The 140,196-nt window shown below is 35.9% G+C and overlaps 17 protein-coding genes and 1 pseudogene across 30 annotated transcripts in view; 10 read left to right on the top strand and 8 right to left on the bottom strand.

Moving 5' to 3' along the window:
* The window catches only part of LOC121237414 (COP1-interacting protein 7-like), a 7,460-nt gene extending 4,286 nt beyond the window's left edge, over nt 1-3,174 (top strand). For both annotated transcript variants that reach the window (XM_041134141.1, XM_041134143.1), the window contains 2 exons: nt 1-1,031; nt 1,689-3,174. The exon at nt 1-1,031 is cut by the window's left edge and continues 711 nt beyond it. In XM_041134141.1, the coding sequence (XP_040990075.1) occupies nt 1-1,031; nt 1,689-2,744 (2,087 nt within the window). In that variant the 3' untranslated portion in view covers nt 2,745-3,174. The remainder of the gene's footprint in view (nt 1,032-1,688) is intronic.
* A 470-nt stretch (nt 3,175-3,644) lies between these two features.
* Nucleotides 3,645-5,127, bottom strand: LOC121236692. Its single transcript, XM_041133123.1, has 3 exons — nt 5,123-5,127; nt 4,387-4,702; nt 3,645-4,292 (listed from the first exon to the last, which is right to left on the bottom strand). Exons 1-3 carry the CDS (start codon nt 5,125-5,127, stop codon nt 3,645-3,647), a joined length of 969 nt encoding a protein of 322 aa, XP_040989057.1.
* A 3,200-nt stretch (nt 5,128-8,327) lies between these two features.
* LOC121237413 lies at nt 8,328-10,569 on the top strand. The gene is made up of 3 exons (XM_041134140.1): nt 8,328-8,558; nt 9,691-9,896; nt 10,032-10,569. Exons 1-3 carry the CDS (start codon nt 8,469-8,471, stop codon nt 10,285-10,287), a joined length of 552 nt encoding a protein of 183 aa, XP_040990074.1. The 5' UTR covers nt 8,328-8,468; the 3' UTR covers nt 10,288-10,569.
* A 14,012-nt stretch (nt 10,570-24,581) lies between these two features.
* LOC121237412 (WD repeat-containing protein 44-like) lies at nt 24,582-32,317 on the top strand. 2 transcript variants are annotated; one of them, XM_041134139.1, is made up of 8 exons: nt 24,582-26,629; nt 27,718-27,808; nt 28,186-28,343; nt 28,448-28,499; nt 28,625-28,707; nt 28,905-28,998; nt 31,514-31,740; nt 31,771-32,317. In XM_041134139.1, exons 1-8 carry the CDS (start codon nt 24,956-24,958, stop codon nt 32,107-32,109), a joined length of 2,718 nt encoding a protein of 905 aa, XP_040990073.1. In that variant the 5' UTR covers nt 24,582-24,955; the 3' UTR covers nt 32,110-32,317. The 2 variants fall into 2 exon arrangements, with proteins under 2 accessions (XP_040990073.1, XP_040990072.1); XM_041134138.1 differs by having other exon boundaries at nt 31,514-32,317.
* Nucleotides 32,318-33,483: 1,166 nt separating this feature from the next.
* LOC121237411 (F-box/kelch-repeat protein At5g26960-like) lies at nt 33,484-35,764 on the top strand. Its single transcript, XM_041134137.1, has one exon. The coding sequence runs from the start codon at nt 33,776-33,778 to the stop codon at nt 35,075-35,077; it is 1,302 nt and encodes a 433-aa protein (XP_040990071.1). The 5' UTR covers nt 33,484-33,775; the 3' UTR covers nt 35,078-35,764.
* An 858-nt stretch (nt 35,765-36,622) lies between these two features.
* On the top strand, nt 36,623-40,343 carry LOC121237410 (annotated as a pseudogene).
* A 210-nt stretch (nt 40,344-40,553) lies between these two features.
* Nucleotides 40,554-41,940, bottom strand: LOC121237409 (stem-specific protein TSJT1-like). Its single transcript, XM_041134136.1, has 4 exons — nt 41,646-41,940; nt 41,344-41,584; nt 41,102-41,222; nt 40,554-40,893 (listed from the first exon to the last, which is right to left on the bottom strand). The coding sequence occupies exons 1-4, from the start codon at nt 41,858-41,860 to the stop codon at nt 40,697-40,699; spliced, it is 774 nt and encodes a 257-aa protein (XP_040990070.1). The 5' UTR covers nt 41,861-41,940; the 3' UTR covers nt 40,554-40,696.
* A 4,992-nt stretch (nt 41,941-46,932) lies between these two features.
* On the bottom strand, nt 46,933-51,912 carry LOC121237406 (ultraviolet-B receptor UVR8-like). 2 transcript variants are annotated; one of them, XM_041134129.1, is made up of 7 exons: nt 51,654-51,665; nt 50,775-51,446; nt 49,925-50,134; nt 49,278-49,388; nt 47,973-48,341; nt 47,722-47,829; nt 46,933-47,462 (listed from the first exon to the last, which is right to left on the bottom strand). In XM_041134129.1, the coding sequence occupies exons 2-7, from the start codon at nt 51,111-51,113 to the stop codon at nt 47,121-47,123; spliced, it is 1,479 nt and encodes a 492-aa protein (XP_040990063.1). In that variant the 5' UTR covers nt 51,114-51,446; nt 51,654-51,665; the 3' UTR covers nt 46,933-47,120. The 2 variants fall into 2 exon arrangements, with proteins under 2 accessions (XP_040990063.1, XP_040990062.1); XM_041134128.1 differs by having other exon boundaries at nt 50,775-51,912.
* A 1,288-nt stretch (nt 51,913-53,200) lies between these two features.
* LOC121237408 (general transcription factor 3C polypeptide 6) lies at nt 53,201-67,025 on the bottom strand. Of its 4 annotated transcripts, XM_041134131.1 has the most exons (6): nt 67,021-67,025; nt 56,892-56,899; nt 55,191-55,309; nt 54,904-54,954; nt 53,820-53,871; nt 53,326-53,593 (listed from the first exon to the last, which is right to left on the bottom strand). In XM_041134131.1, exons 3-6 carry the CDS (start codon nt 55,305-55,307, stop codon nt 53,370-53,372), a joined length of 444 nt encoding a protein of 147 aa, XP_040990065.1. In that variant the 5' UTR covers nt 55,308-55,309; nt 56,892-56,899; nt 67,021-67,025; the 3' UTR covers nt 53,326-53,369. The 4 variants fall into 4 exon arrangements, with proteins under 4 accessions (XP_040990066.1, XP_040990065.1, XP_040990067.1 ...); XM_041134132.1 differs by lacking the exons at nt 56,892-56,899; nt 67,021-67,025 and adding an exon at nt 57,725-57,913 and having other exon boundaries at nt 53,201-53,493; XM_041134133.1 differs by lacking the exons at nt 56,892-56,899; nt 67,021-67,025 and adding an exon at nt 57,725-57,913 and having other exon boundaries at nt 53,717-53,871.
* LOC121237404 (nuclear/nucleolar GTPase 2-like) lies at nt 58,345-65,891 on the top strand. Its single transcript, XM_041134125.1, has 11 exons — nt 58,345-58,688; nt 59,424-59,557; nt 60,289-60,418; nt 60,610-60,770; nt 61,243-61,344; nt 61,453-61,557; nt 62,276-62,404; nt 63,400-63,540; nt 64,700-64,800; nt 65,219-65,276; nt 65,383-65,891. Exons 1-11 carry the CDS (start codon nt 58,457-58,459, stop codon nt 65,776-65,778), a joined length of 1,689 nt encoding a protein of 562 aa, XP_040990059.1. The 5' UTR covers nt 58,345-58,456; the 3' UTR covers nt 65,779-65,891.
* A 245-nt stretch (nt 67,026-67,270) lies between the features above and the next one.
* LOC121237405 (MLO-like protein 11) lies at nt 67,271-75,650 on the top strand. Of its 2 annotated transcripts, none has more exons than XM_041134127.1 (16): nt 67,271-67,441; nt 67,821-68,038; nt 68,493-68,550; nt 68,658-68,884; nt 69,045-69,161; nt 70,137-70,197; nt 70,534-70,628; nt 71,228-71,302; nt 72,025-72,110; nt 72,814-72,863; nt 73,167-73,207; nt 73,407-73,577; nt 73,710-73,745; nt 74,101-74,168; nt 74,251-74,311; nt 75,072-75,650. In XM_041134127.1, exons 2-16 carry the CDS (start codon nt 67,934-67,936, stop codon nt 75,453-75,455), a joined length of 1,635 nt encoding a protein of 544 aa, XP_040990061.1. In that variant the 5' UTR covers nt 67,271-67,441; nt 67,821-67,933; the 3' UTR covers nt 75,456-75,650. The 2 variants fall into 2 exon arrangements, with proteins under 2 accessions (XP_040990061.1, XP_040990060.1); XM_041134126.1 differs by having other exon boundaries at nt 69,045-69,176.
* Nucleotides 75,651-76,679: 1,029 nt separating this feature from the next.
* Nucleotides 76,680-78,754, bottom strand: LOC121237403. The gene is made up of 3 exons (XM_041134124.1): nt 78,544-78,754; nt 77,245-77,326; nt 76,680-77,072 (listed from the first exon to the last, which is right to left on the bottom strand). The coding sequence occupies exons 2-3, from the start codon at nt 77,318-77,320 to the stop codon at nt 76,969-76,971; spliced, it is 180 nt and encodes a 59-aa protein (XP_040990058.1). The 5' UTR covers nt 77,321-77,326; nt 78,544-78,754; the 3' UTR covers nt 76,680-76,968.
* Nucleotides 78,755-86,494: 7,740 nt separating this feature from the next.
* LOC121237402 (ethylene-responsive transcription factor 4-like) lies at nt 86,495-87,569 on the top strand. The gene has a single exon (XM_041134123.1). The coding sequence runs from the start codon at nt 86,641-86,643 to the stop codon at nt 87,256-87,258; it is 618 nt and encodes a 205-aa protein (XP_040990057.1). The 5' UTR covers nt 86,495-86,640; the 3' UTR covers nt 87,259-87,569.
* A 5,302-nt stretch (nt 87,570-92,871) lies between these two features.
* LOC121237401 (germinal center kinase 1-like) lies at nt 92,872-103,916 on the bottom strand. 3 transcript variants are annotated; one of them, XM_041134119.1, is made up of 20 exons: nt 103,261-103,916; nt 102,531-102,587; nt 101,443-101,470; nt 101,109-101,231; nt 100,341-100,452; nt 100,129-100,166; nt 99,931-99,984; nt 99,222-99,290; nt 98,935-99,051; nt 98,748-98,816; nt 97,320-97,399; nt 96,655-96,780; nt 96,307-96,580; nt 95,747-95,851; nt 95,479-95,646; nt 94,812-94,939; nt 94,598-94,727; nt 94,082-94,206; nt 93,780-93,959; nt 92,872-93,156 (listed from the first exon to the last, which is right to left on the bottom strand). In XM_041134119.1, exons 1-20 carry the CDS (start codon nt 103,353-103,355, stop codon nt 93,117-93,119), a joined length of 2,118 nt encoding a protein of 705 aa, XP_040990053.1. In that variant the 5' UTR covers nt 103,356-103,916; the 3' UTR covers nt 92,872-93,116. The 3 variants fall into 3 exon arrangements, with proteins under 3 accessions (XP_040990053.1, XP_040990054.1, XP_040990056.1); XM_041134120.1 differs by having other exon boundaries at nt 95,747-95,836; nt 103,261-103,915; XM_041134122.1 differs by lacking the exons at nt 101,443-101,470; nt 102,531-102,587; nt 103,261-103,916 and having other exon boundaries at nt 101,105-101,231.
* Nucleotides 103,917-108,688: 4,772 nt separating this feature from the next.
* On the top strand, nt 108,689-111,435 carry LOC121237399 (protein RICE SALT SENSITIVE 3-like). 3 transcript variants are annotated; one of them, XM_041134116.1, is made up of 7 exons: nt 108,689-109,177; nt 109,297-109,347; nt 109,677-109,805; nt 109,960-110,065; nt 110,221-110,262; nt 110,376-110,432; nt 110,605-111,435. In XM_041134116.1, exons 1-7 carry the CDS (start codon nt 109,047-109,049, stop codon nt 111,304-111,306), a joined length of 1,218 nt encoding a protein of 405 aa, XP_040990050.1. In that variant the 5' UTR covers nt 108,689-109,046; the 3' UTR covers nt 111,307-111,435. The 3 variants fall into 3 exon arrangements, with proteins under 3 accessions (XP_040990050.1, XP_040990051.1, XP_040990052.1); XM_041134117.1 differs by lacking the exon at nt 110,376-110,432 and having other exon boundaries at nt 108,724-109,177; XM_041134118.1 differs by lacking the exons at nt 108,689-109,177; nt 109,297-109,347 and having other exon boundaries at nt 109,677-109,816.
* Nucleotides 111,436-115,755: 4,320 nt separating this feature from the next.
* LOC121237398 lies at nt 115,756-116,866 on the bottom strand. The gene has a single exon (XM_041134115.1). The coding sequence runs from the start codon at nt 116,700-116,702 to the stop codon at nt 116,049-116,051; it is 654 nt and encodes a 217-aa protein (XP_040990049.1). The 5' UTR covers nt 116,703-116,866; the 3' UTR covers nt 115,756-116,048.
* Nucleotides 116,867-119,047: 2,181 nt separating this feature from the next.
* Nucleotides 119,048-126,807, top strand: LOC121237397 (probable protein phosphatase 2C 39). The gene is given in 7 exon segments (XM_041134114.1): nt 119,048-119,134; nt 119,705-119,720; nt 124,983-125,063; nt 125,066-125,211; nt 125,320-125,596; nt 126,123-126,277; nt 126,459-126,807. Coding segments are annotated over 7 exon segments (846 nt in total). The 5' UTR covers nt 119,048-119,101; the 3' UTR covers nt 126,597-126,807.
* Nucleotides 126,808-130,090: 3,283 nt separating this feature from the next.
* Nucleotides 130,091-135,282, bottom strand: LOC121237396 (phytosulfokine receptor 2-like). Of its 3 annotated transcripts, none has more exons than XR_005934914.1 (3): nt 134,779-135,282; nt 130,630-134,737; nt 130,091-130,144 (listed from the first exon to the last, which is right to left on the bottom strand). XR_005934914.1 is itself a non-coding variant. In XM_041134113.1 (3 exons), the coding sequence occupies exon 3, from the start codon at nt 133,884-133,886 to the stop codon at nt 130,728-130,730; it is 3,159 nt and encodes a 1,052-aa protein (XP_040990047.1). In that variant the 5' UTR covers nt 133,887-133,971; nt 134,665-134,737; nt 134,779-135,282; the 3' UTR covers nt 130,513-130,727. The 3 variants fall into 3 exon arrangements, 2 of the variants coding, with proteins under 2 accessions (XP_040990047.1, XP_040990046.1); XM_041134113.1 differs by lacking the exon at nt 130,091-130,144 and having other exon boundaries at nt 130,513-133,971; nt 134,665-134,737; XM_041134112.1 differs by lacking the exon at nt 130,091-130,144 and having other exon boundaries at nt 130,513-134,737.
* Between the last annotated feature and the right edge of the window lie 4,914 nt (nt 135,283-140,196).

Here is a 140,196-nt window from a genome sequence, read left to right as displayed (position 1 = left end):
ATACTTCCAAGGGACAAAAGAGAAATGACGACTGGGATGCTTTCCAAAATCTTCTTATGAGAGATGATACAATTACAGAGCCAAACTCTGTAGAGGTTCAGGAGGACTATTTTATGACTAAGTACTCTGAAGAGGGAAAGGCCTTTAACCTGGAACAAGAGAAAGCTACAAAGAAAGAAATGGTACCAAGTGATTCCTTTGTTGTAACAGAGAGAAATATGGGTATGGAGGAGAAAACTCACCTTGGGAACTTTGAAGTTGATGAAAATGTTCATCCAGCTATTAGGAAAGCAGATAGCACAACTGAAGGATTGTTGTTTTTACCGAGAATTAAAGTGTCAGGGAATCATTCCCATGCTATTCAATCTGATTGTGGTACTGAATCTTCCATAATCAAATGTCAAAAAGAAGGAGACTGGTTCATAACCAGCCAACAAGATAAATCATCAAATCAGGATGAAAGCAAAGATCTCAACATGTTTGATGGCGTTTACAATGCACTGGTAGCTGCTGAAAAGAACAATAAAGATGTTTTAGCTGATGACTCATTCATGGTTCAAGCTCGATCATTAGATAATGAATTTCATTTGCAGTTAAGGACTGACATGAGCATTGTTGCGGACATTGTTGGAGCTACTCAATGTGAAAATGGGACACCTGAAATTGCACACAATAGGCCTGAAGCCATTGCCACTCACGAGCCAGATGACCTTTACATGGTGCTTGATCGCAATTCAACTGTGGAGCATGCTCTGGCATCTTGGACACCAGAAATGGATTATGAAAATAACATTTTATCAACTGCAGCCAATAAAAGGCATTCTGAGAGTGAAACAGCTAGCTGTGTTGATGATAAGCTGCCTTCTAATGGTAAGGGTACAAAAGGTAAACCTGATGCGTCTCCTGAGAGCAAAGGAAAATCTAAACTTTTAAATGGATCCCTTGGGAAAAGAAATCCTAACATTATATCGGGGAGCAAGAAACCATCTTCTGGAAGCCAATCATCAGTTCCAAAGAGCAAATTTGAAAAGGTATTTGACGAACATTTAGGTTCTATTGACGAATATTATGGTTTCCTTTGTTTATAATAACTTTCAAGCTTGGAGTTGAAATGCTAAATTGGAGTGAATGACCTTTACTAAAGTATTAATCTTGATATCTCAAGGATGAAATCTGGGTTCAGATCCCCATCCTGTTATCTGAAAAAATAGGAACTTTCAAGCCTTTGCTTTCATCTTTCATTCTTTCTACTATAAGGAAGTGAAGTGACTCATTGGTACGAGGCACGAGCACTCTCACAAGGGAAGCAGATGTGAGGGAGCATATAAATGTCCAACAAAACTTGGGAGTTGTTTATAATGTTTGACATGGAAGCACAAGTCCATTATGTTTTTCTTATCATTTAGAGTAATCTAATTTCATTTTGAAATTTTGTTAAAGCTAGGAGATAATCTTTATCAAATATCATGAAATGGTAATCATGTTTTTCCTACCTCTCTTCCAGTCATTTTGGCTATGGCTTGATTGTATGTTTTGTCCCACTGCAACCCGAATATGTTCTTTGAATTCCTGAAAATATTCCAATTTCTTGGGAGTTTTTAGGCAATTAGTTACTATGGTTATCAATCAACTTCTTTCCCTTTTTATTTCTACTGATTTTAATCTCTCTTTTGGCTCTCATCCAATAGGAAGAAGAAAAAAGAAAGAGAATGGAAGAGTTGCTGCTTCAACGCCAGAAGAGAATAGCTGAAAGAAGTGCTTCTAGCGGATCTAGAGCTGCAATAACTAAAAGTACAGCTATTGTAAATAAGACTGCTATGGCTTCCACGAAGATTGAGAAGCCTAAAATCCAGACCTCAATCCAAGAGGCCAAGAAACTACAAAAGCCAGTTCTTAGGAATTCCACCATAGATCGCCTTGCAACTGCACGGATACAGGTCTCATCGACTCAATCAAAATCGGAGCCACCCAAAAAATCAACCTTGAAGCCAACTGGTGCAGGTGCCAACAACTTCCCAAAGAAGACTGCTGGTGCAGAGAATAAGAAAGCAAGTCCAAACAAAGTCAAACCTTCAGAGGAGATGGAGGTCCCAAAGAATTCAAATCAGGCACTTTCTTCGGACTCTGATGTCCAAGCAAAGGATTGCATGAATTCCACTGCAGAATTGCCCGTGAAGTCATCAGCTGCACAGATGACTCCAGCTAATGATGCCCTTGATCTGAAAGACGTTAAGGAGCTGCACGGTACATCTTCAACTGAGAAGAATGGTGAAAATTCGATTTCACATTTGGTTAGCTTGGGTGATGGAATTTGCAGTGGAAATTCACTCAATGTGGCCTCGTCTGTGCCTCCAGATCATATTCCGCACTTGGATCAGCTAGAAAGTAATGTTGATGGATTATCTAAAGCATCTTCCGTTCATATTGAAGAAAAAACACTTTCTGAAGGTCCCTGCGACCATATTCCTGATATTGCTATACAGCCTATGCCAGTGTCACTTAACAAAGGTTCGATTGCTTCTGCTGAGAATCTTGAAGCAAATGAAGCAACAAATGAAAATGTTCCACTCTCGCCTGGAATTTCTGAGATAGAAATTTCGACTCCACCCTCAAATGATGGCACAGTGTCAGGGACAGTCCATTCCAGGAAGAAATGGGGCAGTGATGAGAACTCAACTAAACCTAACAAGGGGTTTAGAAGGCTTCTTTTGTTTGGAAGGAAAAAAGCTGAAAGTCACTCATGAATTGATCCTGAGGTGGTTGGTTGATCTCTGTGCCAGCAGCTTATTTGTTCACACCAATCCATGATACCTTTGCTTAGATTATTGTTTATTCATGAGAAAGAAAGAGGTAACTTGCAATAATTGTTTGATCATGTTGCTGATATGTGCCATACAGCTATTGATTGGAAGAACATTGAGAGCTCTCGTGAATCGTGATAATAAGGCTTTGGGTTTTGCTGCCATATGGGGATTTTGAATGTTAGGCATCTGAATTTTAAGAGTCAAAGTTTTAAACAGGTGATCTCATATGTATACGTTTTGAATTTGCTTGGATATACATTTGGGAGTGTATTTTTTTAATTATGTATTCCAATTTAAAAAAATCTGTTGTATGTACCATAAAGCCCAGCAACAATTCATGGTTGGCGTTCTGGGGCTACTTCATTAATCATTTTGTTGCTGGGAGAATCTCTCTTATTTCCATTCAATATACTTATTCCAAAGATTTTGTCAATCTGGATATGTATCAGGTTGGGATGGATTCAAACTTTTACACGACACACACACTGGACTTTTATGATTAAAAGGGTGGAAACGTTATCATCATTGAGATGTTCCATATATGACAAGCGATATCCTGGAGAAATGGCCTTCTACCTTGTTTACCATCATCTTTCTTTCCAACCTTCTGACATAGCCCATCAAAGGCTTCCCTCCTAGAACATCACCGAGGGTGTAAACGCTGCCTAAAAGTTAGAGCAGAAATGCATAAAAAAAGAAATGACATCCATCAAATGGTACACGATTAAAAAAAACTAAAATATCTATCCTGTAAATTATCTAAAGGTACTAACCATATTCTATTGGAGATAATATATTTGATTATTATTCTGATTTGATTTTCATGAATAATTATGAAAATCAAATCAGGATAATATCTGAATTGATTTGATTATTATCTCCCATATTATACCCTGCATCGATATCTGTAAGTATGGCCACCACATCTTCATTGTTTGGAAGATTTGGGTGGACATGACTCACGCAACATTGTCTGCTCTTCCGCAGTTCATCATTTGGGCTGCGAAATGGATGGCGACCTTTGACAATCTTCCCTCCATTCTTTCCCACGTTATCTCGCTCGGAGCAAGGCCAGGACTGAAGGTTGGGTGATGCAGTTTTGTCGCTGGAACATTTGTTGGCTAGACCAGTTCTCGGATCAGTCACTGAGCCTGCATTTCCACCCCATGAATCCAAACTAGTACGGGCAATATCAATCTGAGGCATGCTGCAGTGTTCTTGGTTCACTGACTTCTCGTCCAAGTCATCATCAAGATATACAATACTCATCCTAGGGGTTGCTGTCATACCATCTGAGGAAGTCCTAGCAGATAACGCCTCTTTATATTCCACTTTAGGTACATGTACGTCTATCTTCACCCGGTTAGAACTACCTGGAGTACCATTACTATTGCCCGAGTCATTGTCGGGATACATTTCAAATATGTCCAAATCCAAAACTTCAGCTCTTTGAGCAGGCTTGAACTCTGTGTGAGAGAGGCTATTTATCTAGAATAGAGGGCATCAAATAGACTTTTTTTAAGAGTGTAAAAGATACGATCGAGTGAGGAAAACTCGTTCATGGATACTACTGTCAACCTACCTTATGGCATTGCATATTGGAGCTTTGTTGACAATCCCAGAACCCCAGAAAATGAGAGTGTTCTTTAGCTATTTCGCTTATCAATTTGAGTTTCTCATCATCTGCCACCAAATTTCTGCATAGGTTCAACTTTATCTGAGAACTCACCATATTTTCACGATGTAATTCAACATTGGCTATTTCGAATTCACGACCATAACGCTCTCCGAAAAAGCAACGCAAAGAATGTAGTACTGGCAGTTCACCATATCTGGAGGCTGCAAATATCAAATTCGCCAAGGCTTGGCGAACATCAATAGCCAGGGAATGTACGTCGCTGCATTGATGAATTAGATGATAATATCATGAATATCAGCCTATTGACGAACCTGAATGGAGGAAAACCCTCCTGTAATTAAAACAATTAGATATGTATCTTTGTTTGCAAATCTGGGCAAAATTGGAGATGATGCATTCACAGCAATCGTTAATTTCATCATATGCAGCCAATAGATTTTGATCCTTGTAGAGTTTTCCAATCTAAATATAATGATCAAAAAGGAAAAAAAAAATCACTTCGATTGGATTATATATAGTTTTGAAAATACAAATAATGCAATCTTTGGTAAAGCCAAGTCTTCTTTTTTTTTTTTTTTTTTTCTTTAAATAAAATTTTAACCCATATAAATTGTAAGACCAAAACCAGATTATTTAAATGAAAAATGACTTTTGCTACTCATATCCCTACACATTATACGCCATACTTTTTTTTTTTTTTTTGGTTTTCTTCTTTTTAAACTAATTGAATTCATTTACTCATCATCTATACACCATACATTTGATAAGAGAAAAAAAAAAATGTGGTGTGAGATGCTTAATAGAATTTTTCCACAAATATTGATGTCTAAATATGTGTTTAAATAGAATATAAAAAATATAAAATTACATGTTGATGTGTAGTATAGGAATGATAAATAGCATTTCTCAGCCAAAAGCCTAATAGCCTAATGGCATATGATCAAGTTCTTCAAACGAAAAACTTGGTTCGAAACTCCCCACCTCTTGTATAAAAAGAAAAAAAAATAGCGTTTCTAAATTTAAATTATTAGTTATAAGAAATGGAGGCCATTCTGGAGGAGTTCAGCAATATCCACACGTGACTGTCTCACAATTGAACATTTTCTTATTCAACTATTTACTATCTTACACCTCATATTTTTTAAAAAATATTTTCATATCTTATAAAAAATATCTTCACATCTTATGAAAAAGCTATAAACATGGAGTGTGAGAGTGAATAGTAACTTATGCATAGCATTCGTCATTTTATTTTGAGTAATGTTATATATAATTTTAGTGTGTATAAATTTTACATACTTTATTTGAAAAAAATAAAATTTATTATCAAAAAAATAATTGTTTATAATGTAGGTACGAGATTTATTCATTTTTTTAAAGGACGGTGGTACATCCTCCGACCCAGTATACCTACACTTTGTACCGATCGATAGTGTTAATGTTTTTTTAAAATCATTTGTGTGAGTATTTTTTTAAATAAATACTAAAAAATAAATACACGCAAATGCTTTAGACAAAAAAAAAAAAAAAAACACTAATCAATACAAAGTGTCGGTATATTTTGTCGGTGAGAGTATCATTTTCATTTAATTTTTTCAAAGAGAAAATGCAAAAGTAACCTAAAACTACAAATGTAATATTTCTTTTATTTTTTATCATTCTTAACTAATTTGAACTCAAAATTAAACAAAAGGTTTCATGTTTGGAATGCAAAAAGTGGTACTACTTTGCCCATCGATCGAATAGTAAACGGGATGGAGCTAGCTAGAAACATGCAAAACAAGAAGGGATCGAGTATATATTTTTTTTGTTACCACTTTGAGGCTTTCTTCCACGTTGACGCTTTCTTTTCTCTTTAATTGGTCATCGCCACAAAAAGGAGGAGAAAAGAGGAGGGATAGGGGGTGATCATGCATTGTGTATATATCATATGCATAGTGATCACGAAAGGAATATTTATGCATTAATATGATCACTTGTTTCCATGTTAGGTTCATCATGATGTTGATCTTACGTTTCAACAGTACTTATTGATCATGCATCATAGCTAAAAAGATCAATGATTTGAATATTTGCAGGAACGTAAAAAAAAAAAGAAGATAAGGAAGTGTATCACTTGTTTCCATGTGTAAATTACGTAAAAATCTTTTGCGTATCAAAAGGTTAATGATCATGCATGAATGGTAAAAGAATAATATTCTCTGTGGTTATGGGAGAAAACAACTTAGCTTTGAGCTTCTGGCAACATAACATTTATTGTTGTTTTTTGGAATTTTTTTGACAGTATACGAAGATAAGTGTTATAACAGCCGCAAAGACATTTTATAAAAGTAAAATTTACATGAAATTGACGTGATTTCATATGATTCGTTAAATTTATTTCACAATAAAATTAACTTTACAATCTAATATACTACATTATTAATTTTGTGAGTCTACTTTTATCAAATTTGATTTTATCTAAAAAATTTCTCTATTAAAAAACTCATTTTATGTATTGATATCTCTCTACGAGATTACCACTTTAAAGTTTAAACTTTAGAGTTTTAATAAAAGATAAAACTCTAAAATGAATTTTCGCGTTTAATATGGCGTGATATATATATATATATATATATATATATATATATATATATATATATCATGCATCTTATTTTTTTTTTATCATTTTGTGAGTCTATTTTTATCAAATTTGATTATAGCCAAAAAAATTTCTCTATTAAACTTTAGAGTTTTAATAAAAGATAATACTCTAAAATGAATTTCGACTTTAAATATGGCGTGATATATATATATATATATATATATATATATATATATATATATATATATATATTTATATATGTGTGTGTGTGTGTGTGTGTGTGTGTATCATGCATCTTATTTTTTTTCTTAGTTACATAAATTGCTTAGAGCATAGAATTATAGAATAGTTATATTAATTGGAAATGCAGGATTGTTTGGATCTTAAAATCATCTCAACTCATCATTATAATTTTTTCAAATTCTAATACAAAATATAATAAACAATTCAACTTTTTTAAATTTTAAAATAATAATAATATTAAAAAATAATATTTTAACAATATTTTATCATCTCAACTAAACTCAACTCAACTCAACTCAACTCAGTTTAATATTCAAACACAACCTCAGACATTTTTAATTCTGTCTAAATTATAATTAAAGGGAAAAAAAATAAAATATTAAATGGATCACGTGAACTTTAAGCAAGTGTACAGAAGAGCGGATGGAGAAAGGCCCAAGCAAAGGCCCAAATGACAGCGAAAGGGGACCAGCAATGAAAGCTCTAGGGGTTCGATTTTTCACCTTCCAACTCTTTCGTAAATCTCACGGATCCAAAGGTAGCCCAGACACCAGCCGTTGGATCTTTTTGGGTCGGGTCAATTTTAGAAAGTAGAAAAGGAATAAATAAAGCCCATCCATCGATTCCCCTTACGTCATAAGAAGAAGAAGAAGAAGCATCATCGAGGGCCCCACTCTCTTCTTCCACACTCTTCCCATTTCCCCCGCACCGACACCGTCAGTTGCGTACTAATACAGTTATACCTCCTGGGAATGTCAAAATACCTCAATTGCCCCTTCTATTCAACTACCCAAATTAAATGCACATTAATACATCTACAACAAATACCTACCGCCAATTAATTGAGAATTACGAGATGATTTTACTTTTTTATGGTTATTTTCAGAACTATAATAATTATAAATATTAGATAATATATATTTATTGTTGTAAGCAAGGCAATAGTGAATTTGGCGGTGCCATCAACAGATAGAGTTGTTCTTTTTGGGGGGCATTTTCGGAATTTAGAAGTTGCAGGTGAAAGATGTATTTTCAATCATTTGGCGTGATGTTGTTGTCTTTTTGGTAAATCGTTTGTGTCGTTCGTTTGCCGGGGATTTTCGTATATTTAGAGCTGGAGAGATAAACTAGATAGAGTAAGAGAAGGGCAGAGAGTAAAGGTAGATCTAGTTGGGTTTTGATTCTTGAAGCTTCATTCATGGCTTCCAAGTTGATTTTGATTACAGTCTTCATCTTTGATATCATCGCTTTCGGTTTGGCTATTGGTGCTGAGCAGAGGAGAAGCACTGTGAGTACTCAGTCCTCTCGTATCTGTTTTCTACAGCTCAATTCTTTCTTTGCTACTTTTCTTGCTAGTCCATTAAAATCTTTTCGCTGCAAATTTTCGAGGCACTTAGTTCGTTTATGGATGTGTTGAGCTCAGTGAATATTATCTTCTGGGTTTACTTTGTTGCCAAGTGGTTTGCATTTTCTTTGTACTTGTATTTAGTTCATTAATAATTCTTATTGGCACACAACAGTTACGAGAATAGGGTTAATTGCGCAATGTAATTTTCCATGTGTTTTGCTAATTATTTGTTTTCTTATTTTCGCCATAAGGTTTCAACAACCATTCGTCAGTAGAGTAATCTTCTTGCATATGTTCTTGATGAAAATGCCAGATCTTGTAATCGAAATTATATTTTTGCCCGAACTTTTAATATAATTATCTGTCTTTCTCTTTCTATCCCGCACATGCACCCATACAAAACACAGGGTGGGAGATAAGATTGAGATTGGGGTTTCGGGTTTTATTAATCAAAATCTCTATGTGCAGTCAATTTTGCGTACTTTTTGTACACTCCACTAATGTGGTTAGCTGCATTACTTTTTTTAATATAAAATAATTATTTTGGCCAATCACACTAGTAGAGTGCGTAAAAAGCACGCAAAATGACTATACATAGCAAAACTCTTAAAACACAAACCATCAACCACTATGAAACAAGACAACCAGAAGTTATTATTTTTGACCCGTTTCTTTTGTTGTACTATCTCCCAAACATATTTCTTTAATTAATAAAGAGTTATGCTATATACAATCAGTCACTTTTGTGTACTTGTTGTGCACTCCATTGGTGTGATTAACTAAAATAATTATTTTATATTAAAAAGAAGTGATGCAGCCAATCGCATTAGTGGAGTGCACAAGGAATATGCAAAAATGATTGCACATAAAGTTTGTGTAATACTTATAATTTCCCAGAATACGGCAAATATCTTGAAAGTCGACATTTGGTTTTCTTGTGATTTTTCAACTTAATGCTGATTCAAATAATTAACCATAGGACAGATTCAATTGAAATCATGTCATATAAATGAATAAACAGATGCTGAAAGTACCTCTCCCATTGGTTTGGAACTAAACTTTTCTTTGGCAGGCCACGGTTTCCCTGGATAGTGAAGCAAACTATAGGTACTGTGTCTATGACTCGGACATTTCAACAGGCTTCGGTGTTGGTGCATTATTGTTTCTCATGGCTAGTCAAGTCCTTATAATGGTGGCAAGCCGATGCTTCTGCTGTGGAAAGCCTTTGAGTCCCGGAGGTTCAAGAGCCTGGGCAATTGTACTTTTCATTGTCTGCTGGTAGGTCTCCGATAGACTTGATGAAATAACTTTAATTGAAAACCACCCATATATACCAGTTTTTATCAAGCACTTGGGGTTTACTTCATACACTGTTGCATTGATATGGTTGTTTTTATCAATGATCTCTCTCAGGCTGTTTTTCTTGATTGCTGAGATCTGCTTGCTGGCTGGCTCAGTGAGGAATGCCTACCACACCAAGTATGCAATAGCTGCTGCAGATCCTCCCTCTTGCTCAACCTTGAGAAAGGGAGTTTTTGGAGCAGGGGCAGCTTTCGTCTTCTTCACTTCGATAGTCTCTGAGTTGTACTATGTTTGCTATTCAAATGCCAGAGATAGCTTCCAACCATATAATAGAGAACCTGCTGTGGGTATGGGAACCTACAAATGAACTTCATTAAGTTGATCAATTTGTAGCCAGTACTTTGCAGATAGATGCAACTGTCTGGACTCCCTGATTGATTTGCTTTCTCAATTGCCTGTTTGGGTTGCATTTTGTGTTTTTAGGGTTCAAAATAGTTGGCGATAGCTTGCATTCGAAGTCGATATTGATGTTTCTTTCTCCCTTTCTCCCCTTCAATGCTGCTTTGTATTTTTTGGACTGTTATATATATATATGATTATAAGCTGATTGCTCGCGTTCAAATAAATGCAAATAGAATTGTTAAAGATCCATCGAATGCATATTTTAGGTAATTTATATAACGTGTTCATATGGAGACTGTTCTAATCTTCCTGTGTTCAAACGACTTTCATCTCTTATTGGTGTTAAATCAGAGCTACAAGGAAAGAAAATAAAATAAAAAAGTTATATTAACAGGTAGATTTCGTAATTATCTTCCAGGCTGGCTTGCCAACACGGGCTTCAACTATTCTAAAGTAGTATTTAAGAAGCCCATGTTTCTCAAACTGTTGCCTCTACAGAGCCCAAAACATACCCACTCCAGGCTGCAGCCTGGACTATACCAGCCCAACATTTCAAGACCGAAAACCAAGTGTTAAAGTTGGACCATAAAGAAAAGTGAACATGCAAAACAGAAAGGTCCTAAGATATAAGCCCAGAGTTTCAGTTTATTACAACATGGCCGAATATTCAGCTATCTTCTTCGAGCCCTTCACCAAGATTATTTCCGTTTGAATTCAGAGATGAGATAAATTAAGATAATTTTTTAATAATAATAAAATTTATGAGTTAAAATTTGTAAATAGTAACAAGATATCTCTCAATCCAAGCAGGCTAAAGCTACGTTTGGGTACCAAGAGTACCTCAAATACTCTCACTACTATTTTTTACTTTATTATTACTTTTTACCTACTTTTTACTTATTATTTATTATTCTATTATTACTTTTTCACTACTTTTTTATTACTATTTATAAATATTATCAATACTTCTCAGATATTTTCACTATCTAAACCTAGCATAAAATGGAGCCGATGCCACTTTTGAAGACCAAGCTAGTATGCGTGCCTCGTTCCAACAAATAAGTAACCTCAATGGTCAAGGAATTTCAGCTAAAAAAAAATATTTAAAAGTGATTTGTATTTAAAAATCATATCAACTTATCTTATCTTATTAATATAATTTTTTTAAATTATTATATAAAATATAATAAATAATTTAATTTTTTAAAAATTTTTAAATAATAATAATATTAAAAAATAATATTTTATTCAATTATTCATAAATTATCTCTACTTATTTTTAACTCCAGGAATTACATCATCGTAAAAACTAAAAGGAGACTCCATGATGTCACTTTTGAAATTTGAACAACAAAATAAAGCACCCTCGTTATATTGAAGAATCTGTCGTATCAGTAGGGGTACAATTACCAACACCTTCAGAACATTTCAAAGCCGAACCTTTCGACTCACGCAATTAAGTTCGAATTTTGATTACGTACAATAATATCGTTCGATGGGACGGCTTCCATTAACTGTGATCAACGCATTCTCATCAATACGCAATACCCTCCCCACCCTCCATTTTCCTTCTTGTAATGCATTTGTTCCAAAAGTAATAATAATTTTAATTTTAAACTCCTTTGCTTAAGGAAAAGGAGAGCCGAAATCAACTAATTTTGACGAGAAACTGGTGTCGCTGAGCTTGTTAATTAACAGCTGCATGGTGTATTTGGCCGAGTTTTGGCTCTCGTGAATTCTGATCACCCATCCCAATAAACCAAAAGTAAAATATTTTTAAGATAAATTATCAGTATAAATTTTAAATAGATAAATTTTATTTTATAAAAGTTTTATAATTTATTTCAAAAAATTTTAAGAAAATAATTTTTTAATAAGATGTACTATTTTTATAAAAAAAACTAAAAAAAGTACACCAAATTTATATTTTTAAAATTTATAACCAGCTTTCCTCTATTTTCAATTCTAGGATCACAGCCTACGGGGAGAGAAACAAACTATTTCTTGATATTCATAGGTCGGCTCCCTAGAAAATCGAACAAAAGCAGGACTTTGTCACGTCGCGATCTCGAATTTCAGTACCAGAAGTACCATATGACACGACCATATCAGTGATGCTCGCAGCAGCTTTTAGAAGAAGAAACTACGTACATATATAGGATATCAATTCAAAGGGCACTAATTGGCTCTCTCGACTTGGAAATTGAAAGGAACTGGACCGGCTCCCAACCCAAAGCCAATCCTCTCAAGTTAGCTCCATGCGGTTCACGAGTGTTCATACCATTTTAATAAGACGGATGATTTTATTTTGGTTTGTAAAATATTTGTACGTACCATCTCTCTCAATTGATAACACATATATAATAAAGCTGCATATTATCTGATTCATGGATGACAAAAGATCCAGCCAGCTCGACCCCAGTCATGCACTTAAATCATCTGCAAAGTACTGCTGATAAAACAATACTAATAATAATAGTTTTAGGATACCGTACGATGCCATGATGGAGGATCTGGAGAATCGTTTTGGACATGGTGTCGAGCTGAAACCCGGTCATTGATTGTGTTTAATGGAATGTTTTGAACAAAATCACTGTGTAAAAAATAAAGCTCGTTTCTTGCGGTGTTCCAATGCCATTTTTATTTGATCACAGGGTTCATTAGTACTACTGCATTTTCAATGCAGTTTCTTGTGGTGTAAATCGGGAAGAGAATCGATCAGATAAAGAGTAACTTGGACTCACTTGCCTTTGTACATGCAGATTCGAGTAAGAAAGAAATTGCAGTAAATCCCAAAATCTGGTTTTCCTCGGCCCGTTTGTTTTAGTATTATTTTTATTTTATAATTTAAAAAAATTTAATTTTTTATTTTATTTTATTTAAAAATTTAAAAAAAATTTAATAATTAGATAAGTCAAAACAAATTATAAAAATAAACGAAGTCATAAGTTTATCACATTAATTAGTGTAAAAAATATTTATTTTTTTATTTTTAGATATAATTATAATATTCAGTGCTAAGTTACAAAACACAATATCTATATGAATGTTCTGAAATTGACACACAGCTAGCTTGATCGAAGCTGTTAATTTTTACCTAGGTTCGTCCAGAAACTGCATGCTTAGTGACAATTTTTAGTAAGCTCTTGTCATTTCTAGAGATCTTGCCAGCTTATAATTTGCTTTTGAAATTCCTTTTTTTTTTTTTTTTTTTCTCCATTCAATTATTGCTTGTTGCATCTTCCGATGCTGCAATACAATCAATCCTTTGAGCGACAGAATATTGAAGCATTGATTGACACTGTGTTGTTGTCAAACAAGGACATTATGATTATTATTGCTCGACGAGCACAGCAATTGTCGAAAAGGCCAGCCTCTTCATTACGTTTCAGTTCTGTTGCTTGATTCTGTTTGTTTATCTTTTTATTTAATGGAAATAGTACAGTACTGCACATGGAAAATCTTATTAGAAAATGTTACCCTGTCATTCCATTCCCCCCTTAATTTCCTAGCTTGCTAGCCTGAGTATATACCATATGCTTTCAACAGCTATGGGCCGAGACTTTGATATGATTGCAAGATGATGCATTGCATCATGTTTTTGATATTTCTGGTGCTCTAGCCTAGCCTTCTGAGTCTTTTCCTCTTGTGATAAAATGTACCTTATTTTGGTTAATCCGAGGGGCCCCTAGCCTCTGATCAGTTTTAAGTCCTACACATGGCACATCAAATCATTGTTGAGATACGTAAGGGTAGACTAGCCTCAGCCAGTTCAGCACAAGGTCTTTCTGAAACAGTTCTGAAACTGAGGCTCCTTCTGGCCCTTTCACTTTAGATGCCGTTTTCAATTCTTTTCGTGTTGTGTTTTTCTTTTCTATTTTTTTGAACTTCTACTTGTGTGGTTGTATAGGCACTGTAGCTTCGTTTGCTTTCGTTAATTTGTATATCTATCTCGTATCATTTTATTTAATTATTCTAATTTTTAAAATTTTATATATAAAAAAATAAAAAATATTTTAATTTTTTAAAATTTTAAAATAATAATAATATTAAAAATTATATTTTATTATATTTTTAATTTTTATTTCATTTAATCTAATATGTATAAACCAATAAGGCTATATCCTTCACATTCTGAAAATGTGCACGCCTAGTTTGAAGTGATACAATCAAGTATTTCAAAAATAAAAAATAACGATATGATACGATGTTAAATATATTTTATAATAAAAATAATTTTATTATCTAACATATTATTTTAAATTATGTTAATTTATAAATTTATTTTTTAAAAATTATTTTGTAATTAAAATATTTATCTATAAAAATACTTTTTTTTAATTCAACTTGTAAAAGTAAAGATTGCTATGCAGTTATGTTTGTTTATTAATGCAATAATAAAGCAAGATATTTCATAAAAAATGGAGGAGTCCACTTGGTTCTTCCACTGAACTGTCATCACACCAACCAAGGTTTTGTTTTTATTTGAAACTCACATTAATTTATTTCAATTCATCTAATTTTATTATTATAATTTTTTTAAATTCTCATACAAAATATAATAAATAATTTAATTTTTTTTAAATTTACACACAAAATATAATAAATAATTTAATTTTTATTCTACTATTTACAAATAATTTTAACTTATCTTAACTCATCTCTAAATCGAAATTACTCCTAAAAAAGTTTCAATTCTGTGACTTTTATCAGATTTTAGTATCAATATGATCAGCTTCAAACTTCTCCTTTTGCCTCTGTTCTGTTTCTGCAATGAATCCTTTTTCGAGCTCAAACAGCTAGGCTGTTGGGAATCAAGCCACGTGGTGTGTCTTCGGGTGTGATGGATTCTTTTTTTTTTTTTAATTTCTTCTTGCGTGGGTTTAAACTTTAATTTATTTATAATGGGTTAGTACTAATTTATTAATAATGGTGGCAATTATGAAAAGCATATGCAGGAAATGGACAGGAGGGTTCCCTTTCAGTTATGAATGCAGTGTCAATTACAGCCATATTGATCAAATAAATAAAAACAATTGAAGGTATATACCGTATATTATATACTTGGGCATGTGGAAGTCACCTTACTTTCATTTTATTTGTTTCTTTTTTTTATAGAGATATTGAATTAGAGCATCCATATTGACTTGACCAAATGAAAAAATTAGCTAAAATTTATATAATTTATGTAAACAATACCTCACATTGGATTGGCCAAATCTAAAATAAGATAGACTTTTATTACAGTGGTTGGCCAAAGATAGAGAACCACAATTGATTTACTAAATATTAAAATACTGGTTTTTCACTCAAAATAAACATTAATGTATTAGTTTCTCACTCTAAGAAAAAATACTATTTCATTTGTAATTAAGAAATTTAGATCGAAATTTAGATGAGTTTAATTAAATATTTTTTGTTATTAGTATTACATGACTTTTGAAAATATAATTCTTTTTTAATATTAATTTAATTAGAATATAATAATTATTATTATTAAATTGGTAGAATTATAAAATGTGATACAAATAAATTAAATAAAAAATTATTAATTTAATAATATTTTATTATTATATAGAGAGTGAATGACTAATCTAATGTGGTGATTGAATTTAAATGAAGTGAGCAAATGTAAAAAAGTGTGTGTGAGGGGATAAAGCTATTAGCCTTGGGCTCAGTAGGGGACAAGGGAGGCAATGAGGCATACAGAGAGTAAGGGCTAGGGGACAACAGGGATGTGGGGCTATCAAGGAGGGCAGAGGGTATAGTGGGTGCAAGGGCATGTCAAAGCGGCGTGGCCTTACCTACGGAGAAGGCGCACGCAGGAAAAGGCATTCAGTATATAGAGGCTCTCTCTCATTCATCTGGAGGTCTTCATCTTCTTCTCCTAGCTTATTCTTCCTCGTCGATAGATCTTTCAAACAAGGGAGCTCTAGCGAATGCCTATTCTCCAATAAATTCATATGCAACATCGTCATTGTATAGTGAGATATGAGAGACTATGAGAGACTAAATGAAAATATTTTAGTGGATTTCTCATCTTCAGACACTTGTGGACATAAGAATTATGCCGAATCATGTAAACTCATATGTTCATCTCTTTACTTTCTCTGCAGGTATGTTTTCGATTCACTGTTATAGACATACGCATCACTGACGTACAGTCGCACCGGAACATCGTCGGGGGCTCCCAACAACATCGAACGAGGCCCAAGTCGTCCTAGTGGGCCGAGAATGACTCTTTCTCCCCTTTTGGCAAGTTGAGCGCTTTTTACTGCATCAACAATGTGATATTAGTTAAATTTTAAAGATACATTTGACCAAGTCAATGAGGATACTCAGTCGGATTTCCATCCTGAAATGAAGTAGAATTTCAAACGAAACAAAAAATCTATAAATCTCGTATTTATTGCTATATAAAAAAATTGCAAATATATTATAACAAATTATTTATTTATAATTAGTTATTTTTTTAAAAAATAATTATTTGTTATTAAAATAAATATATTTTATTATAAATAATCATTTTCATCGAGTTGTCGTGAATAGTCCATCACAAATGCCATCTTCCAGTTGGGGGTTGACAGTGATGAGCCTAGGGGTGGGCAGCGGGGCCCCACCCCCGCTGCCCCTCCCCGCTTCCGCCCCGCCTCCATTAGGTTGGGCAGATCACCCCGCCCTTCAGATGAGGGCGGCGGGGCCACCCGCCCGCATCTAGGGCAACATCCGGGGCGGGGGCGGGTTGGGGTGACCCCCGCCCCGCCCCGCCCGGATATATTATTATATATATATAATTATAATTATATTATATACGTTATTTACATATATATTAAAAAAAAAAAAACCCAGGCATGAAACGACGTCGTTTCATGCCTGGGTTTAAAATTAAAACTGAAACCCTAGTTACCCAGCCCCCCCTTCTCGCCTCTGCCCAGCCCCGATTTCTTCTTCACCGATTTCTTCTTCAGTTCTTCTCACTCTCGCTCTCGCCTCTCTCTCTCTCTGAGTTACTTCTCGCAGCCGTGAGCCGCCGCCCGGTCCATCTATCTGCATCGCCATCCCCTTCGCAAGACTCGGACTCGCACCCGGTTCCTCTCTCTTCATCTCCGAAGGTAAGAAACCCAAATTCGACACTTCAATTTTTTTTGTGATTTACATATTTAATAGAGATTGGAGGAAGGATGGGTTTATCGGAGATGGAGGATGAGATTTTGTGAATTGTGTGCTGTGGAGTTTAGATTGTGCATGTGGTTTGATCTTTGAAATTTTGAATGGCTCCCGTGACCCGTGAATTGTGTGCTGTGAATTGTTTTTATTTTTTTTGTTTGCATTATATAATGTGTGTAAATCACTGAATTTCAATATTATTGTGTCTAATTAATTCGGATTGGGGCCCTAAATTAATTTAGGACTCAAATCTGAAACCCTAAATTAATTTAGGGGTTTCAATCTTTGAAACCCCTAAATTAATTTAGAGTTTCGAAATACCCTAAATTAATTTAGGGGTTTCAAAGATTGAAAACCCTAAATTAATTTAGGGGTTTAATCTTTAAAATTGCTATGCACTAGGGGTTTAAAAAATTAATTTAAGGGTTTAAAAACAGAATTTGATATTCCCTACCAAATTGAAAAAAAAGAAAAAAAAGAATGCACTAGGGTATTTCGAAATTCAATATAATGAATTAAGATGAAATATATATATATTTATATATATATATATATGAAATTATGAATGTCAAGTGGTACTTCTTTTTATTCTATTTTTTTTTTCTTTTTATGTTCATTATAATTTATATAGTTGCATTGCTTATGCCTTATAGTCTTTCAAGTTATAAATATATATATTATGAATGTCAAATTCATTTGAACACAAAAGAGAATTTGCATAAACATGTTGTTTTAGTAAAAAGAAAGCATTTAGTATGACAAGACAAAGCCCTCAACAAATTTGGAACATTCATACTAACACAATAATTATGGTGCATGCCCATTATCGGTATGGACATCCATCCTTTTGTAAAGCGACCATAATCATTATTATCCATTCATATCAACATCTCATCCCTTATTTTGAGTTGATTTCTAAACGTTTCATTTTTATTGTATTGTATTTAATTTCTTTATTTAATTTAATATGCTCGGATGTGATCATTTTTCTTAATATGTTGGTTCAAATTTGTCTGTTTTGAGTTCGGAGAAATAATTAAAATAGTACAATAAAAATAACTAAAACCACTATAAGTCTTTTTATAACTTGAATAATTAATGTGTCTTTTTAATGCCTAAAATTTATGACTTTAAATTTTTTACAATTGTTTGATGAATTATATGGTCTAATTTTTTATTCTAATTTTTTTTTATGTTCATTATATATTTGCTATGTTTTTTATAATTTCAGATTTGTTGTTTACTTGAGTTCATGGATATGCCAGCAGATTCTAGTGCGAGCTCTCCTTTCCAGGCCGAGGGCACCCCTACCCCTACCCCTACCCCTACCCCTACACCTACACCTACACCTACACCTACCCCTCCTACTCAAACCCCTACCCCTAGCCCTACGGCACCTTGCCCCGCCCCAAGCCCAGCAAGAAACCTGCTTCAATAGTTTGGAGTCATTTCACCAAACTAGAGGGTGGTGACTCAAGTAACCCCAAGCCAAGTGAAACTATTGTGGGAAAATTTATGGATGTCACTATAGGAAACATGACACCTCACAATTAAAGGTGCACTTAGAAGAGCAATGCAAAAAAAGTCCAATATTAAGATCATTACAAGACAAAAGCCAATCTAGGCTAGAAATTGTACATAAAAAAATGACGGATGAGACTAGTGGGGGTGCAACTTTGAAGGGGTATACTAAGTATGATCTCGATGAGTGTAGAAGACACCTAGCTCGTATGGTCATAATGGACGAGCTACCTTTTCAAATTGTTGATGGGAAAGGGTTCCAAGCGTATTCTCGCTACTTGAAACCAAGGTTTAATATTCCTTCTCGCCACACGGTGGCAAAGGATGTAAAAAAACATTATTTCATTGAAAATGAGAAGTTGAGGGGTCAATTGGCGGATCAATTTGTTTGTCTCACCACTGACACTTGGACATCGATCTAAAATTTTAATTATATGTCTTTGACTGTGCATTTTATTGATTTTCATTGGACATTGCAAAAGAAAATTATAAAATTTTGTAAAATCACCGATCATAAGGGTGAGACAATTGGAAAGGCCTTGGAGGCGGCAATAAAGGAGTGGGGGTTGACCCGAGTGGTTACAGTCACAGTCGATAATGCCTCGTCTAACGATGTTGCATTGAGACATCTAAAGACCTATCTTAGAGAGGCAAATAAGACACTCATGGGTGGTTAGTGTTTGCATGTGAGATGTGCGGCACATATTCTGAATCTGATTGTCACTAATGGTTTGAGAGATATTCATGACTCGATTGCTCGGGTTAGGACTGCTGTGAGATGGGTGAGATTTTCTCCTTTGAGGTTGGACAAATTCAAGATTGCTGCGAGATCTGCGGGCCTAACATCTAAGAGGGGCCTTTGTACTGATATGCCTACACGATGGAACTCAACATTTCTGATGTTGGAGGCGGCCCAAGAATATAAGCTGGCATTTACATTATTGGGTGACGAAGACATCCAATATATTAAATATTTTGATGATTACGGGGGATTGGGGAAACCCGTAGAGGATGATTGGGAAATTGTAACTAATTTTGTAGAGTTTTTGAGGCTTTTTTACGATGCACCATGAGGCTATCTGGAACTTTGTACCCTACATCCAATATTGTATGTCAGCAAATATGTAGGGTAAAAGAAGAATTAAATGACATGGTCGTGGGTGGTCACATTAGGATGCGGGAGATGTCATTAATTATGAGGACAAAGTACGACAAGTATTGAGGAGATTTAACGAAAGCTAATATTTTGTTATATGTAGCTGTCGTCTTTGACCCGAGGTATAAGTTGGATGGCATGATATTTGGATTGGGCCTTGCGTACGGGCAAGTATGGGCAGAGCTTATTGCAGCAAGGGTTCGGGAAACCCTTACTAGATTATTTGATGAGTTTTCCACCCTGCGGGGTGGTAATATTGCGGCACCTACACCTACCCCCTCAGCCTCAAGCTCACAGTTTCCTGAAGTCGAGGTTGAAAAAAGACGTAGATTGGAGTGGGGTGAGAGGTATGAGCAGACCCCCTTCCTTCGGAGTTCTGTAGAGGCTCAGCTAGAGATAGACAGATACTTAGCAGCAGAGATTCTACAATTTTCACGAGATTTTGATATATTAAGTTGGTGGAAGGTGAATGCCGTGAAGTATCCCATCTTTGGAGAGATAGCCCGCATACTTTTGGCCATCCCTGTTAGCACAGTAGCCTCAGAGTCGGCCTTTAGCACGGGAGGACGTGTATTAGATTCATTTCGGAGTTCATTAGCTCCTGCCACTGTGGAGGGTTTGATTTGCACGCAGAATTGGATCAAGGGAACTCCAATTTATGTTCCGGATGTTCTTGAGTATGAGAAGGCCGACGTCTAGCAGGATAGTGATGATCAGTTTGGATCTGGTATTTATTTTAATTTCATTTTATAATTTCTTATTTTAATTTATTTATTTTCATTTAATTGGTATTCATTAATTTGATTTCAAATTTAATACTTATAGTGATACATGAGACGACGTCTACGGCTACCTCCGATGCAGTATGACTTTGTATTGGACTCACCATTGTCATGGTTTGTACAATTTTTTCCATAATTGTTTTTTGCATTTAAAATTTTGTTTCATCTTTATAACTTTTTAATTCTAATTTGTTTTATTTTTAACTTATTAATATTTCAAGTTTTATAACTTATTGACTTTTATGATCTTGATTTTCAGTCTCACAGCAATCGACATAACTCACCACTCAGTAAACTCACCGCTACGGCTCCACCCCAAAATCAAATTGATCAAATTGAAAAATTATGATTTTGTTAATTTATAATTAATTGTAATGTTGCTACAATAGTTAATTGTACAATTTGTAATATTTATTTCTTTTAGAGGAGTTTGTAATAGTGTAATAGTTTATTAGTTCTCTTAATTTGTATAATTGTGAACAAAATATTTTAGCATAGTGCCTTACTGCCTTAGTGATGATTACTACTTAATTAGTTAATAACGTAATAGTTCAATCTATGATTCTATATATATATATATTTTTTTTTTCCTGTTTTTAAATTTATATACTTTTTAATCTAAATAATAGGCTCAAATGGCCCAAAAACGAATTCTGGGCCCAAAGTGGCCCAAAAACCGATTCTGGACCATTTAGGGCCCAGAAAAATGTACTGGGCCAAAGGCCCAGTATGGGGCGGGGGGTGCGGACGGGTGGGGGTCCACCCCCACACCCTGGCCCAACGGACGGGAGACCTCGCCCCCGCATGGCGGGGGAGGGGTCTGGGGAGAAATTCCCCCCCCGGCATATGCGGGGGGGGGGGCGGGGGAAGGGTGGCCCCGCCCCGTAGGGGCGGGTATCACCCCTAGATGAGCCCGATCCTTTCCTGCCCTTGCATATCTTTTTAGCTTTTGGTACATAAAATAATTTTTTTGGTAATTATTGCTGTTTAGGTCAGACAAATATTATTGAAAAAAAATGAATATATATTAATATTCGGTTGGTGCATAAACTCTTTTTTAAGCCTTTTTCGGACGAACAGAGACAGATAGAAGTTAATGGATGCAGGACTTCAATCTCAAAAAATGTCAATATGTTGGGAAAAAATTTAATTGTAAATGATTATGCGTATTAATATGCGTATTTTTTTCAATATGATTAATCAGAAAGTAAACTTTATTGAAAACAGTACTAATTTAAATTTAGAATATGAAAAAAACAACATTAATACACAGATTGATACACAAACTTACTTGTACATAACAAAATTTGTACGTTAGATATTAGAACTATTTTAAGGTCTCACGTGGTATGATAATTAACTTATACGTGGGAAAAAAAAAGAAGAAGAAAAGTATACTTCAAATAGAATAATGATTTATATAAATTATAAATATATAAATATTGTGTAAATTATTTGTAAAAAATAGTAAAATTTTATTTTTTTAGAATATACTTTTTTACAAAAAGTCTACACAAGACTTGCATGATTTATAACTAGCATTATTCATTAAAATAAAAAACTATTTTATTTTCAGTATGGTGTGCGAACCATCAGCATAATTTAAATAGTAAAATTTAAAATTTATCTTTAAATTAAAATCATACCATAATAGTACTCTTAAAATAATTACATATAAAACATCATGATTCATACACAACATCGGACTATTGCACTGCTGGAAGTACAGATGTACAATGCCCACCTTGAGAGAGAGGGGGTGAAATTAATAAAAGAAATGTTCTCATTTAAGAGATTTTATAAAATAAATTTATAAATTAACATAATTTTATATTGTCTATTTAATTAAAAAATTATTTTTATTATAAAATAGATTTAACATATTATATAAAATTATATCAATTTATAAATTTATTTTTATATAATATTTTTATAGTTGTAATATTTTTCTATTATTAAATAAAAAACTTATGGTCTCCAAATCAGTAAAAAAAAAAAAAGTGACGTTCGACAGCATCAATTTCAGTAGTAATGGGGCTGGACTTTTCTGGTAGAGGCGTAGGCCGAAGAATCCGACCCTTTTGAAGCCCAATACTTCACCGTCATTTCCCAAGGTTTTTTTTTCCTATTTTATTTTTGGTGGCCCTACCATAACTTTGATGGACTGCTCCTCGCAATCTCTCTTCATGTGGTCTATGATTATTGTGGTCTATGATTATTGTTTGATTTAAATAATAAAGTTTCAGATCCAATTTGTTTGTTTTCTCAACATGTTTTATTCAATCTCATCTCATTTAATTATTATAATTTTTTAAAATTTTTAAATAAAATATAATAAATAATTCAATTATTTCAAATCTCAAATTAAAAATAATATTAAAAAAATAATATTATAATAATATTTTACTCAATTTTTAATTTTTATTTTATCTCATCTCATTTCAAGTCATTATAAATCAAGCCTAAAAGGTAACGTATTTGAGATTTTAGAGGCCAACTAGTTTTGATCAGTGCCCCCATTAATGGTGGTATTTAAAATCTGAGCACTTAAATGGTAACATTATTTAAGATCATTGATAACTAAAGGAAATTTTATTATTGATAATGATATCACATGTTTACTGTCTGGCCACCCTAACATGACTATCGTGTCCAATTTTTTTATGGTAATACTAGGTTAATCAATGTTCTGTGTGTTTTGAACCTAGCTAATGCCTATCCTAATTAATACCCATCACGAAAAAAGGAAAATGTCTTAAATGAAAGATAATATCAACCACAAATGTAGTGGCCCAATGGGTAGGTTGAAGTTATTGCAAAACCAAAAAAAAAAAAAAAAAAAAAAAAAAAGAGAAAAGAAAAAGAAAGAGCATGTTCTTCGGCTAAAAAAAGTGTGAAAGCCAAAATGATATAAATATTTCATTCAATCCTATAATTATATATATATTTTTAATTTTTATACAAAATATAATAAACAGTTTAATTTTATCAAATTTTAAAATAATAATATTAAAAAAATAATTTTTTAATAATATTTTATTCAACTTATATCTCAATTCATTTCATCTCATCCCATTATTCAAATAACACTCCATTATTTCCGATTTAACTATTTTGTCCCAACCCCATTCTTACCATTTCTCCAATCAATTCAAACTTAAATTCGAATACTTTTAAATTCAAATAATATTAGATATATTTATATATTGAGTAAGTGTTTATTTATTTATTTTATGTAAATTTTATATTTAGTATTTTTTTAAAAGAAATACGTGACACGTATATATTTTATGACTGTAAATATAATTTTATTTTAAATTCTAATCTATATTTTATTTATTTGTTGATAAAGTTATAATCTATTTTAAGATGCATACATTTGAGTAGAGAGTTTTTTTTGTTTTTAAATCACAGGTCATTAATTATTAAATTTAGTATAATTAAATTTGATCATGGTTTTAATCATTATCCACCCATAATTTTGATATAGTATTAGATAATTAAAAAAATTAATTCATTAATTTTTTTTTTTACTTATTAGATGTCTACTTTGACGACGACACATCAAGAATTTATAAAATCATGTGTATAAGAAAATGGTAAATAATATTTTTATTCACATTTCCTCCTCACTTCATGTTCTCATCAGAAGGAAACGAGAAAAGAAATCTGTCTCCCTCCCTCCCTCCCTCCCCCATTCTCTCTCTGTACGCACACAGACAATTTTGCCCAAACCCCAACTCCCCACAGCATGGGATTTCGTTCCCCAACCCCTCGTCTCTCTCATTGGATCTGAGTTCCAACCCCAAAACCCATATCTCTTCTTGTCCGAGCCCTCCTAATTCCCCAAAAATCACACAGATCGAACAAATACGCCGCCGTTTCACGGGCAAACAGAGTGGGACTCACGGAGATTGAGACAGAGTCGGCCATTCTGATCCACTCGATCACCCGGGCATTTCTCCATTGAAATGGGAAATGCCCGCGAGGTGTATTAGTATCAAACGATGAGCAAAACCCACGACGACGAAGAAGAATACAAGAACGACAACCGCAGCGACGACGACAACGAGTGCTTCTACGAGTCCCTTGACCGCATCGCCTCGTCATCCTGCTCATGCTCCAACTCCAACTCCGACATCGAGGAGAACGACGCTGTTTCGTCTTCGGCCTCGCCTAATCATGGGTCGGTACCGAAATTCCCAATGGGCGCGTCCAACAAGTACGATGTCTGGATCTCCGAGCCCTCCTCCGTCTCCGAACGCCGCTCGTGTCTCCTCCGCCAAATGGGCCTCAGCAACGACCCCTCCTTGTCCCGCGCCAAACCCACCCGAGATTTCGGATTCGGTGGAGACATTGGCCGATCAGTGTCGTCCGACCGCTTGTCTAATCACTCCGGTGCTTCCACCATGGTTCGATCAAAATCAGATGGGAATGACCGTCAACGTGATGCTATAACCACTTCCTCCTCTGTTTGCTCTCCTGCTCCTCCAGTTATTTCAATTCCCTGTTGTTCTCCTTCTTCTGGTTCTCTTGTAAATAATAATGATGATAATTACAACTGCAACCACGTTGTTCTTGTTAAGTCCCGGAGCGATAATAGTAGCGGAGAATCCAAATCTCCGGTTGCTAGTGTCGCTGCTTCGCCAAATAAGCCGCCAGTTGGAAAGATTAGTTCTAAAAAGGTTGAAGCGATCCGTGGCGATTCCACGGGGGGTCTAGACGTCAATTTTAATAGCAATGTAGGTGGTGGTAGTGGGGAGGTCGAGGAGGAGGGTTTGGATTATGATGGCGTTGGGAGGGAAAGTGATAAAGTGTGCTTAATTAAGAACCTTGATAACGGGAAGGAGTTTGTGGTGAATGAGATTCGGGAAGATGGGATGTGGAACAAGCTCAAAGAAGTAGGGACAGGGCGGCAGTTGACTATGGAGGAGTTTGAGATGAGCGTTGGGCATTCGCCGATTGTTCAAGAATTAATGCGGAGGCAGAATGTCGAGGATGGGAATAAGGATAGCTTGGATTCGAATGCAAATGGGGTTGGTGGGAGCGGGGCAAAAATGAAGAAGAAAGGAAGTTGGTTGAAGAGTATAAGGAATGTGGCGAGCTCGGTGACGGGTCATAAGGAGAGACGGAGCAGTGATGAGAGGGATACCTCATCGGACAAGGGTGGGCGGAGGTCTAGCTCTGCTACAGATGATAGCCAGGATGTCTCGTTTCATGGGCCGGAAAGAGTAAAGGTTAGGCAGTATGGGAAGTCGTATAAAGAGCTCGCGGCACTCTACAAGAGCCAGGAGATACAGGCTCATAATGGGTCTATATGGAGCATTAAGTTTAGTTTGGACGGGAAGTATCTCGCCAGTGCTGGTGAGGATTGTGTTATTCATGTTTGGCAGGTTGTGGAATCGGAGAGGAAGGGGGATCTTTTGCTGGAGAAACCGGATGATGGGAATTTAAACTTGTTCTTTGTTGCCAATGGGTCGCCGGAACCAACTTTGTTATCTCCAGGTATGGACAATCATCCAGAAAAAAAGAGAAGGGGGAGGTCATCAATAAGCCGGAAATCATTGAGCTTGGATTATGTTGTGGTGCCAGAGACCGTGTTTTCACTTTCAGAAAAACCCATTTGTACATTTTGTGGACATCTTGATGACGTGCTTGACCTTTCATGGTCCAAGTCTCAGGTTAGTTGCTATTTTTTATGTGCTCCTATGCGTCCGTTTTGTTGTGCTCTATCGTTTATTTACATATGTAGGTCCAAGTCTTTTGTAACATAATTGTAGCTCTGGAGTTAGACTGATTCTTCTGACAAGAAAGTTACCGAAATAATTAATATTGTGATCCACTTTTGAAGTCATGTGACTGATTTTAACTCTTGGAAAGTAGTGCTATTCTAGGGGAACTATACTTTTATTTAACAGGTTAACGTTTGTTGAATGTTAAGTAATTTAGGAACTATTTTACCGTTAGGGTTGATGAAAGTTATAAGAGGAGTACATTTGCAAAATGGGCCTTCTGTCTCAAGACAATGGTTAAAGAATGTCCAATATTCTCACTTTATAAGCAGAAGTGTTTTTTTTTTTAAAAACCAGTCACAAGGATTTTATTGATGATAATAGGTATAAACCAAGTACACGGGATGTATACAAGAGCGACGCCTAATCATGATTATCTAGAGACATTTCATAAGCAGAAGTTACTATATGATTTAATTATTTTTATAAGATAGTTTTGAGAGATTTGTATTCTAGTGGAAGCAATGGGCTAGTGGGCTAACTTGGATGTAATTGCTGGGATTATAGATATTTTCTTAAAATTACTTTAAAAGTTTTACTCTGTGCACTTTGTTTCTATTATAGGTTATATTTAATTGTGGGATTGAAGGTTAGTTTGGCCAATATTTTGGACTTGAGAATTGCTGTTGGGTGCAAGTAGACTTTGAAGTATGATATTTTCCTGTTTTCCAATGACCACCATTTTGAAGTGTCTGCTAGCCTATACCCAACACCATTTAATGTTTTGTTAACATGGATATTCCTAGGCAGCGAGTGTGTAGTGTCCTGGTTCCATGTAACTTGTCTTTAGTGCGACTAAATGTTTGATGTGTAGGGTTAATAAAGGCTAATGTTCATGCAACCTTCAGCAGAAGCCTCAGTGGATATTTACTGAATAATTATACATAGGATGAATAACTCTTCTACGTTAAGTAATTGAACGTTTTGTTAAATTTTGAGCGAAGATAGACTTACAAGTATTTGCCTTTTTCTTTCAGCACTTGCTCTCATCTTCAATGGACAAAACAGTGCGGCTGTGGCACTTGTCTAGCAAGTCTTGTTTGAAAATTTTTTCACACAGTGATTATGGTAAGTTGATGTGGCCTGCCTGTCTTTCTTTTCCCTTATTCAGCCTCTCTTTAGTACCTGTTGAATTATAGGCCATTGATGTGGATTCTCCTTTACAAAGTAAAGACCTAATCATTTATTGACGCATGAAACTATATAACTTTTGGGTTCATGAAGAAAATAATATTTCACCCTTTTTATTGTAAGTGAAAATAGTATTTCACTCTAAAAAAAAAAAATGATAAAGAGTTTAGTTAGAACTTAGAGATATGACTTTGTGATTTATTATTGAGAGTTTTTCATTACAAGAAATAATTTTTTTTTTTCTCTTTTTGTTTCTCAGTTAACTATTTTGTGTACTGCTAATTACATTATGTCTTGGACGTGTCTTGACACAGTAACTTGCATCCAGTTTAATCCTGTTGATGATAATTACTTCATCAGTGGATCCCTAGATGCTAAGGTTCGGATATGGAGCATTCCTGATCATCAGGTTGTTGATTGGAATGATGTGCATGAGATGGTCACTGCTGCTTGCTATACACCGGATGGTCAGGTTGGTCATAGCTAATATGCCCTATCCTTGTATAAAAAGACAAGTTCAATTTGTGTAAAATAAGGTTGTTCAATAAGCTCAAGGAACTTTGTTGATTTCTGAAGGGCGCACTGGTTGGTTCATACAAGGGGAGTTGCCGTTTATACAATACATCTGGTATGATCTCATACAGCTCCCTCTCTCCGTGTGCAGTGTTATTGTGTTGTTGCAGGTGTGCTTGCCTAGTTCTGTCAAGTGCTTTGCACATAACTAATAATAATTCTGTCTGTTCATCCTTTCAGATAATAAGTTACAACAAAAACATCAAATCAATCTGCAGAACAAGAAGAAGAAATCTAATCACAAAAAAATCACTGGTTTCCAGGTAATTTGGTGGTTCTGTATCTGTCCTTTTTGTTTATCACACACATACATTCTGATATGAAGAGCAGAAGTGATTTCTTTTCCTTTTAATTGCCCTTTGTTCAGTTCAGTTTTCCCCTTGCAGAGCTTGTTTTCATGCCCACTTTGCACCATAAATTTGTGTAATCCTTTCAGTTGCTGATCAGTTTAAATGAACAGTTTGCTCCAGCAAGTTCATCAGAAGTTCTCATCACATCTACAGATTCACGAATTCGGGTTGTGGATGGTGTTGATCTGGTGCACAAGTTTAAAGGTAAGAATAAAATATATCAAATGGTCCTTCGTCATATCTTCTCTAGCCACATGAAAATGCTTGATACATGAACCTTTTTGCCTTGAACCCATTTTGGTTGATTAATACATTGCCCATGACTCTTTATTTCTTGAAGTTTTTAATGGTATGCTACTGAATTCTGATTTACATAAGATTAAAAAATATGATCTCTATGAAGGACCATGGGTTCAATACTTTGGACAACAACAATTCAATGTTATCCTCTTCCATAAATACTACAGTGGACCACAATAACCTGTTAAGACTTTTTTGATAGCCTGTTTAATTGCAATATGCACACACATACTTCACTCTGGTCTCCTTGGATAATATTGACTGATATTGAGTCCTGCATATCTAATTGTATAGTTTTTTCAGTCGATTTTATTCCAGTGCCCTATGCCTGTACACTAATGATGCAGTAAATTAGCACTATTTTTGAGGAGTGTAGTAATGTCCAATAGAAATCAAGTTATGTTGGAAGGTATCTGCACTGAAATTTTTGTCAGTTGAAAATTTTGAGATTTTTTCTTCAGCGAGAAAGGGGGGCCTACCCTCTAAGCATAAGTGTTCCTTAATGACCAAAGCGTACAACTACCGCGTGGGAAAGGTGAAAAAACCCTATTTAGGGAGTGCAATAGATAAACCTGAGATCTGATGTGAAAAGTCAGTCAAAGGAGCAAAGCATAGAGCCTTGAACTATCTGATCTATGTTAAGTGAGATTTTTCCCTGGCTTCAAAAAGCCTTTTATAAATCCTGCTTAGATGTTCACGAGTTCCTTATTACATTGACCTTGATAATCAAGATTGATAATTGGGTTGATTGGGCACCGAGTTAGGGGTAATCCTATTTTGTGTTGTCATCCATTTCCATGCGCCTCATATTCATTATTTCCCTATTCGTGTAGTTAACTGTAAAATTAGATTTTATGCCTCATTAATGCTGTAAAGCAGGATATGTTTGCTACTTGAAACATATGTGTAATGGGTCAATTTACTTCTCGATGGAGACAACTACAAGTAAATTAGCTATCGAGCTCTAGCTCAAATGATGCTTCTTCCCATTTTAAGTAGTGGAAAATGAGGTTGTGGTATCTAGATCAATTGGTTGGTTTCTGACGAGCATTGATCAGTTTCTGTATGGGGGGCTCATTTGGTTTGGAGTCTGGTGATAGAAAATTGTAACCCAAATGTGACGACCTCAACCCTCCTAACAAGTCATGGTTGCATTCATCTGAGTTTGGTGATAGAAAATTCAAAATCCTATTAACTTTTGGGTTTAGGACATCCTGAAAATGCAAATAGGAATAATAGAAAAAGGTCAAAAATAGGCTTGCTGATTTCATAAGATTTGAAACAAGTTGAACAGGTCTAAATTAATGCCTAAATGGGCCACTCGTGACGGGCTCTAGCGGGTTAAATCATACTTAAAAACACAGCCCAAACGACCAAACTTACCCATTACCATTGGTTCAACTCAGTTTGGTCTTTGAGAATTGATTGGTTCAGTTCAGCGGTTGAATTCTGCCTATCAATATAGGTAGAGCCATCAAAATCTAGTGAACACCAACAGGCTAGATTGGTGCTCATCTGCGGAGCCAGATGGAATATTGTCTGATACCATACCCCTTCCTTTTGGTAGGAGTTTTGGATGGCCGATTCAGAAATTTAAATTATTCTTACTTGAAATCAAGAAGGTGATCACGTGTCGTATTTTAACTGTTTTATTTAACAAGCTACATGGAATGAGCATGTCTTTATACGAATTGTGTTGACAAGCACATGAATTTTCACCTACGGTTTGAAATCAGCTGGTGACCTCTGAAAATGATAGGGGTTTGTAGTGATAGAAGTCGGAAACAACAAGGAGAATATGAAATGAAAGATAAATCTGACCTTTTTATTAGGTGTTTCGGCATCTAATGAGTCTGCAACGATATCTAAGAGTGCATTGTGAACACCCCTGATAATGAGGACCAATGCATGAATTACACGATATCTTAATGATTATTATAATGGAGTCTTGTGAGTGGATTGGCCAAATTTACATGGATCGTGATGGTTGTGGATCGTGATGGTTGTGGGTTCACATTCTTGTTATTCAAGCTCATATTCTGGTGTATCCTACACCATTTTTGGTAGGACCACCTGTGCTAGAATACGTTGTTTAGATCTAAAGCTCAGGCACAAGTTATTGCATTTGAGTTACTGGTTGTACTAACATCATATGGTCCAAGGTGTGATACATCCTCATTAAAATCATTCTCTGCGATTGATCAGTAAACAGAGTAGTGTATGAAAAACGTTTGCTCAAAATACTTGAGCAGCATTACAGGCCCATTAAAAGTAATTTGTTAGGGAATCTCTGTGTTTTCTGGATGCCCATGAGTAATGTTTTCTTGTATATTGATGCACTGATCTTCTACTATATTGGCATATATGCCTGTCAGACTCCAGCAATTTTCACAGCATAAGTTGGTGCCTTCCATGACAGGATTTCGCAACCAAAACAGTCAAATATCAGCTTCCCTTGCAGCAAATGGAAGATATGTTGTTTCTGCCAGTGAGGATTCCTATGTGTATGTGTGGAAACATGAAGCTGATTCCCGACCTAGTAGAAGCAAAGGTGTCACTGTTACGCGCTCCTACGAACTTTTCCACTGCCAAGATGTGTCTGTGGCTATCCCTTGGCCTGGCACCTGTGACTTTTGGGGATTAGAAGATACTTATAGCAAGGAACAAAACGGGCTTGACAACAGCCTTGATGAGGTCTCCACAGCCAATCATCCTCCGACCCCTGTTGAGGAGATTCATGGTGGTTCTCAACCTGCATCTGGCTACTCGAATAGTCCACTTCATGGAACGATTTCTAGTGCAACCAATAGTTACTTCTTTGATAGAATCTCAGCAACGTGGCCAGAGGAAAACCTTCTTCACACTACTAGGACTCGGAGCAGCCCTTGTGTCAGTGTGGATCTCTCCAATGGTGTGGACCAAAGCATGTCAGCCTGGGGTATGGTGATTGTAACTGCTGGCCTTCGAGGGGAAATTAGAACGTTTCAAAATTTTGGGTTGCCAGTTCGAATTTAAGGGGCCAAACCTCAGCCTTGATCTTGGGGGAAACAAGTTGATTACACTACAGAAGGCAATTCTCCACTTCCCCCCACTCAAAATTTGTACAGAGAATTAATTGGGTGAGATTTGTAATATTTAGCGGTGTACCATTTCTTCTTGTGCTTGTGCTAGCCGGATGTGGAGGTGCAGAAGGAGATCCAGTCCGACTGAGCATTGGGGAAACCAAAAAAAAAAAAAAAGAGAATAGATTTGTTAAAAAGAAAAGAAAAAAATACACCCTGAATCTGGAAACCGATGAATTTCTGTGATCGGCGAATTGTAGAGTTATGAGCATTGAAAAAGCTTATTGAATTATAAATTGAAAATTCTTTTACCAGTAAATCTCACTAGTGTTGTTTCATCAAATTCCTTGGACTGTGGTATTGCAGAGTCAGTTTGAGCTTGTTCGAGGGTCGACGAAATCTGCTTCACCGAGTTTGCTTTTCCGAATATAAACAAGTGCCAGTGTGGTTATTTTAAGAACTCAACGGCTAATATGTCGAACGAGAGTCTAGAGAACACCTAAAAAAAAAAAAAACAGCTTAGTAATTCAGATGGTTAAACGGGTTGAATTCAGGATCGAGAGTGGGGATTTCAATTCAATTATTTTTTGGGCGATGTTCACTCATTAAAATAGACAATCCCCAAATCAACAAGCCATACATTAGCCGATGAACCAAAGCCTGGCACAATTGCACTTCCAATTTTCCAATCCAAAATATGCCCCTCGCATAAGCCTTATCCTTTTTCAGCTTTTTTACCTCCCCAGCCACACTACCTCTAGGGAGTCGAGCACTTTGGTGAGCGGACCAAAATATCCCCTTCTATGCCCACCAACCATACCCTTAAGCAATGGCGATGGGTTGGTTTTGAATGATTATAATAAGAGAAAAGAAGGTTGTAGGCAAGATGTTTGACAAAAGAAAATAAAGCAACCAAGGTTACTTCTTGGCACCGCACTCTGCCTGAAGGTTTTTCTCTAAGCAAAGAAAATAAAGCATAAAAAAAATATATTGAAATCCAAAAATCAAAAGCCTCATTGGTTGCTGGAGATATATCTGGCACACTCACATGCTGCAAATTATCTTATCCTCTCTGCCCCTCATTGGGTTCCTTTTCAAATGCTTATACTCAGCTTCATTTTTGTCACCCTAATCTTTTTTTTTTTTTTTTTTGGGAGTAATAATTACAAGTTCTATACAAGTTTTTTTTTTTAAATAAAAAGTGAGTTCTATTAATAAAATATATTTATATATATATTTACATTTTTTAAGACGAGTTTTACTTTTTTAACAAAAGAAAAAAATTATACAGAACTTTTCTATTTGAAATCTGTGTAAATCATTTCTCATTTTTCTGAACTTGTAAGAAAAGATTTGAAGACCCAAATCAAAGCGGTTGAGGAGCTTTGCTCTGCGTAATGCGAGTGCCAATAGCTCTCCAGGATGCCTGTTTGGTCTGCATTAAGATGTAGGTAGGTCCCCTTTATTATTTGATTAACCCACCTTGTCGCCATAAATGACAGTCAAAACTGCTCTCATCCTCGTCTCCCCAAATCTTCTCAAAGAGAACTGAATCCTTCGCTCTCACACTGTTGTAATTAATAAACACTCTCTGCAGCCCGCTTCTTTCGCACCTTATTATGTCAGAGAGCTGCAACTCTCGCCACTTCTCATGGCTCATGAAATCCTGCTTTCCCAACCCTAAATACACTTCTCCCGACTCCTTTTCTCATCCCCATTCCCACATTCGTCTTCCCCTCAACGTCGCCGATCACTGCTCCCTCCCCACTACTGTTTCCTCTCTTCCCAATGATCTTCTTCTTGAATGCCTCTCCCGTGTCCCTCCCTCTTCTCTCCCTGCTCTCTCTCTTGTTTGCCTCCGCTGGGCCCGCCTCCTCCAGTCCCCTTACTTCTTCGATCTCCGCCGACGCCTCGGTCGCCTCGAGAATTTCGTGTTTGCCGTCTCTGCCACTGATTCCGGCCTTTACGCCGCTAGTCTTCGCTTCCATGACGATGCCGATGCTCTCTGGAAGGTCGCTTTCTTCCTACCCAACGACGCCGTTTCTCTCGGGAGTTTCCATGGCTTGCTTTCCCACGCGCGGCTGTCCGCTGTCGGCCATAGAATCTTCATAATCGGTCGGAACTCGATGGTGCGGTACGACACGTGGTCGGGGACTGTTGTAGCCAGATCGGCGATGATTTTCCCTAGGAAGAAGTTCGCTACGGCCGTCGTTTCGGGGAAAATATACGCCGCTGGAGGTGGTCCAAGGACCAGCGCAGTGGAGGAATACGATCCCGACTCCGACACGTGGCGCGTGGTTGCGCACGCCCCGAGGAAGCGGTACGGTTGCATTGGGGCCTCCGTGGACGGCGTCTTCTACGTGATCGGTGGGCTCAAGATCGGCGCTTCCGTGGACGAGCCCTCGCGAGCCGCCAACGCGGAGGCTCACGTATACGCTAGCTCGATGGACTTGTATGACGTGGAGGCGCGTACGTGGTTGAGAAGTCGAGCCGTCCCCGGTGGCGGCTGCGTAGTGGCAGCTTGCGCTGCCGCCGGGCACGTGTATGTTCTCGCAAGCCATGCCGTGGAGCTCTCGTTCTGGAGATTCGACGCGCGAAGAAGAACCACTAGTAATAGCAACAACGGAAGCAGCGTTAACAGTGGATTTGGGGAGTGGTGCAGGTTAAAGAGCCCTCCTCTCCTGGCGCAGGTTAGGCTGGACTGCACCGTGAGGTTCAGCTGCGTAGGAGTGGGAGTAAAGGTGGTGCTTGTTCAAGTCACGGGCTGTATCGACGACCTATTGAGGCGGAGCGGGAGGGGACTTAGAGGTTTGAGAGAAGGGCTGGTGTTGCTCTACGATTCCGCTGGCGGAGACTGGAGCAGAGGGGCGGATCTTCCGGAGGTGATTCGACACGCCACCTGTGTGTCTGTGGAGTGCTAAGTTACGCTTTCCCCATCCGCGCATGTTAGGGAGTTCGCAAGCCTGAGCGCACGTGATTGTCGTTGCGCACGCGTTTGCTTAAAGCGAGGAAAAGCGTTGTTTTGGGCGTTTTATTTAATAAAAGAGAGGAAAAGGTTGTAGATTGGGTTATTAAGAAGGGGAAGTGTCGTTGTTGCTACTTGCCGGTGCCTCCCCCGGAAAATAGCACGTAATTATGGCATGCATGCAGTGAAAGAGCTGCCAAATCCGCTGGACTTGCCAAGGAAAATTATACCATAATGCTGTACTTGGACCTTGATTCACTCGACAGCGTCCGTCAATTTTCGGATTACTTCAGACGGTCAGGCTGGCCACTTGATGTGTTAGTCTGCAATGAAGTCGTTTATTTGCCAACTGCTCAAGAGCCTACATTTACTGCTGAAGGGTTTATGTTTAGTGATGTTTGCACTAACCACCTCGGTCACTTCCTTCTCTCAGGTTTGCTGCTTGAGGACTTGCAGAAATCTGACCCAATCAAGGCCTCTCATCGTTGTGGGATCAATTACTGTTATTCATTCCTTCCGAGTTATACTCTTTTTATCTGTGAATACTTCAGTTCAGCTAGCTTGTCCCATTGAAATAAATCCAACACTCGAGAGGCTGTGTTGTAGACGTATATGATTCTTATGAAGATGACTTCTTTTGCGATTTTCAATAAAATATCACTCGCTCCTGTAGCAAAGCACAAATCACCACCCGGAAGTTGTGATTTTTCGTCTTAAATGTTCGAATTTTCTAAAAAATATGAGTGAAACAAAAATTGGAGAGAAATGCCATTGCTTTGGTCTCCTCTCCTTTGAATAAGGCTAACCATTATCTGCCCATGGAATAAGGCTAACCGTTATCTGCCCATCGCAAAAGCCCATGAACAAAACAACGTTGATATTATGAAATTTTAAGATAAAATGAAAATACAATGTTATCTATATTTCGAGTGTCCAATAATTTTTCGTAATATGACGATAATGTTTGTTTTGTTCGTTTTAAAGGTTACACCATATTTTTTAGTAGATAACATCATATGATGCCTCGGGAATTTGATTCAATTTTATTAATTACAATTTACTGCTGAAAAATAACTCACTTTCCGATAAATCACTTTATTAGTTAAAACTGTTTTGATATGTCTTAAAAACATATTTTATTAATAAAAAATGTATTTGTGCACATATTTTTGTATGTTATTTTGTTTGAAGGAGGTATACATGAGAGGGTCTTAAGCCTTTTTCCCCCCCTTTTCTTAAAGTCAATCGGTAAAATTTAGTAAAAGGGAATTTCCTTTTGCGGCTGATTGGGCCTACTATGGGCCCATTCTAAACATCAGGCGGGCCTAAATCATGAGAAGAGAACCCTTGAGTCGATCCAACCCAGCGAAAACCTCATCATCTGGGTTTACGTTTCGGCTCCTCCTTGCAAGTTTGCAACCGAAGGGTTTATTGTCTCTGTATACGTTTTTCCCGCTGAATCGAACCCGTCGAATTCTCTCCGGCTACTTCTTAGGTTTCCTCTTTCTTCATTTGCTTTTCTTTTTGCTCCGCTAATAGAAATTTCTTTAATTCTTTACTTTTCTATTTACTCTGATTCACAAAGAAGGGCTTGCATTTGTTGTTTAGCTTTGTTTTTTACATTTTTTTTTTTCCTGGGTGTTGTTATTCTTGTTATGATATGCTCCGAGCTTACTATTTTTGGTGAGAATTTTGACAGATATGCTTGTGGTGAATGCTTAATTGTCTTAAGGGAATAACAATAACAAGAGAAAACAATGGGGAAGAAGAGAAAACACAGTGAGACGGAGGTTTTGGCACCGCCTAAGAGGATAGGAGTGCGGAGGAGAGACCTAAAAGGACACTATTGGGTTGGAAAGACAAGAGTGAAGAAGTGAAGAAAGAAAGTGATTCTGCAGGTTTCAGGAACAGAGAGAAGGTCCTGGTGACTTGCTCTCGTCGCATTAATTTCAGGTCGAAAATCTAGTTTCCTTGCATTCCCTGGTGGTGATTTGTGTTCGTTTTCTGTTTTTGATATTAGTAACATTGTCTATGTATTCTATGTAGGTACCGGCATTTGATGTTGAATATGGTGTCGCTCTTGCCCCACTGTAAGAAGGATAACAAGGTCGAGTCGAAGGCTAGTAAGGGCGCCACTTTGAACGAGCTGGTCGAGCTGAAAGGTTGCTCTTCCTGCCTTTTTTCGAGGTGATTTAGTTTTATTTGATTTAGGAATTAAATCCATATATGCTGTGAATAATTGCTACTAGACATGGTATATAACTGGTACTCAAAGGGATTTAATTTAACGTATTGCAAGCTGATTATGGATTTGTTTTAATTCAAGAAGATTAGTTGATTCATTTTTGCTTTACTTCAGTTGTCATCTACGAATGAAACGTTTTCTTGTTCTTCTATTTCAGTGCAGGAAGCATCAAGATCTTTATCTATGGATGGCAAAATGCCCCAACGGGCCATCTGTCAAATTTTTAGTTAATGCTGGTAAGCTTCTCTTTTGATTTCTAACTATATGGGAGTTTAGTATTCCTCCACCGAAAGGGAGGACTATAAAAAAAAAATAGGGGTACGGTTCCTCTTCTTGAAAAAAAAAAAGAAAAAAAAGCTATATGGGAGTTTCATATGGGATGAATGACGGAAATAAACCATTTTGAGCAATGGGATTATTCCATTCCTTCCATAAATAGATATGTGGATAAAACGTACGTGTAGAAATTTGAGAAAATATGGGTGACAAACAAGGTGATTCTTTTCCTTTCATTTCCAGTGCACACAATGGAGGAATTGAAGCTTACTGGGAATCATCTAAATGGGTGTCGTCGTATTTTGACATTCTCGGACAATTTTGACAAAGATGCTCATTGGAAAATTTTGAAAGAGATGATAATTCAGGTAGTTTGGTTTTTCCCCCTTTCCGCTGAAGCAACAATTCTGTCAAACTAATAAATCACATTTATATTCTAACTACACAGATTAATTTTATATTATAGTTCCTTGTGTAATGTGAAGAATTGTTCTTTCAATCCTCAAATGCACCATCTTGATATACATAGTAGACATATTTATCTAATAGCATTGACCAACACCACTATTATTAGCCCAAATTATTTCATTTAATAATTGCTGTTATCTGATATTTCACTTTCTTCTGTCGAATTGACCAACAGCATTACATGCTTGTGTGCCTAGTAACTTATAAACTCTGTTTTTGTTTTTTTTTTTTAAATGTGGATATATAGTATGCCATGAATTTGGTATTAAAAATTATCTTAAAATGATTTTTTGCTTAGTTGTTTCTTGATCTTAATTTCACAATTCTATGCTACTATTTTATTTTACGGATTATTATATTGGTGTCAATTACTTATCAAAAAAATCATATTGGTGTCAAATGCGCATTCTGACATTCTTTTGTTTCACCTCCCCAGATATTTGGAATACCAAAGGAACACAGGAAATCTAACCTTATCATGATCATGTGTTTGTTTTCTCCATTGTTGATGACCACATATGGTTCCGGAATTACCAGGTTGGTAAAAGGATAAATTCATAATGAATGCTTTACTTATCGAAAGAGAAAAAAAGTAATGGAGACTTTAGGCTTACAAGGTTCCAAAGTTGGTGCTGGTTTTTTTCTTATATGACAGTGAGCATTTCTGTATGTTAAAAGTGTGAAGGGTGTACGTATAAAAAAAAGAAAAAAAAACGTGAAGGTGTGATATCTGTTTTATGTGGTAATCATTTCCTAATGATGCAAGTTCTTTTAGGGCAGAAACCTTCTTTTTTTTTTGTTTTTTTAAATGTCAGGGAGTCTCTCCAAGGCAAGGCCCTTCGGACCCACCCCTGCAGAGTGAACCCCAATCCTGTACACCGTACCCTTGAAAGTTTCCCTACATGAAACTAGTTAAATTGCTGGTTTTTCACCATGGGATGTGGCCCCAAAGGATTGTTTACACCCATGAGGTGTTGAACTTTAGATCTTGAAGGGAGTGATACCCCAAGGCCAAGGCCTTCACCACTTGGGCCAACCCCTTGGGGTTAGGGCAGAAACTTCTTATGCAGAGAACAAGTGAGTTTTTATCCCTCCCCTTTGTTAAGACAAGGAATGAGGTTGACTTGTTGTGAGTAGGACTTTGTGAGTAGAGATTCTATTGTTTGGCCACAGGAGGGAGGGAGGGTGGGAGGAAGGGACATACTAAATCCATGGCATATATCATATAGTTTTATGGATCTGGATTCTGTTGCCAATAGCCACCCTCAACTAAGCTAGGCTTTGTACCTTGTGATTTATGGAACTGGTTTCTTTTCTAGTTTTCCAGAAATAACAGTCTCTCTCCTGTAAGGATTTGAAAAGACCTTGAAGCTCTCAATTTACAATATCTAGCAACAGTAATACATAGGAAAGTTTTTAGTCATGGTATCGATGCATATATTTCTTGTTGAGGTTTGCAGGATTTGCTTCATAATATATGTACTGTATCAGGTAATTGTCGTAGTAGTTTAAATCTGAAGATGCTCTTGTATAGGTTGGTCCACGGTTCTGCTTGAACCCAATCAAGATATTCAGTGGCAGCTTTGGAGGACCTACCCTATACGAGAATCCATTTTACATATCACCAAATCAGGTATTCATTGGTGTGCCGTCATCCCCCCTCTACCCGCTCTTTCCTTTTTATTCTTAGAATTTCTTATAAATCATGGATTATGCTCATCAATTTTGTGCTTCCAGATTCGAGCGTTGGAAAAAAGGAAAAAGGCTGGGAAGTATGCAAGGAAAGTCAAAGCAAAGACAAGGAGAAAGATGCACGAGCTATCTAACCCATTGGAGCCTGACGAGTTTGCAGATATGTGGAAAGAATAATTAATACATTTGAAGACCTCATCCTTTCTGGTAACAAGTAGTAGAATTTCCTCTTCACCTTGCATCTCCTCTAAACGGCAGATTTTACAAAATGATCCTGCCTTATCTGGTGTTTGATATTGCTCCCCAGTTGATTAGCATGCGTTCAAGTTGGGGCTTGTCCAGATTTTCTATATTTTATTTGCTTCTTTCTTATGATTTATCCTTCTCCTATTGTGTTGCAAAATAAATATCTAGCTATTATTTCATATCATTCTTTATAGATTTAAAATCCCTTTCGTTCGTGTATTTCCATGACAAATATCTAGCTATTATTGCTGTCAGAGACCTCTACAAATGATATTAACATCCAGATCTTGCTGTGGACTTGAATTGGCAGTATCTCCCACAAAGTACTTGAAAACTTATCGATTACTCGCTTTGTTCTGTCGAACATGACTGTATTCATCCATTCTAAGTAATGACTAGACCCTTGCAACCCAAGTTGGTGTTTGTTTGAATTGCTGATATTGTTTGCTTGCGACCCAAAAGAAGACCATTTTTCATTTTTTCTCACGAGTTCTAGTGCCTCCAATTGAAAAGACATATGTCTATTAACTTTTTGGCACGTTTTCCTTTTCATCTTTTATTTGGGAGAACCATTCATGGAAAAAAAAAAACGAACAAAGAAAAGAGAGACGAACAAACTATAAAAAGACGAAAGCACACTGTCAACATTTAAGCTTGATGTGAATCCCAGTGGGTCCAATTGGCTTCACTTCCGACACGTGGAATGCTGTTGACCCTTGTGTACTTGTCAACTTTGAAGTTGGCTCCACACATTGCCCCTTCACTGTCTACCCTGGGCATGGCTTTCATCTTGTTCATCGGATGCTCAAAGCTCATCAATCCTTCCTCGCTGTGGAAAATACACCCTGCACACATACAAACCACCACCATGCGAGGCCCATGTCATCTTTTTGTATGCAAAATAGAGAGAAGATACGGTTTATATAAATTGTCTCTGCGCATCATGTTATGCCGGGGTATTTCCATGAAAAACTGATTCACCCGTTTTGATTGAAGATGTAAATGGAAAAACCAGGGAACAGAAAAATAATTCCTGAAACTCCCTTAAGTTACCTGTTGGGAAGGGGGCAAATGATTTGGCACAGCCAGCTTTGATGATTTCCAAATCATCAGAAATCACCACAGAGCCATCAGCAGCAACACCCCAGTAAAGTTTAACACCACCATCAGAACCCTGCTTCCAAAATGAACACTTTTGTGAAGATCATCACAGGCTACTTCTAATCACCATATTAAAAATTATTACTCTTTTCCTAGGGTGGGTGAAATGGGTAAAAGAACAAAGGCTTGCATACCAGTGCAGCAAAGACAGTTCCAGCCTTGCTATCATAGACAACAAAGGCAAAGCTGCCATCAAGATCCTTGATAACCTGATCAGCTGGGTATGGACCCCTGTCACGAAGTGTGCGGTAGGCTTCGATCACAAACATGGCTTCATTACTGCCCTTTGAAAGACCATACTGCTTATTCAGTGAGAATAGGTTGTTCAAGCTCCCCAAGAAGAGGCAATATATATCTTCAAACCCACAGAACAACCTGCAATCACCCACAAATTCAACAGAAATACATCTGACATGTATGGAGCAAAGAAACTTACCTTTGATGGAGTGGACAAGGAGGGTCTTGCCCAGCATAAGCAAGCACGGCTGCATCTCCAAAGGTCATGAAGGAAGTCATGTTACGAGGATGATGAGAAAGGAAATCGTTGAGAGTTTCCTCAGGAAGTTTAGGTTGCTTAGAGTCATTGTCAGATGCAGGACTGTTGAGCTCCTCGGGCGGATGAGCAAAAGCCTTGTGAAATATAGCCAACATCTCTCTCTCTCTCTCTTAGATCGATGTGAAGGGAAAGTCAGGAGAGTTCTTGGAGTATTTATGTTGTCACGTTTGTGACATCTAGGTGTCAGATTTTATCTTCCAGTGTGATGGATAAGGATTAATTCTCGTACTTTGAAATGCTCTCATCTTTTTCCTTCCCTTTTTATTTTAATTTTTTTAATTTTTTTTTTCCAAAGACGACAAATCTGCCTATTTTTTCAATTTTATTTATTTATTTATCATAAAAAATAAAATGAAAGATATTGACCAATAAAAAGAAAAGAATGGAAGATAAATAAATAAGAAAAAGCCACGTAGGAGTTTTATGCAGCAAATACTCTTATCATGTTAGCTAAATGTTGTTAACTCTAATATATAAATAAAGCCGTTGTATCCAGAGTATTCTGTGGGCAGATTACTGCCATTGTTTTGTTGTTTTGAACCTAATGAATGACTCCGCGACGTCACGCTTTCTTTCCCTTTTCTTCAGTGGATATCTCGTATTACTTCTTATAATTTTCTGTTTTAAATATATATTTTTTTCAATTTGAAATTATATATTTATAAAATTCACATTTTGTAAATATATTTATCCAAATTATAAAAATTATTCGAGGCAGGAAATTTTATAAATTCACATTTTGCATCTCATGCTACAAATACAGTTGCTTGCAATTTGCAAAGCTTCAATGGTATTCCAAAGCGGGTTTGCACATCGAATTCTTCTACGACTGCGGTAAGAGAAGTCTATAACCTAATTTATTTTAAGAACTTTATATATTGCTTAGTTGTAAAATAGTTATATCAGTATCATTTATTTTAAATCTTTCGGATCTAAATCATTTTTGGTGCATTTATTATCAGAAAATGATTTAGGTAAATTTGGGATGTACAAAACCTTGTGCTAGGGGTGGGCAGCGGGGCCCTGCCCCCATCCGCCAAATGCAGGGGGCAGCACCCACAACAGGGGCAGAGCCAGGATGGGGTGCACCCTCGCCCCTCCCTCGCTTTTATTATATATGTAAATATTTATATGTAAAAAAAAAACATCGTTTCAACCGTCAGTAAATAAGAATCTCTCTCTCTCTCACCTCCGTGGCCGTCTAAGACTCCAACCGTCATTGTCGTTGTTCCCACTACAATGCCGTTGTCGCCGTCATCGTCTGTCTACATCTACGTTCTCTCTCTCTCATCTCCGTCGCCATCCAAGACTCTAACTGTCATTGCCATCGTTCCCACTACGACGTCACCGTCGCCCTTCGTCTGCATCTCCGTCATCGAAGGTAAGAATCTTCTCTCAAGCCTCGTTTGCTTTGAGAGATGAAACACAAAACTTTAAAAACTTATCTAAGTTTTGTACGGTCAGACACTTTCTAAAAACAAACATCTATTTTTTATCTCATCTCATTTCATCTCTCATTATTTTATCACTATTCATCAACTGTACTGGTGGGTCCTAGTGGCAGTAAATAGCTTTTATGAGTGGGTCCCATTTCTTTACGAATAAATAACTTATTTTATCACTTTCGACAGGAGTGGGTCCCAGTGGTAAACAGGTGCCAGTGGCAGTAACGTACTAATGCCGAACTGTGTGGAAAAAAAAAAAAGAAAAAGGAAAATGCAACACAGCCTACCATTAGTGGGTCCCAGTGGCAGGAAAATGGAAAAAAAAAAAAAAAAACGCAACACAGCCCAGGTAAAAGTAAAAAAAAAAAAAAAAAAAAAAAAACAAAACGGCTGTGGGTCCCACAACCATAAATACCTCAAAAAAATCAAACTAATCTCATCTCATTTCTATAAACAAACACAATTTCATCTCATCTCATCTCATCTATACTCAACATGTCTCAATACTATTCACATATATCTCAAAAAATCTCATCTCATCTCATATCTGAAAACAAACGAGGCCTGTCTCCGATTTCACAATTTTTATTTTTTTATTGAGTTATAAAATGGAGATTGGCGGAAGGATGAGATTTCATCGGAGATAGAGGATGAGATTGTGTTTGTGAATTGTGTGCTGTGGAGACTCGATTGTGCATATATTTTGATGATTGATGACTAATGTGTGTTAATTTTTGTGGGTTTGTGATGTGTTTTGATGATTGAATATGTGATAGTGATAGTAATTTTGTGGGTTTCAAAATTCGGATTGGAACCCTAAATTAATTTAGGGTTCCAATCCGAAACCTTAAATTAGATTGAAATCTCTAAATTAATTTCGGGTTTAAAATTTTTTGGGTTATTCTCAATAGGTAAGAATTTAAAAGCATATAAAAAAAAAAAGCGAAGACCTTCTGAGTTGAGCAAAATCATCAGGATATTCTCTTGATCATTTGCAAATATATAGTCGAATAATTTGGAAAAGAAAGATGTTTACTCACAACTGTGATTGATAATATCGACTCATGATGTCGGATATAGAACTACAATGACACTGAAATTGCCATGCATGCAATTATAAGTGGATTTTTTGCCCTAAGAAATATCCTGTTTTTGCCAATAAATTTATATATATGGGCAATCCTCTTAGTGAATGAAGATTCTATAGAACTTAAAACATGGAATTAGAGGCTATTATGAATTATGCTTTGTATAGATTGTGTATGAATATATTGTTTATTTCCAAATATAAAAATTAAGATATTAATTAATATGATAAACCTTTATTTCTGAGAATTTGTTTTTAGAAAACTAAAAATAGATAATGTGATATTAATTAATGTGACAAACCCCTCTCTCTCTCTCTCCAAATAGATAATTAAAAGTTAATGATGTGACTTTCATAATAGACAAGCACTAAAAACAATAGTATGTTAGTATGTTTTTAATTAACAGAATGTATGTTTCTTGATTCTTGGTTACTTCAAGGTTCTACTAAAATAGAGAGTATCATATCAAATTTAATTGTTATATTGATACATGAGACGACGTCTACGGCAATCTCCGATGTAGTATAACTTTGTGTGGATTGGACCCACTATTGCCAATTTGTCATGGTTTGCACAATATGCATGTATTTTAAATTTTGTAATGTTTATAACTTTATAATTCCAATTTATTTTATTTTTAACTTATTAATATTGTAGGTTTTATGATCTTGACACAACTCAGTGAACTCATCACAACCCAAATTGATCAAATTTGAAATGTTATGATTTTATTAATTTACAATTAATTATAATGTTGCTATAATTGTTAGTAGTACAATTTATAATATTTATTATTTTTAGATGAGTTTGTAATATTGTAATAGTTTATTAGTTATCTTAATTTGTATAATTGCAATAGTTTAGTGCCTTAGTGATAATTATTAGTTAATACTTAATAGTATTAGTTGAAACTTAGTATATAGTTATTAGTTAATATTTTCTATCCAATATCCATATATATATATATATATATATATATATTGCAATATATTTATTTTTGTAGTTAAATTTTGCCCAAAAACATGTTTGAATGAGTTTCTGAGTTATTTTGGGTCCAGATAACTGAACTCAGCCAAAGGTCCAGTGGAGAAAGGGGGGCGGACAGATGGAGGTCCACCCCCGCATCCCGTGTAGCGGATGGGGTATCTCGCCCTCGCATGGACGGGGGCGGAGTACGGGAAAAAAATCCCCACCCCCGCCCATGCAGTGGCATGGGACGGGACGGGACGGGGCGGGGCCACCCCTACCTCGTTCAGTTTCTTTGTAAATGTAAAAGAGTTGCATGAGATACTCATTTTTTATGGTGTGTTCTACTTTTATTTTAAAGGATTTACATAGAGTTTGCACCTCCTAAATAAGGTTGAAGAATTTTTGGTCCAAACAGGAAAAACTGACCGAATGGTTCGGTCTAAACCAGACTGGACTGAAAATGTGTGTGGTGGTTTTTGTCCACCATTTGTGGGACCGAAGGGGTTCAGTCTGGTCCCCCAAGGTCTGCTAATTTGAAACCGACCGAATTAGTATATATATATTTTAAAATATTTATATATATAATATATTTTTTTATATAGTAGTTATATAAATTAATTATGTAATTTTAATCTAATCTATTATCATTGACCATATAAAATATTAAATAATATATGCTATAACTTAATAATGCATTATAAATCATATGATAATATATGTAGAAACATAATACATTCATACATATTCTACTATTTACACTTAATTAAAATAATTAGGTAATTTTTTTAAATACCTAAATTGCAAGCAATCATGAATAATCCATGTATAATGAAATTATTTGATATTCATTAACTATATATAAAATGTAGGACATTATTGATAATTATGTATACTAAAGAGTAAAGTCTAAGTTAGTAAGTAGTAACTATCAACATCATAAATATAATTATAGTTAAATATTTTTTTAATGAGTTAGTTATATAATCCACATTAATAATTCACTTAATTTTAATTTTAGTAATTTAAATCATTTTTTAATTAATTTATTTGCAAAAAAATAGATGAAACAAAATAACTGGTCCGGTCTGGTCCACAAGGGGTGATTGGTCCGGTCCGGTCTAGGAAAATAATGGACCGAAAGTTTCAGTTCATCATCCCCGGAACGAACCGATTTACACTCTTATTCATAAACTTATATATAACATTACTCTTTATTACATGATTTCAATCACATTAACGTTCTTAATTACCCAAGAAAATGAATGATTAATGTCTACATAAGGTGTCGATTATTTGTATTATATTATTAACACTCTCTCTCACATACGTGCTAGACCCCTTCTTAATAAGCATGTCCAACACACGAAACATTTAATTAAATAGAGTAAGATGTAGAGCCAAAATTCGAATTCAGGACTGCTATTCTGATATCATGTAAAATTACCACTTATTCAAAAAGTTCAAGCATAGATCCAATTATTTGGTATTATATTCTTTGACACATTCCAAGGTTTTTTAGATTTGAAGCTGGTTGGTTCACCCGCAAAAGTTTCAATCGATTAGCTGATTGGAACTAAAATGAGCAAGATATAAAAACCCTGTTGTTGGACAAGAGAATGCCGATACTTTTGAAAATGTTAATACAAGATGAGAACTACGCAGAAGTTTTGAAGAAATTTGATATTTAGCAACAAATATCGCTTTAAGAATAAATTACCAAACATTCTCGATTACAATTTTATGCAAATTCTACAGGAATGAGAGGGAAAATAATCTTATGGAGCTCAGTTCTGACTAAAACAAAAAACTATAACAACCAACATGCAGAAAGCAGATGGTAGCTCCCCCGAGTGTTATGCGCTTTCAGAAACGTCTGTGTCATGATCTGCTGTTTCTTGGATAAAAATTTCAGTAGGTTCGAGGCATCCTCTCAAAGTGTCGTGACCAAGTTGTGCTCTTTCATTGTCTCCAAATCCAAATAGTCGTCCACGGTTAGTGACCACAACAGTGTGGTATAGCCCAGTGCTAATTTGAGAAACTCGGTGAGCTCTTAAGCATTCAAGGATTTGAGGCCTAGTGACTTTATCAGATAGTCCCCGCTCTGGGAACCCAAGGCTACCGAATGCCATCCACCCAAAGCCATAAACTGAACCGTCATCAACCAGAACAAAGGTTTTCCTTTTTCTTGCACAGACCTACAGGGTGATAAGCATTGAGCATCATCATGGATGGGAATCAGCAATCTCAGTCACAAGAAAGGAGTAAAACAGGCAGTGGATAAAGATGACTCTAGCTTGATGAAATTAACAGTTTTGTAACAATAAATGTTCCATTTCCTTGTTAATAAACTACTGCATGTTTTCTTAACGAGAGAGATGGTGGACGACAGTAATTTTCTCCCACACGTAATAATGAATTTCAGCATAAATGATGGAAGTAAATGGATGAACAAACCTGCACGGCAAGATTGCCCTTAAGGCCGTTCAAAAGTTCTGGAGTAGTCTTATCAACCTCATCTCCATGGCCTAAAGCACCACAGTAGCCTTTACCCCAAGTATATACCTTCAACCACCATAGCAGAAAATTAATTCTTGCAACTATTGAAAGTAAACAAAAACCATGTACATTCCATGCAAGCAACAGGAAAAGGCATGCTCTTAGCCTATATTACAATAACAATAAACATCTTGAATTCAGAGACTAACAAGTCCACTGGAGTCAAGTGCCACGGCATGCTCATCACCAGCAGAGACACGAAGCACATGAATACTCTTTCTCCGAAATTTCTGAATTACACGTGGCTGGAACTCATCATGCTGTTCTCCATGGCCAAGACAGAAGTTAGAACCCGATCCAAAAGAGTAGACTGCTCCATTGTCATTAACAGCTAAGACATAACTTGGGCCCGCAGCAATCTGAACTATAGAACCAACTCCCTCAAGCACTTCAATCACTTTGGGAGTTGGTCTGTCTAGGGTGTCACCATGACCAAGCTGACCATGGGCGTTGGCCCCACACGTATAAACCTGGCCTTGTCTCGTGAGGAAGACTGTGAAATTATGTCCAGCGGCAACCTGAAACAAATTTCAACTTCATATTAAATAATTTCTTGCAGGAAGAAAGTAAAAATAATTTGTCAAAATCAAGTCTTCAACTGACAGAGGCCAACCAAAATCAACTCTATAACTGAAGGGAGATGGGGAGGGGGAGGGGAAGAGGGGTACGGATATAGGAGAAGAGAAACATAGCACTAGGGTGAAGAGAGCAGAAGAGAAAGCATATTATTGCCTCTTAATGGTAAGAGGAAAGAGTTATTATATTCTCAAGCAGGTGTACAGAGTCCGCCATCCACATCATTTAAATGGTAAGATTTGATTTGTAAGATTCAAATTTTAAAATTTATATTCCAAATCAAATTATGTCATGTAAGCACTTTCCTAGGTGTGCCCTACACACCGGCTTGAGAATATAAATTTTGACAGGAAAAAAAACCTTTCAGTAAATTCATACTGCCCTTGTTAAACTCAAGGTGCTACATGTATCATTGGAAGAAAAGGTATGTTTAGAGATGGCTTAGAATGTTAAAACCAGCCAGCACAAGGTCAGCAGTAGTTTCTTCAAATTTATGATGTTTCACCGACTGCTAAGGTTAGGACTTCATGCATATATTTCACCTCACAACCACTATATACTTGTTACATAAAGCAGACAATCATTGAACTTAAGGAGCAAAGACGTCTTGGGAAGGAAATCTTTGGATGACAACTAAACACAGACAACAACCAATAACTCAAAATTCAACAACTTCCTCATTCACACTAAAATTGAAAACAAAGTACAAACAAAAAGAAAAACAAAAGCATACCAGGATAATGAGAAAAGCAACACACATTAGCTTGCCTATCTATAGAAACTATCAACTAAAACATATCAAATCCATTAAATCCAGAACCCAAATAACTAAAATCTAAAATTATTCTTAAAAAATAAGAATCGTAGCATGCAAGTACCTGCTTACAAGAAGCTCCCTTCAATGCTTCAACAAGCCTAGGCCTAAAAATGGGGCGAGTTGTATCTCTGTGCCCGCAACAAAATGATGAATTATCTCCACAAGTGAAAATCTGCATCAATAATGGGCAGCGCCGCATGATTATGGTAGACGTCTCATAATAATGGGCAGCACAACACACATACACACGCATTCACAAAACTTGTCCCACACCAAAATCTATAAGAATGATATGACACATGCAGCATGGTTCAGGCATCTGGATGATGCAAAAGACAAATAGCACGGATCTCAGATATGTTGCCTGGACATTGCCACATCTAACAGTTCTTCACCCACTTTTTTGTTTCATACACCAGAATAATGACCTTGAAGAAAATCTGATATGGTCACCTTAAACTTCTTTTTCCCTTTTTCTTTTCTTTACTGATAAGTCACACACACACACACACACCCCTACACACCTATCCATGATACGAGAATCGACAACCTCACCCACTGTCCTGTTCTTACAAAGGAAAAGGAGGAGTTACTTGAACTAAAGCTTTTTGGCAGATATGGTGCTGGACACTAAACTACCTTGAACATGCTAATACCTAGTAGTTCGCTCAGAATAATTAGACTGTCAAAGTATGAGCAGTTACCAACCTCTCCAGACTGCATGACAAAAGCAGCATGATTTTGGGAGGCCGAAACTTGCACAACCTGAGCCAAAGATGGGAAATCAATTCGGGTAAATGCTACACATTGTGTTGTTTCAGGACCATGACCAAGAACACCAGACAAGCTGGAACCACAAGAGTACACTGATGAATTGTTGATCAGCAACGTGTGATACCTTCCGGTGGTAATCTGCATCTGCTTACAAAAAAATTGACAATAAATTACTGCTATGCAACAAATTTTCACCAAAAAGAAAAAGAAAAAGAGGAGCTTAGTATCAAAAATCAACTATCTTGTAGATTATTATTATCAACATCATTTTCTAGGGAGATTCTTGAATAATAATATTCTCATAATTCCACAATGGTCAATGTAATGGCGTTTGATATTCCTAAACAACTAAATTTGCAGTACCAAAGAATTTGTGACAATAGATAAACATTATTCAACATGCTAAAAGGGGAGAGAGAGAGAGAGAGATTATGTAAATTTAGACTTATTTTCTATGTAAATTTATTCAAAAAAGGCCTGGGATGTACAAAAGAGCACCCCCAAATATGAGACAAGAGAAACTAAAACTCAATATTATCCTCTTTCCACATATTTGAGGTTCCATACCAAGTAAAATTCAGGGCTAAGCCTATGTAACCTCTACCTGAATTCCAGTATACTCAATTATTTTTACTTTCCATATGATAGTTAAAGAAGTACCCAATATTAATCTACACAATTATATAAGCAAGCACACTGCTTCGATCATCCCTAAACCCCACCTCCAAAACGTACGCATGGTTTAACCATGTAAAAGCAACAGCATGTGTAAAAGAAATAGTACATTGCCTGCTGAGGTCTCCACCATCTCAGACGATTGCTCCACCGATTGCAAAAACCTCAACAGCCGCTTCCAGTTCCCAACACAGCGATCAGTCAACATCATCTGAGCCTTCTCAGTCATCCGAACGTACACATTGCTGGACACACATAGCTGAAATGCCGCAAAGTCCACCAATGACCGGAATTTTTTTGGGTATAACCCCTGATTCCCACCAAAGGTTCTAGAAGTCAACTCCAAACAAACAAGATCAGTTGCACTGAGTCGGCCCGAGGTCAAAATCTCCAAAATCAAATGTGATGGCAATTCCTCGATCAAAACCGACCTAAACCGATCCGCCATTTTGCTAAATTTGAGCTCTCTCAACCCCACAAGTACAAACTCAAATTAGATTTCCCGTCAAGTCCCGACTTTTTAAGGTTAACTTAAACTAAGCAAGCAATTTTACCTATTGAACACTGATGAAATATCAAATTTTTAGGCGAAATCTAAGGCAATTGAAGCAGCATATAAAGAACACATCGGAAGGAAGAAAAATATAGGAAATTGAGTAGGATAATGGGGGTCCAGATGAGAAATTCACGGGTGGTTGAAACAGTGATTGGAAATAAATCATCAGAAGAGTCAAATCCACACCCCGGAGGATCGTAAATTCGAAGCAATGCGAGGGTTGGCCTGCAAATCAGGGGAAAATAACAGAGAATTATAACAACGACATCAACAGAAAGCAAAGTGATTAATAACTAATGATACAAAAATTGGCTGAGTCCCGAGGGCCGGGGGTGGGGGTGGGGAAGCTTAGTTCGCGATTGTAGCTGATCGAGAATGCAGGTTTTGGAGAACGAATTTAAATCAAGAAGCACATAATTGGCGAAATCTCACCGAGAAAAGTGGAAGTAGTGAAGCTTTACTGTGCCGATCACTGGTCTTTTAGCCGACAAATTGCTAAATTAAGCTCCAAAATAATGAATTCGGGGAGCGAACTGACAAAAGTATTCCACTAAGACAGAAGAGAAAGTTCTAGGGTTTCGAGCGCTCTTTTTATAGCGGCATTTCCTAGCTGTCATGCTTTTCTCTCTCTAGTCTAAGCCCGCTGTATCTGTGACTGTTTCTCTCCCCTCTCAAACACACACACTAAGGAATCTCCGTGCGTGGAATTTCGTGGGATTTTGGAGGGGAGGTTTCTCCAAGAACTTAGCTTCCACTTCCCTTGTCTTTTCGTGTGTCTGATGACACGTGTGACTTTTGGGTGGCGACACATAGTCAGAATGACGGGACTTTTGCGTCACCGGGTACTATTCTCCATTCCAAGGATTGTGCGAGAAGCGGTCGCGCGGGTACTCTAAAAAGTAATGTCGCGCTATTTGGGGAACACGTGTCCCGGCCACCTCCCGATTAGGGAAGAGATTTTGCCAGTGCTTGAGATTTATTATCTTTCTAAACCGTAAAAAAATTATTACTAATATATTTAAAATCTTTTATATCATATATTATTTATATATTTTAATATATTAATAGTGGGTAAAATCTTTTAAATAAAATTATTCAAAAATTATATATTTAACATATTTATAGCATCTCTCCAAATTGACAGTCTAATTTTGACTAGCTTTTCCAGACAAGTTTGGCGCGTGTTTCTAACGTTGTGTCGGTGCATGCGTTGGATTGGCTTGTGTATTGATGATTGGGTCATCCCCACCCTGAAGCAACAAAGCGGCGTGATTGATTGCCTTTATCATTTTTCTTAAAAGAAAATGCTTTATCCAGTATCCTCACGTAAGTAGATTTTAGAAAATAAATCCTGCCTTGAATTGACGTAATATATTATATTTTTACTCTAAAAAGAAATTTATCATTCCATAAATTTACTTTTAAAAAATTTCTTAAAATAAAAAACATATAAATAAAAGAGATACCAAGCGAGGTGCTGGCCTTAACGATTAAATCACTTTTTGAGTAAAAATTTATATCAACTCATCTCATCATTATAACTTTATTAAATTCTCATACAAAATAAATTAAATAATTTAATTTTTTCAAATATCAAAATAATAATAATATTAAAAAATAATATTCTAATAATATTTTATTCAACTCATCTCAACTTATCTCTCAATCTAAACAAAGCCTCCTTAGTCACTATTGCTTAATTCAGCAGCTGATTCAAAACTTGGCCTAAAATGCAAGGAAATGCTGTATGGGTATCTCGTTGTTATATCATAATTGTAGCTTTGGTAGAGATTACCAAAATCAGGATGGCGCAAAGAAGTACCCATATCTCGTGTTTTCTCTCTATTTTGAAAGGGAAAATGATTTACCCACAACATTTTATACAACACATTGTACAACAATGTGTTAAATGAGATGTATTTTTGTAAAATTATATTATTTTTATAAGGTATTTTACAAAAATACTCCTCATTTAACACATTGTTATACAATGTATTGTACAAAATATTGTGGGTATATCATAACTCAGTTCCCAGTTCAATATTCTGGGTGGATTTGGGAAACCCAAGAATTCTTCAGACTTGCTCAGTCTGCTCAGATGTTGCAAATTGATTGTCAGCATCAGGTGCCAATCTAAACTTCAGAATCTTATGAAGCCGTGCCACTGGTTTTACACCCTTGCTTGGCGCTCCATTTGGATCTATTATACATTTTCCTGAGAAAAGGTTTGCTTCGGATGGTCCTGTCTCTTCGTGAACCACTGGGGTAGTATCTGCAAAGAGAAGCGGATTTAGCACACATCCTTAGCCAGAGATCAATGTGACTTCTAGTTCCTCTGTCATATGGGGGCTCGACCAAGGTAATAAAGGCAGCTGCAATAACCATCATTCTAGTGATATTATATCCCAAACTTCCCTTCTACAACACTAACAAGCAAGCATTTCATGAAAGTGAAATTAAGTAAACGGTAGTATAAATACTCTGTAACACCCTACATATGTTTCGAATTAATGGAAGTGGGGGGAAATTCTGAATCCCTCTTAACTTCTTGGCAAACAAACCGAGTATGACATGTTACAAGGAACCAAAACCATTCACCTTCTTCCGTGAAAACCAAGCATGTGCCAATTGTTTCTTCATATTCACCTATCTGTAAGGAGACCAGTATTAGTAAAGGCTTAAAAGGAACCATGACCCAAGCCTCACAAATTAACACAAGAATCAACGAGGAAACAAAAGGTAAAACAATTGGAGTTCATGATACCAAAGTACTAAATTCTACTTAAAGTTATTCCATCAATGCATCAACCTCAAAAATCTCTATCGAGTAACATACTAACTACCAATATAATGAATTGATGAAAGCTAAAATTTCCATCTGGAAGATCAAGGAGGAAGTAAAGATTAATTTCTGACTATCACTAGCTAAAACCCTAAAGTATAATTGTCTGACTATATTTTATGAAAGACATGGCCATCTCCACACAAAGCTGATATCATGGGTTTTAAATCAAGATTGTTATTTCACTCCAGAAAAGGACACTTGAACAGAAAAGAGGAAATGAAGACAATTACAATGTTTTGAATACCGTACCGGATGCCGTACCGGTCAAGGCACTGGAGCGAAATATTTCGGTACCGGTACCGTTTCGTGTACCGTTTCGAGATAGTCGATATATGAATAAATTATATATATAAATTATATTCCAAAATAATAGTCTATATATGAATAAATTATATATAAATACATATATATATAAATTATAAATAGCCTAAGTCTGAATTGGGGGTAAAAAAATAAGTTTGTAGTTTGAAAAAATGAAAAAAATAAAAAAAAATTTAAAGGCCGAAATATTGGCCGGTACCGGCCGGTATTTGGGCCGGTACGAAACACATATGATACATGTACCGGCCACTGGGCTGGTACGGAAAATTTCAGCCGTACCGGCAGGTACGGTATGAAATTAAAAACACTGGACAATTACTGTTAGACAAAAATTATCCCAACAAATGTTAAGACAAGAATTTTGTCTGACAACAACTCCTAAAGAAACAAAGAAAACATATATTCAAAATCTGGAGGGGAAAAACAAAAGGAAAAAAAAAAAAAAAAAACACCTGTTTAGATAATTAACTTTCACACTCAAAGCAATACAAAATTATCAATTGGCAAAAAACTCACCAACTTCAATTTGTCATCAATAATTAATACTGGATTCAATGTGTCCAGGCCCTAAAAATACAAGCAAACGAATGGTAATGAGATTTGAAGAAACTAAAATGGATCCATGTAGAACTGAATCAAAGAAGAAATTGAAATTGGACGAAAGACTATAGAAAAAATTCCGACTACCAAAAAAAATATATAAACTCAAAATGTTGCTGAACATCAACATATATACTCCATACACACACACACCCCACATATATAATTTTCAAACAATGATGTCTCGCATGTCTAGAACTTACAGAGAGAACATATGGTGCATTTGACGGGATGTCAAGTTGCCCAGAAACACTGTTGAGATCAAGCAAAACGAATTCTTCTTCATCCCCTTGATGATGTTGCACCGAGCTTACCTCCATATCTTAAACACAAACAAAAACATGTAGAAGGGAAGTCAGTTTAACATGTCGAGCATTGTGCTTACCATCAAAGTGTTAAACTTCATACCAGAGGCAGAAGTCAAGACTCATTTTCTTAGAACTCTATAAAAGTGGATGAACAATTGAACACTCGATCTTGCTTTTTCTTCTTTCGTTTTTCAGGATTTCTATCACTTCAATTTTGCAATAATGTCTCCTTGAGGATTCTGACCCTTTCTTTTCAAACCCTAGAAGCAAATCGACGTAGAAAAACAAAACCTCTAATAAATTTTAGCTCTGGGTACCTTGTGTTGTGCCTATCAATGCAAGGACAGAAACCCATCATCAGGTTTTTGGAGACTCAAATGTGGTTATACAAGCAATAATCAACAATTCCAGAGTCTCAGATTGGATTCTGCAACCCATCATCAGAGATATTAAGCACCACCTTGACTCTTTTGATGAAAGAAAGGCAGAAAAAATTCATCGACCTAAAAATGGATGCGCGCACAACATGGCGCAATGGGCAGCTTCAACGCAGGCCTATGGAAACATCCCTTTAATCCAAATCCCGCCTTCTCTATTAGACTTCCATAGTGGCAAGGACCCCCCTAGATAATTTGTATTTTAATAATTCTGCACCAGCGACTTTCTTGTTTTGTTAAGTTTTTACTAATGAAAGCTTGATTATTAAAAAAAAAATAGCTTAGTAATTTTATTAATCTTAGATTTTATCATAGTAATTATATTTGTTAATGTAGTATATTTTAGGCCTATGGAAACATCACTTTAATCCAAATCCTCTATTAGACTTCCATAGTGGCAAGGACCCCGCTAGAAAATTTGTATTTTAATAATTCAGCACTAGTGACTTTCTTGTTTTGTTACGTTTTTACTAATGAAAGCTTGATTATTAAAAAAAAAAAAAAAAGCTTAGTAATTTTATTAATCTTAGATTTTATCATACTAATTATATTTGTTAATGTAGTATATTTTAAATGATCTTATACATTAACCATATAAATAGCATTCCCTTAAATTATGTAGTGATAAGTATAATTGACGAAGAAAAAATTTATTTTCAAGCTTGAGCTTTGACACAACTAACATGCAATAATAATAAAAAAATATTAGTATTTTAAATTTTTTATAACTCTAATGAGTGCCGTAATAATTGAGAATAGAGTACTGTTATGTGTACTTACAGTTTTACTTACACTTTTACTTACAAGACTCATTTTGTTAGTTTTCTTTTGAAATTCAAAAATTTCAATTTCGAATTTCATGATTTTCAGTATATAAATAACTAAAATGTGGAGAAATAAGTTTTTTATAAGTTTTACTTACTTTAGTACTTTCCATTGAGAATAACAATGTTTAAGACGAAAAATTGGGTATTTATTTATTGCTTTTAGTATTTTTTTCTTAAACTTGGGTCGACACTAAGCTGACCCAAAACCATTGAGGTCCAGTCAAACACTATTCTTGATCTATCATTGTTCTTTATTTTGGGGGGGGGGGGGGGCGGGGGGGAGAAAATCTATTCAACTTCCTGTTTAAACCAACACACACCACACACCTGACGTGGCGAACTGGTTTGTTCGCCCACGTCACGATTCACCTACGTCTGCCCTCACCCATCAGTCAAGTTCTTCTCCCTCGCCCGTAACACCTCACCAGCGAAGATCCCCTCACGCCAGTCAACTCTCATTTTCGCCGTTACCCCTTGCCCGAGCACCCGTCACCCTTATTTTTGCCGGGTCAATTAAATTCACCCGGTTAAACCCAGTTCAAGCAGTCACTTACTCACACCAAGTAGGTCTTCAATCCATTCCTAAGGGGGAAGTGGGGGTGGGGTGGGGGTCAGTTTCCATTTAAGCTATGGTTCACTAGCACAAATGCCTAAAGGCTTCATCTCCCTACTCTAATAGGAATCAGATCTGCAAGTAAAATCCCTTGTTGAACTCAGATGAGTAACAGAAAGTTGTTAACCTGAAATTCACCTTGACTAACTTGTCAGTTCGAGTGATGACCCAATGCAAGTGTTCAGTCACTTAATCCTTGCTACTGTTTATGCCAACTAACTCTCATGAACAAGGAGGGAATCATCATTCATGTCTACTTTTTCCTACTCTGTTTTTGCTATTTGTTATTTTTTTCCTGCTCCAGAGTGAAAAAAAAAAAAAAAAGCAATATTGTTGCAGAGTAATCCTTGCTACTGTTTATGTCATTCTCAGATGAGAAAAAACCCAAAATCAGCAACCAAAAATACAAAAAAAAAAAAAAAATCCAACAAACACAAAACTGTAGATCCAAGAAACATAAAAACACACAAGATGATTCATGCTAGACGTGGGGAGATATTGGGAAACGAAATGGAGAGAAAAAAAAAAACCCTTTATTTAGTGGGTTCTTACCCTTGTCGGCGGTCCTAGACGACGGTGGAAGTACAAGACGGGCGATGATGTCGGCAGCAAGAATGCAGGCGGAGGGGTGAAGCCGTGAAGAAGAAGAACGAGCTGGGGTGGAGAGAACGCGGGGGTGGAGGGGAAATTTGGATTTACAATGCGGAAGAAGAACGAGCTGGGTGGGGGCAGGGCTTGACGCGGGTGCCAGGTGGTTGCGAGAGGGGGTGGGGGGAGGAGGGCCGCGGGGGGTTCGCCTGGGGGGGAGGGTCCGCGGGTGAGGGGTTTGGCTCAAGAGGGGGTGGGGGCAGGGCTTGACGCCGGTGCCAGGTGGTTGCAAGAGGGGGTGGAGTGAGGGCTCGACGCCGGTGTGAGGTGGTTGCGAGAGGGGGTGGGGGAAGGAGGGCCGCGGGGGGTTCGCCTGGGGGAAGGGAATCGGGATATCGCCTGGGAGGGGGGGAGAGGGGATTTCGGATTTCTTTTTGTTCCCATAAGATTAGTCTGTGTGCGGTTATAGAATTGATAAAATGGATCTATACGTGGCATTTGTTCATTGGAGGGCTGTTATTTAGTGAAAAATAGATGAACCGGTTTAAAGTATTTCTGAAAAAAAAAAAAAAAAAACCCACCGTCGTTTGCTGTTACTTAAACCCCAGGCTTCCACTTTAGTCGGATGAAATATCGGCCGCTAATTTTTCCCCCAATTTCCCAGCGACCAAGCAGACCCAAAAACTCTTTTCTAAGATGACAAAGGCAGCGAAGGAGAAGAAAGTGAACATCTCCGGTAAGCCGAAGCATTCACTGGACTCGAACCGTAAAGATGGGACCGATGGCTCGCGTAGCGCCGCCACGGTTCGGCGCCTCAAGATGTACAACACGAGGCCCAAGCGGAATAGCGCAGGAAAGGTCCTCAAGAACGAGTTTCAGTCCAAGGAATTGCCCAACACTCGAATCCAACCCGACCGCCGCTGGTTCGGTAAGATACATGAGTTTTCGCTTATATCTTATCTGGAAAAGATGAGGTACTTATCTGTGATCAATGGTTGAATTGGATGCATGAATTTGAAGTGAGATGACAGTAGTTTGTTGAATTGTTGGGGTTAAGTGTTCTTGAGAATTTTTTTTTTTTTTTTTAATAAGTAATAAGAGATTTATTAATGCAAGTAGATAGGCATATCCCAAGTACACAGGAAGTATACAAACGGAAACACCTAAATACAAGCTGAACTAGGAACTAGCAAAGTAAAGGAAACATTTAAAAAATCCCCTTTCAGTACAAGAGTTTTCGCCCAAAAGCACTAGTTTGAAAGAAAAACTCTCTAAATTCTCCCAACGAGCGTTCTCTGTCATCGAAACAGCGTCCATTCCTTTCTAGCCATAAACACCACATTAGGCATAGAGGAGTGTTCTTGTGAAATAATGTACTGTTATTAATTAATTACAATAAACTTTTGGGAGAAGTACTTCTTATATCTAAGAATTAAAAACCTATGTCAGGCCATTTTGAAATTAAATTTTTTCAGAAGCTGATTGTCAAGGTTAGTAAACATATTTCCTATCTGATTATGCACAGAGACGATATTCCAAGGCATGGAAATTTAAGTGATCCAGCGTTTTTCCCAGTAAAAAGCAAAAAATGATTCTGATCTTTTATTCCGGTGACAATTAACAAACTTGCAATTTTCATGGTAATTTTTGGCTGAGTTTGTAGGGAATACTCGAGTTGTGAATCAGAAAGAGCTTGAATTTTTCCGTGAAGAACTTCAAAACCGGATGTCCAGTAACTACAATGTCATTTTGAGGGAGAAGAAACTACCCTTGTCCCTCTTGAATGATCGCCAAAAGGTATGCAGGCTTGCTTAATTTGAGCTCCCTTTTCAATTTTTGAGCAGGAATCAGAAGGTGAATTACGCATTGTACACCCAAAGAAAAATGGCAAATCTCTCACACTGTTTTTAGCCCAACTATAGTTGTCTGCCTCCTTTCATGGAACATTTGTTTTCCATGGTCACCTTTTATGGGACATAAGCACTCATGGTTAACTTGAGGTTGGTCGATAATATATTTGGCAGTGGATTGATGATTAAATTTTCAAGTGTTAATCAATACCGTTTAACAAATTTACCTGATTTAGATGTGTGCAGTCCCTGCAATGCTTGCTTGGAGGTTAGACTGCTTCTAAGTGGACTTGTCAAATGATGAGCTTGACTTCTGCCAAGTCTCACTCGAGGACTGCAAATTTTCCTATCTTGTTGGGAATACGACGTCTCACCATGTCTCTTGCTTTCATCGTAGTTAGGTTTTTTTATAAGTAAAAAGAAATTCTCAAAAAAAAAGTCACAAACTGACTCGTATTTATAATATAATGCCTCATAATGAATGAGAAACATACTTGACAAAAAAAAAAAAAAAGTTAGGAGAAACTTGGGCCTCTTTTGCTGATTATTTCCAACCTCCAGTTAAACATTAACATGATTTATTTTTCAAGAAATCTTCCTAGGCAGAACTTTAGTTTTCTTGCAGAAATTACCATGCATTCGCTTTTCTAATCAAGAGGATTTTATATAACTTTGAAGCAATCCAGAGTTCATCTTCTTGACACTGAGCCTTTTGAAGATGCATTTGGACCTAAGACTAAGAGGAAGCGCCCAAAGCTATTGGCAGCAGATTATGAGTCATTGGTTAAGAAAGCTGATGGTTCTCAGGGTATATGAATGTTTTTTCCCCCACTTTTCCCTTTCTTCCTCTTCTTTCCATTTACTTGGTTGTTCTTTTAGGGCTGGATCATGGTTGGAACAGATGTGGAAAATTTTTGTGTAGCAGCTGATGTGATTAACTCATTTTAATCAAATTTAAAATAGTGATTTACTTAATATTCTTTTTATTGATTGCTTTAGATGTCTTTGAGGAGAAACATGCTGCTAGTGCCTCAGTAGAAGGAAACGAAGAAGATGGACTTAGGGATCTGGTTCGGCATACAATGTTCGAGAAAGGTCAAAGTAAACGTATATGGGGCGAGCTTTATAAAGTAATTGATTCTTCAGTTGTGGTTGTCCAGGTTTGTGTTTCTTTTTTCGCTTGGCTGGAATGAATAAAATTATTTTTTTACATGGGTTAGATTTAGGAAATATATGGTGAGACATTGAACTTGTAACTCTTTTTTTTTTTATAAATAAAAAACTTGTGCTTCTTTTTGCTATTAAAGAAGCGTATGTTAGGGTCCTTGATGTTCTATTTTCACAGTATTGCTTGCTTCAGCCTCCTCAGCATTATTTTGGATAGTTAAAAATTTGCATAAATGTCATGGAAGGAGCTTGTTACATGGATGGTTAGAATAATCTGATATTTCTATATATTTTCCTTAAAAACTATAAATCTTTTTTACCTATCAACGATAATTGCTTATGCTTGCTGGCCATGCTTGTTCATGCCAAGGTACTGCTAGTCGGCCACATTTTGTGTAATCGAACATCTTTCCTTCCCCCTCCAGTTTTCTTTTGTTTCCTTCAATTTGTTCTTATGCATTTCAGGTTTTGGACGCAAGGGACCCACAAGGTACTAGATGTTACCATCTAGAGAGACATTTGAAAGAGCATTGCAAGCATAAACACTTGATTCTTCTGTTAAACAAGGTTGGTTTCATCTTACAAATTGAGACTTTTATGAGACCATTAAGGATTTCCTTATTATTCCATGTCCCCACCTGAGCTGCTTGAAGATTTTAATACCTGTTTGTCTAGTGTGATTTGATTCCTGCTTGGGCAACAAAAGGATGGCTTAGAGTGTTATCCAAGGAATACCCTACTCTAGCATTCCATGCGAGCATCAACAAGTCTTTTGGCAAGGTACCCTTCTCAGCTTATGTGTTCAAGATAATAACAGCTAAGTTCTTGAATTCCAACAACTTGTCATATGCTTTGCATATTAGTCATTGTTATCTCCATTTAAATTCTTTTTCTGTAAAATTATCACACCTTTTCTTTACAGTGCCATATTGCACACTTTCAATTTCCATTCTCCTTCATCATTGCATTTATTTTGTTGAGAACAGAAAAAGGCTTTTAGCTTTACAGGATGTGCAGTTTTCTATGTTAAAAATGGTCTACATGTAACACCCCTTTCCGATAAGGTTAGGAATGCTACTTCATTACATTCCATACCGCAAGGATTCAGAATTCTTTAAACATTATAATTCCTTTTATATAAGTTTAAACATTAAAAGTTACAAATACGAGTCTCATGTATACATCATGTGTACTTGGGCTATGCCTTTTTTCTAATGAATAGAACTTCTTATTACTTATAAAAAAATTCTAAATACAAGTATGCAATTGATTAACCCTCTAATACAACTAATCCAACATATAAAATCCTTTTTTATACTAAAGTCTAAACAAAGATCCTAATAGCTTATGTGATAAACGCTTATTCAATTCTTCACTTGGTCAATGTCTTCGATTTGTTCTTAATATAGAAGCTTAAAGCTTTGTATACGTTTTTTGATATGTTAATCCTTTTGGTTCCAATGTTTATTTTTCAAAATTGTATCTTTGTTGGAAACAGGGTTCTCTTCTGTCAGTATTGAGACAATTCGCTCGGTTAAAAAGTGACAAGCAAGCTATATCTGTTGGATTTGTTGGGTATCCTAATGTGGGAAAATCTTCAGTTATTAACACACTGCGTACAAAAAATGTAAGATTTCTCTTTCTCCTTTGCTGCCTACAATGTTGCAGTTCTCTGACATTTTTCTACCGATAAAAAAAAAGTTCTCTGACATTTTTCTATTGGTTTTTTGACATTCTTTATGCAATTTTATCAGAGTTGCAGAAACATAAACGCCAATAATTATAGACACGCATGCATATTTTTTGCATAGATGTAGTTCTATAAATGCATCTATATCTTCTGGTTATATGCTGTGTATTGCATCCAAATTGTATGCTTGGTATTTCTTTTGGCTATATGCTGTGGTAGACTTTGATTATCCCGTAATGTTAGGATTTATGAATATATTATATGAGCTCAGGCATCTAGTCCTAGACAGAATCTGCATACATTCAAAGCATTTTTTTTTTCTGCTTTTGTTTTTTTTTTTTTTTTTTTTTTTTGTTGGGGGGGGGGGGGGGGGGGCGGTTTATGGATGTCTCGTGTCTTGGCAACATTCTGAACCTTCTTGCTCTGTGCTTGTGGTGTCATTACGTGGGGCTGTTACTCAGCCTACTGCATGGATGACATCACACGTGCTAGTGTGGAGATATCTTTATGAGGCTAAATACAAAAAAATCATAATTAACTTCATGTTGCAAGCTTCAAGGCTGTAATGGTGGTGGTTAAAGCTAATAATTTTTTCAGTTTTTTGTCAGTGCAAAGTAATTTTTTTTTTCATGTACAATCTTTGTAATTCGGATGTTGTCTTCTCTGCTTCAATGACACCATTGCAAGGGGATTTCTCCAGATGCTTCACATCGTGCAGAGCATTGATATTTAGTATTACTGTCACTACAAGGAAGTTTTCTTGCAAAGGACAGTCCAGTTAGGATTTTTTATCTCAGTATTCCTTGATGAGGGAGGGGTTCAATTTGCTTAGCTATGAGTCAAAAGTGAATCCGGTTTTAACAAGGATGATGATTTTGCTACGTTAATGGTTTTGATAGCTGACATATTTGTGTGCCTTTTTTTCACGCAAGGTTTGCAAGGTTGCTCCAATTCCAGGCGAGACTAAAGTGTGGCAGTATATAACCCTCACAAAGAGGATCTTCTTGATTGATTGCCCTGGGGTTGTTTACCAAAACAGTGACTCTGAAACAGATATTGTACTTAAGGGTGTGGTATGTTCTAATCGTTTGCTTCTATAGTAAATTTTGTACCCATTTTTGAAGCATTGATTTGGTAGGAATGAGCCAGTGGATCAGTGTAATCTTGATTGAATTGTGCTACATGATAGTCCTTTATGTTAAAGTGACTTATAATAGGCCTCATGTTCAAAGGGTAATTAATACCGTAGATTTAGCATGTGAGGATACTGAATGGAGTTTGACATTGTCAAAGAGTGATAAGTTCTTGCATTTTATAATGATTTCATTAGGTTCCAATTGTGATATTTATTAGTCTTTTTTACTTACCAAACAAAAAAATATTTATTAGTCTTTTTGGAGTATGCGCTCAGATGTGGTTTGAGCTTCTTTAGTTCTTTGGGGGGAGTTAGAGAGGCATGAAATTGCCATACTCCAAATTTATTATATGAGGATGGTGAATGGGATCCCACATTGTCTAGGAGGGAGACGTTCTTGCAATTTATAATGATTCTATAGGGCTTCAATTGTGATATTGACTAGTCGTTTTGGAGTATTAAGTCTCAATAGGACTTGAGCTTTCTTTGGATCTCTGTACACAAAATGTTTTGAAATTGAGTTGAAATGTTTTGGTATTTTAGTGTTTCTTAGGACAGAAACTGATCTAAACTCACGCAACCCCACACAAAGGTCATATAAACTTATGCAACCTCACATCTCGATATTCCAATTAAGTAGAAGATTGTTAATTGGAAATATTTATCATTATAGCTATTCTTCCTAATATTTGGCCATGGCCTTGTATAACAATATGTAAACATCTTTAATGGTGCGTCACAACTTTATTTTGATTTTTGCGTTCAAATGTTTTATCTTTAAGTTTTTATATATTTCACTTGCTCATTGAGAATGGCTCCATTGGATCGGTAAACTAAATTATACTTTATATCTTGTGTTTGGGGCTTACTTATATGGATTTTACTTCATTATATATGGTCCCCTCCCTTGCTTTCCCCCAATTTTTGCAATATTGGGTCTTTATCGAATCATTTATTGCGCCCTAATCCTTTTGAAGACAGGGAGTTCCGCTGTGTGTGTATTTGTTTCATATTAATGTTTTCATGTGGCTTATTGAGCAATTTCTTTTTATGATCATATATATCCTTTCAAAATAAGGATTTTTCCTTGTGTCCAGGTACGTGTCACAAATTTGGAGGATGCTGCTGAACACATTGGAGAAGTTTTGAAACGTGTAAAGAAGGAGCACCTGGCAAGGGCATATAAGATAAAAGACTGGTGTGTCACTCTCTCTAGTTGGAATCTTAGTGATATCATGGCATGACTAGAACTTCCTAGAGCATCCTGGCTTCCCAGGTGTTTCTTGGCAAATGTCCCTTTACACCTTCTTGACTTACCTTCCTTAGAGATGCATCAATGAGCAAAGTTTCAAATATTCACAAATTACCTATTGCTTTCTATTCATTTCAGGTGATTGTTATCTTTGAGTTTGACTTTAGTGAATTAGAGAACAGGGTAGTTCAATATCTGCCTTGTTTTCTAATCTAAGAATCTGTGATAAGTGCAGTGAAGTGCAATTACTTTGTTGCAACACTTTATTTTACTTGCTTTTGTCTAGGTTTCTGTGTGAGATTACTAATCCTTTACCCAACACTGTCCTTAATATGTTAATTATTTCTTATTATGATGTTCTCAGGGATGATGAAAACGACTTTCTGGTTCAGCTATGCAAATTGACTGGCAAGCTTTTGAAGGTTCTTCTTTTAACTTCAATGCTTAACGGTGAAATCTTTATGTATTGCTATTGAAATAAACAGTTGTGCTTCGTGACTGACTCTATATTATGAATGGGCTGCCTAGGGTGGGGAACCTGACTTGACGACTGTGGCAAAGATGGTCCTCCACGACTGGCAGAGGGGTAAGATACCCTTTTTTGTGCCCCCTCCACGACAAGACGAATCATTAGAGGAACCCAATATTTTTGGTACCGACAAAGATGAAGGTGTGGAGAGTAGTGAGGCATCTGCAGCTTTTAAAGCCATTGCAAATGTTATATCATCCCAGCAACAAAAAACAGTCCCTGTTCAAAGGGATCTCTTCAGTGAGAATGAGTTGAAGGGTGACACAGATGCACCACTTCCAGCTACTGAGGTTGAGACATCCAAGCAGCTCCATCCCACAATGGGTGATTTGCCGGAGCTGCTCCCAGCAACTGAGGACAAGATTTCCGACCAGCTTCCTGCTAGTGAGTCATAGGTTTTTGCTTTGTATCAGGGTTCGACAGTCGTCTTTTCTAGTCTGGGAAATTTTGTTTTTCTAAGTTACAGATGTATCAAATTGCTAGTTCGTCCTAATTATACCATATTGCAAAGTTCTTTTCCCAACATGTGCAAGCCAGGAAAAGTCAGGAAGGCATACTACAAAAGTGTGTTTTTATAGCCTTGGGTCCAACAATTCCAAAGCATACCTAAAGCACTAGCATTTGTGTAGGTAAATGTAAATGCAAATCAAGATTTAGCTAACAATCCTATTAAATTGTCTACGTTGGAAGAGGTAAATGCATTTTGCTTTGCTACACCAATCCTAATGCTCTGAGCTATACGACACGTCAACGTCCAAAACGGTGCAGGTGGTGTCTACTCATTATAGCATTAGATGGCTAGTTTATTACTGATGGTTGGTACAATGAGCCTAACAGGCGACCATTTTAACGAGATTATTTATCTCCAAATCCCACTGTTAAGATGGTTAAAAAGAAATGAAATGATTGTCAGATCAATAATTAACACAGTTGAATGATTTAATATGTTGTCTTTTGATAATTTGAGAATATATAAATTGTAAAATTCATGTTTAATATTTAAAAGTGGAAAAGACATTCTCTCATAGCATACGGCGTACGCAACCTAGATATTGATGAGTGTTATCAAATCAAACTTGGACGTAAAACATGTTTGAGGTTGACCCGTGGATTGAAGCACACAAAAGGATGACATGTGGTTGGAACCCAATTTTCTTTTTGTAATGTCAAGTTCAGCTGTCTTTACTGTCTCTAATTGAAACGGTTGAAGATGGCTCAGCGAATTCTGCCGTGATGGGAGGCGTTAGAAAAACACCAAACAACGAAAAGACCTTTCTTATCAACTTTATTTTGCTAAAGCAGCTGGACATTGCGAAGTGGTGGGGGCAATCTAGCTTGCAATTGGATGGAGATGTTTCAAGTCTTTGTGTCAAAACTATCGATAGATTTTCCCAAAGGATTCTTCCAACTTTTGGAAAAGTGATAGAATGATTATATAAGATTCTTTTTATATATTTACTCTATAAACTTTTGTAAGATTATATACTAAGAGCATACGCATCAGTCGTCCACACACTCAACATGATTTTTTTTTATTTTTTCATTCTCATCAGGATGTGCTGCGGCTGATGTAAATAATTTCTATGAATTTTTCTTCGGCCATTAATACGAGTTTTCCTTTTATGTTGCTTTTTGACTGAAAGTCGTCAGCAATGTAACAATACAGTGCACCAAATGGCGGTTCTCCAAGCGTACGAGGAAGAAATTCATGCAAGAAAATTATGGGATTTGACGAGGGACCAGCTGTCTCGTTCTAAATCGGTTGTCATAGTTCACGTAAATTCGAGCTGAATGCGGGTGCTGTATTTTCCGAAGGGTCGAACATGAGCGAAGTCTCTGTGGTGAAAAAAAAGTCGGGCAATTTTTTTTTTTTATCATAAAAGTCAGGCATTTTGGTAAGAAGAGAAGCTGCAAAAAAATATTAGTCTAGAGGAATCTTTTAAACGAGAAAGAGACCAACTTCCAGAGAGAGAGTGATTATAACTACTACTAGTTCACCAAGAAACCTGCAGTTCAAATTGGGGTTACTCTTAAAGTAGACATTTTTTCCAGTTGAAGGTACTAGAAAGATTTTGTATTTCTTTAATGAAAAACCGAGTCTTTGATTTAAATAGCAGGGACACTTTCCGGTTAGAGAGGTTCTTGAAACTTTATCTGATTCCGAGACGAAGATGCATGTTCTTTTTGGCTTGGGAATAAGTATTAAGGGATACGCTTCTTTTTTTGAATTGGCTCCTTATATGTTTGTTTATATTTTGGTTAGTGCCACCTGAAACCTCTCTGTTTGATTAATGAAATGATGCAGGTTTGATTCCAAAAATATTTTTTTGAGTGAAACAGGGTGTCATAAGGGATCACATAATATTTGTATGTTTTCTTAGAATCAAGAAATGATTCTGATTTGTCTTCGTAATATGGGTCCTGTTTATGATCAAAGGACATGAAAATTCTGCTGGACTGGTGCGGGATGGGAGTTACTGGGGAGTACTTGGGATAAAGGTTTAAGGTCTGCTGGTAAAATAGTTGAGAGTGGTGGAAAAAGCACAAGAAATGAGGTCTTTGGCCTTGACTCCGACGTGGTCTGTTGCTACTGTGTTGACGATCTTTGTTGCCATTTCTTTTCTCGTGGAACGATCAATCCACCGACTAAGCTCTGTAAGTAGTATTCTGTATTTTCTTTGCTTATTAAATCTAGCATGCCCTGTTTATTAAAGTTTTGTTCTATGTACATTTCCTTTTTTTCCCTTGTAAAATATATAAATATATATATATATATATATATACACACTTCTCTTTGCATCCATAAATGACAATTGAAATAACAATTCGGATCAATTCAGCTAATTCAATTTGAATTCGGAAAAAGACCTAACCAATTTTAATATATTTTTTTTAAAATTGCTCATAGAGCCGGTGTAATTCGCCGACTCGAGCCCATCCAAATATGTTTTTTTTTTCTTTGTTTTTTTTTTTGTATTAACTGAGAGAGCTTTTTTAATGAAAAAATGATAACATTGAGCATATATTAACCTTTTCATCCTTTTGTTTGGTAAGAATGGTATAAAAAATGAATTGGTTAATGAAAAAAATGGATTCTCTGTTGTTTCAGTGGTTGCAGAAAACTAACCGAAAACCCTTGCTTGCAGCAGTGGAGAAAATGAAAGAAGGTATTTGGCATTACCATCTTATGTATTGGTAATCAGTGACTCTTAGTTACATGTTTGTTCATTTGTGCTGATATATGAACTTCTATTTTCTGGACTTCTATCACCAGAGTTGATGCTGCTTGGGTTTATTTCTCTCCTTTTAACGGCTTCCTCAAGCATGATATCCAATATCTGCATCCGGTCGAAGTTCTATGATAGCAAGTTTGCTCCATGCACCATATCAGTGCTTAAAAGGAAGTCATCCCAGCACCGTAATCTCTTGATGGTTTCTGTTCTACCTCACTCGTTTAGGAGGATGTTGAGTGACTTGAATGAAAAAAATACCTGCAGTAAGGCATGTGATTTCTTAAATTATAAAGTAACGATTTCTTTTGTCTTGTATACAGTCATATGCATATATATATATATGTATGTATAAATATCTCTGTAATTTATAAGTACTGGTTACTTTCCAAATAGTCTTGAAGTAATTCAGAATTTCTTCTGTCCTACAGGATCACGAGCCATTTGTGTCGTATCAAGGTCTTGAGCAGTTGCACCGGTTCATATTTGTCATGGCAATAACTCACATATCTTACAGCTGCTTAACGATGTTGCTGGCAATTGTGAAGGTTGTACATTCTGTGGTATACTAACACTAAACATAACCGAGAATTTCCTTGGTAATTTTCTTTTAAATTTAGTTGTTCTAGGAGATGCAAAAACTTGGAGAAATATTGATGTCTTGTTTTGGTATGATTTCATATTTATGTCGAATCTTCTTGTTTTTATATTGTCAATATGGGTCAAGACCTGGCAACATGGGCAAGGTACTACTGGGTCATCTTAATCAAAGGTTGCGTACTTCTTTGTGGCAATTAATTCTATCAAGTAGATATAGGAAGTGCGAGAGTACCAATTTCCCTGTTTAAGAAGTTGTGAACACCCAAAAGAGCAATGAAAGAAAATGGAGAAGTTGCACATGTCGATGGAAACCATGAAAGCAATGTCCGTGCTACTGAGATGGTTTGCTTGCAGCCAGAGAAACAAGTACCTCTGGATGAAGTAATTAATATCTTGAATCTTTTGTTGCTTCTTTTGGTTCGGAACTAGATATTTCAGTTTTGATTATTCCAGACTGTAAATTTATACAAGAACAGGAACCAAACAGATCTTATCACCAGAATAAACCACCTGTCCAAGCAGAAATGAATGCTAACAAAGTTCAGTAACATGGACTGATCAAGTACCATATAGGTCCTAGTTAGTACAGTTGACAGAACATACCTTCATAGTTTTTTACCAGTTGTATCTCTTGGCACTGCCTTAGGTTCTAAAGGACCTATTATATTGACTTTGTATATGTCAAAATAAGTGTTTTATATGCCCCCACCCCCCCCCCCCTCCCCATACTGTGTATATAAAAATTATAAATAGTCTTCAAAAAAACTTTTGGGAATGCTACATTATTGAATGACTTTGCATTCATCTTTCTCTGAATCGTACTCATTCTCTTGATATGCAGAGTTGTTTAGTTGAAAGCAATGAAAATAGAATACGTCTTTGTTGTATTGGTATTTCGTATGACATTGTAACAATTTTACCAGATTCATAGTTGGAGGGTATGGGAGATTGAGGCTCACATGGACCGGCACGGTTCATTAACTGGTAAGCTCTAAAGTGGTAGTGAGTACAATTGAACACCAATCATCTTTAGTGGCTCCCACATTTTGGTTAAAGCCTTTTACTTGGTAACTAGTACATTATGCATCTTTTTGACTCTCAGTCAACCTCCAAAGAATGGGAACTATTCTTAACATGCAGGCACAGTTTTCAAAGTAATCTACTGGTTTTTGAGTGATCATTTATATTCTTCAGCATGCTTATAATTGGTAATCATATATATTAGTTGATGTGAATAAGTATCACCATTTTATGGTTTCTGTCATTTTTTTTCTTCGATAATTTGCATTTTGAATTGTTAATATATCTATTGTGTAATAGAAATCACTAGAGAGCAGACACTGCAAAGGCAATCAGCATTTGTCAAGTTTCACGCATCAAATCCTTTGGTCAGGAATAGTTTCCTTGTCTGGGTGGTAGGTACACAACTTTCTTTAGTTTCCTGTATTGTACTGTCTGCTTAATATAATAGTGTGCCTGAAAAAACAAAGAAAACTCTAGACTATGGACTAGTAATATATAATTGATAAAACAGCATAAAGAAAGAAAATTAAACTCACTTATAGTGTGTTTGATTTGGGTACTTTAGCTACATATTGTCTTTTTCCTTCTTTTAAATAATCAATGCAAGAGGGATCTAGTCAGAGGGTCAGTGGAAGTGAATTTAAGGAGCTCTTTGAACATATCGGTGGAATTTGAAAGTCTGAGATGTGTTTCAAAAGGGGAAAAAATTTGAGTTGTAATTTAAGTACTGGAATGGGCAACATTGTCATGATGCAGTTGTAAGGGCAGTAATTGCTTGAGATTTGTGGGTTCATTCCTCAAAGTTTCAGTTTTCAGTTTCTTCTACTGCTTTTTAGTGATGTCAGTTCATGTATACTTTCTTTCTCCTCTCTCTCAACTTTAAGAGCAATTTTATATTTCTCATTGAAAAAACATTCTTTTTTATTGTTCTTCGAGGTTGTTGAGTTGGTGTAAAATTTATATTAAGCTTTATGGTTCATTTATATTGTAGACATGTTTCTTCCGGCAATTTGGACATTCGGTGGTTCGTGCTGATTACCTTACACTCCGCGAGGGCTTCATCATGGTATGCAGTACTCTCACTGGTTCACATAATAACTTCAGTCTGGCATTCTCTGGTTTTATAGTCAGTAGTACAGATTTTTGTCTGTGTTTTTTGTTCTGTTTTTTTTTTTTAATCTCCTATAGACCATCATCCACAGATTATGTCTTCAAGCTACCAGATATCATTTGTCACTGTTAATATTGTCTACTGAGCTTGGAGATCCGTCGTGCTGGAAAAAAGTGTACAGATCAAGTCATGCTAAGACAAACTTATGCAATGTCAATATTTGACTGGAAAAAAAACAGTTAATTTAAGACTTATGATAATAAAGAGGAAGATGATATCTATTTATGGACAGGTGGGATGGTTCTGAATGATGATCTTACGATCACAATCTGCTAAACAGACATTTCTGTTCATAGCAGACTGCATATCATTTTTGAATTGTTTTAGGAAGTATTCAATTTATTTCAGGTTTTAGGAAGTCTTAACAATGTTGAGCTTGTCCTGGGTTCCACTTTGGAACTCCCTTATGGATTTCTCATTTGTTATTGTTTTCTTGCAGTTCCATGGGTTATGTTTGCAACATTCTAATATCTGATTTCTTCTCATGTCTCCACTTTTGATATTTGAATTAGTGAGGGATTTGGCATTTTAAAAGTTGTTTTCTGATGATATATTCGGAACACTATTATGCCTATTACTTGATTAAATTTATTTCTGTTTCTCCTTATTCATGGCAGAACCATAATCTCAAACAAAAATATGATTTTCACGGCTATATGGTTCGCTCAATGGAAGAAGAATTTCAAATGATAGTTGGTGTGAGGTAATAAATAATTCAAACTCTACTACTTTTACTGCCATGTCATGGTCAAAAGTTGTTTTCATTAGTTTCTGCTCACATATCTCCTCCTTGAGTTCCAAGAATCATTGCTGGAATTGTTATTGCATCAGAATGTTCATTCCTTTTTGTTGGTTTTATACTTCCTGGACATGATTACTGAATTGGCATTCATCAGATCTACTTACCTTATGGGTTCATTTTTTAGACAAACTATTGTACTTTCTTCTTTATCTCAAAAGCTTACTGTGATTACAAATTCCTTGAATGAAATCAATTTAAGGCTAAAATTTTGTAAAGAACTGTCATTAAACTCTCACTGAAAGCAGGTGGATGTCCACGCCAAGGGTTTACACAGAAGGAATCTCTATATGCCTAACAACGCATCTGGATGAGGGAACAGGGTTACTTGGGAATACTCCTAAGTTTCCATTTTTCACTTAGCATTATATGTGTGTGTGTGTGTGATGTGCATCAGGAATTTTTATGTTTAGTCTAGGACGAGGAGGTTGGGGGCACTGGGGAATACTTGTCTCTGGGACCTTCAGTCATGTTTGTCTTAACTAGTTTTTTGCTGCTGGTTTAATATTATTTTGTATGATTGGTTCTCTGAATTGATTCTTCTCTTTGCGGAATTTTCCCTTCTGAAATTGACCTCTAATTTACCTGTTTGTTTAATGTCTTGCAGCGGTCCACTTTGGGGATTCGTTGTTGCTTTCATGCTGTTTGATGTAAACGGTACTGTTTATTACAGAAAATGAGGCACAAATAGTTGTTTTATGCCTGTTTCGGGTATATGAAGGAAAAGTTTAATTGTGTTGAATTGAACATACTCTGGTCCCATTATCTTCATTTATTTACTTTTTTCATCCCCCTTCAAGTGGTTCTTTCTGTAGAAACTCTCAATGTCCAATATAGCTTATTGCCTTGTACTTCTCATCTAGCTTTCTTTCCCATCAATATATTGTAGTCTGATTTTATGATACCTATCATTCTGAACTCTCTAAACTTGTGATCATTTGTTTATGATTCTTGATACAGGGTCTAATCTCTATTTCTGGATAGCAATCATTCCTATTGCTGTAAGTTCTTTTTTTTATTATTTTTTATTTGTAGCTTTCACAGTTACTTCTGGGCTAATTGAATAAGTGTGTACGTTCTAAGGTGGTATAATAGATGTGTATTTGCAAATGAAAAAAAGCATGAAAAGTCAACATAACATAGCTCTAAGTTCCGCTCATGTAAATGGCTTGTCATCTGGTTCTACATGTTTGTGTGCAGCTTGTTCTTCTGGTGGGCACAAAGCTGCAGCATGTTATTGCAACCTTGGCATTAGAGAATGCAGGTATAACTGGATTCTTCACAGGAGCAAAGCTAAGGCCTCGAGATGATCTTTTCTGGTTTAAGAAGCCGGAACTATTGTTATCCTTGATCCATTTTATTCTGTTCCAGGTTGGAAAAAGCATGATGCATCTGCAGATAGTTGCAAATCTGTTTTCTTGTTCTTTCTTAAATTTCTATGGACTGACTTTCAATTGGTAAAGCAAAACTGATTTGCATGTTCTTTGTTTTAACTCTTTGCAGAATGCATTTGAATTGGCTTCATTCTTTTGGTTCTGGGTACTCTCTTTTGTTCCTTGACTAGTTTGGCATTTTAATTGGGGTGCTGGAGATGACTTTTCAACTCAAAACTGATCATCTCATATTGTCTTGGAAATTTACTTCTACTCTCTCTCTCTCTCTCTCTCTCTCTCTCTCTCTCCTGTTTTTGCTGTTCTTCATTTGACAGAGATTAGTTGAGCAAATGATGGAACTTTGAGAAATCTGTTTAAATTATGGAAAGCATTAAGTGGTTACAAGATCATAACCTCAAAAGATACAGAAGAAGAAAAAAGATAGTGCTTCCTTTATTTTACTTTGCTAGGATGGAAGATCTGTGTATGCCAACTTAACTATTTTATTGATATAATTACAGTGGCAATTTGGGTATAATTCTTGCTTTATTGGGAATCATTTGCTCGTGTATATAAGGCTGGCTTTGGGGTAGGCAAACTTTTAAATGATGTCCTTGTTTTGGATACGTAGCATCATGGGGCCTTTTTTTTTAACTGTCATTATCCTGTAGGTTTGCTGGACAGTTTTTGTGCAGCTACAGCACCTTGCCTCTGTATGCACTGGTTACTCAGGTATTCTATTATGTGTAAACGTAAGATTTTAAATATAGCAAGGCATGAAACCACCTATTTAGTAGTACTCTCTTGTGGCATAAGTATGATCGCTAATGTCATTTTTAGAAAAATTGAGATTACTTGATAGGAACTGCTATCTGTGAGAAATGCTTGTTCTGATGGTCAATAAAAATTGACAGACTTCTTTTTGTAGGTCAGTAGAACTTACGACAACAAGATAAATACGTTTGCCATGCTTTAACCCCCAAATCTAACCTGGCTATGTGGTCTGTATTTGTGACTAGGTGCCGTTTAGATAGTGAGTTGAGATGAGATGAAAGTTGAATAAAATATTATCAGAACACTATTTTTTAATATTATTATTGTTTTGTGATTTGAAAATTTTGAATTGTTTATTATATTTTGTGTGAAAAATTAGAAAAGTTGTAATGATAAGATGAGATGAGATGAAACACTTCTTGTATCAAGCTTCATTCAAACTTGATGGGTCCACTTTGACTAACTTTTGAATTTTTCGAGTCCAAATATAATAATGCAGTAAATCCCCAACAACCGGTTATGCGTAGGACCGCGGGTGTGCCTGGTTCTGCTCTCTATTATTGCTTAAGATATGCTGTGTGTGGCAAGATTGTGGTATTCTACTTACTAAAGATGCATCGAGTGAGGATATACATCATATTAATACAGATGTTTCATGCCTTGAAATTTCATCTATTAACATTCCTAAAAGTATTAGACTTTTATTTTTCAATTTCAGATGGGAACAAACTATAAGGCAGCGTTAATTCCTCAAGGGATAAGAGAGACTGTCCACGTATGGAGAAACAAAGCAAGGAGGAGAAGGCTTGGTATTTTCACCGATAACTCCACAGTACACACGGATACAAGCATGGCAATGTCAATCGAGGAAGATCACGAGTTGCTTGACGATGCCCTTGAAACCACCACTGGTGCATTCACTGAGATCGAGATGCAACCAACTCCTGCAAGTGCAACCAACCTCTCTACAGTTGCTAATGAAACCTCAAGCAGAGTGGGTGCACCCCTCCTTCAATCCTCTGCTTCAGTTTCTTCGTCGGTTACATTGTCTTCCAGGACAGAAGGTATTCCAAGATCTTATTCTCTGCCAACCCGAAGATAATGAAGCAATTATCAATGACCGATGAAGAAAAGAGAAGCAAACAATATCATGTGTGAGTTTAGGCTTTATTTGGATTTCAGATGTGTAGATCCTTCCCTATAGTAATCTTCCTCCCATAGTAGAAGCTCATAGAACATTGCAAGATATAAGCTGTATCATAGTGGATGTCAACATACAAGATTTTGATTTAACAAATTCGGGAAACTCAAAGAATGTAAACTCGCATAATGATCATGTCAGGTTCTAGTTTCTCGGCCTTTTGACCCAAGGCAACATCCCTTTCATAGCAGAACAAACTAAGGGTGGTTTGAAACACAAACTTACAAGGAAAGAGTAGCGCTGTTGCATAAAACGTAACATTTTCGGCTGATAATCCCACATAGATCCAAAGCAAACAAATTATGGATCTCCTTGAGCCATCTGATCAATTACTGTGTATTGCCACATGCATCTCTTGAAAATTAGGGGCCTCCTCAGATACGAGTATTTTTTATGACCTTGAACGATCTAAACCTCGAAGTTCAGCCTTGTTTGAATGCCTTTCAATATTGTATTTAAGTGAAGCCAATAATAGGGATCGTATACCAGTTTAAGCTGGCATCGGCGGGGAGGAAGATCTTGCTACTTCAAAACCTTTAGAAATACGAAGCTTCGTAAAAAATTACATTGGACCATACAAATATTTTTCAGAGAATTGAGTTGAAACCAACGTGTCGAGTATGAGAATTACATGTTGAGATTTGTCTTGGTCATGAAATTGATCTGGCGCCCGTTATAGTCTCAGGCTGGTGTCTCAGATCTTCCTTGGTGGCACTTTAGTTTTTCTCTCTCTTTCATTTTTTTTTTTTTTTAATCTTTTTCACCTTCATGGGCTCAATGTTGGGAAGATAGTCCCATGCCCTTACATCTGGAGGATTTCTACATTGACATGGAGAATATCTATATTGACATGGTTGGCAACTTGGTATGGGTTTGGTAGCAAATGCACGCAGCTGGAGGATTTCAGTAACTCGGAGCAGAACAGTCTCCAAGACCCTAATTTCCGCTAGTGGTTAAGATCCCTTCTACCACAATGTCTCAGTCCATCAGCGGTAAGTGGAGGCCTCCAGATGAGTACTAGGGATTGTTCTTTTAAGGAATATATATATATATATATATATATAAAAGCCATGCATCATCCGCTTCTGACGAGAAAACTACACAAATAACATGGGAAATGGCAAATCCAGTAAACTCATTCAATTTGCCATTATAAACCTAATGGCGATCCCTCAAGGAACATAATGTGTATAAATCACAGTTGGCATGGGATAAATTTATGGTCTAAACTTAAAAAGAAAGTAAATAATTATCAATGAGAGGCCTGCCGACCAGTTTGGAAAATTTGATGCCATGAGAAGGGAGAAAAAGGGAAAGAAGAAACATTGTGCATAAACAGATGGCCCAATCTGGAAACCTGGGAAAGCACTTTAAAAAGATTTTACAAACTTTCTATCATGTTACATGCCTGTATTTAAGCATGCTCGTCGCTGCCTTCACCCTCCATTGCCTTCAAATTCTCAGCCAACATCCGGTTCCTGTTCTGCGTTTGTCTTTCTACAGCAACCATATATAGGCCTAAACAAGTAGTGAGCACCACCACCAAAAAGGAGGGAAAAATAAAAGATCATTGAGGCAATCGATTAGGCAATCATATAAGATTCATTGATAGAAAACTATGACAAAAAAGGGTTGGGGATTGTCAGATCAGATTAGTTTCATAAAACAAAAAACGGTTAGGAATGCATACCCACTGCACTTCCAATTGCACAGAGCCACAGAACCCTCATAGACCACTTATCACTAATAACTCCCCTGGTTCCCATATGTTGCTGTCAAAACCCATTAAACTGCTTTTGAGTATAGAAGCATTAAATAATAAACATCATTACCGATCTAACAGGCTACTAAACTAAACCAGATTCTTTACAATCAAAGAATTGTGAAGTAACAGAATCTTAATCAAATTCATGACTTAAGAATTTGTTGTCTAAGTAACAGAATTAATTCCTTTCCCAGTACAATTGGCCTGAATTCTAATAGCTCATACCAATGAAGTAGCTCACAAAGATATGCATCAGCCAAACTTAATGCTGTACCAATGTAGTAAGACTTGAAGGTTGCAAGATGAGCCCAGTTCAGAAGGCAGGCCAGTTGCAGATAGTTACATCATGCAAACCATAAATATATAAGGAGAAGTTCGCTCCTTGAAGGTAAATCATCCTCAACTGTTACGATCCCACATCGACTAAGTATGAGATTGGTTAATAGTTTATAAGCCCCTAGGCACTCTTCCCTTGTAAGCTAATTTTCAAGGGTAAGTTTTACCTAGTGGGTTGATAACATGAACCTTCAAACACTAACCCATGCCACACGCAGTAAAAATAAAGCAATCTTACTTTATCACGAAAGAGGGTGGAAGTGTTAGGATGGCTGCAGAGTGAATCTGGCCTAGTCTCAATGGGGAAAAGAAGCATGGAAGTGATTCTAATTATTTCTAAGATTGCCACTCGCTGCATAGTTTGTTTCAAGGAATAACAAAAAAGCTATAAATTATTTCGCCTCAGTATAAAATCTTCTGGTTCTTTATTTTCGTACATTTTCCCAGTATTCACTACTCAGATTATTCTTAAATTTTACCATAAACGAAAAACGGCGTTCTCGACAACCAAATAATTATCAGTCTTCATAGGAAGAAAGAAAAAAGAAAATAATATTCGGTGTTATCAGCAGCAGATACTCGAAACCAATAGCACGAGATCACATAATTCCTAGAGCAAATTCTTCCAAAACTGAGACTAACACAAACCCAACTTCAAAAAAGCGATGAAATTCAATAAATGAGTTGAATTTACAAGGTACACGAAATTAAGCCACCAAAGAACATACCCAAATCCCAGAGAAGCTTACATAGAGAATATCAAGAAAGTATTAATATGAATCATAATGTGGGATAACCCATTCATTTTCAATTGTTCCACACCATCCTCACAGATCAATAAGTTAAACACACACAAACGCGCGCGCGAGAGAGAGAGAGAGAGAATACCTTAGGGGTCGATACAAGTCGAAGAGAGGATCAAAGGAGATGGGGATTTTGATTTTACAGGGTTTTTAGAGGTTTAAAGCAGTGACCATTTGACTGCGTTGCGTATTATTTACTGGAAAATGGGATGCCCTTTTGGTGCCCCCTCCGTTTGCCCCATTGGCCTTGCCACGTGGTAGGCACATCAGCCAACAGAGATGATCTTAATATAAGGGGGCGAGTTAATGTCAGAAAAATCTGAAAAAAAAAAAAGAAAAAAAAAACCTGAATTTCCGTCCCTTTCTAAATTAAAATCAGCAATAATACCACTAGTGCAGAGACTCGAGTAGGAAAATAAAACACACGAGAGAAGACGAGGTACACGATACCGACAGAGACAGAATCTCTCTCCATTTTGTTCCCTGAACAAAATGGAGAGAGATTGTGAATCGTAGACACCAAATGCTCGAGTCAATATCCGAGAAAATGGGGTGCAGTGCGTACGAGAGAGAGATGAAGAGGGTTTTGAAGTCCAAACAAATGAAGAAGATTGGGAAGGAAATCCTTTGGCGTTGATTTGGTATAGCATTAATATTGAATTGATCAAAAGTTTAGTCAAATATAAAATATAATAAATTTCATTAAAAGAGAGTTGTATTGAATTAGTCAAATAGATAAGTGTGAAACTTTGAGTTATAATAAATAGATATATTTTTTCAAATTTAAAAAGTTATTGTTCACTCATCAAATTTATTTTTTATTCATTTTTAATCTCCAGTAATCTTTTTTATTCAGATTTAATCTTCAACCATCTTATAATAATAATATAAGAATCAAATTAAATTATTAATTAATATATGATTAGTATAATTATAAAATATGAAAAAAAATATTATTATTAAAAAAATAATATTATATTATTATTTTGATGAATTCAATAGCTAGTTCACTATGAAATTATGGATAAATAAATTTTAGATATATGAAAAACATGTAATTTTTATCAAAATTTAAAAATAAATATGATGAATATAATACTTAACAAGAGTGAGAGCCAAAGTTAACAGGGACGTCGGTTGGTTTAGTTTTTAGGAAGGAAAACCACAATTTCACTCTCGAGAATGCTGAGGAAGTAGTTAGTGAAATGCATTTTTTTTTTTTTAGTAAGTATTATATAATGTAGAGCTGTTTAATAAAGTTTTTCGTGATAAAATAAGTTTTTTATTTTTAGGCCCGATTTGGATCGGAAGATATCTTATTATTATTTATTATTATTTAAAAATTTTATTATTATTTATAAATTATCTTAACTCATTTTATCTTATCTATAAATTTAAATGAATCTTAATATTGGGCGACGTGCCGCAAGGCCACATTGGGGCAAACGTAGGGGCACCAAAAGGGGAACCGCAACGTCTTAAATTAATTGAATTTTTTTATTCATAATTTATACATTATTAAAAATAAAAAATAAAAAATTATGTATAGACATAGTGTTTGATATAAAAATAATTAATAGAATTTTTCTTATTTGAGAAAATAATAACGTAAGAGGTTGGATTCCATGCAGTACCACTTTACAAGGTTGAAGACATTGTTGAGCCCAAGCCCTCTTCTTCGAGCTTTCAAACATAGAATGAAAAGCTAGCCCGGCCCATCCCACTAAACACTAATAATTCAACCGAGACCCTCATGCAATTCATATTTTTCTTGGTCAAAAAAAAAAAAAAGAATTCATATTTTTCTATCTAATTTCATATCCTTTTAAACTTGTTTATTTAGCATATTGAAATTAGTATATATAACAATGAAATATTACATATTCTATCTAAATACAAGTCTCGAGGCAAGATACTAAAATATAGTTTCATAAAACATGAAAATTAATTAAAATAAGGTTTACTAAATACAAATTTCGAGGCAAGAGCCCTAAAATATAAGTTTTTATCCTCATAACATGAAAATAAAAATGAACAAAAATTGGGGCATTTTGAAATTCGAGCAACAATTTGATAAAGTTCTAGATGCCCACACTTGCCCATCTCACGCGGCGAGGAGTTGGAGCATGCCAACAAATATGTCAGTTTGATATATCTTCTACAGTAGTCATAGGCTTACTATCTATCTACTATCCATTTTAAAGTTTTGAATACCGTACCGGTCAAGGTACTGGAACGAAATATTTTGATACCGGTATCGTTTCGAGATAACGTTTCGAGATAACGTTTCAGGATAGTCGATCTATAAATAAATTATATATATAAATATATATAAAAATTATATTTCAAAATAATAGTCTATATATAAATAAATTATATACAAATACATATATATATAAATTATAAATAGTCTAGTCTGAATTGGAGGTTAAAAAATAAGCTTGTAGTTTGAAAAAACGAAAAAAAAAAAAAAAAAAACACAGGCCGAAATATCGGCCGGTACCGGCCGGTATTTGGCCGGTACAGAACAGATATAGTACCTGTACCAGCCGGACGGCCGAAACGAAAAATTTCGGCCGTACCGACCAGTACGGTACGAAATTTAAAACACTGATCCATTTACTACTTATAATGTTTTTATTTTTTTGTCATTTTATTTTAAGTATTTTTTTAACATTCTTAATCATTAAAAAAATTAAAAAATATATAAACTTACTACTAGTCACTTCCTTAAACATTAAGTAAAATAAAAAATTAAAAAAAAATCAAATACAAAAAGAGTAGTAAATAAATAATAAGAGGTAGTAATCTTATCATTTTCCTATCTTCTATGTATATATAAGTGTCTATCCGAAAAGTAATTGTATTTATTGGTTTGTTTTCCAATTTTTTCCCTCTATATTTCTCATTTAACGGTTTTATCCCTCGGAGCAGCTTTCTTCCCCGCCATAGTATTTGTCTACAGATTTGAGGTTGGCCATCCATTCGAACAGCAAGTCTTTGTTTTTCGTTCAGCGTGTTCTGAATTTAGAGATTCTTGACCTTTTCGAGGGATAGTGGAGCTAGTCATCTGTTTCAAGAGCAATTTCTAGGTTGAGGATAGAATCCCCCAAAAAAAAAAAAAAAACCCTTCGAAGGCCTCCAGAATCATTCGCACGGCTCAATCTCAAATCCCTTATTACACCCAGTTTGTGTTCTTCGATAGTTTGCACTTGTCCCGTCAGGTATTTTGTTGCAAATCATCCCTCTCTCTCCTATGTTATGTGAACTCAATGGATTGAAATGTTGGAGCAAGTTGTGTTCGAAGGTGAGTAACAAAATTTTGGCCTCTGAAGTTGGAGTCAACGAGCCTTCTCAGAAGGGGGTTGGGCTAGGCTGCAATAGAACGAAAAATATAAGGTAGCAGTTACAGGTAGTGAAGCCAATAAGGAGAAGTTTAGGTCTTTTGTTTGGGTCTTGGAGTTTATTATTTTCAACGAGTGTTGAAAATATGTAAACTTAGGTTAATTTGAGACTGGTTAGTCAAAACATCGAATTTCACATGACTCGCGTGATTTACATCGCTCTCTCTTACATTGTAAGGGCTTTTTCTGTGTTCCGTTAGATAATCGCTTAATTATTTTGCTTTGTAATTAATCTTGGTTTTGAAGAAATTTTATTTCTTTTATCTATATGTTGATTCGAGGTTCAAGTTCTGATGTGCGTTTTTGTTGAATAGTATAATTAGGACTATAAAAATAAATTGGAGAACCGAAAAACTGGCTCGGACCGGTTGGTTTGGTCCGGTTTTGGACCGATTAGGTTTGAGACCGATTCCTCCATTTTAAAAACTGGTCATAACGGGTCCGGTCTCCATTTTTATGTTTTCTAGGATTGGACCGGTTCGCATATTTATATATTTTTAATTAATTTGTAATATTATATATAATTTTTATAAATTGTAATTATATATGAAATAATGTTATATTATAATTTATAACATAAGATTTGAATCTTAAACATAAACATTTATTTGATCATATGTTTTAAATATAAAATATATATTAATTACATTTTATGATTTAATAAATTATCAACATATTTATTTTGGTAGATATATTAATAATACTAATATACATTGATATATTAATTATTATATTATCACTAACATGTAGTAATAGTACTATACCAGTAGTATTACTATATACTAGTAGTATTAGTGTATTACTAATATTTATATATATATATTAATATATAAGTATAAGATATTACAGATTTAATATATATTAACAATAAAAAATGAACCGGAACTAGTAAAACTGAAAGTACCGGTTTAGGAGGGTAATCGGTGCACTATCGGTTCTTGCAAATTTAAAATCAATGTATACTAGTTCGGTCTCAAATTTTGATCAAAACCGGACCAGTTATACCCCTAAATATAATGGAAAGTAACAGTTTGTTTGATCCACTAGAAATTGTATGCTTAGGAGGTTGAATATTTGAATCTTTAGCTTTTGCTCGATGTGGTACAAAAAAAAAGAATTGTCACTTTGTACATTTACTCATTGACCTCGTGGAGCAAAATAGAATTGGGAACTGCCTATAAACATTTAAATTTGATTCTTCTAGCTATGGAAACTTTGTAGGTTCTTTTTCATAAATATAAAGATTGTATATTTATGTCCAACACGCATTTGGGTATGCAGCAAATTGATAAGCAACTGTCAAGAAGCTCTTGATATTAGGATATATTCTAGGAATTTTGTCCATCTTCATCAATGGGGAATAGCCTGCATGTTCCGATACCTTGTACTAACTCTTTTTGGGAATCATAATTTTACACGATTGATTTATGAGATATGTTTTGTGATAATTTCCTCCCTTAACTTGGATTAGGATAGACCTGAGCTGGTTTGTTTATATTCTCTATTTATTATCATCGAATAAATTTTAAATTTATAATTCTGATTATAGCTCAGCCAGCTCTTTGGTGAATAACTCAATGATTAAGTTCACAAAGTTGTTCATCAATGGAGAATTAGTTGATTCCATTTCAGAATTAATTTCAACTATCTATAATATGTCTCATTAGTTTAGTACTACATGTTTTATTATGTTTCCAAATATCCTTTTCTCCCTCCCCTTTCATTTTTTTTGGATAGTTTATCTAATCTTAATTACCTCAAAAGAAGAAACAGAACATCCAGAAAACATATATTTTTGTGCTCGGCAGAACAGAGCAATTAAAAAGTTTTAGTGAAATACATTGTACTATAATGGAGATACAGATTAGGAAAAAGCCAAGTCATACATATTCTTTTCCTGCATGATAATTTTTGTTTCTTTTTACGATTAATACATGAAAATTTACCATTTTCTCATTTTACAACGATCAAGGTAATGTTAAACTCTCACTTTTTTAACTTTGACACCATTAAAACAAGAAAAACGTTTAAGACAATTGATCCAATAATAGAATAGGTGATAGCAAAGATTGCAGAAGGAGACAAGGAAGCTGTTGATTTAGCAGTGAACGTTGTCGTAGATCAGGCTTTTGTACAACAACAATTTATTGACAAATTCTATTTATCATCTCTACACATTACTTTTTTTATTATTTTTTTTTCTTATTAAATGTGTGGTATATAGATAATAAGTAGAATAATTCAATTAGTTTAAGAAGAATAAAATTAATAAAATAAAATAATAAAAAGTGTAATATTTAATGTATAGAGATGATGAGTAACAAAACTCTAATCTACTATTCTCGTAGGAGACAACTTGTTATATTCCCAATTTCCCCGATATGCAGTTCTTTTAATACAATTGTTGTGTTTTTCTTTTCTATTATTATTTGCTTTCACATGAAAGTTTTACGTTTAGGAAGAATTTTTCTATTCCTGCATCTGGGCAAATGTACATGACATGTTGAACCCTTAGTTATAAGTGTGTGTATATATATATATATATATGTTTATATAAAGCAAATCTGTCGTCACCAAAAGTTGCCGTTTCATATGAACCAACAAATATAACGGCTAAGTCTGTTTAGACAGTGAAAGAGTTTTATTTCATTTCATTTTATTATTACAGTTTTATTAAATTTTTACATAAAATATAATAAATAATTTAATTTTTTAAGATTTTGAAGTAATAATTATATTAAAAAAATAATATTTAACTTTTAATTTTATCTTAATATATCACATCTCAACTTACCATCCAAACGGCATTAAGGATGCTGCCATCTTAATTTCCATCAACATAACTGAATATTCGACTACAGGAGTTGAAAGAAAAATTATGTTATCGAACTCATTGTATGACAGGAAGAGGACAACTTTTATTTTAACGTTATAATTCTAATACAGTAAAGGTATCATAAATTTCTAATCATAAAAGATTATAATTCTAATGCGGTAAGGGTATCATAAATTTAGTGTTATTATTGTTAATATTGCGTTTCGCATGTTTTTTTTGCCAGGCTCCGATAACTCAGGTCTTTAGAAATAGATCTGTGAAAGATACAGGAGAAGACAACTAAAAAAATGTGGCCTTGGGACCAGGAAATCTCCGATGCCAAAATTAGTAAATTTTATTAGAAGTTTGTAAATAAGTGAAAAAGTTTAGAGATCAGAAAAATTTCTTATACCTAGGGATTGCTATTTATACTATGGGTCTGGAGAGGTGCAGATCGTGTTTGTCTTCACAGAGTTCGTGTCCTTTTTACTATGTCTGCTGTCAAAATCCTTTAATGAGGTGTGGTTTTGCGACGACAGCATCAATATTGTGTGTAGCTCGGTAGTAGTGCCATTAACGTGGCGTAGTTTTCAAGCCTTACTTTTATCTCTTGTGAGCCGTATATATTCTCATGCTAGTGGATCAAGGATCCTCCGCATTTTCCAATGCGTTCCATGCAAGTTCTCAGGTTTAGAACGTGGCCGAACGATGTTAGGCTGATTTGTCCTGTCAGTCACTTGAATCATTTCCCTGATTGACACCTTGCTCCGAGTATGGTCATGTTGACCCCTAGGTCGGGTATTGGGTCGAGGTCCAGTGAGTTTTGTGAACTGGGAAAAATTTCATTACAATTATATTATCAAAGTCTAAAGTTGATGTATAGAACATATCATCAACATCATTTTAATGATATTATTTGATTTATAATATTAAAATTTTAAAAATTTTCTTTTAAATTAAATTAAATTATGTCATGTAAACATTCTATTAAGTGTATTATCCACGTCAAGTTATAAATATAATTTTTCTAAGTTTTAGATAGACGATGGATAAAATATAAATATAATAACATATAATATATTTAAAGTTATAAGAGAGAGTTAGCCAATATTTTTATCTGAGGCGATATTATTTATTAACTTTGAAATCAAATATTATTTAAAAAGTTAAAATCATGATAAGATAACAAGAAAAAAAGAGAAACAATTTGGGTACAAAGAAATTTTATAAAATTAAATTTAAAAATTGATGTAATTTATCGTGCTATATTAAATTGTAAAATTATTTTTAAGATAGCACTATAATTACCATGGATTTCCATCAAGGAATCCTTCCGCAAGGCCATTTCAATGTTTTATTGTTTGAATTTTTTTTTAGGTGTTTTTATATCTTTAAAAATTTTAAAAAAAATCATAATATCATTGAAGATTAATTCTTAATTATTAAGTAAAAAAATTAAATCTAGAAAATATCTCGGTATCATCTCTCGATGGCCAAATATTTATCTTAATTTTATTGTAAAATAAATATAACATATCATATAAAATTATTTTAATTTATAAATTTATTTTTATGAAATTTTTTTATGACCCGTGACTATAACACTCATTTAAAAAAAATCGTTTTTTTTAAATATTTATTGGCAGAAAATAGCATAAAAATAAAATATTTTAACCTAAATAAAATATTTATTGAAATGGCAAAAACATGAGAACGTTGACACAAGTTGGCAAAGTGGATCGTGGTAGAGAAGCCACGTCCTGCTTAGACTGTACACAACAAGCGCCCGAAAAGGAGCGTAGCTTTTAATCTCTCTTATGCCCCTTTGCCTTTGCACCCCTCCTCTCTATAAAATCCCCCCTGCACCCTCTCTTTTATCAAGCATCGATTGTCTCCGACAACCTCTGCCTTTTCCAAATTTTCATTATTCACCTACATACCTAACTTACCCCCAACGGAAATAATGGCTCCGAGAAACGGATCAGATATCGTTTACCAGGACTCGGACTCGAAGGAGATCCGGTTCAGGGGCGTGAGAAAGCGGCCATGGGGACGGTACGCCGCCGAGATCCGTGACCCGGGCAAGAAGACCCGCGTCTGGCTTGGCACCTTCGACACCGCCGAGGAGGCTGCGCGTGCCTATGACGCCGCCGCCCGCGAGTTTAGGGGCGTCAAGGCCAAGACCAACTTTCCCAACACCTGCTCCGACCTCACATCACTTAACAACAATTCCACCACCCGCAGCCCCAGCCAGAGCAGCACTGTCGACTCCTCTTCCACGCCGCCCCCGCCACTCGATCTCACTCTGGGAGGCTCTGCTCAGTACCCGGTCGGCCCTACGGTCGCGTTTCCCGTGGTCACAGCTGTGCGCCCGATCTACTTTTTCAACGCGTTCGCGAATATGAGCGGGAACCACCGCGATTTGTGCAGGTTCGATCGAGCGGAGACGGATTTCCTCCAAACCGTTGGCAGTGGGGCCCACAGCGACTCCGATTCATCATCCGTCGTCGATTTCCACCAGCCTTCAACCCAAAGGCTGCTAGACCTTGACCTCAATCTCCCTCCACCGGAGGTTGCCTGATTTCTTAAAATTCTACCTGATCGCAGGCGAAGATCCGAGTTTTCCGGACGTTAGAGTCAGTATCCGAGTTTATTTCTCAGTTTCTTACCTTTGTATTGGGTTCAGATCGAGATAGAAGTGGATCTCGTAAGTTTGGAGAAAGCTAGCTGACTTGTTTAATTCACCGATGATGACTGCCCCGTCTTTGTACATGGATAACCAAGCTCTCTCTTATTTTTGCAACTGAGATATCTATCTAGGCTTCTCACTGTTGTTCAGCCATTATTGCTAGTACGTATTGTATGTTGCAACCTTTGAAAAGAAAGTTAAAAGTCAAAAATTTTCTTGCCCCATTATCTCTCTCCGTTTCCCTCGTTTGGCAATTCTAACGGAACGCACTTTCAACTGGTGACCCAACATTCTTGTTTCCCAACACCCAAACAATCGTTAAAATATAAGTCTTTCGAGAGAGAAGGAAATTTAAAAAAAAAACGACATATTTTGTTTCGCTCATTTTCCTTCCGCCCAAACACGGTTTTTACTTTTTACTGTTTTTGGTTTCCACGTTAGATTGGTTGTGGTTGCGCAAGAACGAAGATTTGTGACTCTGCATAAGCTCTCTTGCGCAAACGTGTAGTTTTTGATGGGGTGTTTACGATTAGGAAAAAGTCTAGCTGCTTGCGTCACAAGAGGAGCCCACAACACGTACGGAAACTCTCACTAAATTGGGTTTAATTTTTAAAAAAATTAATATGTAAAAGCTGTGAAACACAACGCACGGACGGAGCGGGATTGAGAGACGCATTTGGGGTGTGGGGTGGGGTCGCTGGGGTGGGGGCGCTGCCTCTCTCAGAGAAGACCCTCGTGACTCACGTCTGGGTTTGTCTTCGGGGGCGTCAATCACGAGGCACATTTAATCTATCGGATGATAAGGCAACAGGTGGGCCCAAGACGACTCGGTCGTTTGTTTTTGTGTTGGATAAAATATTTCCCACATATCTCGTTATTAATAGTGGAGGCACCGACGGCGAAACCGCTGGGTTATTTAATTGACGAGAAGAGGGCGGCTCTACGTGCGGGCCCCGGTTGGACTAAAGTCCGTGTTGACGAGGAGCTACATGTCGGGATTCGGGTGGTCATCACGTGGAAGCTCCGCCGTCCGATTATTTATGGTTTTCTTTTCTATTTTGCTTTTCTTCTGTTATGGTTTACAGTTTGATTTTTTTTTTTTTAAAAGCAAACGAGCGCACCAAATTGCGTACTTTTTTTATTGAAAAAAAAAAGAAAATTTTGAAAAAAAAAAAAAAAGGAAAAAGTTCATTTCTTATAAAAATTATTTTCGTATTTAATTTTTTTTTAAACAGATATTTTACATGTAAATATTGATATGTAATTTGATATACGGAATCGTTATAAGAATTTTTTATTTTTATAAGTTACAGTTAACAAAATTTTAATTAATTTTTTTATCTGGTTTATGAATAATAAATAAAATAATTATTTGAATTTAATCAGAATAAAATAATAAATAAATAATTAAGAATAGTGTAAATATGATAAGCAAAGAATTTTAAAAATATTTTTTTAAGTAAAAGTTACGCGCATGATGCGACATCAAGCATTTTCTTTCGTGCCTTCTTTGTAAGTTAACGTCTCGATTTATATCTAATTATTATAATTTTTAAATTTTTTTTATATAAAATATAATAAATAAATTTTTTAAAAATTTTTTAAAAAAAATATATTTTTTAATAATATTTTATTTCATTTTATCTTATCTAAAAAAATAAACGAAGAGTTAATAAGACGAAAGAAAACCAAACAACAGTTTGGTCCTAAAAGGAGTCCGGACAGTAATTGTGTTTCATTTTTAAAAAAGAAACGTCGTTATTTTAAGATTTCTATAGTTTGTATCATTTACTGACAATTTAATTTTTAAAATTTAAAATTAAATTATATCATTCAGATAATGTGTAGTATAGAAGACTTATAATAATTTTTCTTTTAAAATATTTATTAACAATTATCTGCTCAAAAATTGAAGGTAACTAAGTTTACTATTCAGAATATTATAATTAAATGCAATGTGGTAAAAGCCCCGTAGGTGCATAAGTCTACGGGTACGCGCTAGACATTTAATAGCATGACAAATCAAATAGTGTAAGTCCATGAACGATTAACATAACTCGTATTTAATTTAATTGGTCATTTTTTCTGAGTACATATTGTCAAGTGAACGGATGATTCGTGACCACCCAATCTTCCTATTAACTTTACCCATTCATGAGATTGTCTTGACATTGATTACCAAATGTTTGCGCCACAACTACCCCTATAAAACCGCATAATCACAAACTTACCCATTTTATATATTTTTTTATTCATTCAAGTACTAAGCCGCCGGCAAAAAGCTGCGAATAAATAAATTTACCCAAATATTGCTTTAAGTAAATTATCATAAATTCATGATTCGTATCTTGGGTATCCCTTAAAATAATGTTTAAAGAATTGGGGGAAAAAAGAAAGAGCGAAGAAAATGCGGGGGACAGAAGTGAGAAGACGCAAACATGTTTGGGCTGATGTTGAAAAGGTTGAGACCGACTCTCTCTTTCTTTATCGGGGTTTTGTTTTTAATTAAAATTTTGTTGTGGAGACAGCAACGGTCCACGTGTGAAACAGATCTCGAAGGTAGAGGCGCGGCGGCCGCTTTTGGTGGGTCCTAGGCTGTGGTGTCGTCTGGGATCCGCGAATCGAGGTACTGATCCTTCTCTCTCTCTCTCTCTCTCTCACCCTCGTGCTGTTTTTCTATGATGTGGTCTTTCACCCAATCAGCTTTCTCCAAGTGGGAAATTTCACGTGGTGGAGAGTACGGATGTTTTGGGCGGGTGCAATGACGGTGACGTGTTTGAAGCTGACAGGCAGTTAAGCCGGCGCGTCGGCGGGGTTTCGGCTATGGTGGGAGGGACATTGATGGTGGGAATCGCGTGTGAGGTGAGGTTGATTGGTTGCGTGCCACGTTCGTTGGGGGCTTCTCAGAAGAAATGAGGTGCTCTCAAATCGACCGCCAAAAAATTACAAATAAAAAAAGATGCGAGAGTTGAGAGGCGTCAGTCAGTCAAAGCCGCAACTATGTTGGGCTGCGAAGATACGTACCAGCACCTCTTTTTAGATAGGAAAATGATTACATGCCTCTTCGTTTATCGCTCATATATTTAATTTTGGAAAATATTTGTTTACCCTCTCATTTTCCTACTCGTTTGAGTATTTTTTTAATTTTTTTTTTACTTAAAAATTAAAAAAATAATTTTTAATGTATTGATATATTTATTTTGTAAATATTTAATATGTTAAAAAATATTAAAAATGAGAAAAAAAAGTAAATGTCAAAATGGCTAACGGTCAAATGAAATGGTGGCTGAGTAAGACCGTTCTTTAATTTTTTTTAATAATTAAAAAAAATAATTATTAATATATTATATTAAATATAAAAAAAAAAAAAAATTTAATCTAGAGGGCACGTCTAGCGATTAAGGTTTCGTTTGGGACTTAAACTCATTTCAACTCATTATTATAATTTTTTTAAATCTCAACATAAAATATAATAAATAATTCAATTTTTTCAAATCTCAAAATAATAATAATATTAAAAAATAATATTCTAATAATATTTTATCATCTCAACTCAACTCAATTTAACATTCAAACGCTGGCAGCACCCTAGTAATATCTTTTAAAAAAAATTATTTTTATCTCACACATTATCACACTTTTTTTAATTTTTTTTATAGAGAAAAGATATTTACAGCTGTAAATTATACAAACGTCGTGCAATCGTTCTGAAAAAAATAAATAAAATATGAGACTCACATAAAAAAATTAATTTTTTAATAGTAAATTCTACTCTTTTCAAAATGATTACGAGACGTGTACGTATTTTACGGTTGTATGTAGAATTATTATTTTTATAATAAATATATGATGTATAAATAATAAATAGAATAATTTAATTAGTAAATAAAAATAAAATAGAATAAAATCTAAAAAATAAAATAAAATATATATAATGTGTTTAGAATGATGAGTAAATTTTTTTTTTTTTCAAAAAAAAAAAGAGTAAAAAGAGTGGAGTTTTACTCTTTTCATGAGACGGGGTTTTCTTTCAATATCGGATAAATCATAAAATGAGAAATTTAAATATTTGCACCAAACATCAGTCGAGGTATTTTGATAAAGAGAAAAGATACCATGTTGCCCATACTTGTCTGCTATAGTGTACCGTTGAGTAATTTTATTTTATTTTTATTTAATAATTAAAGAAGTGATTTTAAATATATTGATATATTTTTTATTTTTTAAAAATATTAAAAAAATGTGAAAAAATGAAAAAAAAGTGACTAACAATATGAAGGAGCGGTGCTACTCAGGCGGCAGAGTAACACCATTCAATGAAAAATCTTAAAAAAATTATAATTTTCTTATAATATTACTTAAATATAAAGTATTTTTTATTTTTTAATTTCTTTATCAAATCATTACAATTTTTATAATTTTTAAATAAAAGATAAAATTAATATAAATTTTTTAAACTTCAAAACAAAAATAATTTTATAATAATTTGTTTTCTTATTTTCTAAAACCCAACATTAAAATATTCAAAATGTCTAAACGAGTCCTTAAAAAACCCATAAATTTTTGTTCGATGTTAATAATTTTATGGTGAGGCTTCCTATATTTATTAAATAAAAAAAATTATACAGACAACACTAAATACATTAGATTAAATATTTTTCTATTTAAAGCGAATATTATCTTTGGTGTGGTCTCTGTTTAGTACCCTACTTTCCTTTTTTATATTTAAATTTTTTAGAATTATGATGGGAAATAAAATTTTTCATAATTAAGTTTTATAAGGAAGTTCTACTATTAAAACACTGCACCGATTGATAAGAATACACCGAAAACACTTTTAGATCCTCAATATATTGTAAGATAGTTTCATTTCATCTCAACATTCAAACACTACAAATACAAACACTCATCAATTTCCAATCTTAAACTTTTTCAAATTTCCAAAAAAAGCACAAAAACTATATTTAAAAAATTTTCAAATACTCAAATAAAAATTATATTATAATTCGACTTTTTTTTCTCATTTTCTAAAATTAGATAAAACATATTAACTATTTAAAAGAATTACAAAAAGCATTAAGCCGGGGAAAACAATAACTATTATTATTATTCTGGTAAATTAGTAAGGAATTTTGTAGTTTTTCAATCACTTCCTTTTACACATGCATTTTCAAACAACCTAATTTGCAAACGTTGTGGGCGGAGTTCGTGATTGGATAAAATGCTGAAGAAATAAACAGTCCGAACTCGAAATAAGGTTCTGTTTGGATAGTGAGATAAGATAAAATATTTTAGATGAAAGTTAAAAATTAAATAAAATATTGTTAGAATATTTTTTTTAATATTATTATTATTTTGAGATTTGAAAAAGTTAAATTGTTTATCCTATTTTGTGTAGGAATTTGAAAAAATTATAATGATGAGATGAGATGAGACAAAATGGTTTCTGTATCCAAATTGGGCCTAGATGTTCGAAGAAAGCTTTTAAAATAGATAACATCCACATTTTGGATTGGGTCGTTCGTAATTATTGAAAAAAATTACAATCAATGGCAATAACATTACAGTTTTAATGTGATTATAGCAAACCCTTAATTATGGCGATGCCTTACTACACAACAAAAATGTGAAAGACACAAGATAATCGTACAAATTTTAATAAATACACAATTTCTCACAATGATGATATCTACATAGATCAATCAGAATATATGCCTAAACAGGAAACACACTAAGACAGGCATCTTCAATTAAGCTGGGTGGAGATCCCGTGAAACTTGGCCTTGCCATCTGTGCATAACAAAAGAGGCCACATATTATGCACAAGCATATTCAATGTCATAAAGTAGGTGAAGTCTCCCCAAACTCAACCGGTGGAAGCGAACGCAGGGTGGAGATGGAAGGTGTAATGATCTAAGGAAAATTCAAGACACATTTGAGCTTGTATTTCAAAAAGACATCACTGTTATAGTTGGAGGTTTTTTTAGAACGACACAAATTCTAAGAACTTCTCCTTAGAAATCGTGACATCCCATTTACTACCCTCTTAGATATATATTTAGGATCCCGCAAAAATAAATCTATAAATTGACGTGAGTTGATGTAGTATGTTAGATTGTAAAACTGCTTTTATTGTCCACCCCTCTCAAATCTCAGACATTATTGTCAAGTTGTTCTATTGTAGGTGCATGGCTCAAGTCCCAAGTGCACGCAAGAAAGTCACAACCTTAGTACTATGGAATTGAGGTGTGACAAGGAGGGCGGCACTCACAACAGTGTCATCAGAAATTGACATGTATGTATGTACTGAGTTGGACCTAAGTCATAAGGCTATGGTGTCCCAAGATGGTTGGACAAGGCGAGAGCACTCGATATAAAAATAATACAATCAGAAGAATGATCACTTGACTAACCTCGAGAGCAGAAATCTAGCAAGTGGACTTAAATTTGCATTTGAATTAATTTCCTTGTTCTGTTGCTTTTTCTTGTTATCGGTTACTGAATTTGAATTTTGCGTTTCAAGTGTTGGCTTGACCTTGGTGAATAAGCGAGCAGCAAGCTCCTGTAGGTCTTTCAGGGAAGATTCCTTTGAACTGCACAAATAGTTCACAAGTTAATGTTTAAACATGGCACGAAGTAAAATAATTAGGTAATAAGACACCAGGACCCGAACGAGAATATGGAGAAGGATTCGAAGGAAGCAGAGTTTCTGAACCTTGCCAATTGCTGAAGCAACCTTCTTACAAGAACTTCACAAGATCCAGGCTTCTCGTGTTCCATATTAACGAGTGAATTTGCAAGAGAACGCACAACAGAACCTTCTGGATCCTCAGCGATGGCCTACATTATACACAACAGGTAGGAGGTTCAAGTGTTGAACAGACTAAAACTTGACAACACATGCATTGGGAAGATTGCTTAGAATAGTTTAGTTTGTATGCATTGATATGGCTAAAGATATTTAATAACCCCAATTTTTTTTCTCAAATCAAAAGACTCTTCCCAGTCATAGTATCAGTTCATCCCCTCCTGCAGAATATTTGTTCCCTTCCACTGAAAATTAACTATTCTCATCTGGCAGAGAATCTGCGCCAAATTTGAATTCTTTGGCTGGAAAAACTGTGGCCCATTCTTTAAAAATTGTAATTAGCACAAGCAAATTCACATTGCCCCACAAATAAAATTGCAATTCAAGAAAGTGACTGTTCATAGTAACCACGTGAGTGCTCACCTCTTTTAGTGAAGGAATAAGCAGAACTGACAATGGCACAGATGATGCAATTTTTACATACTCTTCATCATCACTCTCACGCTGCGATCTTGAAAGACCTTTTCGTGCATCAAAGTATTCACGAGAATGTCTGTGGTAGAAATTGTCGGTTAAAAAAATTGTAATAACCATACCAGGATTTTTTTTACTAGCACCGTGCCAGCAATGGATGTACCTATAAAAATCTGAGCTGCTTATTATCTGCTCTTTTCTGTTTTCCTGCCAATCATTATTGATCTTTCCCATTGCTGATCTCTCTCTGGCATTTCCTCTCCTCAACCCTCCTTGAAGTGCAGCCTTTGCCTACTTATACATACCAATCAAACCATTCAAAAACTTCTCTACAAAGTTTAGTAGCACGTTGTGAAAACAAAAGCTTAGTGACATCCTAGATCAGGAAAGCCATATATTATTTCAAGTTCTGCTACTGAGCATATGAGCATAATCATCATAAAGGAAGTCAGGAACCCAAGTGGTGCATGATTCAACAGAAAAATCTAGAAATGTCAGAATAAAACCTGTCTAAAGATTATGAAGACGAGAAAAACAAGGGCAAAGAGTAATGAAATACAGTTGGACATTTCGAAAATATAATTGGACAAGTTTCTGTGGTTGCTCAAGAAAATGCAATAAAGCCTATGCATGAATCAGAACAAGGTGAAGGGTGTGCTCATGGGTTCAGGACTCACTGGCCAAGTAATTTACCAATCAAAAAGCATCTAAACTATTGTTCAGAGTATACAAAGCTTAAAAGCTAACTCTTATTTATTTATGTATATTTGCTAAGCACATTGGAAGCTAACTTATAAAAAAATTGAAGGTAGCATAGCTACTAAAACAACCTCTGCAAGGTTCATTGCACTGTCTTCAAGTAAGCCAGTGTAAGTTCTCTCTTGAATTCCCAGTTTGGATTTTGGAGTCCAAGGAGAGTCAGAATCATCATGTTGGCCCCGGAAAACTACAGTTCCACTGGAAGATGAATCTTCAAAAGCTGCATATGAGCTGCTAAACTACGCAGTACAGTGAATTCGAATTAAATGACAGGCTAGCATGGAAAAAGGAAATAGAAACTTAATTTTTCTCATAATAACAGCCAGACAGAAACGATACCAGCGTGCTTTGATCACTAAACAGGGATGACTGTGATCCTCTGGGTGAACGTATAACAACAGTTCCAGATCCACTCGCAGAAAATTCATCCTGGAGATTGAGCGGCTAAAATAACTTGAGAAGATTTGACATTGAGAGGGTTATGTGCATCCACGCAAGAAATCTACCAATTAACTTGAGACTTGGTTAGTTAAATGTTAATGTACATGGTTAAAAGGTCAGTTTTGGCAAATTTAGCTGCTCGCAAAACTTGAACAACACCAACACCTCTTCTACAAAAGTACCTTATTATTGTATTGATTTTACCATATAACATACAAACAATAGTAGACCAGGCTCCTGAATAAAGTTAAGTCTTTCAATTAGCCCAGACAAAACCTAATTCAATTGAGTATTTAAAAAAGTAACCCATAATTAACAGCTGTAATACATACATGGATTAGCCGATTTTAGCATGCTGAATGAATGGTGACTATCATAGCTTGTGCTTAAAGTATATGTATTACTTCGAGAAAAAAACAGGCAGAAGTTGAGATGAGAGTGGGGAGAAAGATGATTACATCTCCATGGTAATTCTCCTGATGTTCGTGGTTGTATGCTTCTCTAGCATCTTTCCTGGAGGAAACCTCTAGTGACGCATGATTCACATTTCCAGGTGCAGAAAACCCCTGGCTACTACTATCTGGAGTTCTTTGCGCAGTCTGAATTTGTACAGCATCTAGTCTCCTTTCTCTAGCTGGAGGTGGTCTTACAATACTCCGAACAGTTCCCGTGCTCTGTGATCCACCAATGCTGAAGTCCCATCCAGCATTTTTCAGAGGTTTCCCCTGACCACTGCAGATCAGAAAATATATCAGGATTCAAAAAAATACCAAGCAAAGCACAAGTAATCAACAGATTCAACCCACCTGGCTCGGAGAGTTTCTTCTCCTCTCAGATCTCTCATCGCCTTAACAGTATCAGATGCCTCCCCTACAGCTTCAGGTCCAATTCTAGAAATGTCTGCTTCCTTTATTTGGTATTTTGGACGCTCTCTATCAAGATAATAAAAGGCAAGACATTAACAACAAGCAGCCTCTGCACCAAGACACTACATTAACATTTCATTGCCATGACAAACATGCTGATGCATGCATCACAGCAATTGCATTATGAGCAGAGGCCAAAGGTGCAGTTCAGGATGTTTAAATTTCCCCTAGACTCTTCCGAGGTCGAGCAGTCTCAATTTCACTACAGGATTTTGCGGATGAATGCTGGGCTGGGCCACCTCGAATGGTGTTTGCACATCCATATACATAGCCAGACACAAAGGTGTACAAGATGGTCAAAATCTGTGGTTCTTTTAAGTTCAAGACTCAAAAAGAAGAACTGCTCAACAAGAAGGAAATGAACTCTTAAAATAGCATAAGTGAACTTGAGTAAGGGAGCAAATAAAGGGCAGTAGATGATAATGAAAAAGGGCGCCACGTCTGGGCAGGCAGGCGGAAAGGATGAGCAAAAGGTGCCATGGTCATGTTGTCTGTGTTGAACACAGATGCATGTCACTACTGTCGTTTCATGGATGTTCACTCACCTTATTCTCTCCAAAAGTCTCGGACTCTTCTTAGCATTTTTTATGAAACGGTGTTTGAGAAGTTCCTTTGCACTTGGTCTCTGCATTTGATTAAAAGAACATAATAAGATACACAACAGAGCTCAATAAAAGCTAATATATGTTGTGAAAGAAGACAATGCATTTTATAACTTCTAGTCAAGAATGCGTTAGATGTGAGAACCATAGCCTCAAAGAAACTTGCCAAACTTGCATTATTTACTAGATAAATGTTTTGCAATACAATGCAAAAAGAATATGCCAACAAAGATTTCTATACGCATCGTTCTACCTATTCCATCAAATGATACAGCATTTAAAAAATTACAGATTATGTCGATGATCTTGATAGAGGGAGGTCTCTTACAAGATATTGTTCACTCTCTTGGGTTGCTCTATTAGATGGAAAACTACCAAACATTCTATAGCAACTTTGACTGCTATAGAGACAGAGTATGTGACAGCGATAGAGTAGATGGAAAGGGTCATTTGGTTGAGGATTGGCTTCTGAACTTGGCTTACAACATGTAATTATGTGTTGGGATAGCGAGAATGCCATAAATCTTATGCAAGAGGACCTAACATATTGACAAGACGCTACTTCACTCGTGAAGTTGTCTCGGGAAAATATTACAGTAAACAAAATTTTTATTATGGATATATTGACTAAACTAGTGCTTGTGCCCAAGTTCAAGCATTGTTTGGACTTGATTGGTATTTACAGTTTATGACTGCTTATAGAGGCTTTGATGGACATGAATAAATTCTTTTTCTGAGTCTTAATCAATCTCAAGCAAAGGTGGAGATATGCTAATGTGGCTTCGAACTGCGCTCAAGTCACTGAAGTTGAATGGGATTTGAATTACTATCCCTGTGGCTTCTAAAGCTAAGAAAATAAACCCATATACAACTTTCCCAATCTTAAATCAAATAAAGCATCTGAAATGCCTGCAACACAATAGAAGTTAAGATACTGAGATAGTCCAAATAGAAATATATGATGCTCAACAGATGCTCCCAGCTATTGACCTTAACTGAATGGGTCTTGTACTGGGTAATCTAGAGGGGAGACTGGAATTTGATCGAACATTCTCCAGATGTTCTTTATCCTCAATATAAATATGCATTCAATCAAATGACCAAAGTCAAGTATCTTAAACAAATAGATTCTCTACTTACAAAAAAGAAAAGATCTAATACATTCTCCAGCACCGAAGTATTGACCCTAATTACCAGCCCAATTGGAGGCATAAGTACCATTTGAAATACATGCACTTACTGCTCAGAAAAAATCAAAGCCATGCACTCACTACGTGGTCATTTGTGGCTCTATTATTCACACACCTACAGTATCAGAAGCGAAATAAAATGAAGATAGAGGGAGGTACTTGGAAGGGTGTAATCACTTGCCTCTGCAGGCACTTTCTTTAAACACAATGCAACAAATTCTTTCATTGGACGGGAGAAATGATCATCCAGCTGCACGAAAACACGTCATGATTCCTTTAAAATATGAAGAATGATGTTTCCATCAGGTAAAAAGATATCAGTACTCTACAATCTTTACCCAGAATTAGCACTGACATCAATAACAAACCTGTGGTGGATTTTCTCGAGGAATGATAAAAAGAACCCTCATAGGGTGAAGATCTGCAAGTGGAGGTTCCCCTTTGGCCATCTCAATTGCAGTTATCCCCAAAGACCAGATATCTGCCTGCATCAATAAGAGGGTGCCAGCATAACAATGTTCAAAGCCTCAACGAGCTGACATGAAGACAGATTGGGGTGAAAAAGGGAAGCGAGCAGTGGGGGTGGCGGTGAAAGAGCAGTAACACAAATCACAATCTCCAAAAATAAAGATTGAAACGCTGCTTTGAGAGATACCTTCTCATTGTAACCTTCTGAATTCTGAATGACTTCTGGCGCCATCCAGAAAGGTGTTCCTACAAAAGTCTGTCATTGTTAAACAAATTAGTGCATCTGCAAGAAATGACAAAAACCGAAAGACCATATTGAGCACTTATAAAAAAAATACATTTCATATGAATCAAGTTTCTCTCACCCACTACCCCCACCCTTCTCCTCCTTCATAAGAAGAGAAAAAAAATAGCCAAGAATGCTGTTGTCCCATGATGCAATGACACTAGGAGATGAATAACTTGACAGGTACAAACAGCACTAGGCAGTCGAGGAGAAAGCAATTATCTGATTGTTCCACAATGTGTCTCACCCCTCAGCACCAGAGGAGGCAAACCGTGACCATTAGCAGATATATTATGTGCCCATCTGCCCTCACACCTCCCCCAACCCTCTCTTCCTCCTCCTCCAGCCCAGCCCATGGGAAAGAAGCAAATAATTACGATACGACAGAATGAAGCATTTCTAAAACGCTATCTAACAATAGCCTCAGGAAGCACTCTGTTGACGAAAAATCAGCAACACTCTGCTGAAGAAAACTCAGCAATGCGCTCACAGCAGAGAGGGGAAAAAAAACATTGGTCACGAAACAAGGGCCTCAACCAACTTTGTAAATGGAAAATATAGCAATACATCCTACTTTGATTAGCAATTTATCCTCAGCAAAATAGAGTACCTTTCTTCTTGATATAGTCCTTGTTAATTGTGCAGAAACCCCAAAATCTGCAACCTGCGACAAGTCACACACTGAATGCAGAAGACCAGAAGCAAATCTATGTAACTCAACCCATATTATCTATATTCTTCCAGTTAGTCAGCCTCTATATAGATAGAATTATGCCAATTGTAGCCCTCATGAGTATAAAAGTTATACCTTAACATCACCATTCTCAGTCAACAAAATGTTTGCCGCTGCAAAAGTTATAATATCAGGCCATCATGACAAGAGAATTAGAAAAATGCAGAGTGAAAGAAAAAATGCTTTGAACACAAAAAAAAAAAAAAAAAAGAGTATAAATCTTGAAGAAAAAATAGGGAATTTCGCAGGATTTGCATATGGATGTTCAAGTAAGGAGGCAAGAAAACCTTTAATATCACGGTGGATTTTTCCTTCATTGTGCAGATACTCAATTGCATGCAGCAAGTCACGAAATATACAAGCAATTGACATTTCATCCAGTGGTGGACCTGATTGGAGCTGCAGAAGCAAATCTCTGTTAGCTCTCAAGAAGAGTGTATGAAATATGTCATTTTTTAAAAGGTAATGGATATTTCAATTGACGAAAGGAGCAGCATCAAGAATACAATTATCATACAAGAGGACATACATGAAATGTAGAAAATTATGTTTAAATATGCATATGTAACTAGGAACTTGTTTGCATTAGTCAAACCATCAGTAAAATGACTACGCATACCTAAAGATACTACAGTATCTTTTTTCAATCTAAAGCCATAGAAGACGAAGGGCAGAAAGACAAGTACCTATGAAAAGGTGCATTAGTCTATCAACTTTCTACCAAAGTTAGCATAGCATATGGAGCAAGTGTTCTATAATCTGCTCTGCTATTTTATTTCTCAAAGGGAACAATACTCCAAGTCTAAATGGGCTTTGATATTGCTTTAAAAGGAGGCAATAGATGCTTAGTTTTATTTTTTAGAAGTACAATAGATGCTTTATTACAAGACCCAAAATACAAAACCAACCAATTACAAAGGAAATACCATTTTATTTCAGGTTGCACAGTAAAAGAGAGAAAGATCTCACCACAAAACTCAAATCCTTAAATGAAAACAAAACTTCAAATCATCATGCAATGAACATGCAGAAGAAAGTCAATAGAAGTAACCTACTAGGTCAGCAACAGAGCCACCGGCCATGTATTCCATTATAATCCAGAGCTTAGTCTGGTGGAGATAGGAACCATAATACTCAGTGATATATAGAGATCGACATTGTGACAAAACAGAAATTTCCTGTCATTAAAATAAGATAGATGAGCAACATAATTTTCAATTTAAGGCATATTTGAGCCAATGAGTTGTTGCACAAATGGAATATCCTCACGTCATAAGAACAGAGTGAAAGGTGCAGTTGTGGTTTCAAGACCCACCAGATGCGTGTGTAACTAACTAATAAAAAAATGATAGATTTGATCAACTAGCAGAACAAATTGTGAAGTAATACCTTCTGAATGTCCTCAATTTCATCCTCCCTGCAGAAGACAATTCCAAACTAGTTTTCGTCATTGCTCACTAAAAAAGAGTCGGAAGATAAGAATCGAGTAATTATTATGCTGTAAGTTGGAAAGTGCTCACTTGCTAACAAATTCACACAGCAAAACAATGAAGCAAAGAAAAAGGTAACATGTCATCAATGCAGGTTACTGGCATAGTTTTAATATGTATTTAAATGCACATAATTAAGACATGAACCTTATAAAATCTCTCCAAGTTCCCCAGGTTGGTATATAAGCAACAGTGCATGTTGAGTTTATCTAAGACCTACCTCCTAGGACACGAGGATACTGATACATTGTTAAAGAGTCTGGCTGGTCTTCTTTAGTATCCTGGTATTGAATCGGGAGCATAACTCATCCAAAAGTTTTATTAGACAAATGGCACTTGAACATGTTTTTTGGGAAAGTGATTAAAATAATTTTGGTTTGACAAGGGCATTGGATGATCCCGAGCATTTTCTCCTAAACTTTGTGCTATTCAAAGAGTGTATATCAGAAGAAGAAACAGCCCCCAAAAGGAAGGAGAGGGGGGGGGGGGGGGGGGGGGGGGGGATCAAGGCTATGATTAGTTCCAAAAACTTTTTTTTTTTATTTTCAATCCAAACATCCTTTGAATTTCTATTCCTATTTCTCAAAAAAATCACATCTAATAATTTGGTTAAGTTTCCGTAAAAAATATAAAATAAACACACAAACTAAAACAACTTTCACAAAAACCCCCCAAAAATTACCTCTCACAAAAATTATCCAAACAACTTTTTCAATTCTACCTACCTACTTTCACAAACCCCAATACAAAATACATCTCAAAAAGTTTTTACCCATTTTATCAGCCCACTTTACAAAACCCAATACAAAACACATTTAAAAATTGCTTCCAAGAATTCTAGTTTATGTCCGTAAATTTTCACTTACAAAGCATGCCCTAAAGTTGTTCAAAAATGAAGAGAAAAAAATCTCAGTAAGAGCAGGTTTCTGATGCTGAAAAGTGAATCTAAAAACTTCAGAATAAATATGTGGGAAGCTATCTACTTACGACTCTTCCAAATCAATTACTTTGATAGCTACTTCTTTGTTATACTCCTTATCAAACCTGCAAAGTAGGAAGGCATCAGTGTCATCATTATAGTGTGTAAATCTTCATCCGATAATGATGATAGAACTTTATTCACCAACTTATATAAGCATTATATCTTACTAGGTTGACTTCAATCAGTACATGAGGCAATCGTGATCAATCACCCATTACAATCTAAGCTATCATGGTAATCCATCAAAATTATGGCATGAGTTAACATCTGACGGGCCACAGTGTCAAACAAATGTGCACTACTAAAATGAAATAAAATCTACCAGTGCTTGAAATATAAAACAAAATGTGCATTCTCCAACTTGATCAATTAGAACAGCGTAATCTAATATTAGAAGCATAATCACAGACAAGAAGGCTGCACACAGGAAGCTGACCCTCCACATGACCTGATGGCATTGCATGAATAGTAAAGCTAGAGGTCCATGGTTCAAAGACCGTCGTTTTCTTGGGGGCTGGAAGTCAGAACCCACTGCGATCGACTAATGAATTTTGTGTAATAAAGAGATTATTCATTGTTCTGTAGCATCTCCAATAATAAGAGAAAGTGAGGGAATACGGATCATTAACATGGGCTTTGCTTTGACAACTAATTAATCATAAAGTGTAAATAAGGAAGCAAATGATATTACAGTAAAGTGCGAATAAGAAGAAGGATGACATCAATCAGACTTACCCTTTATAGACATCGCCAAATGATCCTTTCCCAATCAGCTCCAATGAACTAAATCTTGATCCTGCAGCCTCTACTAACGCTACAGCATCGGCCATTTTGTCAAGGAAATCCTTTTCTCTCGTCACTCGCTTACTACATAAATCCAAAACACTAAACCGAACAATACTTGGAAACAAACTCAAGCCGAATACCTCCACATTCCCACATTCTTCAAAACCTACTACCAATTCACTATTCGAAATTCACAAAACACCAGTTTGGTATACATAAACCAGAATATTTTCTGAAAATACCAAATCTGAAAATATCATGTGTAAGCAAGCACCAAATCAATCAGCCCATGAACTCTCCCACGATCATATACAAATCACACATTAAGTCTCATGCCTCACATAATAAAGAAATCTGAAGAACAACACAATGCAAAGAAGCTCTTGGACTCAAAGCAAAGCACATGGGTCTGACATGATTTTCCAATCCTTGTTACGTAACGTGGGATAACGACAGAGTGACTGCCCAACAGAATTGAATTTTAGGGGACAAAATACACACGCGCAGAAATTCCATCAAAGGAAAGCGAAACGACAACATACGCTAGCCAACTCTAATGACATTCAGCGCGATTAAAAAACATACGAAGAGATTGGGAAAGGGCACGCTGCGCAATCCCACGTCGATAATAAACCTCAAAATTTAACGCTATATAAGCTCACAACAGAGAGAAAATATTCGATGGGCCGATGCTATCCGGACCATTATCTTTTTTTTATTATTTTTTTAAAAAATAATCTTCTAATTAGTTTTTTTAATTTAATTTAATAATACTTGTAACTCTATCATTTTACATTTATTTAATTCGAAGGTATATTTGGATGATGCTACTTGGTTATCTGAAATTTATCATTCAGATAGATCTCTTAACGTAATACCACTATGCAATGCTATGTGGTTTATTAAAAGAATTTAAAACACAAACACAAAAGGAGTAGCGAGAATCTAGAGCTTAATTAGTGTTCTTTTTTTATATTTTCAGATGCACTTTTGTTTGAATATATATTTTTGTTTTTTTAATAAATTATATATGGTGATACCACGTCAAGAGAACCATCTGAAGAGTAAAGTTTTAGATGACCCACCAGAAATACTCATATTGGATATTTGATGAGAAAATTATAGCAAAAAATGTCTTCTAAAATTGATAGATGAACATATTGACAAATACAAAGAAGCCAAAGCAATACGTGTTGGTCATTATTTCACTATTATTGCAATATCAACTTCAACAAATAATCCCAAAATAAAAATGATTAGATAACAAATTTATTTATATAAATATTCTTCATTATTGATAATAAATAATGATAAACAGGTACATGCATTGACAAGTTATACTTGAAAGTTACATTTGTCTTTCCCTCCTTATAATTAATTCATGAGCTTTGTTGTGTACATTTAATGGGTAATATATGCAAAGATATTGGCAATAAAAAAACATCAATCCACGCTGCATGTGTCACGTAATTAATTTCATGCATTCACAAGTTATACTTGAAAGTTACATTTCTCTTTCCCTCCTTATAATTAATTCACGAGATGTACGAAGTTCTTCTTCCACGTGAAGTTTATCATTACCGTTTGGTTACGTAACCTTACCGTTCAAACTTCAACTCAGAGGAGGTGTACGTATCAAGTATATATCAACCCAAAAATTAATAATTCATTAAATAACTCGTGACAAGGACAGAAACCAAAGAAAAATGATAAATTTATTATTAATTCACAATTCGATTAAAATTTATTTTTTATAAAATACTTTGATTACATTAAATTATAATAAAATTTATTGTAAAAAATTTATAAATATATCATTATTTAATAAAACAAATTATGCCATTTATTTTAAACTTTTTTTGAGTAGTCACGGCTTGATTTGATTTGCATTGACCATTATAAAGGAATAAAAAATTCAAAGATCGACTGGTTGCCAAAAATTAATTACTATAGTTACGCAGAAATCTAAGGTCGACGTGCTTTCCAGTATTGAACTAGCATTGAACTCAAAAATTGCATTATTCACGTATAATAAATAATTCTCCACGTTTTTTCAAATGTGTGAATAATAGGCAACAAACGGTAGAGGCCGCGTGAATACACTTTTCACGTCTACTATATATTGAGTTATGTAAAATGTAGTCATGAATTGTACGAGTATTGTACTGTATTCTTTTTTAAATAGAGTAGAGTTTACCGTTAAAAAATTAATTTTTTCACATTAATCTCATATTTACTCAACTTTTTTAAAAGAAATGTCGCATTCTATAACTTCAAATAGCAATTCTCCTATATATCTACCAAGTACAAGAAAATGTAAGAAAACCATCTTTATAGTAAAACCGACAAAAATAGAAAAACCCATGCATCGTAATATTATTTGGCTAGCATCCAATGAAAACCAAACCCAGAAAATGAAAATGAAGACAATATGAGTATCCTATGTTTTAGGTTGACAATAATTCCTAGTATTCTCGATTTAAAATTTTAAAATATATATATATATATATATTTCTTTAAGTTTATGATCCCATGCCGTGACATAAGCTTGATTTGGAGTCTCTCCCTCGCCCTTCAAGCCATGTACTTAATGTTTATAATGTAGTTTTTTAAGTTTTCTTTTTTTTTTTTCTCGGCATGTAGTTTTTTAAGATGTTATACTGTTTAAATATTTCATGCGTTTAATAAAAGATCAGAAATACAATGTAATTGTCATTTTATCTTCTTAGGTTGGGTAGGCGTTTTTTGTATTAAAAATATATTTTTTTTTCAAGTAAAACGTTGTTGAGTATTCGAGGAGGTTCCAAAAAAATGGTAATGAAATTTCGTTACTTCATGAATAAATAACTATTGAATGTAAAATATCTACTTGAGATTCATGTAATTGTCAGACCTTCCACGACAGTGTTAAAATATTTTAAAATCCATAGATGGTATTAGTTTCAATCTAAATTAATCTATTAAATAGTTACAATTATCAATATGTAAACGTGGTTTAATTATTTTTAAAAAAATTATATATAAATTTTATATAAAAAATTAATTTTTTAATAATAAATTTCACTCAGTTTATTATATAACATTTGTGCAGTTCACGTAACATTCTCAAATAATTATAATTGTGAGTAAATTGTGTATAGTAATTTATTAAAAAAAATATTATATTTAATAACAAATTTTAAGAAGCACTTTGAGTTTGACCTTTGACACGTCGACAGCTGAATCAAGGAGTGGGATCCACAAAAGATACGTTCAAGCGGTTCGGAGCGAAGTCCGGACTCCGGAGCCAATCAATGCGGGGAGGGTAGTAGTTTTCACCCACGCGCTTTAGCATGGATCCGTGGAAGAGGAGGCCAGGAGAGAATGGTTATGAGGGCGCGTGGCGATGAGGGCGTGTCGCATGTAGGAGACGCAGTGCCCCGCAATTCGTGCGTCAGTCTCCGCTTTTAATTTCTTTATCAGAAACGATAAACGGATTCAATGAGGCGGCACGTGCGCACGTGACACCTGACTAAATCTTCTTTGTTTCTTAAAAATACGCCACGGCCACGCTTTGCTCTGCAGTCTGCTCTTAACCTGAGGCGATAGCCCTTTGTACGTGAAAAGACAGTTATGGACGATAATTGTAATTTGAATTTTACTCCACATAATATAATTTGATATATTAACCTCACCACTTATTGCGCTATTTATTATAATTTTAAAATGATTAAAAATATTAATATTTTTTAGCATGTAAAAAGTTACATCAGTGATATATGGAATGTATAAAAAATAACGATTATAAATAAGTCTCGGTTTGAATGAAAAATTTAATCTCATTATTATAATTTTTTAAAATTTTTATATAAGATGTAATAAATAATTTAATTTTTTAAAAATTTTTAAATAATAATAATATTAAAAAATAATATTTTATTCAATTCATTTAAAATCATCTCAATTTATTTCTGAATCTAAATAAGATTAATTTTCTTGATTAACTGTTATTTTTTTATTTTTATTTAAAATAATTTTTCATCTTAAAAAATTTTCATTTGCCTTCTTCAAAAAATAATATTTTATTAAAAATTGGTACGTTTAAGCAATCATAACAAGGAGCCGGAGTGCTCAAATAGTTATTATTTTTTTAACTTACTACAATATAGTACGAAATTATGATGATTACTCTTTAAGTTCGTCCTTACAAAACTGACATAATAACATTATCATATTCCATTAAAATATTAATCCAAATCTAAAGATCAGGATCCACCCGCATCTCTTTTGACTGGTAATGATTCTGTCTTAGTTGTCCTTCATCTCCAGCTATTAAAAAAATGATTGGCATTTGTTTGGCAAGTCTCAAAATAGAATAAGTTAATTTGAATAATGAGATGAGATGAGATGAGATGAGATAAGTTAAATAAAATATTATTAAAATATAATTTTTTAATATTATTATTGTTTTAAAATTTAAAAAATTAAATTATTTATTATATTTTATGTGAGAATTTAAAAAAATTATAATGATAAGATGAGTTGAGATAATTTTTGTATTCAAACCAGTCCAAATACTCACCCAACACAATTCATACTACCTTTTATATTATATATTTTAAAATAAAAATATATTATTTTTATAAGTTATTTTATAAAAATATCATTCATTTTAAAATATAGTTATATAATATGTTGTGAAAAATATTGTGTATTTATCATTTTCTGAATATATCCATCTTTGCTATAAGCAAACCATGAAACCATAAAAAAAATCACCTCAAAATATAATGTCAAACCAATTAATTTTTTTTATCTAATTATTATATTTCAAATATAATTATACAAACATTTTTTTTTAAAGAGATTATTTTGTTTATCACAAATATTCTCTAAATTATGCTCTACCGGGACATGTTAAATTAAGAATTTTCTTGTGATTGATACCACCAAAAAAGATAGCTGATACAAAAGTGGAGTTCGCTTAAATATCAGTTCAGGCTTAAGATTAAAAGCCAAAGATGCAGTATATATACATACAAAACCTATGAGCAAGAATGATGCAACAAAAAGGCAATGAAAACTCTTGGAAAGTGCTTTTAAAACATCCAGAATAGGCTGTGGAGGAGAGGAGCTCGGCTGCTTGACTTCCAAACCAGCTGAGCACTCTGCTACCATACACGCGAGCTGAAATGAGAAAAAGGGGTAGAAATGTGATTTCGGGCAATCGCAGACCACGGTTTTTTGTTTTGTTTTACCTGTCTTTTTATTCTTTACTTCCTCCTCACTTTCACTGTAGTGCTTTTGCAAGAGACATGGAAAGAGGATAAAAGCTGTCCCCACAGTTTTTCATGGTTTGATACTTGCAATATTCATCTCTTTCCTTTTTACTCTTTTTACCTTCCTCTATCAAGATCACCATGCTTTGTTTGGGACAGACAAAAAGAGTAGAAGACAGAGCGGGGCTGGTGGGAGAGCCAGCCAAAAAATACAACCGACTGAAGAGAGAGAGATAGAGAGAGAGAGAGATGAAAGGGTATTGTATGTGGTGGTTAAGAATTGTAGAGTTGCAAAACTAGATAAAAAAAAACTGAGTTGAGTTTGAAGTATCAGTGTTTGAGAGGTTCAGAGGGGATAGAGGAGAGAACTGAAAAAGGATCTAGTGTGAAGTGAAAGAGAAAAAAGAAGAGAAAAGACATAAATTAGAGAGAGATAGAGAGGGGGCGAAAGAGAAAGAGAAAGACAGAGAAAGAGAGATGGTGGGCTCGGGAGCATCAGATAGGAGCAAAGAAGCTGTTGGGATGATGGCCCTTCATGAGGCCCTCAGAAGCGTCTGTCTCAACTCAGACTGGACTTACTCTGTCTTCTGGACTATCCGTCCTCGCCCGTATGTATCTCTGTGTCCCTTTAATTTCCATCCTCTCTCTTATCTCTCTCTCTCTCTATTATGCTTTGATTTGAGCTGCTTCCTTAACTTAAAGTGGTTCTCTCTTCCTTTTATTGCAGAAGAGTCAGAGGTGGTAATGGGTGCAAGGTTGGAGACGACAACGGTAGCTTGTAAGTATGGTTTGCGTTCACCTCAGTTTAGTTGCTGTGAAAGCAGAGGAATTAGTGAGTGAAGTAAAATTTTCAAAAACTGTTAAGCTCAGCGGTATAATTTACTTTTCTGAACTTTGCTCAGCAGCAAGGCAGGGCATTACTGTTTCTCTTGTTTGGAACAGAGGAAAAACAGTAAATTATATCGATGGAAGATGGATTCTTTACTAAGTATTTTTGTGATTGATAAACAGGGATGGGATGGGTATTGAGTAATATTTCAATTTGCACGGTATGTTTTACAGTAATTTCTGAGTTGGATGTAACTTTGTCTATCAAATTTTGTGAAGAATGTTGATGTGGGAAGATGGGTTCTGTCGAGGAAGAGTCGGGGATTGTCTTGAGGAGATCGATGGTGAAGATCCCGTCAGAAGAGCCTTCAGCAAGATGTCCATTCAGTTATATAATTATGGAGAAGGGTGGGTACTGGGTAGGTGTTTTTGGTTGTGGTTTCAATGCTCTATCTCTGTCTCTCAATCAAAATCTTATAATAACATGGAGAGTAGAGAGATATAGAGGGTGAAGGATTCTCATTATTTTATGGGTCCTGAGTGGGTGAATTGTTTTGAACAGGTTGATGGGGAAGGTTGCATCTGATAAATGCCATAAATGGGTCTTCAAAGAACCAACAGACTGTGAACCAAATATATCTAACTACTGGCAGAGTTCTTTTGATGCTGTATGGGACAAAACACTCTCACCCTTTTATTTGTTTGTATATTTAGTTTCACTTCTGAAAAATTAAGTATCAGATACCATTGATTTCCATTGGTTAGATGGTACAGTGTTAATGATTGGAGGTAACCTTCCTATTTTTGGTGCTATTGAATGCAGCTTCCTTCTGAATGGACTGATCAGTTTGAGTCAGGAATTCAGGTCAGAACAGAAATAGTTATTCCACTGTTGCAAGTCTCACGTTAATCATTTTCCTTTTTGGTTTTTTTCAATTACTTAGACTTTTGTGCTCCTTATTTCAACTCCATGAACAGACAATAGCTGTAATTCAAGCTGGCCATGGCCTTCTACAGTTGGGTTCTTGCAAGATTGTGAGTTTTGTTTTTCTTGTTTTCTCTTCTACTTCTTTTTCTATTCACTGTTTTTCTAGAAGCTGCGATTACATATTTGGTTGAGTTCAAGGAGTAATATTTTCAACCAAAACATGTTAGCATTAATTTTTTGGAACTGTTTGATAAAATGAGAGAAAATATCTAATGACAGATAGCGGAGGACCTCCATTTTGTACTAAGGATGAGGCACAGATTTGAATCTCTAGGCTACCAGTCTGGATTCTACCTCTCCCAGCTCTTTTCTTCAAACAGAAACACTTCCTGTACTTCCTCACTCCCTTTAAAGCAATCACCCATGCCAATCCGCCCTCCTGCACCACTCTTCAATTGGGGCCAAAGGCCCCTTCCATCTGCAACTTCTATGCTTTCTTCGCCCAATTTTCCAAACTCGGCCAGACTTGGATTTCCAGATGAAACCCACATGTTTCTCCTACCTCATTCATCTGAAACCCGTATTGAAGACATGGCAGGAGAGCATGAAAATGACATCAAGTGGCCAAACGGACTGTCTTTCTTCAATGCTCTCACTGGACGTGCTGAAGATGCCAAGTTGTTGTTTAATCCGGAAAGCTTAGGAAACAAACTGGATCAGAATCCAAACCCAAATTCGGATGCGTCAAATATGCATAATGGCGGTGGAGCAAACCCCAATGAGTTCTTGAGCTTGGACAGCCATCCGGGGAGTGCAAGTAAGATGGAAAACAAATTTAAGAGGAGCTTTACTTTACCGGTTAGAATGGCATCATCCTCTTCGTCCACATCTGTTGATCATCACCAGCAGCACCAACCTGTGGAGTACAGGAATCCCGAAGCGGCTATGTACACGGATGTTATGGAGACCTTCTTGGAGTGAATTGAAGAGGCTAGCTTGTATTAGAGGGAAAAAAGGATGAGATGTTGTATCTAGGCCAAGCTTTTGTGTTCCTTCCTGCTCATGTTCTCCTCTTTCTTTTTATGAAATTTGTATTTTGTTTTTCTTTCATCCATTACTATGACTTATGATCATTTGTTGTGATAGATCAAAACATCAGAATACTGCAAAAACTCGGGAGAATACGGTATATGGTAACTTGCACTCATCGGTGCTTGTTCCATATTAATGCAAGTCAAATTGGCATCAATCTTAATCACAACCAACTTAGGCCGGGCCTAGTTCAATTTCCGGGCCAGGGATAAGAACATATCCGTTTAGAAACTAATTAAAACCATACCCCAAGCGCCATAGTTTAGCAAGGATATGGGTAGCCGTATCGAGATTCCTTCGTAACGCCAATCCATCAGCTAATTGATTTATCCTCGGGAAGGTTCCCTGCCTTTCGCGGATCGAGCCTGCCCCTGCTTGCGCAGACATGCTTACAGTGCATGCGTATGCCGAAACGCTTTCCCCTAGTGGATGTGGAATTCTATGTACGAAGAGCATTCTCACTGCGACGTTTTCTTTCCAGTATCATGCGAGCATCCATGCATGCAGAGAAAGGGTGACAAAAAAAATATGCAGTATGCATGACTTCATACTTCGATAACGATGACTTCAAATTTCCATAAAAAGGAAAAAGGCCTAGGTAGCATGAGATGGATTCAACAGACATCTCATCACGAATTTGCAGTGATGATCATCACACATACACACACATTTATGTACTTGGTGGAAACAAGAAAAAAGCTACATCTCTTCCGCCATAGGGAATAATATCAAATTGGAAACCTCTAAAAAGTTTTCTTCGCGTAATCCTCCACAACTTGGAGGCTTGCCAATTTGCCATTGATCATGATCGGCATGAATGATGAGTACTTGCAATTTGGTATAAAACTTTTTGGTATGGCTTTATTTGGTAGCAGTTGTACCAAGTAGATTAATGTGCAATTTAGCACGCTTTAACTATGCACTCTGTTCACCAAACTCGACAGACGTTTGATACTATAAATTAACAATATGTATAGCGAAATGAGTACAGCTTATATATATATATATATATATATATATATATAAAATATATATGTAACAATTTCCTTACTCCAATTACTTAAAACTAGCTCTAAAAAAAATATTACTTAAAACTAGGGATGGACAGTTGGCCACCGCATATGGCCCGTTTGCCACCCCTGTCCGCAAATGGACGACGTGAGAGCGGATGCCCGCATGCTTGGAGTTGTCAGGGATGGGGCTCAAGCCCGCCTGGGACTTCTCCCGTCCAATTCATCCAAATAAATTTCTTTAATAAAACGACGTCATTTGGGAAATAATTCTAAAATGACGTTGTTTTACTATAGGGTTTGGTTTTAAAATCTCATCCCCTCTTTTTCCCTCGTGTCTTTTTTTTTTTCTTTATCAGTCTCTCTTCTTATGACATGACATCCGATATAAATGATGATTCCATAAATCAATGCCAAGATCACACAACAGTTAATCAAGCAAGAATCATGTCTGTAACAATCACAAAATCACATAAAAATAGTCTATGTAACAGTTAGGAAATTATAGCCACAATCTTAGTTTACTTTCCTAGAATAGAACTTGTAAATCTTGTATTCATGCTATACGAGTCTATGTATCAAGTAGTGTGTTAAAAAGATTGTTGATTGTGAGTAATAAAATTTCTATCAATATTCAAACTTCATCATGGTATCAGAGCATAAATTTTTACGTATGCTTAGAACACAAAGTGTATCATTTAAATGAAAGGTGCATGGTGATTGAAAATGTGTACATGGTTCAACCTCCGGGATTCAAAATTTGTCAAAACCTAACCATGTCTGCAGGTTACGCAAGGCCATTTATGGCCTCAAACAGGCTCTTAGGATGTAGTATTCTACTCTAAAGAAAAATATAATGGAGCTTGGGTTTAAGAATCCCAAAGCTAATTCCTCATTGTTTATATATAAGAGCAACTCTGTTATCTGTCATTTCTTGGTTTATGTGGATGATCTGGTCATCACAAGCAGTGATATTAACTTTGTTTGTTCAATCATCGAAAAACTTGAAGCTCGTCTCTCTCTAAAGGACATGGGTCAGCTTCATTTCTTCTTGGACATGGAGGTATCTCCTACTAAATCTGGCTTATTCTTGTCCTAACATAAATATTCGTGAATTTATGTCCAAAACTAATATGATTGGTGACAAGGATGTTTCTACACTGCTGTCTACAAGTACTGCCCTCAAATTGGTTGATGGTACCTCCTCTATTGATAGCACAGAGTCTCGACGTGTCATAGGTACTCTTCAATACATTTCTTTCACACGTCCAGATATCTTATTTGCGGTGAACACTCTCACAATTTATACATAAATCAACCATCACTCATTGGACAGCTGCAAAGAGACTCATTCGATACTTTGAAGCAGACCATTTTTCATGGCATCCACATCCACAAGAGCTCCAATTTAAATCTCACAACATATTCCGATGCTGATTGGGCTGGCAACTTTGATGATCATACAAATACTTTTGCATATATAAGTTTTCTTGGCTCTAATCTCATTTCTTGGAGTTCAAAATAAATAAAAGGTTGTCACTCGATCATCCACTAAATCGAATATAGAACTCTTGCAAATGCTGCATCTGAAACAATATGGCTACTGGCACTATTTACTTAGCTCGGTTTTCCACTATCATCCCCACCAAAACTGCTTTGTGATAATCTGGAAGCAACACAACTCAGTTTCAATCCAGTTCAACATTCTTAGATGAAGCATATTCAGATTGACCTCCACTTTGTTCCTAACATGGTTCAATGAGGCATACTTAATGTTCATCATGTTAATACTCAAGATTAACTTGCAGATCTTCTAATAAAATCATTGTCATGACAACGTACGGAGCTTCTTCGAAACAAGATTGGCCTTGCCGATGACAGTTCCATCTTGCGAGGACGTATAAAAAATGATTCCATAAATCAAGGCCAAGATTATACAACAACTAATTAGACAGGACTCATGTCTCTAACAGTCACGAAATCACAGAAAAATAATCTTTGTAACAGCTAGAAAATTATAGCAACAATCTTAGTTTACTTTCCTATATTAAAATTTGTAAATCTTGTATTTATGCTGTATGAGTCTATGTATCAAGTAGTGTGTTGAAAAGATTGTTGATTGTGAGTAATAAAATTTTTATCAAAATTCAAACTTCATCATCCGATTGCCTCGTCACTATCATAGTCTCTCTCCCTTTCGTCGTCGCCTACGATCAATATATTTCTGAGTTGGTTTTGGTTGGTGGGTAGGTGGACGGCCATGGGTGCCAATTCGCCTCGACCTGCATCTGAACGAGGTAGAGATCTTGCAGGACTGTTCATTCGGGTAAGATTTTTTTTCAACCCAGTCTGAAATTCGGGTTGCAAAACCCAGGTATAGCAGGTCCGGGGTTCGGATTTTACCCAGGTTTACAACCTGAAACCTCTCTCTCTTTTTTTTTTTTTTTTTTTTTTTTTCCGTTACAATCATAATATTATACCCCAAAGCCGGAGAAATGCAATGCATGAGAAATGGCGTTCGTTTTTCCCGTACGTTTCCCTTAGCCAGATGGTTGTGTGCCCCTCGATCGCCACTCTTCCACCTATCCTCTTCGTTGGAGGTACTTTTCTCTTACTTTCATTTCAACGTTCGGTTTCCTTTTTATTTTCGTTTCCTACCATTTATCTTCACACGCCACTGGCAGCCATGTTTTATTAGCAGCTTCTAGGTGACGCAAGTGCTTGAGTTCAGCCATTTTATCTAGCTTTTATTTATTTATTTTTTTTTGGTTGCCCAGTTTTCTCGGTAACCAAACACAGGCATTCTGCCCTTTTCAGTCGTAATCTTATTTTTTAGATGGGCAGTTTTTATCTTCAAAATATTATGATTGTAACGAGGAAAAAAAGAAGAAGAAAAGACCGGGTTTCGGATCTGATTCCGGTTCAAGTATATCTGGGTTCTCATGCTAGAATCCAGATGACCAGTCAGGCCGAAACCTAGATCAACAGTCCGAAGATATTGGAGCCCAACTCTTCCGCACTGCCTATGCCGCGCGCGGGCCCCCCGGGGGGGGGGGGGGGGGGGGGGGGGGGAGGGGGAGGTGGTGGGGTGGGGATGAGTTTCCTCGTTGGCTGCATTCAAAGCTCAAATGTCGATACGTTACTTTTACATGTTCCAAATCCTAATAAATCTAGAAAGAAGAGGGGACGGGGGTGCCCGGGAGATGCCGGAACGGGGAGACAAAATGGATAAAACAATTAGGCACTCCTGCCTTTTGTAAAAGAAAACCCGACAAACCACATTCTTTTTCCTATAAAGCAACCGCAGTTACAGAGAAATTACGCCAGGTTTAAACTCTTGACAAATGCCCTTGGCCTTGGCATGTGTACTGATTGATTTCAATTGATTATTAATGTTATAAACAAAACTTTAAAATCATAACAAAATCATTAACACACCAATAGCCAATCTCGAGGGGCTCTTCTAGGAATTCTGAAGTACTTCTGCTTCTTACAGTTTCAAAAACCAATGAAACCAAATCACCATGCCTAGCGACATTTGGCTGATCAAAACCCAAAAATTAAAAGGAAAATAAGAAATGGATGAGTTATTCTAACATCAAGTCTCCTTGCCACACACGATCATCTTAATTTGCTCGACGGTTCCATGGCATGGCATTCTTTGCAGGCCGAGACAATCCCCCAGAAAAATTCAGTAAAATGCCACAAGCTTTCCCCTTTCCTCTCCCGAACTTGTTTCTTTGGTTTTGCTTCTTTCCCGGCCAATTTCTTTCTACGCAAAGGGTCTTCGCGACTCAAAAGAGGTACAGGTGTAATATATTGCCACCTTTGAGAAGACCCATATATTTGTGCTGAAAGAGCTTTATTATAGGCTTGGTGTCTGTCTCTAGCCATAGTTGCTTTGGATGCAACTTTGTACTGATACAACAATTTTCTCTCGGAAATGTCGCTCGTGCTCGTCCTTGCACTGCTGCAACTACTGCTCCGACTATTCGTGCTATTACTTCGCGACGACCTTAGCGAGTCCTTGCTGCTAACGCTGCTCGTGCGGCTCGTTTTACGAGAACCCTCGATGGCGATACTGGCGGCTGGTTGAATAGGAAAAGCATGCGGTAAGAGCCGGCCATTGAAAAACAAATGGTCGGCAGGAGAGTTTTTGAAGGATGAGTCCGGCGTAATAGAACCGAACTCGAAGTCGGAGTCTTCGTCTTCTACCGGAGTGCTTGGGAATGAGAACACCTCGCCAGAGCAGCTCCTTTGCCGGCGATTCTCCATGGAGTTCTACGAGTAGTGTTTGTGCTGCATGGGGGGAGCTTGGTTTTATAGAAAGCTTCTTGCTGGGGACACGTGGAGTGATCTGGACACTTCGTCGGGAAAGTTCGATGCCCCGTTGGTGCAAATCATCAGGTCACATTTGCCAACTCGACCTCAATCTTGACACATGGACGATGATGGAGTTGTAATTATATGGGTAGCGTGGGATATTTGCGGACAAGTTTTCAATGATTGTACCATTCACAGTCAAACTTAAACCCCACACTGTCGAAATGAGCCCACGAGAGTGTACGAGTAATCACTTTAATTCATCTTTTATATTTTTTGGCATGCATAAGTTTTGAATATAACATTTCTTTAGCATTTTTTTTTTTGCACATAGAGCATACTATCTATATAATTTAAATAATAAGATTTAATAAGTAAGATTCAAATTTTAAAATTTCACTTTTAAATCAAATCTTGACATACCATATAAGTATTTTACTGAGTGTGTTATCCACACCGACTTATAACTAAAATTCTTTTTTTTCAAAACTTTCATGTTTGCCAAACATTCCCTTAATCTATAAGACTACTCCTGCTTATTAGTTTTACTTCAAAGATTCTCATTTCATCTTTATCCACATGCTTTTTTTTTTTGTTGAAGGGCACAGCCTCCAAAAAAATACTCATCCCTTGTAAAGGAAATAAAAGCTTTCCAATCCGAGAGAGAGAAAGAGATAGATGGGTCAAGAAATACAAAAGAAATAGCAAATTGAGGTTTCGGCTTTCACAAAACGAAGAAATGGTGGCAAAAGCATAGAGCTTTTGTTTGTGTTGTGGTAGCAATGGCTCTTTAGGGACTAATTAAAAATTGAGCCAAGTTGATCAAAATGCATTTGATAAAGAGAAATGCTGCAATGAAGCATTACACCGCATATCTCTACGATTCTATCTAACTAACATGTAATTTATCATTTTTATTATTTTATTTAAATACACATATTTTAGCATTAAGATAAAATGATAAAAATAAAAAAATCATATATTAATTAGATGAACGTGTGTGATATAAAACTTTCTTGTAGAATTTCTCTTTAATAAATAGGCAATAGTTGTAGACAAAAGTAGCCCTGCGAAAGGGCCATTGGTCTCCAGTTTGGGGATCTCTAAAGAACCTCTTGGGCCCAGTTGAACTATCTTGCCTTCGGGACCACCGGCCAAGCCAGATCTGTTTGTACTTTTTTCTCACCCACCACCACACCAACCAATTCATTCGGCAATCTTCGCTCCCGTGACATCAATGGGCCTAAGCCCAAGTCTCTGTGGGCGAGAGACTTCGAAACTCTAATATGTAACCAGATTTAAAAAAAAAAAAAAAAAAAAATTCTCACCACCAAGCCATTCAAATAAACTTTAAAGAGGTGTACAATTTAATTTAACAAACTCGATTTTACTCATTATTTAATAAACAATCAAAGCTTGAACAAAAAACTTAAATTCAAAGTATACTTATGAGAACTCCAAATTGGTTTTTTGAAATGTAGAAATAAAAATCAAACTGTAGAATACGAACAATTTATTTTGTGAAAAAACAAAATGATGTATGGTTTATTAAAAATACAAAACTTGTTAATATGAATCTTAAAATTTTCAAAACTAATTGAACGAAAAAGTCACAAAATATTAACTCAATAAGAGAATATATATTTACAACTCATCTCAACTCATCATTACAACTTTTTCAAATCTCAACACAAAATATAATAAATAATTCAACTTTTTCAAATTCAAAAATAATAATAATATTAAAAAATAATATTCTAACAATATTTTATCATTTGAATTCAACTCAACTCAACTCAATTCAGTTCAATATCCAAACGCAGCCTATTTTTTACACACTCAATACATTGTTGATATAAAGCTTTCTATATTAACTATGTTAAAAATATTAATATTTTAATTTTTTTGAAATTATAATATATTTTACTATAAATATTGTATTCACATATCAAACTATATATGTGTAGCAAAACTCACAAATTAATAAGAAATAAACTATAAGATTTCGATGGTGAGAATTATTTTATTTAAAAAAATGTAAATTGATCAGTGAAAAAGTTTAATAAAGATCGGTTTGGATAGTGAAAGTGTTTCATTTCATCTTGTCTCAGTATCCAAGTCGCGGTAATGGATTTAAAAAAAATAAAAATAAATAAATAATTAAACCGCACTTTATTGAAAAATGGGCGAAAACGACGGTGACATGGTGTCGAGGACGTGTCTGGTTGACTGTAGAGAACATGGCATAATTAGCGAGGAAAACAAAACGGGGGGTCGTGGGCGTGTCAAACTGGACAACTGATCCCTGAAGTAGCTGTTGTACGCATGGAACGGGGGCAGAGAGGGTAACCATGGCCGGCAAAGAAATCCTCCACAAGATGAAGGTACGCCTGAAAGTTTCTTCGCTATCTACTTTCATTGGTGTCAATCCCCTTTTCACGGTTTCTTCTTCTTTTTTCGTCCGTATCCTTGTGTTGGATCACAATCTAAAATTTTAAATAATGAGTCGGAGTTCGATACCGGACCGTCATGCCACCAGATTGATTGGGGCTCCCTTTAGTTTTACGGCAGCTTGAAGTTTATTCTCATCATTTCGTCAGCTTCAATCAGACTTTAACTTCACCGAAGAACGAAGGACTTTTGATACTTTCCCAATCGTTTTTAATAGAATCTCTGTTTTTTCTTTTGTTTCTTTTCCTTTTGTTGCCTGTCTTCTATCCCTGTAACATATTATGAATTATGAATTATGAATTACAACACAAACCTGCGTAGTCACTGTTACTAAGAATTACTTTTAAAGATGATGGCAATTGGACTTGCCATAAAGAAAAAAGGATTGCAATTAGATTCCTACAATGGTGATTAGAGTTTAGTTTAGTTATGCTGGTTTCTTCAACTTTCTGAAGTAGTTTACTCATACGTCCTTCGCATCATTATAAATATATTTATCGTACGAAAAAGTTGGGTTAGGTATTACACAGTACCAAGAACCAAGCTACAAGTCGTTCATCCTCTCAAGAAACTACAAGACGTCTGAGCACAAGTATAGAAAAGGGTTGAATTGTAATTACATTATTTTTCTTGTTTTTCATTTATTTGTAAATACTCTCTGTTATTTGCTGGCTTTTCTTTTTCGGTACAAAATTAGTTAGTTTGTTATATGAGAGGGTTATATACCCACGGCATGATGTTCAGTGATATGATTGAGGAATATACAGTACACTTCCTTCATCCTTCGTGCACTGCTCTCTGATTTCCTTCTCACCATTTCCTTCTCACCATTTCAAACACTGACATGGTATCAAGAGCCTGAGAGCCACCCATGGAGGATTTCGAAGGTTCCGACAGTTCTTCCTCCAAACAGCTCCAAAAATTCCTCTGCTCATTCACACCAAATATCAAACACCTTACGTGCCATAAACATGGCCAAATACCTGAACCTCACCGACCCTAGCAACCCATTTCGGCTGGACAACGGCGACAACCCTGCCGTCGTTCTGGTCACCGACTTGCTCACCAACGAGAACTACCCCACTTGGTCCCATGCGATGAAACGAGCTCTCCGTGCCAAAAATAAAATCTGTTTCATCACTGGTTCCATTTCCCCACCAACAGACCCCGATGATCCTCTTCTTGACTTATGGGAGCGCTGCAACGACATGGTGGTTTCATGGCTTCAGAACTCTATAAGCCTCTCCATCAGATCCAGTGTTGCTTTCGTAGACAATGCCCGTGACCTTTGGCTTGATCTTCAGGACCGTTTCTCCCATCAAAATGGACCTCATATATACCAGCTCAAGAAGACACTTGCCAGTCTTCAACAAGACTCCGACACTGTAAGTGTATATTACGGACGACTTAAATCTCTTTGGGATGAGTTACTTATTTATGACCCCATTTTAGTTTGCTCTTGTGGATCGATGAAAACTCTATCAGACCGATACCAACGGGACTATGTCTTTCAGTTTTTGATGGGCTTAAACGACACATATTCCCTTGTTCGAGACCAGATAATGCTCTTAGATCCTCTTCCACCCATCACAAAAGTCTTTTCTCACATTCAACAGCAGGAACGCCACTATCAAATGCCCCCACTTCAAACCCATCTGACTCCATGGCCTTTGCCATTCGCAAACCATACTCACTCCCTACCCGTAATCCATCTCAACAAAAATCAAAGAAAGACCGAGCATATTGTTCTCACTGCAAGATCACATGACACTCTTTTGAAACTTGTTTCAATGTTGGTAACGCTGAGGCCCCTATTTGTTCTCATTGCAACATGACTGGACACACAATAGAGAAGTGTTACAAGCTCCATGGCTACCCCCCGGGACACAAACTTTTCAATAAACCTCAGGGATCCAATGTTTTTACTGCTCAAACTGCTCCTATTGACTCCACCCTTGAGGATTCCAGTGATGGTCGAGTAGGTCTTACTCAGGCACAATATCAGCAATTAATGGCATTACTCCAACCACGGCAGCCCTCCACCATTGCTCAGTCCTCTGTCAACCAGATTCAATCCATCATTCCTCCTAACTCAACTCCTCATATTTCTGATATTTCAACTTGTTTATCCACCTGCACACACAATCATTCATTTCCACAAGAAATTCCTTGGATAATCGATACCGGTGCCACTGACCATATGGTCTGTTGTACCTCTTTTTTTACCATTATTAATTCTCCTGTTTCTCACTCCGTTAAGTTACCAAATGGCACAAATGTACTTGTTATACACACGGGCACAGTTCACTTAACACCCTCACTTCACCTCACTGAAGTCTTGTGTGTTCCTTCCTTTAGCTTTAATTTAATTTCAGCCAAAAAGTTGGCTGCCAATCTCACTTGTTGTCTAGTTTTTTTCTCTGATTTTTGCCTTATGCAGAACCTTTTATCTTGGACAACGATTGGGAAGGGTGAAGTGAAGAATGGTCTATATCACCTACTCAACACGGCTGTCTCTCCCTCTACCTTAGTGACCACTTTTTCTCACTTTTCCACCATTACAAAGTCTGCTACAGCTTCTGTTTCACACACTGAAAATGTTACTAACCTATGGCACTGTCGCCTAGGCCACCTTTCTTTTCCTGTTCTGCATATGATTACAGATCCTATTATAAAGAAAAGCATTTCAACTACGAATACAAAGCCTTGTTACATTTTTGCATTGGCAAAATTCCATAGACTTCTTTTTCCTCATAGCAAAAATAAGACATCAATTCCATTTGAAATTGTGCATTGTGATCTCTGGGGAGCATGTTCTGTTCCTGCTTATGATGGCTCAAAATATTTTTGAACTTTAGTTGATGACTTCACTAGGAGTACATGGTTGTATCTCCTTCCTAACAAAGCTGCCACCCGAACCAACATTGAGTCTTTTACCAATATGATTGAAAACCAATTTAACCTCACCATCAAAATTCTAAGAAGTGATAATGGAGGAGAATTTAAAATGAAAGAATTTTTTCACAAAAAATGGATCCTACATCAAACAAGTTGTGTTGCCACTCCACAACAGGATGGAGTTGTGGAGAAGAAATACCAACATTTACTTAATGTGGTGTGTGCTTTAAAATTCCAAGCTGGTCTTCCTCTTGAATATTGGAATGATTGTGTTTTGACCGCCACATATCTCATCAATAAGACCCCTAGTCCCCTTCTTCAAAACAAAACACCATTTGAACTTTTATTTAAATCTCCACCCACTTATGCTCATTTAAAAGTTTTTGGGTCTCTTTGTTTTGCTGCCACTCTTTCACAAGGAAGAACAAAATTTGATCCCCGAGGTCGCATGTGCATTTTTCTTGGATATCCTTTTGGAACTAAAGGTTATAAATTGCTTGATCTTGAGTCCAAAACCACTTTTGTCTCCTGGGATGTGCTTTTTCATGAGTCTATCTTTCCATTTCAATCTTTACCTCATCCCCCATCCACTCCTTCTCCAAACCCCACCCTTGTTTTTACTAAACCTTTACCAGACTCGCTTGATTTTCCCACAATTTCTTCCTCTCCACAGGTCAGCCCATCTCCTCACCATCCCGCCACCCCACCCTCCATACCTATACCAGATTCATCTCAACAACATGTTGCATCATCACATAATCCTTCCACTTTTTCTCCCATTACTACTCCCTCACTTTCCACACCAGTTTCTCCACCTCAACCCTCACTTCTCAAGTCACAAAGGGTAAGGAGAGCTCCACAATACCTGCATGAATTCCACTGCAACCAGACTTCACATTCAGGCCCTTCTCAGTTGCTGTCCACGACTTCTTCTTCATCTACTGGTAATTTCTGCTCCTTAGCTAATTTTCTGACTTACCAGGTTTTTTCTCCTTCTTTTACTACTTTTTCCACCTCCATTTCCATTGCTTCTGACCCTACCACCTATAAACAAGCTGTCAAACACCTTGGTTGGTGTCAAGCCATGAACATTGAATTGTCCACCTTAGAACAAAACCAAACTTGGATTATCACTGATTTACCTCCTGGATAAGAGGCAATTGATTGCAAATATGTCTACAAAACTAAGTTTCATGCTGATGGTTCTGTAGAAAGGTTGAAGCAAGGCTTGTTGCCAAGGGGTTCACACAACAAGAAGGTATAGACTATACAGAGACTTTTTTCCCAGTCGCCAAGCTTGTTACTGTCCGAGTCTTATTATCTGTTGCAGCAGTACAAGGCTGGTCACTTCTTCAATTTGACTTCCACAATGCATTTCTCCATGGTGATTTGAATGAGGAGATTTATATGCGTAAACCACCGGGTTATAACAAAGAAAGACCCAATCAAGTATGCAAGCTTCTCAAGAGCCTCTATGGACTTAAACAAGCCTCCCGACAATGTTATTCTAAATTTTTCTCTTCTCTCATTGATTTTGGATTTGATCAATCTAAAGCTGATTACAGTCTTTTTACTAAACTAGATGGCTCATCTTTCATTGCCTTACTAGTTTACGTAGATGATATCATTGTGGCTAGTAATTGTCCTTCTTCCATTGCATCACTCAAATCTTTTCTTCACACTCAATTTAAGATCAAAGATCTTGGATGTTTGCGCTATTTTCTTGGTTTGGAAGTTGCCAGGTCTTCCAAAGGTATTCACTTGTGTCAAAGAAAATATGCTTTGGACATCTTGGCCGACATAGGGACCCTCGGCAGCAAACCACTTCAACTGCCCCTTGAGCAGAATTTTAAGCTCAGCAAATTTTCTGGTGACCCACTACCAAACCTGAGCCTCTATAGAAGACTTATTGGCCGTTTTTTGTATCTTATAATCACTCGGCTTGACATATCTTATGATGTCCAGCTCCTTAGCCAATTTATGGATCGTCCCACAACTTCACATTTGGCTGCAGCTCAGAAAACTCTTCGATATATCAAGGCAGCACCTGGACAGGGTATAATACTCTCATCCTCATCTCCACTTCAACTTAACGCCTATTGTGACTCAGATTGGGCCTCGTGTCCTGATACACGTCGCTCCGTCACTGGGTATTGCATACTTCTTGGCAATTCTCTTATCTCTTGGAAATCCAAGAAACAATCTATGGTGTCCCGCTCCTCAGCCGAAGCCGAATATCGATCCATGGCTTCCACATGCTCTGAGCTCACTTGGCTTAGGTACTTGCTTCTTGACTTTCGGGTTCCACATCCTCAGGCTGCCTTCCTTTATTGTGACAACCAAGCCGCAGTCCACATTGCTGCTAATCCGGTCTTTCACGAACGCACCAAGCATATCGAGTTAGATTGTCACTTAGTCCGAGACAAGATCCAAGAGGGCAGCATCATCACAGCTCAGCTCATGTTGCCTCACAGTCTCAACTAGCTGATATTTTTACAAAGGCTTTGCCCTCCTTCATCCTTAACTAGATGGGAATAGTTAATCTATATTCTCTATCTTGTGGGGGGCTATTACACAGTACCAAGAACCAAGCTACAAGTCGTTCATCCTCTCAAGAAACTACAAGACGTCTGAGCACAAGTATAGAAAATGGTTGAATTGTAATTACATTATTTTTCTTATTTTTCATTTATTTGTAAATACTCTCTGTTATTTGCTGGCTTTCCTTTTTCGGTACAGAATTAGTTAGTTTGTTATACGAGAGGGTTATATACCCACAACATGATGTATAGTGATATGATTGAGGAATATACAGTACACTTCCTTCATCCTTCGTGCACTGCTCTCTGATTTCCTTCTCACCATTTCAAACACTGACATTAGATTCGTCAGATCCCGACTCTGGAAAAGGAAAGAGCAAGATGTCAAAGAAGATAACACATGGCTTTCACTTGGTGAAGGGAAAATTCATGCCATGGAAGATTATGTTTTTGCACAGTTTAAGCAAGTTGAAGACAATGAGCTTGGTCTGTTTGCAATCTTTGATGGCCATTTGAGTCATGATGTTCCCGATTATTTGAGGTCTCATTTATTTGAGAATATTTTAAAGGAAGTAATCCATGCATTGAAGTCTTTATTCCTGTCATTTCCCAAAATGGTAAAATTATTTTATAGATATATCAATATCTTAACTCTCTCTCGCTCTCTCCCCTTCAAGTAGCCTGACTTCTGGAGAGAAACAGAGAAAGCAATCAGGAGAGCTTATCGTATAACAGACGCCAACATTTTGGAGAAAGCAGTTGATTTGGGAAAAGGCGGTTCAACTGCAGTTACAGCAATGTTGATTAATTGTCATAAGTTGGTAATAGCGAACATTGGGGATTCTCGAGCTGTTATCTGTAAGAATGGTGTGGCCAAGCAACTATCAATTGATCATGGGCCAAGCATGGAAAGGGAGAGAATTGAGGAGAGTGGTGGTTTTGTGTCCAACTTTCCCGGTAACCTGATTTCTGAAATACAAACTGATTTCTATCTGGGATGACAGGGATGATATTTGTACAGATACCGCATGGAAATTATGATATCATTCCCCAATGAATCTCATTCCATTTAAAAATTAGCTTATATTGCTCTCCATAGTTTTTTTTTTTTAATAATAAAGTTCACTTTGTGTGCAGTTTATATGACAATGGACATTATATTAAACTCTTCTCGCATTCTGTGGTGTCCTAGAGTCCCATTTAGTAAGGGTTGGGTTCATTTGTTTGATACACTGGCCTGGGTTCGAGCAATCCAACCTTGATCTTTGTTTTATTTATCACGGAAGAAAGTAAAGTTGGATGGTTCTCTGAATAATACTAAATGTTTGCACTGTTCCGAGCTTTGCTGCTAGCACCATTAGCTCTTCGTTATTTAGATCAATGAGCAGTTCCAAATATATTAATATCTCCGAACAGTTTTGTACTCATTGATGTTTTCTTTTCATCTTTATTAATATCAAGATCACAACTCTGATAAATTCAGGGGATGTTCCACGAGTTGATGGGCAATTGGCGGTGGCAAGGGCATTTGGTGACAAGAGCTTGAAGGAACACCTCAGTTCAGAGCCCCATGTCACGGTGGAGTTTATAGATGATGAAACGGAGTTTGTTATCCTAGCAAGTGATGGATTATGGAAGGTTTGTTTTGTTTGAATCCCTGGTTATACTACCTCTTAGTTGTAGTGTGGCATAAAAATGGAGAAAATCAAAATCAAAGACATTACACCCGATTTTATTTTCATTGCACTTTTTCCCCCTTTTCATTTTATTTTTTGTACCTTTGACTCTGACTAAAATATGTCTTTTACATTGGTGCTAGGTAATGTCGAACCAAGAAGCAGCAGATTGCATCAGGGCAATAAAGGATGCTCGGTCAGCAGCAAAGCACCTGACCGAAGAGGCGCTTAATAGAAAGAGCACAGATGATATTTCCTGCATAGTTGTAAGATTTGGGTGATCTAAAAGTATTGCTCTGCAATACTTCTGTTGGGGAAAACCTCTGTTTCAAGTGATGTATATAACTATAAATACCCATCTTGTGCCATCATAGCCTCTTTGTGGTTTTCTTTGGATCAATGTCAGACATGCAAACTCGTGCGACAGAGCTGGCTAAACTAATTGTTCTTCCTTTTAGATGGGAACAATGAGAAAAATGTTATACTTCTGAATTTTATTGACGCTAACACCTCTGAATTATAAACTGAATCACACCAGAAGATGAATAGGCCAAGTGCAAATGCTCTGTAAAATGAGCGGGGATATTCACTCACAGTTTGCAAGCCCCCAATTCCCAGTACCTCCTGCATTAGCTGGATATGCTTTGTCCAATGGAGCTATGAAAATTTTTTATTCAACAGTCCGCAATACTTCAGTTGTTTTTTGGAGCATTTCTTATTGTTGTTCTTCTTTTTCTCTGGGGAATCGGTCTAAACTAATTGTTACGGGCAGTATGATAGTATCAGTTTTTTTTTAGAGAGAATAAACTCGCTGTTATGTTCTGCTGATAAAGAGCAACTTTAGGAGAGATTTAGAGTATCAATTAATTTGTTTGTTACTTTTAAAAAAGAACATAAAATAGGAGCAGGAGTTAAACTATATATAAATCTTGCCCAAAAAATCTCGACATACGTAGCACCATGGCACTGAATATTGTGATCGTTCCTTCTACTTTTTTTGCACAGGAAGTTTAGTACGTATTAGTAAGCATAAATGCATTGATAAACTGATCAACAAGTTGGAAGAAGCAGTGGGGTAAAGAGATTGAAGCATCGTTAGCATAGAAAATACCAACTCAAAAGCCCATTCCACATAGCAGAGTCTGCAGTATACAAGCTCATAAACAAGAATACAAAGTAGAACCAAAGCAACTACGTCCAAGGTAGTAGTTACTAAGATGTTCTATCTTAATATGCCGTAGACAATTTCTTAATACAAGATCCTTTGAGTCGTGGTAGCCTGCTCTTTTTCCCATGAAAACTAGTATATATATAGTTTATGCAGGGCTAATGAAGCAGACAGAAGAGAGAGAGCAGGTAGCATTGATCTTATCTTATCTGGAGATGCTTGTACTGGAATTATTCCTGGGTACTCTGCTTCTTTGATCATCACCTTGCCTAATCTGACTTTCCTTTTGACTGTTGACCAATCCCTTTGCGGTTTGAGCCTTCTCCACTAGATTCAGCTGAGCCCTTTCAACGCCGCTCATTATGTCCGGCCAAGTGTCTGCGGCAGCTTCTTTTGGTAGCTCATGGAACCTACTACGTCCAATTACACTACAAGCGTTAGGAAATACATCCTTGTCCTAGTTTTTATGGAAGTTTCATGTGTTAAATTGAATATACTGGCACAGAAGACAGAAGCAAGTTCATTAGATTAAGTAGCTTCTGTTGGGTTGTATGTAGAGCCTGGCTTGTGAGCAGAAAATCGAGAAACAGAGAGTTGGCTCGACTGTCACTCTAGAGTTCGCTTGATCTCTATGTTGTTACGTGTTTGCGCAAATTCCATACGAAAAATCCAAGTTTGGCCCCAACCAGCCAATACCTATCCTTGCCAGAAAATGAATAAAAGCTGACGATTGATCATGAAAGCATTTAACAGAAGTCATTAGTCTTAAACAACCAAATTAAATACGAAAAAATTAGTATGCACACCAAAAGAGAAGGAAGTTTAAACCAGCCTGGCCTGCCTATATGATCATCTAGAATTAGTTTTTGAGAAATATAAATATGCCATGATTCGGCCATTTATATAGAGGAACACCGTGCCAATTTCAACAGGCTTCCGCGTCGCTCGTCTTTTCTGTTTGAGAATCTACATGTCAGCTCGCTCCTTCATTTTCTTCACACTCAGTAGTACATGATCAGTTGGATTTTGGTCCCCTCTCGTCCCTCTTGGATTCTTCTCTTTGTTATATAAAGACTGATCTTGATCAAGATGTTCTATTTTCCGGTAGTTTTTATGTTTTGATCATAAATTTATGTTCTTCACATGATTTTTTTTTTTTTGCACTGAAATCGTTTTTTGTTGGAATTATTTGGTTGATACATTCATGTGTCGAGTATTCGTTGTTTAGTAACTTTGATTAGTCTAGATATGACTTGAATTTTCTTATTTATAGTTACAAATAGTTAGTCGAAGCTGGAGACACGTGATTTTAAACTTGTTTTATCCAAAAACTTTTTACTACTACTAGTAGCAGGCGTGTTGATCAATATTTCACTTGCAAAAACTGCATGCTTTCAAATGTGGCCCTTTCAGATCATAGAGCAGCAGATCATAGGGCAGTACTGCATGCACCGCTGCACTGCAACCCACGAAGGCATTCGAATGCCTTCATTAATCATGCCCCTGCCTAAAGCTAGGCACAGGTGTGTGTACGCCTCGGACATCAAGGTCAAAGATCATCATGGATCATCGAAAATAACTTTCAACTTGGTTGAGCATTAGCCAAATGCATAAAACTAATTAATCCCCCAAGCCTTCATCGAATCACATGAGGCATCTCTAATTAGCAGCCTAATGTTAGTACACTTGTCGAGGCTTAGTTTTCAGCTTAATTTCCAGTTAAGATCGATCAAGGTACGTACGTAAAGTCTACCCGAATTGTGAATATATCGTCATTTGTACATCATGAGCGTCTATATCGATCAGTGCATGCAGTTTAATTTCCAAGTGCAAATTAATTAAAAGGAAGATATTGTACGTACGTCTATTTTGAATTGTAAAGGACTTGATGATCTCTAGGTAGCTATGACCTATTTATATAAAATCGTAAGTAAAAACATTATGACTTGGTAGCCATGCATGCAAAACATTATATACTGCTAGATTTGAGACTCATGCAGAATCAACATCAACGCAATTTTCATCATGTTTCAACACGATCGACCCCCAAAAACATCATGAGCAAGCTTAATTTCCTGAAGAGAGCCCTGATCATGCTTAAAACATCATGCTTCTTTGTCTCAGAAGACATTAAAAATCCATTACAAAAATAATCGCTTTGTTTAATTATCTCTTCTTAATTTTTTAGACCCTAATTTTAACGGATACACTATTTCATTTCCAGCTTGCATGTTACGTACTTCGCATCACGAAGATTGAAGATCGGAATTCCTTAATTTGCTGTCTGAAACTTTGTATTTTGACATACGTACAACTAGAAATTAAAAACCTCAAAAGATAAATAAGTTCGAGGCGTAGATCACTGTATCCGAACCTAGCTTAATTTCCAATAACCAAAAGCATGCATGGTACAGCATGAATATATATTGCACTTCAACTTCATGAACGAATATCTGAAGTCTGCGAAGGGGTGTCTCCCACTGCTGTGTCTGCCCGTTCCGCTGCTTTGACTGCGTATTCTTTCACAGGGTCGTTGGTCATGTCTAAACCATGTTGTTTGGCCTCGTACAGACCTTCTCTCACGGGATCATTTGCTACACCAGGCGGCGCTGATGCCCCACGGTCTCCAACTCCTCCCGTTTCTGCTGCTGCATTGCTACCCTGAAAAGTAATTAATGGCCATAAAAACATAACGCCTGAAGAAGTCAAAATCATGAATATTGTCAAATCCTCTTTGTCGACCCAAAAAAGTCACTTTCCCTAATTTTTAATATTAACTTAAATACAATTAATTAACCAAAGAAATGTCTCAATGGATCATTTCAGTAATTAACTTCAAAAAAATTGAGAAAGGGCCGATGTCATTTGATCTCACTCGACACTGTTGATGTCATTGCACGACTAAAAGATATATATCATCAGTTGAGGATAACGAAGGAAAGATCATACAATGCCTACCAACCACTTTTTATTTATTTATTTATAGATGTAACACATTTGTTCAAATAGTGGGAATGGTTTAACGGATCAAAGCAGAATTTAGACATTCTATAAATGCTTATATGTAGCAAAAGAAATGGCCAAATATAGATATAGCATGCGTAGCGTATACATAGTTCATCTGTCAGTTACTTCTTGAAACTCACTCCAACCTTCTAGAAACTTGAGACAATGTTTCTGTACAGGTATACTATCCTTTTCTGGGAATCCTGACATAAAATTAGAAGAGAGAAACTAATGTAGTTCATTGCTGTGCATCTTTAAATCCAACACCATCAAGCCACGAAACAACTTGCTCAATAGAGGGCCTCTGTCTTGGATCTTGATCTATGCATTTACAGGCAATACCAAGCACCTCTAAGAGCTGTTTCTCATGATCCATATCCCATATAGCTGAATCTATAATTTCCTCCTCTCTCTTCTCATATTTCATCTGAAACACCCAAGACACCAAGTTCCTGCAGTTTTTTCCTTTGCAAACTTCCACAGGCCTTTTACCAGTAAGAAGCTCTAGAATAACTACTCCAAAACTATAGACATCACCCTTGAAAGTTGCCATTAAAGTTTGACTATATTCAGGAGGGATATAACCCAAGGTACCAACCAAATCCGTAGTAACATGAGTATCATAAGGTTGCAGTAGCCTTGAGAGACCAAAATCAGCCAAATGAGCTTCAAAACTTTCATCCAAAAGGATGTTGCTAGATTTTATGTCTCGATGAACTATATTTGGCTTACAACCCTTGTGCAAGTAAGCTAATCCATGAGCTGCACCTTGAGCTATCTTGAGCCTTACATCCCATTTTAGAAGTGAACCCCCATCAACATTCTCATGCAGCCAATAATCCAAGCTTCCATTCTCCATGTAAGAGTAAATTAACAACCTATCATTCGCATATCGGCAATAACCTTGAAGAGCAACGAGATTTTTATGCTGAGCTCTCGACAGGGCTTCCACTTCAGCTTGGAATTCACGTTCCATCTGACCGCAATCCCCAGAAAGTCTCTTGATTGCAGCTTTTGTCCCATTAGGAAAGCTGGCTTTGTAAACCAGACCAAATCCACCACAACCAATTATGTTCGCTTGGTTGAAATTGTTGGTAGATTTCAACAAGTCTGCAACTGTGAGATCTTTACAATCTGCATTCTGAAAGAGTACCAGCTTTGAACACCCAAGTGCTTCAGATAATCTGCGTGGCCTGCTGAGTTCCTCATCAAAGTTATCAATCGGATCCGCCACATCCCTCCTAGACATTTTAAGCAGAGCCATTGCAAGTAGCACAGCCAATCCAACACTAATACTGATCGTTATGCCAAAGATGTTGCTTCGACCAAATTTACTGTTTGAACCAGAAGGAATAACAGATTCTAGTCCGGTATTCCCCTCGACATCACAAGAATCTATTTGCCCACAAAGTCTCGGGTTGCCCTCAAAGCTTGAGTTGGGAAAGCTAGAGAACTGTCCCCCAATTGGAATTGCTCCATGCAAGTGGTTATATGCCACACTAAACTTTGATAAGAATGTGAGCTTGCTGAATGACAGTGGGATAGTTCCAGAAAAATTATTATACGATAAATCCAATACTTCTAAGTTCTCCATCTCAGAAATGGAGCTAGGTATGGCACCCGTTATGTTGTTTCTGCTCAAATCTAAAACATGTAGCTCTTTTAGCCGTCCAATTTCAGGGGATATCATTCCGCTTATTCTGTTATTGCTCAAGTATATTGAGGGGGGGAAACTTTTGGCCTGGTTGTATTGCAGACCACTAGCACTCTTGTTACGCTTTACATATAGCGGAATGCCAGTAGAAGCAGTAAGATTTGACAAACTGCAATTTAAAAATACAAGGCTCTTTAGCTCTGTCAAACTTGTTGGGATTTCACCTGTGAGAGAATTATTTGAGAAGTCCAAATAAAACAAATTCTCCATCTGACCAATCCAAGAAGGGACAACGCCATCCAAGTGATTCCAAGACAAATCCAGGACTTGCAACTTCCTACAGCTCAATAACCAACCTGGGATTTGGCCTTTCAGAGCGCAATTCCCAAGCGCTAAAATTATCAAGCTCTCAAACCCACTCACATTTTGTGGAATTTCCTCACCATGGAAATTCTCGGTAAGGATAAGAGCGGTGAGATTTTTGCAATGCTGCAGCACAGATAGTGCTGCAGATAGGTTCCCAAAGCTGTTGTTTGATAATGAAAGAAACAGCAGTGACCCGAGCTGTGCCAAATTTTCCGGGATTGGGCCAGTCAATTCATTCTTAGCAAGGTTCAAAATCTTCAGTTCACGGCAATTAGATAGAGAATTTGGAAGAGGCCCAGAAAAACGATTAGTGGCAAGATCAAGTGTGCAGAGATTGGGCAACCCAGTGAAATTAAGATCAATAGGACCCATGAACGAGTTGTTACGAAGATCAAGAACTCTAAGCTTTGAGCAGAGTGCAAGGGTAGCTGGCAATGACCCAGAAAACCAATTCGAGTGCGCAACTAATACTTCTAGCTTTGTAAGGGCCCCAAACACATTTGGCAGTTTGCCAGAAAATTGGTTTCCAGAAATGACTAAAGCTTTAAGATTGGAGAGCTTACTTAGCTTCTTGCTTAACTTGCCAGATAAATTGTTCGCAGAGACCGAGAGTTGCTCCAAAGCTGACAGAGTATACAAGGCATCAGGTAGAGGCCCTGAAAGAGAATTGAAATCCAAATGTAATTTTTGCAGAGATGTGCTGCAATTGTCCAAGGCTTCAAGACCGCCCACCAAATGATTCACCGACAAGTCAATAGTCTGAACCCCATTGGAGGAACTGCAAATGTGAGAATCAAACTGGCCGGTGAATGAATTGTTGCTAATATTGAACACAAGAAGGTTTGGCAATACCCCAAGTTTGACAACATTCCCATTGAATGAATTGCTAGAGATGTTCAGTATCTGAATGGATTCAAGACCAGAAAGCGCCACTAAAACTGGTCCTGAAAGAATGTTATGGCTCAAATCAAGAACTTCCAGCTGCTTCAAGTTTGAGAGGTCCGGGGGCAATTCACCATCGAGATGGTTGTTTGAAAGATCAAGCCACTTCAACTGGTCCAAACGAAACATAGAGTGTGAAACTGTCCCTTTGAGACCCATTTTGGAGAGAAACAATTTGGTCACTCTACTGGCAATTGAAAGATTATCCTTTACATTCTCACAGACAACACCCTCCCATTTGCAGCAGTTGGATTCATTGGACCAGCTTGTAACAATGGAGCCATTTATGAGGCTCCCTGCAAATTCCTTCAGTGCCAACAGATCATGTGGATCACATGACGAGGCCGGGCTGTTCAAACCCAACGATGAACAAAGAAAGCAAGCAAAGCATACCCATTTGAGGAAAGTCATCGGAACAAACCGCAGCGACACCATCGCTAAAACCACAGGAGTTTTTCCAGCTCAAATCAGGGTCAACACTCCCAAAAAATCAGCCGAACCAGTCATCATTCTGCGTGCACTGCTTTTCAGAAGCAATAACAAATTATCCAACCGAAGAACCTTGCATACATACCCACATGCCAAAAGACTTCCGCCCAAAAAACTCCAACTTGCAGCTTTAAGAAATAAGAAATAATAATTACAGGTACGAAAACTGAGATCGCCAATCCCCCACCATAAATCAGTTCCCTAGACCAGTAATTTTAGGAACCAACCCCCCAATCCTAGTGCAATCTTAAATCGGTCACTAATAGTACTGCCCCTTGCAGAAAACGAAAGGACGCCCCAATGGAGAAACTTTATATATGACGTCCCAAAATGCCTCAGAAAGCACAAAAGGACCAACTAAGAACAGCTTGTAAAAAAAAAAAAAAAGTGAAACAATAATAAATACCGGTAGAACAAGTGAGCTACCCAGTCCCAGAAAGAAATCTAAAACCAAAAATCAACCTTTGACCCTGTTTTGCTGAACACGCAACGGTGCAATACTCCTTACAGAGAGAATGATAAAGAGTCGAAGACCCAATTGAAGGATTTCCAAACCCGCCTCCCAAAAACCATCAGGGGACCAAAATGACAATAATAATAATAATAAACCACGTGCAAGTTAGGCAACAATGACCTGTAAAACCAAATGACAAACTGATATCAGATCCCAAGATCAAAGATTTCAAGTCAAACAAGAAGAGTTGAGGAAGGAACTTTAACTAACCGAGTAGACCCTTTGATTGTTATTGTAAGAAAGCTGGTGAACACGACCCCAAAGAAAGGCCCGCAATGAAAACCTTCAAGATTATTATATTCGCATTACCCCCGCAATGAAAACCTTCAAGATTATTATATTCGCATTACCATCCCTTGCAAGTGAAGCAACAGTTACCCGTGAACCCAAAACACTGTAGCCACCTTTTCCCACAAGTGGATCTTCTCCGATTTCAAATCCAGATGCTCTTGCCCTCCCTGTCTCTTCTCCCACTAATTATTCAAAGCTTGTTCAGTAGATGACAGAATCTAGAGGAAGAAAAAGAGTGCCGGATACATCAAATCAAGAAACAGTAGAGAATAACAGTGTGATGTGTTACACTGTTAGTGCATTTTTCTGATACAGAAAAAGAAAGGAAAGTTCCTTATCTTCGTTTGAGAACCTATGTATTATTGGACAAAACTTGGGGAAATGGGGCAAGTCATTTGAAAGTGAAGACGCAAGAGCTGACTTTTGAACGATTTTCTTTGAGTGTTTGTTCACAGTATATCGATCCCACGTTGTCTCTCCCCTGGTTTTCTATAATCAACACCTACATTTGTCTGTTTGTTATCTATTTCTTTCCTACTTCTCGATAAATCAGCGATGCGGTGGAGTGTGGGGTTTGATAGAGCTGGAAATGTTTTGATGCGGTAACGAGGAAAAAAGATATCGCCCTGCCCACGTTTACATTTTGCGCGTGCACACACTGTCAAATCATTATCGTGGACCTTCATAATGTACCATTGTACCGAGTGGATTGGACCGTTGGTATGGTCCCCTTCCTATCTCCCAAAAGATATTACTTCATTTGATTTTTAAATCTATCATAATTTATCATTATAATTTTTTTAAATTTTAATATAAAATATAATTAATAATTCAACTTTTTCAAATTTTAAAATAATAATAATATTAAAAAATAATATTCTAATAATATTTTATCATCTCAACTCAACTCAATTCAATATCTAAATACAGCCTAAGAACATTCACGTCCGATTATTTAAAAGGAATTTTTCCTATAATTTGAGGAGAATTTTAGAGATTTGGTTAAAAATTTTACTATTTTCGAATCTATATTTTAGAGAAAAATTTTAGAAGATAAATAGTAATTTTCCAAATAAATCATTATTTATCAATATTTTATTCTAATAAATAAAATAATTTTTTCTTCCAATCATCTATACTTTTTGTCATACTCATATTTGTTATAGTTATAAATAATAATTTTAAAAATAATTTAAATAATTATGAAAATATAAAAAAATTAAAAATATTATTATACCAGAAAAAAATAATTTAAATTTTTGTTTAAAATATTCATTAGAGTAGTTGTTCAAAATATAAGAAAAAATATTGAATCTTTAAGTCTGTAAATAAAAGTGAGAGAAAAGAGTAATAAAGAAAGAATAGAGAAATATTATTTTAATAAAATAGAAAAAAAAAATATAAGAAATGAGATGTAGGAGGTTTTTGAGAGATATTTAAAATTTGGGAAAAATTTTTAAGACATGTAGTTTTTAGCTAAATTATAAGAAATTTTGAAGGGAACTGGATAAGAATGCTCTAATTAGAAGAAAAATTATATTTATCATCTTCACATACTATATATAACATTTTTTTTATTTTTTTTCTTTTATAAAATATGTTGTATATAGATGATGAGTAGAAGAATTTAATAAATTTAAAAAGAATAAAATTAGAAAGAATTTAAAAAAATTAATAGATATATAATATATAGTGTATAGAGATAATGAGTAATAAAATTCATAATTAGAGTGGCGTGCACACGCGCTGAAGTGGAAGGTGGTGAATAAAAATAGTGACAGAAAAAGTGATGCTGGGAGTCAAAGAGATACTTAAAACTTTGACCGAGTATAAAGGCGGTGGACTAACGTGAGCGGCAGTAGGCGGACATCACGGGGCTTCTTTCCTTCCTTCCGTGATCTCTCATCTCTGACTTGTTTTGTTTTTCCTTGGAAATTAGTCAAGAGCATTCTCACTCAATAGATTACGTAAAATTCACTTTTTTAAAAATTTAAAGGAAATATCTCAATATAGTCTACTAATAGATTATGTATTTTATAATTAATATTCAGTTTATTATAGTATCATCTCTACATCTATAGAATATTATTCACATTTATATAAATATTTAATTCATTTGGCTCTCTAATTTTTACTTTTTATTCATTTTTTATCTACTTTTTACTTTTTACTTTATTTAAAATGAATACAATATATTAAAAAGTATAATATTTAAATGATATGAAAAAAAATAGATAAGTTGATGTATAGTATATTGTAAAAATCAATACGTAAAATAAAAAAAATAAATTATAATGATGTATTTTAAAAGATAGGATAAAGAATATATTGGGAGTGCTCAGAGCATTCTCAATAGTTCATTTATCCAATTCTTTAAAATACATAATTAATACTTACTTTTTTTATTTTACATATTAATCTTACAATAGGTCATATATCAGTTTATTTATTTTTTCTTTATATCATTTAAATATTATTTTTTTAATATTTTTTATTCATTTCAAATATTTTTTTTAACTACTAATAAATTTACAAATGAGAGATAAAATAATTAAAAATGTTTTACAATTGTGAATATTATTCTCCGTATCTAGAGAATTATTGTAGCAAAATATAAAATAAAGGTTAAAATACAAAATCTATCGAAATGGTCTTTTAATTGATTTTCTTTATATTTTACAGAAAAATATATTTTATATGAACCATGTGAAGTCGTGTCAACCAATTTATTACATGCCGAGTCTCCAAACCCACTTTTTTCATTATTTTCTTTATTTTATTTTATTTTATTTATTTTCCTATCCAATTCACTCGGGATGGCTTGTAGCTTTTGATATAATTTTATTGAAGATATCTTGTAGTGTTATCAAATGAATGATAACAATAATTCAATATAAATCCTGACTCGACTGATGCCAGTTTAGGAAATAGAAGTGATACATTCAAAAAAAACTTACAAATTAATGTAATTTTATATGACATGTTTGTTTTATTTTATTATAAAAATAGTTTTATAAGTTAATGTATTATATTAAGTCAAGTTAATTTATGAGTTTAATTTTATAAAAATTATTATGATTAAAATATTTCTCTTTATAAAATATGTTGTTTAAACTAGAAAGAAATTTTTAGAAAATAAATATATTCAAATTTGACTTTAGTGACGGCCAGATGTGTAAGGTAAAATAGGGAGAAAAGTTTCTAATGATTAATCTTCTTTTTGTAACATTTTTCTTTATCGAAAATGACTCATGATTGATCATGTTGAATAAGGTTGGCACAAAGCGAGAGGATTTTCCTCGTTAGATTGATAGGGTTGGCCGCAATAAACACATCAATGATAACCATTGTTAATGCCTCTATGCCCTTTCTCTGCATATCGTTGACATTGATGCTAATTGTGGACTAAATAGACTCCACTTTTGACTTTTCATTTGATTAAATTTGATGTCACACAATTTGTAATAAAGACCTACTATAAAAGAAATTAAGAATAATTTTTTTTTTATAAGAAATAGACTTCATTTTATTCATAAAGAAAGTTACAATTGTGACTAGTCAATATAGAGAAAAATTTTGAATATAAGTCAAGCTACATATCTGTTGTACGCCTTCTCGCACACAAATTTCTTTGTGATAGACATTGTCTTAACTTCGAAATCCTTATAAGAGAGTATCAATCTTTGTATAAAACAGAGATAAAAAATCAACTCCCACCTTTAAAGGAGGGAAGGGTATCCAAACCCCCATCCTCCAAAGGAGGAGGAGGAGGAGATAACCACCCCATCCTCCAAAAGAGGAGGGGTTCCCCTGCTATAGACATAAGTCTAATAGCCTATTCTTTTATTAGTCAACACAAACAGAGAAATACAAATACTAAGAAAACACAGTAAAAACGGAGAAAACACAGTGCATAGAGGTTGCAGGAGCGCGTGCAGGACATGCACCAGTTGAGGAAGAAACCGGGTAGACGATCGTGGAGGAGCCGGAGGTGTTGGATCCAGCAACGCCAAGAAAAGAAACTGCACAGAGGCGCGTGGCTGCCACGCGCAAACTTCAAACAGCGCATGAAGGATACACGTTGCTCATTCGGACAACGCATTCGGTAGGTTGATAGATCGGCAGCCTTTGAATCCCCCTGTGGGGCGAGTGGTGTCCTCCGACCACCGAAAAGTCTTCGAAATGACACTCCTCCCGTATTTGGCCTGTAAAACCAAAAAAGCAAAAAACAAAAATAACAAAAACCAAAGAAAGGACTGGGCTGAGAGGAATGAGAAGGAAGGAGGGAGGGGAGGAGCCGAAGCCCCCACCCCCTGATCGGTTTTTTCTAGTGAGTTTTCTAGAGAGAAAAGTTAGTTTTCTAAGTGTATTTGAGTAATATTATTATCATCTAAGAATAATTTTATTTGAATGTATTTACACTACACAAAATTTACAAATATAATTTGATTTAAAAGATAAATGTTAAAATTTAAATCTTATTATTTAAATTATGTCATGTACATGATGTGCGATATAAAAGATTTCAAATATCACTACTTGAAACCTAAGCCTCCATTTGGATAGTGAGATGAGATGAAATGATTTTAGATAAAAATTAAAAATTGAATAAACTTTTATTTTTTAATATTATTATTGTTTTGAAATTTAGAAAAATTAAATTGTTTATTGTATTTTGTGTGATAATTTAAAATTATAATTATGAGATAAGATGAGTTGAGATTAAACCTCTACAAAAAGTCCAAAAACCTGGCCCACCCGAATACCCGACCCGACCTATATGTTAAAATTAGTTTGGATTACATTCCCGGTTGAACCAGTTAAAAATCGATTTCAACCCAATCAACTCGACTAACACACGTTTATAAATTCTCAGTTCAAATCCTAGCCACTTGCCTTCCCCATTCTCTTCGTCATCACCATACACAGAGATTTTAGTTGTTCAAATGGAGTTTCAGACATACATGCAGAGAGAGAGAGAGAGCTCTTGGAAATGAAAGACGAGGCTGAATCTTGGAGCTCCTTCGCCTGCTCCACCACTGTAACGCTCAAATGGAAAGCCCAAACCACATTATCTATACTCCAAAAGATATTGTGATATCCCATATGATATGGATAATAGTAAGTGGTATATGAGATCTCACATTGCTTGGGAATGAGAAGTTGTTACTTTTTATAAGGTTCCAATTGAACTCAAATTATATCATTGACTAATCCTTTTGAAGTATAAGTCATATAGTTTGGGCATTCCATTAAGACGTTACAACCACTCTCCCAACTTCTTCTTTTACATTCTTTGCCTAATTCTCCAATGTAGCCTTCGAGTTCGCTACCTCTCTCTTGTTAGCCCAACCCAACTATTTTCTCATACGTATTCAACAACTCACAAAACCACACCACACGGCATCAAAAAAGGAAGGAAGCAAAGAAAATCTTCCTCGCTTTTTCAAC

Source organism: Juglans microcarpa x Juglans regia, chromosome 6S (genome assembly GCF_004785595.1).
Source record: "Juglans microcarpa x Juglans regia isolate MS1-56 chromosome 6S, Jm3101_v1.0, whole genome shotgun sequence".
NCBI lineage: Eukaryota > Viridiplantae > Streptophyta > Magnoliopsida > Fagales > Juglandaceae > Juglans > Juglans microcarpa x Juglans regia.
This window is presented reverse-complemented; position numbering and strand designations above follow the sequence as displayed.

Coding starts and splice junctions, on each gene's coding strand:
- LOC121236692 (XM_041133123.1), bottom strand. Junction 4,293..4,386: donor CCAATATGCAATGCCATAAG/GTAGGTTGACAG, acceptor CCTCTATTCTAG/ATAAATAGCCTCTCTCACAC.
- LOC121237413 (XM_041134140.1), top strand. CDS start 8,469: ATGGCTTCCAAGTTGATTTTGATTACAGTCTTCATCTTTGATATCATC. Junction 8,559..9,690: donor CTGAGCAGAGGAGAAGCACT/GTGAGTACTCAG, acceptor TTTCTTTGGCAG/GCCACGGTTTCCCTGGATAG. Junction 9,897..10,031: donor GTACTTTTCATTGTCTGCTG/GTAGGTCTCCGA, acceptor GATCTCTCTCAG/GCTGTTTTTCTTGATTGCTG.
- LOC121237412 (XM_041134138.1), top strand. CDS start 24,956: ATGAGCAAAACCCACGACGACGAAGAAGAATACAAGAACGACAACCGC. Junction 28,344..28,447: donor GCTATACACCGGATGGTCAG/GTTGGTCATAGC, acceptor TGATTTCTGAAG/GGCGCACTGGTTGGTTCATA. Junction 28,500..28,624: donor CCGTTTATACAATACATCTG/GTATGATCTCAT, acceptor TCATCCTTTCAG/ATAATAAGTTACAACAAAAA.
- LOC121237411 (XM_041134137.1), top strand. CDS start 33,776: ATGTCAGAGAGCTGCAACTCTCGCCACTTCTCATGGCTCATGAAATCC.
- LOC121237409 (XM_041134136.1), bottom strand. CDS start 41,860: ATGTTGGCTATATTTCACAAGGCTTTTGCTCATCCGCCCGAGGAGCTC. Junction 41,585..41,645: donor CCTTGTCCACTCCATCAAAG/GTAAGTTTCTTT, acceptor GGGTGATTGCAG/GTTGTTCTGTGGGTTTGAAG. Junction 40,894..41,101: donor ATTTGCCCCCTTCCCAACAG/GTAACTTAAGGG, acceptor GTATGTGTGCAG/GGTGTATTTTCCACAGCGAG.
- LOC121237406 (XM_041134128.1), bottom strand. CDS start 51,113: ATGGCGGATCGGTTTAGGTCGGTTTTGATCGAGGAATTGCCATCACAT. Junction 49,389..49,924: donor TTGTCATGCAGTCTGGAGAG/GTTGGTAACTGC, acceptor TTATTGATGCAG/ATTTTCACTTGTGGAGATAA. Junction 47,463..47,721: donor AGGGCAATCTTGCCGTGCAG/GTTTGTTCATCC, acceptor ATCACCCTGTAG/GTCTGTGCAAGAAAAAGGAA.
- LOC121237408 (XM_041134131.1), bottom strand. CDS start 55,307: ATGGAGGTAAGCTCGGTGCAACATCATCAAGGGGATGAAGAAGAATTC. Junction 53,872..54,903: donor TTGATGACAAATTGAAGTTG/GTGAGTTTTTTG, acceptor GTCTCCTTACAG/ATAGGTGAATATGAAGAAAC. Junction 53,594..53,819: donor CTTGGTTTTCACGGAAGAAG/GTGAATGGTTTT, acceptor TGGTTATTGCAG/CTGCCTTTATTACCTTGGTC.
- LOC121237404 (XM_041134125.1), top strand. CDS start 58,457: ATGACAAAGGCAGCGAAGGAGAAGAAAGTGAACATCTCCGGTAAGCCG. Junction 61,558..62,275: donor TCAACAAGTCTTTTGGCAAG/GTACCCTTCTCA, acceptor TGTTGGAAACAG/GGTTCTCTTCTGTCAGTATT. Junction 62,405..63,399: donor ACACACTGCGTACAAAAAAT/GTAAGATTTCTC, acceptor TTTTCACGCAAG/GTTTGCAAGGTTGCTCCAAT.
- LOC121237405 (XM_041134126.1), top strand. CDS start 67,934: ATGAGGTCTTTGGCCTTGACTCCGACGTGGTCTGTTGCTACTGTGTTG. Junction 68,551..68,657: donor AGTGGAGAAAATGAAAGAAG/GTATTTGGCATT, acceptor TTCTATCACCAG/AGTTGATGCTGCTTGGGTTT. Junction 72,111..72,813: donor CAAATGATAGTTGGTGTGAG/GTAATAAATAAT, acceptor AATGTCTTGCAG/CGGTCCACTTTGGGGATTCG.
- LOC121237403 (XM_041134124.1), bottom strand. CDS start 77,320: ATGGGAACCAGGGGAGTTATTAGTGATAAGTGGTCTATGAGGGTTCTG. Junction 77,073..77,244: donor TGCAATTGGAAGTGCAGTGG/GTATGCATTCCT, acceptor CTACTTGTTTAG/GCCTATATATGGTTGCTGTA.
- LOC121237402 (XM_041134123.1), top strand. CDS start 86,641: ATGGCTCCGAGAAACGGATCAGATATCGTTTACCAGGACTCGGACTCG.
- LOC121237401 (XM_041134119.1), bottom strand. CDS start 103,355: ATGGCCGATGCTGTAGCGTTAGTAGAGGCTGCAGGATCAAGATTTAGT. Junction 101,232..101,442: donor AAATTGAGGACATTCAGAAG/GTATTACTTCAC, acceptor TTTTAATGACAG/GAAATTTCTGTTTTGTCACA. Junction 96,581..96,654: donor GAAGAAACTCTCCGAGCCAG/GTGGGTTGAATC, acceptor TCTGATCTGCAG/TGGTCAGGGGAAACCTCTGA.
- LOC121237399 (XM_041134116.1), top strand. CDS start 109,047: ATGGTGGGCTCGGGAGCATCAGATAGGAGCAAAGAAGCTGTTGGGATG. Junction 109,178..109,296: donor TGGACTATCCGTCCTCGCCC/GTATGTATCTCT, acceptor CTTTTATTGCAG/AAGAGTCAGAGGTGGTAATG. Junction 109,348..109,676: donor GGAGACGACAACGGTAGCTT/GTAAGTATGGTT, acceptor AATTTTGTGAAG/AATGTTGATGTGGGAAGATG.
- LOC121237398 (XM_041134115.1), bottom strand. CDS start 116,702: ATGGAGAATCGCCGGCAAAGGAGCTGCTCTGGCGAGGTGTTCTCATTC.
- LOC121237396 (XM_041134112.1), bottom strand. CDS start 133,886: ATGGTGTCGCTGCGGTTTGTTCCGATGACTTTCCTCAAATGGGTATGC.